This window comes from Polypterus senegalus, chromosome 3, assembly GCF_016835505.1.
Source record: "Polypterus senegalus isolate Bchr_013 chromosome 3, ASM1683550v1, whole genome shotgun sequence".
Lineage (NCBI taxonomy): Eukaryota > Metazoa > Chordata > Cladistia > Polypteriformes > Polypteridae > Polypterus > Polypterus senegalus.
In genome coordinates this window covers 11627578-11768079 of record NC_053156.1, presented here as the reverse complement: position 1 = coordinate 11768079, position 140502 = coordinate 11627578, and the positions used below count along the sequence as shown (strand labels likewise).

At 48.2% G+C, this 140502-nt stretch overlaps 3 protein-coding genes across 6 annotated transcripts; 1 reads left to right on the top strand and 2 right to left on the bottom strand.

The window, feature by feature from the left end:
- Positions 1-20428: 20428 nt before the first annotated feature.
- On the bottom strand, positions 20429-40224 carry LOC120524833 (activin receptor type-1-like). The gene is given in 12 exon segments (XM_039746612.1): positions 20429-20812; positions 21336-21466; positions 21550-21747; positions 22254-22529; positions 22613-22732; positions 22735-22758; positions 22844-22943; positions 23031-23218; positions 23309-23515; positions 25738-25869; positions 28335-28568; positions 39869-40224. Coding segments are annotated over 11 exon segments (1560 nt in total). The 5' UTR covers positions 28381-28568; positions 39869-40224; the 3' UTR covers positions 20429-20674.
- Positions 40225-48509: 8285 nt separating this feature from the next.
- LOC120524834 (ankyrin repeat domain-containing protein 33B-like) lies at positions 48510-56422 on the bottom strand. The gene is made up of 4 exons (XM_039746613.1): positions 56190-56422; positions 54413-54542; positions 50052-50192; positions 48510-49597 (listed from the first exon to the last, which is right to left on the bottom strand). The coding sequence occupies exons 1-4, from the start codon at positions 56211-56213 to the stop codon at positions 48801-48803; spliced, it is 1092 nt and encodes a 363-aa protein (XP_039602547.1). The 5' UTR covers positions 56214-56422; the 3' UTR covers positions 48510-48800.
- A 21953-nt stretch (positions 56423-78375) lies between these two features.
- arhgef25b (Rho guanine nucleotide exchange factor (GEF) 25b) lies at positions 78376-140008 on the top strand. 4 transcript variants are annotated; one of them, XM_039746607.1, is made up of 17 exons: positions 78376-78668; positions 91747-91900; positions 127870-128180; positions 128258-128341; positions 130244-130353; positions 130440-130506; positions 131987-132090; positions 132282-132351; positions 135340-135429; positions 138036-138128; positions 138200-138250; positions 138333-138410; positions 138494-138685; positions 138775-138955; positions 139034-139239; positions 139319-139414; positions 139493-140008. In XM_039746607.1, exons 1-17 carry the CDS (start codon positions 78573-78575, stop codon positions 139595-139597), a joined length of 2088 nt encoding a protein of 695 aa, XP_039602541.1. In that variant the 5' UTR covers positions 78376-78572; the 3' UTR covers positions 139598-140008. The 4 variants fall into 4 exon arrangements, with proteins under 4 accessions (XP_039602541.1, XP_039602540.1, XP_039602545.1 ...); XM_039746606.1 differs by having other exon boundaries at positions 78378-78668; positions 139034-139242; XM_039746611.1 differs by lacking the exons at positions 78376-78668; positions 91747-91900 and adding an exon at positions 103684-104060 and having other exon boundaries at positions 139034-139242.
- Positions 140009-140502: the final 494 nt, after the last annotated feature.

The window sequence follows — 140502 nt, the reverse complement described above, 5'->3', positions numbered from 1 at the left end:
GATGGAACTCTGGAGAGAGCAGAATACAACACAACAGTGAAGCCGCGGCATAACAAACGGCGCGTGGCTCAGACGTGCATGCGGACTCTTACCACAGACGAAAGGGACTAACTGGGTGTGGGCAAATGGGCAGGCAGTGTGAATGCCTAGAGAGTGAGGGTAGACGCCGGCCGGTGAAAAAGGAGCGTTGGTGGGCAGGAAACCGTCTTCCGTGTTCCTGCAGGAGTATCTAAGAAGACGCATGTTTGTCGCGGATGTGAATTGCTGTATGTAGCGTGTAGAACAGTTTGCTATGAAGGACGTGGTCGTGCGCCGTAACCGTTTTTAAAGACTGCTTACTTCATTGTGCTTCAACCTCAGTTGTTTTAAGGACCCCATGGGATACCCCTCGCAAACCGTTTCACACGCTGCATATGGCGACTCACCTCCGCGAGAAACGTGCCTCTATGAACAGTCAACGTGGCTCGGAGGTGCATGACGTTAACCTGACCTGCACTGCATGTGGCCTCTACGACAGACTGTGTCTGAGTTGGTGGGCGTGGCCCTGCGAGTTGTCGTCGTATCCAATGTTCTTGGAGTTGGTGGGCGTGGCTCCTTCCTGCGTGTGCCATTGGTGTCTTACTTGTCGGCGGCTTAGTGAGTCCACGCCCCTTCCGGCGTGCTTTCCATGGTTGTCTTGCCTCAGTGAATTTTATAGATAGATACACTGAATCCGAATGGGCCATGTTCCGTGCCTCTATTGTTGAGGCGGCTGACCGGAGCTGTGGCCGTAAGGTGGTCGGTGCCTGTCGTGGTGGCAATCTCCGAACCCGTTGGTGGACACCGGCGGTGAGGGATGCCGTCAAGCTGAAGGAGGAGTCCTATAGGACCTTTTTGTCCAGTGGGTCTCTGGAGGCAGCTGATAGGTACCGGCAGGCCAAGTGGAATGCGACAAAAACTCGGGCGTAGGAGGAGTTTGGAGAGGTCATGGAGAACGACTTTCGGACGGCTTCGAGGAGATTCTGGTCCACCGTCCGGCGTCTCAGGAGGGGGAAGCAGTGCAGTGTCAACACCGTATATGGTGGGGATGGTGTGCTGCTGACCTCGACTTCGGGGCGTTAATGGGTCGGTGGGGAGTACTCGAAGACCTCCTCAATCCCACTAACATGCCTTCCAATGAGGAAGCAGAGCCTGGGGACTCTGAGGTGGGCTCTCCCATCTCTGGGACTGAAGTCACCGAGGTGGTCAAAAACTCCTTGGTGGCAGGGCCCCGGGGTTGGATGAGATACGCCCGGAGTTCCTTAAGGCTCTGGATGTTGTAGGACTGTCTTGGTTGACACGTCTCTGCAACATCGCATGGACATCGGGGACAGTGCCTCTGGATTGGCAGACCGGGGTGGTGGTCCCCCTCTTTAAGAAGGGTGTGTTCCAACTACAGAGGGATCACACTCCTCAGCCTCCCTGGAAAAGTCTGTTTGGGGGTCCTGGAGAGGAGGGTCCGTCGGATAGTCGAACCTCGGATTCAGGAGGAACAGTGTGGATTCCGTCCTGGTCGCCGAACAGTGGACCAGCTCTTCACCCTTAGCAGAGTCCTGGAGGGTGCATGGGAGTTTGCCCAACCAGTCTACATGTGTTTTGTGGACTTGGAAAGGCGTTCGACCGTGTCCCTCGGGGAATCCTGTGGGGGGTGCTCCGGGAGTATGGGGTACAGGACCCCTGATAAGAGCTGTTCGGTCTCTGTACAACCGGTGTCAGAGCTTGGTCCGCATTGCCGGCAGTAAGTCGAGCCCGTTTCCAGTGAGAGTTGGACTCCGCCAGGGCTGCCCTTTGTCACCGATTCTGTTCATAACTTTTATGGACAGAATTTCTAGGCGCAGCCAGGTTGTTGAAGGGGTCCGGTTTGGTGGACTCAGGATTGGGTCACTGCTTTTTGCAGATGATGTTGTCCTGTTTGCTTCATCAGGCCGTGATCTTCAGCTCTCTCTGGATCGGTTCGCAGCTGAGTGTGAAGCGGCTGGGATGAGAATCAGCACCTCCAAATCCGAGACCATGGTCCTCAGCCGGAAAAGGGTGGAGTGCCCTCTCAGGGTTGGGGGAGAGATCCTGCCCCAAGTGGAGGAGTTCAAGTATCTCGGGGTCTTGTTCACGAGTGAGGGAAGAATGGAGCGCGAGAGCGACAGGTATCTGCAGTGATTCGGGCTCTGCATCGGTCTGTCGTGGTGAAAAAGGAGCTGAGCCGTAAGGCAAAGCTCTCAATTTACCAGTCCATCTACCTTCCTACCCTCACCTATGGTCATGAGCTATGGGTAGTGACCGAAAGAACGAGATCGCGAATACAAGCGGCTGAAATGAGTTTCCTCCGCAGGGTGTCTGGGCTTTCCCTTAAAGATAGGGTGAGAAGCTCAGTCATCCGGGAGGAACTCAGAGTAGAGCCGCTGCTCCTCCGCATCGAGAGGAGTCAGATGAGGTGGCTCGGGCATCTGATCAGGATGCCTCCTGGATGCCTCCCTGGTGAGGTGTTCCGGGCACGTCCAACTGGGAGGAGGCCCCGGGGAAGACCCAGGACACGCTGGAGGGACTATGTCTCCCTTCTGGCCTGGGAACGCCTCGGGATTCTCCCAAAAGGGCTAGAAGAAGTGGCCGGGGAGAGGGAAGTCTGGGCATCTCTGCTCAAGCTGCTGCCCCCACGACCCAACCTCGGATAAGCGGAAGAGGATGGATGGATTGATGGATAATATAATATAATATAATATAATATAATATAATATAATATAATATAATATAATATAATATAGTGGGCTAGCGCCCTGCCAGGGGTTTGTTTCCTGCCTCGTGCCCTGTGTTGGCTGGGATTGGCTCCAGAGGACCCCTGTTACCCTGTAGTTAGGATATAGCGGGTTGGATAATGGATGGATGGATGGATAACATAAAAAAAACCCGGCAATGTGCTGGGTAGCATTGTGTCTAAGCTTTGGAGCTCAGTAGCGCCCCCTTGTGGTCACAGTGGCATGTGAACTGATCGAGACAGCACGAAACGGCCGAATGACCGCGTGATCGCCGATCTGCCTCACCAAAGACCCCCGCCGCGTTACCAGTGGACGGTTAGCGCCATCAGCCACCGTGACCACTCCGGTCACCTGCTTGGCCCAACTTCTTCCCGCACTTGTAGTCTGCGCTCCGTCACAAGCCCATAAGGGTTAGCGCTGCCTCACCAGTATGACTTGGGTGTTTGTCAAGCTGGGGCTTTACGAGGAACCTCACATTACAGTAAAGTCCCATTAAATTAAAGATCCGTTTATTTTTTTCTCAACGCCTCTGTCATACATAGCTCCACGTGTTGTCCTGTAATTGACAGGGACAGTAAAGTGTCAGTAAACGCACGGCCACCGCTTCACCAGCTGTTCATACAGCAGCCCTTCCACGTGCACGCGCGCCGTCACCGCCGACTTTCACGTAAAGCCCGGCAGCGCGCAATGTCGGGCCGATTCGGCAGACGAAGATTCTCAAACGGGCTGCCATGTCATTGTCATGTCATCCGTCACTTCAGTCTTTCACTTTGGTCCCCCGTTGTCGCATCTTTACTTTTCGCGGTACAGCCCCAATCCCCTCACCACCCAATTTTCTCTAACGTCCTCGAGAAGCTCCAATATTCCAACGTGTTTGTTCCAGCTGGCCTCGCGGATTCGCATGTTGCACGGCGTTGGCAGCCCTCTGCTCGTCTGTAACCAGCCGCACGTCGTCATCTGTCACCCACAAGGAAGACGGATTTATTTATTTATTTATTTATTATTTTGTTCTTCGTGCACGTCCAATATTTTGATTCACGTCCGGTTTGCTCCGTAACGAGACGGCACTCCTGGCGGACTAGCCGCCCACACCCACGCGTTTTATGACGTCACCGTGAGGGTGATAAACTTGTAGAAAACGCAGGGCCTGCTCGGGCGTTTCTACTGCCCTGGGCAAAGCAGAGATTGGCATCCAAAACCCTTCCCATACCTTAAGGGTCCCATCGATGCTGATTTGAGCCTTGGATGAGGGGGGGTCAGCTACCGACCACTAGGTTTGTGATCTGGTAGTTCATATGAACTCCTTTAAATATTCACCTTCATGCGGGGGTGGCACGGTGGTAGTGCCAATGCCTCACCTGGGATTGCATTCCTGGGTCCTCCCTGTGTGGAGTTTGCATGTTCTACCTGTCAAAATACATGCAGGCCATGTGAACTGGCAATGCCAGATTGGCACTAGTGTGTGCCCTGCAATGGACTGGCACCCCATCCAGGTTTTCTTCCTGCCTTGTGATTGCTCGGTTAGCCCAAGACCCAGCGCCCTTGATTTGCATTAAGAGGGTTAGAAAAATGACATGACGCTCATGAGGACATTTTCAGCAAACTAGAGGGGTGTATTTGTCTGCCTGAGTTTCACAATTCAGTGAAGACGTTAGTTTATCACGGACATGAGGTCAGCGAATGTAAATTTTATTTAAAAATGTGTCAACTTAAATATAAATCTAACAATCTATAACTATTGTAGGTGCCAAGGTGGGCAGACTGGCATCACGACCAGAAAGGAGGGTGGCTCCTTACCCAACAGGAGGTCATAAGGGAAGAATATGGCTGGGGAGATACAACAGAAGGACAGGGAAGGACCGTCTCTTGGGGGTCATGTAGACATGCCAAGTATGCCAAATGGCAGCATCCCTCGGGTACAGCTCTCACTTGTGCACCCACTGAGCACTTTTGGGAACTTGATGGAACTGTCAGGGTACATGGATGCCACCAGAGGGTGCTGTGGGGAGAGGACTCACACATTTGAAGGAGGTGCATAATCATCTGGCACCGGAAAGTATGCCCGGGTGTGACATAAAAAGGAGAATGCTCATCGTCACCCAGGTGAGTTGGAGTTGGCAGGTGCAGGACAAGACTTGCCTGGCAGACAGGAGAGGAGAGGAGACGAGAAGGGAAATAATACGTGAACTGTGCTTCTGAGCACCTATCGAAGAAAAGACCTGAAAAAGATGTGTTTGTGTAACAAGGTTGGCTTTCTTTTTAACCCTTAGCTATGCATGTGCCCTGTGTCTGGACTCTGGGGATCAGTGGCGCCCCCTATCTGTCACAATATTTAAATAAAATGTCTGTCCGTCTGTCTCCAATACAACCCTACAGCCTTTGACCATTCAGAACCTTTCTAGGACCACATGGACTCTTTGGAACCCAAAATATTAACCCTAAGCTGTCCCAGAGTTTATGTTGTACTACCCTTGTGTGCTATAATTTGTACAGCAGTGACACCTGCTGGTTCGGAGCAAGTATTACAAACCCACACTTTTTGACTGATCTGGACCAAATTTTGCATAGTTGCTCTCTAGGATCATACGGATAAGAGCCACAAGTCTTCAAAAGTGGGGGGCTCATTGTTTCTTTTTTTTAATTTTATTTTATTTTATTTTTAATATGCCTTGTGTGCTACAGGTTGTATACCAGTGCCACCTAATGGCTCAGAGCAAGTATTACAACCCTACACTCACTGACTGACCTGCACCATATTTGACATGGTGGCTCTCTAAGTCCATATGGACAGGATAGACGTGTTTGAAACTCCAGATTTTTACCACAGTGTTTTTCCATTATTTTCCCTTTCCTGATAAGTTTGTTCAGACGTTGTGTGCCAACTTGCTCCCCCCCAGGAAACCACAGAGTAGAACTCCACACCGACTGCTATGGACTGCTGGCCAGTTTGCTCAGGTCCTTCTTGTCCAGTGCCACTCTGATGTCACACCAGTCCTGTGTGCTGTTTAGGTACGTGGAGCTCAAGGAGAGCAGGCAGACTCCACGCAGGCAGTGATGCAGTGTGATTTGAACCCGTGTCTCTGGAGCTGTGAGGACACTTTGTGATTCAGGAACAAACTACCGAGACATGGAGCTGCTGCAGAAGAACCCCGAGGAGAGGCTGGGACAGCTGAGCTGTCGGCGAAAAGAAATGAGCAACTAATGGACTGAATGGTCTCCTCTCGCTTGTCACATTTCTTATGTTTCTTTGTCACAGCAGATGCCTTGTCTGTTTGTCTCATAAATGTCATTGATCTTTTATAGATGAAATCAAAGTAATTCACGTAGACCTCAGGATTAACGTTAGCAGTGCACCATAAGTTAGAATGAAGTTTGTAATGCATTACTACTAATATTTCTGATGAACCATCTGTTGGAATGACAAATGCAATGTATACGTATGTCTCTGCTATATGTCATTTGATATGGCATTTGTAAAAGCAGTGCTATAGTTGATGATGCACCATCTGTTGGAATGACAAATGTAGTGCATTTTATTACTGCATATTTGTGATGTGCCTTCTTAGAGTGTCAAGGCTGGGGGGCTGTCAAAAGGCAGGGCCTGTTAAGGCCCATTGTGACACTTCTTGTGTGATTTTGGGATAGACAAAAATACATTTTATTAAATTGTATTGTAAATACAGCACATTTCATGACTATAAAGATTTGTGATGTGTCATCTGTTGGAATGAAAAATGCAATGCAGAAGTTGTCTGAATTCTGAATCTGTTGGAATGACAAATGTAATGCATTTTACTACTGCACATGTTTGTGATGTGCCACCTGTTGGAATGATAAATGCAATACATAAGTCTCTGTTATATTTCATTTGGCATGGGATTAATGAAAGCAGTGTTCATGTTTGTGATGCACCATCTGTCAGAATGACAAATGCAGTGCATTTTACTACTGCACATGTTTGTGATGTGCCACCTGTTGGAATGATAAATGCAATACATAAGTCTCTGTTATATTTCATTTGGCATGGGATTAATGAAAGCAGTGTTCATGTTTGTGATGCACCATCTGTCAGAATGACAAATGCAGTGTATTTTATTACTGCACATGTTTGTGATGTGCCACCTGTTGGAATGACAAATGCAATGCAGAAGTTGTCTGAATTCTGAATCTGTTGGAATGACAAATGTAATGCATATGTTTGTTTTTTGCCATTTGGTATAGAATTCATAAAAACGGTGTTGGAGTTTGTGATGTGCCATCTGTTGGAATGACAAATGCAAGGCATATGTCTCTGTTGTATGCCATTTGGTTTGACATTCATAAAAAGCAGTGTTAGAGTTTGTGATGCACCATTTCTAAGACGGACAAATGCAGTACATTTCATTACTACAAAGTTATGTGATGCGCCATCTATTGGAATGATAAATGCAATGCATAAGTCTCTGTTATATTTCATTTGGTATGGGATTAATGAAAGCAGTGTTCATGTTTGTGATGCACCATCTGTCAGAATGACAAGTGCAGTGTGTTTTATTACTGCACATGTTTGTGATGTGCCACCTGTTGGAATGACAAATGCAATGCATATGTCTGTTTTTTGCCATATGGTATAGAATTCATAAAAACGGTGTTAGAGTTTGTGATGTGCCATCTGTTGAAATGATAAATGCAATGCGTTTTATTACTGCACATTTTTGTGAGGCACCATCTATTAGAATGACATATACAATGCACGTCTCAGTTTTATGCTATTTGGTATGGGCTTTGTGAAAGCAGTGCTAAAGCTTGTGATGCACCATCTGTTGGAATGAACAAATGCAATGCACAAGTCTCTGTTATATTCCACTTGGTGTGGGATTAATGAAAACAGTGTTAATGTTTGCGATGCACCATCTATCTGTTGGAATCACAAATGCGACGCATTTTATTACTACACATGTTTGTGTCACATGTGCCACTTGTTGGAAAGACAAATGTCTCAGTTTTATGCCACTTGGTATGGGCTTTGTGAAAGGAATGACAAATGCAGTGCATAAGTCTCTGTTATATACCATCTGGTATGGGATTCATAAAAGCAGTGTTAAAGTTTGTGATATGCCGTCTGTTGGAATGACCGAGACATAGCAACCAGATGCACACAGAGAAACTCAGGCACTGATCCTTTAATTAGGGTGGATATGATTAGTAAAGCCTACTTTGACTCAAGGAGAGCATGCAGACTCCACACACAGCGACAGACAGGGATTTGAACCCGAGTCTCAGCAGCAGGACTAACCATAGCTGTGAATGTCAGTTTTAACTATTAGACACGTTCTCACAGTGCAGATCTCATTGCTGCCATTCCGCTGTTTGTCTGATAAATACTAAATTATCGGGTGTCACGCACGCGCGCATAAGGAGCCTGGTAAAGGCCCGAAACCTCCGGCCAAAGGGGAAAAGCGGGGCACTGACCTCTCTCTCTCTTTGTTTCTTACAGAACGAAAGAAGCAACACCGCCATGAATGTGCCCAGGTCCCGTAACCACGCACTACCACTTTCGCGTTCATTCCCTTCTTTCTGTCTACCTCTGATGACGTCATGACCCCCATCCACCACCTCGGTTACTTCCCAGCATGCCCCTGTTTCAATTCCGGCCCCACTCCATAAATGTTCCCCACTTCACCATCTTGTATGTCTGAAGTATTTTAGAAAGAATATCCCTGACCTGTTTATCTTTCAAACTGTACAGTACAGTATGCGGGGCCGGACAAACCCCAAACCTTTATGCTGTGTTCTGATTTATATCACAGTGGCGTAGTCGGCAGGATACAAATTGTCCGATATGACTGAAGGACAGGACTTGAACACCATGCTGAACAGTCTGGCGACTCAGATAGAGACCCTGCAGCACGAGCAGGCTGCGACGAAGCGCGAGCTCGAAGAAACCAAAGCTCTCCTGGCTACAGCTGAAGCGGTAAGACCGGAGCCCGCATGGTATCCCCCACTCCGCACCCACCCCAACGTCTGATACTGAGTCATATCTGGGAATTTTTGAGAGGAATGCTTCTCGGAATCAATGGTCGCGAAGACGGAGTGGGCGTCCATACTGGCACCGTAATTAAAAGGCATTGCGCAGCGGGCCTATCATGACCTCCCCGAGGAGGAAGCCGTGAGTTATGACCTCCCAAAAGCGGAGATATTAAGTCGCGTCGGGCCAGCAGGCGAGTGAGCGGAGGCAATGGCAGTTCGATCCTGATCGCCCCGCCCGAGCCCAGGCTTTTGAATTCTGGGGCAAGATGGGCCGCTAGTTAAGGCCAGAAGGTACACAAGCACGTCTGGTAGTCGAACAGGTGGCATGTGAGGGCTTAGTTAATGCCATGCCTGATTATCTTGCCCAACACGTCTGGCGACACCCCTATAAAGATATGGAAGATATGGAGTGTCAGCTCGCGGTACACCAAAGCCGAGAGAGAAGCAGCCGGCCCCGCCACGCTGTTTATCAAGTGCGGCGAGGTTGGGCACGTCCTACCAGCCTGATGGGTGAAACCTGAGAGGTACAGTGCTCTGTCTAATCCCGAACACGGGAGTGGTATTAGTAAATGGACAATCGGTGGTTGCGTTATCTGATAACCTTTGTGGCTCGCCGTTATGTTCGACCGCGACAACGGACAAAACAACATGTGAAGGTTAAGTGTGTGCGTGGAGAGACCAGATCCTATCGGGCCGTGAAATGTTATATTACCTGGAAGGGGGAAGTAAGTCAAGTGTTTGTGGACGTGTTACCTGAACCCTCCTTTCCAGTAATTTTGGGCCATGACTGGTCGAAAACTAAAAGTGGTAGAGCCGGAGCCACTCCTATAGCCAAGTTGGGTCTTATGGTGGGTGGACAGGGCGCCCTCCCCGCGACTCCCACGCCATGCAGCTCAGCACACCAGGATGATGTACGCGAGCGTGGGGATGATTCTCCGGCGATGGACCCCGTCCCAAGTAGAGGACAACCCCCCGGCACTGCTAGATCCCTTAGACAGCATGGACTACCAATTTAGGTCCACACCGGTGACATTTAAAAGGGAACAGTGGAACGATTATTCCCTAAAGTTTGCTCGGAATGCTATTGTTTCCGTTGACGGCAGTTTGACGGACGATCCCATGCCACCGAAACCCTACTTTGTACTGGAGAAGGATCTGTTGTATCGAGTTGCGAGTCACGAAGGCGAGGTACGGAAGTTGTTGCTAGTGGTCTGCGAACTGGCCGAGAAAACGTCCGAGAGAATAAAACTCCGCTTTTATTGGCCTGGAATAAATGAGGAGGTCCGACGTTTCCGCCAGTCCTGCCCGGATTGTCAGTTACGTCAGATTCCTAGGAGGGTCCGTGCTCCTCTCGTTCCGATTCCCCTCGTTGATATTCCTTTTGAAAGGATCGGAGTTGACCCTTGGAGCCTTTGAACCGTGGACATAAGTATATTTTAGCCATGGTGGATTACGCGACCCGATGCCCAGAGGCGGTTCCGTTACGCTCCGCCAATACAAAAACTATCGCACGGGAATTGGTAAGCCTTTTCTCCAGAGTAGGAATACCTAAAGAAGTCCTCATGGATCAAGGTACGCCTTTTACTTCGGATACGTTCAGGGAGGTTGCCAACTTACTCCGGATTAAGCATCTAAAGACGTCACCACCCGCAAACTGATGGCTTGGTATTGCACTTTAACCAGACGCTTAAGCAGATGCTGCACAAGGTAGTCAGCGCGGAGGGTAGGAACTGGGACCATCTTCTACCTCTCGTGCTTTTTGCTTACCGGGAGCCTCCACGGGGTTTTCCCCATTTGAACTTTTGTATGGTCGCCAACCCCGGGGCCTTCTGGACATTCTAAAGACGTTTGGGAAGAGGAGGCTCTTCCCTCCGTTAATTTATTGGAATATACAGATTACGGCAGATTAAATAGAATCCGACCCATCGTAAAAGATCACATGTCACGTGCTCAGGGAATTCGAACCTGGGGGCCGAGTAATGGCGCTCGCACCCTCCTCCCATTCGGAGTTACTAGCCCATTGGCAGGGCCCTTATGAGGTTAAGGAGAGAAAAGGGCTCGTCGATTACTTGGTGAAACAACCGAGTCGTCGACCGAGCGAGAGGGTTTACCATGTGAACTTATTAAAGCCATGGAGAGAACGGGAGGTACAACCCTCTCCCTTTTTTCAGAAAAACCGACCCTTAACCTCCGTCCCAATTTGACGTCCCACCAACGGCAGGAGCTGGAACAAGTGATCCTGTATGTCCCGGAGGTGCTCAGCGAGACGCCAGGCCGCACCTCGCTGATTGAGCACGACAAAGTAACGAACCCCGGGGTGGTGGTCCGGTAACGCCCCTATCGTCTCCCGGAGGCGACACGCGCAGAGGTGGAGTTAGAAATCCAACGGATGTTGGACATGGACATTATCGAGGAAAGCCACAGTCCTTGGTCCAGTCCTATCGTCCTCATTTCTAAACCTGATGGATCCTGGAGATTCTGCCACGACTTTCGACGTCTTAACCAGGTCTCCAAATTCGATGCCTACCCTATGCCCCGGGTGGACGAACTTATTGAGCGTCTGGGTATGGCTCGCTACTTGACTACTCTTGACATGATAAAGGGATACTGGCAAATTCCCTTAGCGGCATCCGCCAAAGAGAAAACAGCCTTTAGTACCCCTAGTGGACATTGGCAACATACAGTGCATCCGGAAAGTATTCCCAGCGCTTCATCACTTTTTCCACATTTTGTTAGGTTACAGCCTTATTCCAAAGTGGATTAAATTCCTTTTTTTACTCAGAATTCTACACACAACACCCCATAATGACAACGTGAAAAAAGTTTACTTGAGATTGTTGCAAATTTATTAAAAATAAAAAAACTAAGAAATCCTATGTCCATAAGTATTCACAGCCTTTGCTCAATACTTTGTCGATGCCCCTTTGGCAGCAATTCCAGCCTCAAGTCTTTCTGAATATGATGCCACAAGCTTGGCACACCTATCCTTGGCCAGTTTGCCCATTCCTCTTTGCAGCACCTCTCAAGCTCCATCAGGTTGGATGGGAAGCGTCGGTGCACAGCCATTTTAAGATCTCTCCAGAGATGTTCAATCAGATTCAAGTCTGGGCCACTCAAGGACATTCACAGAGTTGTCCTGAAGCCACTCCTTTGATATCTTGGCTGTGTGCTTAGGGTTGTTGTCCTGCTGAAAGATGAACCGTCGCCCCAGTCTGAGGTCAAGAGCGCTCTGGAGCAGGTTTTCATCCAGGATGTCTCTGTACATTGCTGCAGTCATCTTTCTCTTTATCCTGACTAGTCTCCCAGTTCCTGATGCTGCCACGACCATGCTTCACTGTACGGATGGTATTGGCCTGGTGATGAGCGGTGCCTGGTTTCCTCCAAGCGTGGCGCCTGGCATTCACACCAAAGAGTTCAATCTTTGTCTCATCAGACCAGAGAATTTTGTTTCTCATGGTCTGAGAGTCCTTCAGGTGCCTTTTGGCAAACTCCAGGTGGGCTGCCATGTGCCTTTTACTAGGAGTGGCTTCCGTCTGGCCACTCTACCATACAGGCCTGATTGGTGGATTGTTGCAGAGATGGTTGTCCTTCTGGAAGGTTCTCCTCTCTCCACAGAGGACCTCTGGAGCTCTGACAGAGTGACCACTCTGACTAAGGCCCTTCTCCCCTGATCGCTCAGTTTAGATGGCCGGCCAGCTCTAGGAAGAGTCCTGGTGGTTTCGAACTTCTTCCACTTACGGATGATGGAGGCCACTGTGCTCATTGGGACCTTCAAAGCAGCAGAAATTTTTCTGTAACCTTCCCCAGATTTGTGACTTAAGACAATCCTGTCTCGGAGGTCTACAGACAATTCCTTTGACTTCATGCTTGGTTTGTGCTCTGACATGAACTGTCAACTGTGGGACCTTCTCTAGACAGGTGTGTGCCTCTCCAAATCATGTCACATCAACTGAACTGACCACAGGTGGACTCCAATGAAGCTGCAGAAACATCTCAAAGATGATCAGGGGAAACAGGAGGCACCTGAGCTCAGTTTGGAGCTTCATGGCAAAGGCTGTGAATACTTATGGACATGTGATTTCTCAATATTTTTATTTTTAATAAATTTAAAAAATCTCAAGTAAACTTTTTTCACATTGTCATTATGGGGTGTTGTGTGTAGAATTCTGAAGAAAAAAATGAATTTAATCCATTTTGGAATAAGGCTGTAACATCACAAAATGTGGAAAAAGTGATGAAGCGCTGGGAATACTTTCCCGGATGCACTGTAAGGTTCTCCCATTCGGACTGCACGGGCACCAGCGACCTTCCAACGTCTGGTAGACAGAGTGCTTCGGCCCCATCGGTCCTACTGTGCCTCCTACCTGGATGACGTAGTCCTCTACTCCGGCACCTGAGAGGAGCATATCCTGCAGGTTTACGCCGTCCTCTTAACGCTAGTGAAGGCAGGCCTCCGTATCAATCCATGTAAACGCTTCGACGGCTTGAAGGAGGCCAAGTATTTAGGCTATCTGGTCAGGGGAGGACTGGTGAAGCCACCATGTTCTAAAATCAAAGACATCCTGGAATGGCCCCGTCCGAGTACCAAGAGGCAGGTGCAAGCCTTCTTGGGGTTGGCGGGTTACTACCGCCGGTTTGTGCCCAGAGAGAGCAGCACCCTCGACTAGTTTAACAAAGAAAAGGGTATGGGATAGTGCAGCGGAGCGGGCATTCAGTGACCTTAAGACGGCCCTGACCAATATTAAGGACTCCTGGTTTCTCTCTGCTGTCACACACACGCGACCTGGAAGACGTTGTATGGACCAAGCAAAGGTAATTCCACGCCAGGCCAGGGGGTGGCGGGGTGCACTAAACCTTCTCTTGTTACCTCTACGGACCAGCCACGGTAAAAACCTGTCTGATTTAAAACAGATGATGCCACTTCCGGTTCCGGTGCCCAGAGGAATAGCACGTCCGGTTCTGGCTGACTAATGAAGAAACCTCACTTCCGGTCCCCTTACATCGCTTCCGGTCCTGTCCCTTAAAGCTGCCATCTTGTCGACCCTTCTTCAGTTCTGTTTTGGACTCGATATGGAGAACATCTCTGTATTTTCAAAGACTCTTTTGCAGCCAGGAATAATATACGGGTGGCTGCCCCAAGCCTTTTTTTAGGTGTGTCGAGTGAAATCCTTTTACAGTGCCTTTCATCCTCCTGACCGATGCTTCGGACACAGGTCCAGGTGCCATGCGGAGTCAAAGCATCGATGGTGTCGAACACCCCGTGAGTTACCTGAGCCGGAAACTGTTGGACGCGGCAGTGGAGAGGGAAGCCTTGGCTACTAAGTGGGCGGTGACTCACCTGAGGTACCACCTGTTGGGTCGCGAGTTCACTCTGGTGACGGACCATGCCAACCCTCCAGTGGATGGCGGTTCCCCGGGTCACCAGGTGGTTTTTGGATCTTCAGCCATACAAGTTTACCATCACTTATCATCGGGGTAACCTTCAGGCCAATGCTGATGCCCTCTCCCGAGTTCACGACCTCTCGGTTCGGTACGCCCGACCCAATGGGTCTGGGCTGGGGTCAAGTCACACACATAAGGAGCCGCGTAAAGACCCGAAACTTCGGCCAAAGGGGAAAAGCGGGGCACTGACCCCTCTCTCTTTGTTTCTTACAGAACGAAAGAAGCAACATCGCCATGAATGTGCCCAAGTCCCGTAACAACGCACTGCCACTTCTGCATTCATTCCCTTTTTTCTGTCTACCTCTGATGACGTCATGACTCCCAACCACCACCTCAGTTCCTTCCCAGCATTCCCCTGTGTCAATTCCGGCCCCACTCCATAAATGTTCCCCACTTCACCATCTTGTTTGTCTGAAGTATTTTAGAAAGAATATCCCTGACCTGTTTATCTTTCAAACTGTACAGTACAGTATGCGGGGCCGGACAAATCCAAACCTTTATGCTGTGTTCTGATTTATATCACAGTGGCGTAGTCGGCAGGATACAAATTGTCCGATATGACTGAAGGGCAGGACCTGAACACCATGCTGAACAGTGACCAGGCATGTGGCAGTGGAGAGGGAAGCCTTGGCTACTCACCTGAGGTACCACCTGTTGGGTCGCGAGTTCACTCTGGTGACGGACCAGTACAGTGTACTCAGATACAGACCCTGTGTTCTGATGTATTTTACACGGGTTAGTGAGGCTCACAACAACCTAAGGAGAACGTGCAGATTCCACACCGGCTGTGGTGCTGTGTGATTTGAGACTTGAGCCCTAAAGACGGGTATGAAGGCCATTTTTTAATTGTCAGAGGATATGCAGACTGGGATTTGAACCCGTGTCCTTGGAGTCATGAGGCGGTGCAGCACGTGTCTCATGGTCGTCATTCGGCTGTTTGTCTTGTAAATGTTTTTGCTATTTTATGTGTTTTTTGGGGGGGGGTTTAGCAAAGCCCACACTGACCCGGGGAGAACAGGCAGTTTGATTTGAACCCGGGTTCCTGACACAGTCAGACGGAGGCCTCACCTGCTGTTGTACTTGCCCTTTTTAATCTTTAGGCACTTTGTCACAGCACATGTTTCGTTGTTGTCATTCTGCTGCTGGTCTTGTAGATGTCGTTACACTGAGAGTGACGGGCCGGGATTTGAACCCGAGTCCAGTGAGGCCCTAATCCTGTTAGTTGTAATTGTCAGACAGTTTGTCACACTGTGTGTCTCGTGGATGTCACCCTGCTGTTTGTCATTTGTTGCTCTTCAGGGGTTAGTAAAGTCCACCCTAACTCTGGGAGGCCATGTGGTGTCCACACAAGCTGTGGTGCCCTGGGATTTGAACCCCAGTCCAGTGAGTCCTCTGACACTTTGCTGTATCGTCATTGTCACTCTGTCGTTTTGTTTTTGTCTCTGGAGACCCTTTAATTGTGTTGGTTTGCCCCCCAGTGAAATGGCACCTGAAGTTCTGGACTGTGGTGCAGTGACAACGATGCCCTTTAAACGTCACTGACTTGCCTGCACCCACTTTGCCAGTTGATGAAGTCCATTTAGAAATGAATGCCACTGCCACCGTGTTCTCAGGATGTGTCCCGGCTCGACAGTGTGTGTCACACGTTCTGTTGACAGTGACATCTCAGGGGGTGACAGTGAGCCGGCAGCTTCATCAGCGTCTGTCTCTGTGCGCGCGCAAGTCTAACAGGGACGCCGTGCCAGCCACAGTGACACGCCAGCGCACATCCACTGATGTTAACCCCCGAAGTCACCGAGGAGCCTGGCTGGCACACAACAGGAAATGAGGAAAAGTGAAAGAGGAAGGAGTGTAGCCGGCACACCTTCACCACAGGAAATGGGAGGGCTTCGGGGGTCCTCTCTGCTCATCGGGGTCTTTCCGTTAATTCAATAACAACTGGGCCAGCGGCATCCAAAGTTCTACATTGGGATCGAGGCTTCCTAAAGGCCAGTGGTGCCCATGGGAGAATATGGGCACATGCGGGCACACGTGGGCACCCCTCAGATAGGCTGTCAGTCTCAGGTAAGAGAAGGGCATGGAAATGGAGAGAAGGAGAAAGAGGATGAGGAGAGAAAGAAAAGTTGATGAAAATGTGGAGGTATAGGAAAAGGGAAAGAAAGAAAGAAAGAAAGAAAGAAAGAAAGAAAGAAAGAAAGAAAGAAAGAAAGAAAGAAAGAAAGAAAGAAGATCTGGAGAGAAAAGTGAAAATTCAGAAGTAAGATGGTAGAGAAAAGAAGATTAGGGGAGACAATGGAGAGAAAGGAGATAGAGGAGTTGGACAAGAGAGAGTGAAGGATGAAAGAAAGAGAGACGTGCAGGAGAGGAAACTGGAGAAACTGGAAACAAAGAAGAAAACTGTGGGATGAGAGAAAGAAAGAAAGAAAGAAAGAAAGAAAGAAAGAAAGAAAGAAAGAAAGAAAGAGGAGATTAGGGAGAACTGGGAAGAAAGGAGAAAAGTCAGAAGAAAGAATAAAAGAAGGGAAAGAGAAAGAGGAGAGAAGGATGAGAGAGGAAAATCAAAAAGAAGAAGAGTGAAACAGCAGAGAACAATAAATAATGAAAAGTAAGAACAGAAGGAAGAAGAGGTGGAGGTCAAGGAGAAAGAGGAGGTGAGGACGAGGAGGGAGAGAAGAACGGAACTCTGGCTGAAAACGGGGAGAAAGAGGAGAGGATGAAGAAGTGAGGGAGAGGAGCAAGGAGAGCAGGAAGAAAATCTAAAATAAAGGAGGAAGTGGAGTTGATGATGAAGAAGTGAAAGACATGGAGATCAGGGGAGGAAATAGAGGGAAAGAGAAGAGAAGACAAGTAAGGACAGAAAGGAGATGAAAGAGAGGTAGAGGACGTGAGTATGAAGAGGAGGATCAGAGAAGATGGAGAGAAAGAGGAGGACTAGAAAATGAGGAAGGGAAGAGACAGAAACTGAAAAGAAGAGAAAGAGGAGCTGGAGAAGAGCAAGAGGAAGACACGAGGGAGAAGGAAAGGGAGAAAGAGGAGAGGAATAAGAACAGCAAGGAGAAGAGATGATGGAGAGAAAAAAGAGAGAGAGAGAAGTGGGGAGAACATGGAGAGAACATACAAAGGGGGGCTGCTGATGGGAAAGGGGGATAAATGGGGATAAAAAGGCGCTATATATAGTTTTCTGTTGTGGGTGTTGCAAGCATGTGGGTTTCCCTTTACTGGTGGGATTAGCATATGTATGTGAAGGTGTGGTCATCAAACAAGGGGCAGGGCAACACTGTGCAGGCCTAGCCTTCAATGGTAGGAGAGGGGCTGTTGTAATGGGGCGGGACCTTCAATACAAGGGGTGGGGCATTCACTTGGGGTGTGACCTTCAAGACAAGTTTAAATGGGACATCAGCGTCAATGCAAGGGGCGGGGTCATCATATGAGGGCTTGGCCTTCAATTTAAGGGGCGGGAACATTACATGTGGATTTGGCTCTGAATAAAAAGAGTGGGGGTATTCATATGGGGCGTCACTATCAGTACAAAGAGGCGGGGCCAATGTAGAGAGGCGTGGCACAACACAACCAGGACTTTGGGGTCATCTGCTTTTCAGGAGTCTGCAGCCCAAGACCAGGAGCCCTGAATTTCACTGATGGTGAGCTGCATAAAGATGGCAATGGCTTGCGGTGGGCTCCACGGTGCTTTGGAGAGCTTTATCTTCTTTTCTCAGACTTTGATGGAGTGTTTCTTTATATTTGGGAGTACATAGTGTCACCCATGTGTCACACTGGCTGAAGTGAACTTGCAGGATCAGCTCCAAATCAATTCCTGCCAAGGCTGGCAAGCAGACATGCAGCAGATGAGCTGAAATCTGAAGCAGCATGGCAGCAGGCGCATCTGAGTCACAGCTGAAGGGGACATGCCAAGGGGCACCTCAGGATAAGGTGCCATGGTCAGGGGGAGGGGTGATAAAGCAAGACTAGTACCCATTAAGTGACTCCCAGTTGGGGCAGAACTGCCAATTAAACCATTCCACTGGTCAGTGCTGGGAGAAATCTGATTACCCACCAGTGACCTGGAGGGCTTCAGTGACATTATGGTCACTTGTTCCACCCTGAAGCCCCCCACCACCAGATGTTTCTGGACGTTCATTAGTTCTGGCTTGTGCTCAGGGGTCCATGTGCAGTTTTCTTAAAGGGGTGTCTCACAGCTGGTGCCCTTGTGTCTAATGGGACCACTGCCCTCTTATGCTTATGCCACTCCTAGAAACATGACTAAGGGTCTCAGGACTGCACAAGAAACCTCTTGTCCATTCTCATTAAAGGGTGACCCAGATAAGACCATACAGCTCCCATCACGGGCATCAGTTGTATCCACCAACCACCAGGAGGCGCCTTTAGTTGAATGTAAAATCTCTAAACTGACATTAGGCGTCCCCTGGCAACTGAGAGGGACCCCAGGGAAACACAGCTGATGGAGTCCCACCAAGAGGCCTCTCTGTCAGCATTCTGAGGTCAAATGAAGGCCTGAGCCATTCATGCCACTCAGATATATCATCTTCTTTGTGTAGCAGCTTCACCTTCATCCATTGTCTTAATTAATGAAACATACAGCAGCCCCTTATGAGTAGCAAAAAGAAATATGAGGGGGGTCATTACCCGCAAAGACACCCTGTGGAGGGTCATGCTAACGCTCCAACATGACCACCTGGTCCTCAACCTGCCCAACTTTCACTGGTCTCCGGCCTGGGCTCTCAGTGTGAAGAATCACCCGCGGGCACAAAGCTTACCTCTCCGGGGTATCCGCAGCAAATGCCTACCTGGGCACTCATGTTCTGTTTGGCAAGAGGAGGCCTGAAAGGGGAACCCCAGTGACAATGAAGGTGGACCTCGAAAAGGCTGTCATGGAATCAGGTGGACATGTGTCTAAAATAGCTTTAATATTGTGAATTCATATATGTTATGTAGCGCCTTTCACATCTATCTATCTATCTATCTATCTATCTAACTGTCTATCAATCTATCTATCTATCTATTATATAGTGCCTTTCACTTCTATCTATCTATCTATCTATCTATCTATCTATTATATAGTGCCTTTCACATCTATCTATCTATCTATCTATCTATCTATCTATCTATCTATCTATCTAACTGTCTATCAATCTATCTATCTATCTATTATATAGTGCCTTTCACTTCTATCTATCTATCTATCTATCTATCTATCTAACTATCTATTATATAGTGCCTTTCACATCTATCTATCTATCTATCTATCTATCTATCTATCTATCTGTCTATCTATCTATCTATCTAACTATCTATTATATAGTGCCTTTCACATCTATCTATCTATCTATCTATCTATCTATCTATCTATCTATCTATCTATTATATAGTGCCTTTCACATCTATCTATCTATCTATCTATCTATCTATCTATCTATCTATCTATCTATCTATCTATCTATCATATAGCGTCTTTCACATCTCTGTATCAGTCTTACCCTGTTATATCGTACCTTCCACATCTGTGCCTTCCTCCGTTACACAGCACGCTGCCCCTCACGTTTATTTATCTGGCTTTCTATGACATATTTATAGAGCCTTTCCCTTCTATCTATTATATAGCACCTTTCCTAGCCCCCTGTCTCTCTGTCACTAAAGACTCATTGTTTTGTGGGTGAGTGTCCCCTGCTGTCCCAAGCAGGTTGATTCCTGCCTTGTGCCGAGAGCTGCTGGGATTGGCTTTCTCCCCAACGGCCAGTTTTAATTAAATTAAAGGAATTTGAGAAACAGAAGAATTGAATGTGATCTTCCTCTTCTTCTTCTTCTTCTTCTTAACACACAGGATGGATGTCTGGACAGACGGGTGACGGCCCACCCAGACACACAGTTCCTCTAAGCTGCTCTCTCATATACAGTTCTGCTAAGCACAAAGGCGGCCGTCCACTTTTTAACTTCATCTTTGCCCGAGTGACTAATTTTTCTGACGGCCCTCTTTAATTGAAGACCCCCGCTCCACCATGCCCCCCCCCATTTGTGAGTGACTCTGGCACCACCTCAGTGGTAATGTAAACAGAGGCTGGCATAGACTGTGCTCTCTGTCGCCACCTGCTGTTTGTTTGACGTCCCCCTCTGGCTTTGCATCGTCTCCTGCTGTGGCCGTCACCCTGTGTCCACTCGGCGGTCAGCTGGCAAGTCCGCTAAGTAACGCCACCGACTTTTTTTTTTTTCAATGAAGTGCAATTTATTGAAGAATCCCAGAAAGTGAAAAAAACCCAAAAGTGACGCAGCTGATGGCCTCCGGTCTGCAGAGTGGGCAACAAGAGACCCCTGCGGAAGGAGCGCCATAGTCCTCAGCGGGCCACGTCCATATGATGAGAAGGACAGCACTGACCGGCGACGGAGTGAGAAAGGGGCAGCCTGCTCACCGGGGCATCACTCGAACATACAAGTGACGCGGGGGCCTAGGGGTCCACCTTGAGGTGACTGTCCTGGCAGCCGTCCAGCTTGAAGAGGGTCTTTTTAATGCGCAGGGCAGTCAGTCTGGCCGATGGGCTCTGGTGCCAGCACTCTTTCATGATCTTGGCGATGGTCGTTAATATCTGCAGGAGAGAAAGGAGGGCATCCTGAGCTGTGGTGGGTGGGGCCTCGGCTAGCAGGGGACACCGATGACACACGGAACTGGTGACGTGATACACACACACACACATGAGGGACACAAACAGATGGGACGTGTGACACTGTGACACCTGCATACATACAAATACCACACATGCCGCAGTCAGTCATGTGACACCTCACAGAAGACAAGTGCAGGCCTGTAGGGGGCAACACACACACACGGACACACACATACACACACACACACACACACACACAACACACACGCACACACACACATACACACACACACACAACGCACACACACACACACACACATACAGCCCCACAACAGAGACATAGAATCCCACAAACATTTGACACACTCGTGACAAACAAGTACGTCATGCACTCACAACACACACACACACACGTGTGACACACACAGGCCCATGTCACAAACACATGGCACACCAACATGTGACACACAACACAAACATGTGATCCACACCCCGCCCCCCTTACGCTGTCCGAGTAGATCCTGTTTGGGATGGTGGGCCTCTGCTGGTCCACACACACCACCTTCTTCATGTCCTCGAAGCTCGGGTCGGTGGGCACCTTGTCATAGAAGGGTGGCTTGTAGTCCTCCACGATTCCTGCAGTGAAGAAGGGCCCAGTGAGCAGCAAGTCATCCAGGTGGACCCGACCCCCTCCCCCCAATTGGGCCAGACCCCCTTACCGCTGATGAAGGTGCGCCTCACGATCTCCCACATGACCAGTCCCAGCGCCCAGATGTCCGTCTGCTTGTAGGACTCGAAGCAATCCGTGCGGATGGTCTCGTCCAGCACCTCGGGGGCCATGTAGCGCTTGGTGCCGACGCGCGGGTTGTTCCCGATGTCCAGGGAGTCCGTCAGCTCCGAGTGGATGACGGCAAGGCCTGCGGAGGGGCAAGGGGGAAAAAAGTCAGTGGTCTTCCCTGCAGTGGGCTTTTGGAATTCCTCCTCGGTGAGAGGACACTGAAATGTCTCCCTAACCCATGAGACACCCTAAGGACCACCACCACCATCAGGTGCTGAGCACACGAGACGGCACCATCTCTTGGTGGGCACTGACCACAAACAGCTGGACCTACAGTAGACCAACTGCCCTCCATGGACTCTCCTTCTGCCTGGCAGACGTTCATACTGGGAGTCCATCAGGTGACTGGAGACCAGCCAGCTCTGTCCAGTGGTGTCTTTACTGGACTCCAGTGTGGCTACGCTGAGCTGGTCCATCAGACTCACTTATCACAAGTCCTGTCCTGGACTGGATGAACTTTTATGGCCATTGACCCCTAAAACGCAAGGTCCACTCTTAATTCCAGTGGAAAACGTCCCTCAGTGGCTCTACCTGGACTCCCCGAAGCCCACCAGACCACCAAGACCACCCCATAGCTGCCCTCACCCAGGTCGGCGATGCAGCACTGCCTGTTCTTCTTGACCAGGATGTTGCGGCTCTTGAGGTCGCGGTGGGCGATGGCCGCCTTGCCCTGCGTGCTGAAGATCTCGGTGTGCAGGTGGACCAGGCCGCAGGTGATGGACAAGCAGAAGCGCAGGCAGCCCTTGGGGTCCACGGCCGTGTGCTGCAGGTAGTCGTAGAGTGAGCCGTTCTCATGGTAGTGCGTGATGAGCCACAGCTGGGTGCTCGAGTTCTTGGACGTCATGTCCGAAGCCACGAAGCCTGCAGAGAATGGGAGCGAGCAGTTGAGCGGAGGTGTGCCGGGCGGGAGATGGCCCACCCAAAACCCACCTTGGGGGGCTCACCCAGGATGTTGTCATGTCTCAGCTGCACCGTGTTGTAGATCTCTGTTTCCCTGAACCACGACTGCTCATCGCGGGATGAGAAGATCTTGACGGCCACGTTCTCTCCCATCCACGTCCCCGCCACACCTCACCGTATCGGCCTTTCCCTGTGGGTAGAGACAGCGGGCAGGTGAGTCGGCCAGCCGAGTGGGCACTGGGGATGCAATCGGTCGGCGGGTCACCTCGGCTTACCTACACATTCCACCAGGGATATCTGCCTGGCCACCGTCCTTTGAACGAGGTATGGCAGACCGGAGCCGCTGCCCGAGGTGAGGAACTCGCTGAACATGTCCTGGGAGAGACAAAGAAGAACAAGCAAGGGGGGGCATCAGCCGGGATCTTGAGCAGTCCATCCGGGCCCCCCCTCCCACTCACCTACCCCCAGGCTGCTGTCCCCGGCACTGGGCGTGCCCACCACCTCCAGACATTTGTGCTCCTGCTCGCTCGGGCCCTTCTGCTTGCCCCGGAGGCGCAGTCTGTAGAGCAGGACCCCCAGGATCAGCAGGACGAGGACCGCCACTGGGATGAGGGTGCTGAGGAGCAGCATGTCGACCGGTGGCTTGGCGGCTGTCGAAGAGATGGGAGAAACGGTGAAGACGTCGGCGGGCAGTAGGGCACCCCTGACATGAGGGGCTCAGTCACCGAGATGGCACTTACTGGGGATGACGACGTCGTGGGCATTGCAGAAGGACACGTTGCAGCACTGAATGGCAAAGGTCTGGACCTTCGGCCCAAAGCACTGCCGGCTGTACTCCTTGTTCAGGCAGCCCTTCTGGTGGACCCCGTTGTCCACTGAAGCGAAGCACCTGAAGCCGAAGCAGGTTGTGTTACACGTGGGGGTGTAGCAGTGGCACTCGATCTCGTCTGCAAAAGAAGAAGAAGAAGAAGCAAATCTGAGATGGTGGGATGGCATGTCCAGCTATAAAGACCACCAGCGAGAACGGTCATTAAGGGCATGAGAACCTGGGAGGATGCCCAGCCATTAGAGCCAAAAGAAAGTGTGTGGTTTTGACCAGCCATTAGGACCACCAGCAGCTAAGGCCAAAAGAAAGTTGGGGGGAAGAGGGCATCATCTATTAGGACCACCAGCAGCCAGGGCCATATGGAACTCAAGATATGTTAAACCATTAGGACCACTGGAAGCTTCAGCCATGAGAAACTTGAGTTTGGTGGTTGACCAGCCATTAGGAGCACCAGCAGTTAAGGCCAACAGAAGGTGTGTGTGTGGTCGGAGTGGTCATCATCCATTAGGACCACCAGCACACCAGGGCCATAAGGAACTCAAAATGCATTAAATCATTAGGACCACTGGAAACTTCATCCATGAGAAGCTTGAGTTGGGGGTTGAACATTAGGACCACCAGCGGCCTGGACCACAAGAAAGTGCATGGTGGTGTCATCATCAATTAGGACCACCAGCTCACCAGGGCCATAAGGAAGTTGAAACCATTAGAACCACTGGAATCTTCAGCCATGAGAAATTTGAGTTGGGGGTTGACCAGCTATTAAGACCACCAGTGGCCTGGGCCACAAGAAAGTGATGGGGTGGGGGTGGGGGGGTCATCATCCATTAGGACCACCAGCACACAAGGGCCATAAGGAACTTGAAACTATTAGAACCACTAGACACCTCAACCATGGAAATTTGAGTTGGGGGTTTGGGTGGTTTGTCCAGCCAATAGGATCAAAAGCAAGTTGTGGAAGCAAAAACATATTAGGACCACCAATGGCCTGAGCCATAAGAAATGGGGGGCACCAATCCATTAGGATCACCAGCAGTCAGGGCTGCAAGAAGCTTGAGGGGCATCCAGCTATTAGGACCATGTGAGGTGCCTGGATGGAAGGGTGAGGTGTCCACTTATTAGGACCATCAAAAGTCCAGTGGCCTCATCACCCAAACTTGTGTCCAGTCATTACAAGTCAGCAGGGTTCGGATTCATCCATCAACCTTCAGGACTTTAGCAAGTGTGTCCAGTCAGGTGTGTGTGGTCACTGCACCTCACGGTCACCAAGCCAGAGGTCAGTAGGCTGTTTTGTCACATCCAATGTCAGTCTGTGTCCAGCCATTAAGTCAAAGGTCATCAGAGTGGTCATTAAAGCCACTGATCTACAAGCCCAGAGCCAATGTGCCCAGTCATTCCAGTGGGGGTACCAGTAGGTTGCGCATTCAGATACCAACCTAAGAGCCAAGAGCAAGTATGCCCGGTCCTGTCATATGCCAGTCTGCCCCCAGGTCATTAAGCTAAAGCTCAGCAGGGCAGGAATCCGAACCACTAACTTACAAGTCCAGAATGAATGCCCAGTCGCCAGTGCCCAGTGTTTTGGGACCCCCACAGATTGACTGTGTCCTGCTGTGTTAAAAGAGGTGAGCACTGAGCCACCAAACTGCAGGTCGTGTCACACATATGTCAACTGTTGTCCAGTTACTAACCCAAAGCTCATCAGGATGGTCATTCTCTCACTAACTTACAGGCAATGAACAAGCGTGTCTGGTCACCTTTGTGTGGTCAGTGTGTCCAGTCATTATAATACCAACAGTCACCAGGGTGGTCATCATCTCACTAACTTAGCATACCAGGACCTGATGTGTCTGGCCGTTACAACGGGGGTCATCATGGAGTGCCTGTCCAGTGGTGTCACACATATTTCTGTCACTAATCCATGTTCATCTTCTGACTAACCAACTGGTCAAGATCTGAGGTGTCTGGTGGTCTTGTCACTTCAGTCTCTGGCCAGTCTTTAGTGAATATGTCCAGTCGCAGCGACTTCTGCTGCTAACCCACAGGCCATGTCCGGTCATCACTGTGTGGTCATTAAACTCCAGGGCTAGGAGGCCTGTGTCCAGCCATTAAGCCGAAGGTCATCGGGGTGTTTATTCGGTCACTATAATAATATGCCCAGTCATCTGAGTTTGTGCCCCCTCCAGAAGCCCCCCAGGCCTCCCTCCCGCCCCGGACACTGAAGATGGACTAAGAGTCTCTCCAAAGTGAAACCAAATGTGGAGGGAAGGCCATGGAGGTGACCACCGCTGCCACAGACCCCGAGTGCGGCCCACCGTGTAACGTCTGTCCCCTCAGGTGGCTTACCTGCATGCTGGGCATGCGTCGGGTTCAGCAGGATGGGAAGAAGTGCGCAGATCAGCCTGGCCGACATGTCTGTCACCCGAGGAGAGGACCTCGGGGGGGGACCTCGTTGCGTCAGTCGAGATGGGAGCCCCCCTGTTCAAACGTAGGGATTGAAGGGATGGGATTGGGGGGGGGAGAGGAGGATTAGTGAGGGCGAGGTGGTCTCCTTCCCGTGTCTTCTCCGATCTGAGAGGCGAGAAGATTGGACCCGCAGTCAGCACATGCAGAACTCGCCCTGCTGCCTTCCCAGAATGCACGGCTCTGTCATGACAGGAACATCTGGTAAAATTTAAGAAGATTCCAAACTCCCCACTCCCTGGACAGGATGTGGCGGTCTACTGTTGACATCGGGGGGGGGGTTCCACATTAACTTTCTTGAAATTCAAAACCAAAAACAATTTTTTTGTCAGCCCACTGCCAAGAACAACAAAGACATTCTTTGAGAAGAGCGCCACTGCCGCAGTCCACGACAGGAAGCTGAAAACAATGGCGCTCCGGTGAACGCACAATTAATAAGCCCCGGCTGGAAGCTGGAATGACCCGGGGATGAGGGCAGAGAGGCCAGACGGCCAGCAGGGAAGTAAGGGGGGACGTACTCAACTATGGACAGAGCGAAAAAGAGAACAATGAAAGGGGAGTGGTGGTCTCTGAGAATGAGTAGGCAATGAATAATGGAGAGGAGAGAAGAGGAGGAGGAGAAGAAGAACAGTGTGGGGCAGAGGGGATTGAGGTAGTGGAGAGAACAATGGGAGTTGGCACATCTGGGAAAAAGGGAGGACATCAAGGGCAGGAGGACTTACCCAGGTAGTCACAGGGGGGCTTTACTGATCGAGAACAACCATTAGATGAGAGGACAAAGAGAAGGGGGACCCCCACTCAGTCGAGAGCAGATGTTACAGAAGAAGGTAGAGTGGTGTGCAAAAGTCTGGCAACCCCCACCCCGTCTTCAAACATGAGCTGATCAGCACAAGGCATCGAGTTCAAGACGATGGCACACTTCTGTTTGGGTTTTTGCTTTTGAAGGAGTGGAAAGAGTGGCGTGCAAAAGTCTGGGCACCCCCAGATATTTGAGCTCAAGGTGGTCTCAGACCTTCATTAGCTCATCAGGACTATGGCTTTGTTCACAGTCACCGGTGATGCAAATGTCAATGCTGTTTAAATTCTCAGACCCTTCAAACCTTGAAACCACAATCAGCAGCCAGGGGCTCCTTTAAGCAGCTGCCATCAAAGAACTGATGGCCACAAAGCAGGAGAAGGAGACAAGAAGACAGCAAAGTGTTTTCAGGGGGCCGTTTCCTCAGATCGTCATGTTATTGAGAAATGGCAGCTTGACAGTGGAGGGCAAGTTGAGGTCTGGAAGACCAAAAAGACTTTCTAACAGAACGGCTCTCTGGATTGCTAGAAAGGCAACTAATGACTTCAAAAGACCTCCAGGAAGATGTAGCAGACTCTGGAGTGGTGGTCCGCTGTTCTACGAATGTGACCTTCACGGTGGAGTCAGCAGAAGAAAACCTCTTCTGCATCCTCACTACAAAATTCACAAATGAACATCTCAACAGCCTGAGGCATTCAGAAAACAAGTCCTGTGGACCACTGGGGTCCTAAGAGAACTTTGTGGCCAAAGACAGCAAAGGTGTGTTTGGAGATCAAAGAGGGGGCGGACTCCAGGAAAAGAACAATGACTCCAACTATGAAACATGGCGCCAGTTCAATCAGGCTGTGGGTTTGGGTGGCAGCCAGTGGCACAGGGGACACGTCATCGGTGGAGGGAGGGATGGGGTCAAAGAAATATCAGAACGTTCTGGAAACAAACATCACACCATCTGTTATAAAGTTGGATGGGTCCTACAACAAGACCACAAGACCTGAAACACACCTTACAATCTACAATGGGATACCTCAGGTGTTGCAAGCTGATGGCCCCCCAACCTGAACATTACTGAAGATCTGTGGAGTGCGGGCAAGACGGCCCAAGAATTTCATAGAGTTAAAAGACTTTTGGAGGGACGAGTGGTTGACAAGACCCCAAGTGAGAACTGAATGACTTGGGCCACAAAAAAGCGTTTACAAGTTCGACAAAGGGGGTCCTACTAAGTACTGAGCATGTCAGGGGGCTCAAACTTTTGCTTCAATTTTTTTTGGTTTTTGGTATTTTGTACCTCTGAAGGACAGTAAATAGAAATGTAATCTGGTGTCAGATCTTCAAGGAATGTGACGCCTTGTGGTGACCAGACCACCTTCTGCTGTTCACATTTTAAGACAGGGGGTCCACACTTTTGCCTGCCTCTGTCCTTGAGCACAAAGAGGATGGAGAGAGGACATCAAGAATGGGAGGACCTACTCAGAAATGTACAAGAAGATGAGATCATGGAGGGCTTACTCCATGAGGAAGACGAGCTTATTGAGCAGAGAAGGGAGCATAAAGAGGAGAAGAAGGTGACGGAGTCGGGAAAGCGAGTGGACATCGTAGGACAGGAGGAGCTGACTTGAGGAAAATGACTTGATGGACGTCACAGAGCTTACTCAGTAGGGTGGGGTCGAGAGATGATGGTCCTCACCTGTCTGAGAAATGGTGACGATGTGACAGCGGAGGGCATAACTCATCCATTAGATAGCCAAAGGAAGGTGACAAGAAGGCGGCCGTGTTCTCAGTTTGTCATGTTATTGAGAAATGGCGGCTTGATGGTGGAGGACAAGTTGAGGTCCGGAAGACCAAAAAGACTTTCTGACAGAATCGGCCCGCTGGATTGCTAGAAAGGCAACTAACGACTGCAGAAGACCCTCGGGAACATCTGGAGGTGAGGAGGTAAAGGAGAATAAGATAAAGATGGTGGACATCGAGAAACGGAGGATTCTGAGAAGGAGATACGGCAACCAAAAAATTTGGACGTGAACGTCAGTAGGTGCCCTCAGAACCAGGAGAGTACCCAACTATTCTAGAACATCTCAGGAATTCGTTACTTTTACTTATGATCATTAAGTAGGTCGTTACGATGGCAACTGGCGAGAAGAATTCAGAATTCATTGCAGAATTCCAGTATTTGAGGGTCCCTCTTTCTCTTTTGCGTGATGACAGACTTAAGTTTGGAGTTTGGTGTTCTGCCGAGCAGCTATTTTAGCTCCAGACCGTCTTCAAGAAGCTGTGAGACACAGACAGACAGGCAGACAGACAGACAGACAGAATGTCATCATCGAGCGACATCGATGGTTTCAGTATCGGGGGACCCTAACATGTCGACATCCATCAAAAACCGAAGATGGAAATTTTTGACGAATCAAAAGCTTTCGCTCCTCCCCCATAGACGATAGGTAATGGTGGCGGGGGGGGCACACAGCAAAAATATTAGGTGGCAAATGGAGTGCGTCGTTGAGTCGAGAGACCAAAGAAAGCGGAACTTATCTGAGCGGACCTCGAGGACTCGCGGAAAACAACTTGATGGACGACACAGTAGGGCGGAATCGAGAGACGATGTGACTCACCCATTAGTCGGCAAATGGAAGGGGAGGGTGAAGGGGGACAAGAGAGAGACGGCGGACATCGAGAACAGGAGGACTTTGAGCGGAGAGGAGATACGGCGGGATAAGTCACCTGATCAACCAGAAACTCGGAGGTGTACGTCAGTAGGTGCCCTCGAAACCAGGTGAGGACCCAAACTATCCGACAGACAGTTCAATAATTATGTACCTTTAATTATCATCATTATAACGGCCGTTACGATAGCAATGGACGAGAAGGATTCCTAATTCGTGGCAGAATTCCGGTATTTGAGGGTCCCCCTTGAGGACCCCTTTCTATTGCACAATTTGGCTCATCGTCATCTAATCACAGCCTGAAGTTTCGAGTTTGGTGTTTTTCCTTCCAGCTGTTTTAGCTCCAGACGCTGTGACACACACACACACACCCATCGATTTTGGTATCTGGGGGGCCCTAAAACGTTGAGCTGGAGATCTAAATGTTTGACAAATCGAACACTTTTGCCCCTGATAGGTTATGGGGCGCTAAGCACAAATATTAGTTGGCAGATGAAGTGCGTCGTGGAGTCGAGAGACCAGAGAGTGCAGGAGGACAGGAGCAGGGAGAAGACGTCGAACACCCGGGTGTCACATACGTGTGCATGGGAGGCCACTAAAAGGGCTCAAATGAGGACAATTCCACGCCAGACCAGAGGGTGGCGCAGTGAGCTAATCCTTTCTCTCTTTCCACTGCAGACCAGTTACGGGAAATTCCGCCCGCCCCCGATGACTTCACTTCTGGTCCCGCCCCCCCAAATGACATCACTTCCTTTGCCTTCCTTTAAAGCCGCCATCTTTGCCTCATTCAAGTCAGTCCTGTTCGTTTGCACGACCAACTTTCCGATTTGAAGCCGGGTTTTGAGGATACGGGGGCTGCCCTGAACCTTTTTCTGGCTCTCTCATCTCATCATTTGACACCGTCAAGGAAAAAACAAAGTGACAGTGGGACGGCATCGTCACCTGAGCAAGAGTGACCAGAGAGAAGAGGGAAGTTAGTCACATCGAGGGCATGAGAACGAGGAGGGTTTACTCCTCAAGGAAGAGAGCGACCAGGGAGATCTTAGTCACCGGATGAGGGAACGGGAGACGTCAAAGGGGGGCTTCAGACAACTGGGGCAACGAGGACAGGAGAAGACGTGAGAAGAGGAGGAGGAGGACCCACCTGACAATAAGTAGAAGATGAAGGTGAATGGAAGACAGAGAGAGAGCAGCTGAGAGGTTTGGGAAGGAGGGTCCTGGTGGACTGAGGATGAAGAAGGGGTGACTTGTTTCACACTCAGCCATGGGGAAAAAAAAGAAAAGCTGGGTCTACTCAAGTGTGCAGATCTGGACAAGGAGTGACCCACTCGCTTAAACGTGGAAGGAGCCGTGCCAAGGGGTCCCACAGCAGGGGTGACAGGTGCGGCTTTAGTCATCGGGGTGGGGGGGCTTAATGGATAGAGACAAGAGGGGCTGTGGGTGGGTCAGGTCAGACGAGAAAAAAATGGTTAGACTGGCAAGGCCGAGCCACCTCAGTACAGACAAGAACAAGAAAAACGGAAAGAGAGTGGGCATCGAATGCAGGGGGCATTACTGATGTGAGGAGTGAGCGGGTGTGAGAGAGAAGGGGGACTCAACTGACAAAATGGCATCCTCGACCCTGATGAGTTCATCGAGGGTGCGCTTGACGTAGAGAACTCATCATTACATACGGGGGGGGTCTTCCCTGACCGTCATCTCGACCCCCCCATCTTTGATTCCTGACCTGCCTTTGTTAAGTGACATTCTAGAAAATGCCGTCGTGACGCCGCTCAGTGATTACTCGACTTGGCCTTCTCTTCTCGACGAGTTTAAGAACAAACCACCGTAGAGAAACGGCGCTGGTGAAAGTAGTCGGTACTTCACGTGGACGGTGGCCGTCTGTCTGTCCTCGTCCTCTGAGATCCGAGTGTAGCATTGGACACCACAGACCACCATATTCTTATGAGTCACTTTAGACAGTGGGTGGGCTACTCCGGCAGGGTCTTAAATTGGTTACACTTGGAAAGTTCTCTGTGAGTTGTGCTGACTGTACTACGGAGACCCCTGATATTGTATGTGGCGGACCACAAGGGTCTGTTCTGGTCTCTGTACTTCTGTTAGCACAAGGTGGGCTACACAGACGACACGCGACTTTATGTATCACGAGCGCCTGATGACCCTGATGCTCTCCGCTCTCTGATCTAACGTCTTAGCCGCATTTCTGATTGGAGGAGTCGTAACTTTCTCTTAATAAATAAGAATAAAAAAACAGAAATCTTAGTGATTGGCAAACACGGACAGAATGAGGGGATTAGAAATCGACTTGATCACTAAGGGTTAAAGGTCATGGCGGAGGTGAAGAATTTAGGGGGAAATGGCGGACTTGAAATCACAAATCAGCCAGATTACGAGGACTGCGTCAGTTCACTTGTTAGGCCGCCTTTACCTCTACGGGGCGCTGAACAATGAATTCACGCTTTTGTTTTGAGTCGCCTAGATTACTGTGATGGTCTCCTCATGGGACCACCTAAGGAAGACGTTTTGTTAAACTTGAATTGCTTGTATGGATTGTTGTTTGATTCAAATAAAATGAATAAAATGTAAAAGGACAAAAATAGATAGATAGATAGATAGATAGATAGATAGATAGATAGATAGATAGATAGATAGATAGATAGATAGATAGATAGATAGATAGATAGATAGATATGAAAGGCACTATATGATAGATAGATAGATAGATAGATAGATAGATAGATAGATAGATAGATAGATAGATAGATAGATATGAAAGGATAGATAGATAGATATGAAAGGCGCTATATGAAAGATAGATAGATTGATATGAAAGGCGCTATATGATATGATAGATAGATAGATAGATAGATAGATAGATAGATAGATAGATAGATATGAAAGGCACTATATGAAAGATAGATAGATAGATATGAAAGATATGATAGATAGATAGATAGATAGATAGATAGATAGATAGATAGATAGATAGATAGATAGATATGAAAGGCTATATGAAGATAGATAGATAGATATGAAAGGATAGATAGATAGATAGATAGATAGATAGATAGATAGATAGATAGATAGATATGAAAGGCTATATGAAAGATAGATAGATAGATAGATAGATAGATAGATAGATAGATAGATATGAAAGGCACTATATGAAAGATAGATAGATAGATATGAAAGGTGCTATATGATAGATAGATAGATAGATAGATAGATAGATAGATAGATAGATAGATAGATAGATAGATAGATAGATAGATATGAAAGGGCTATATGAAAGATAGATAGATAGACAGATAGATAGATAGATAGATATGAAAGGTGCTATATGAAAGATAGATAGATAGATATGAAAGGCACTATATGATAGATAGATAGATAGATAGATAGATAGATAGATAGATAGATAGATAGATAGATATGAAAGGCGCTATATGATAGATAGATAGATAGATAGATAGATAGATAGATAGATAGATAGATAGATAGATATGAAAGGCGCTATATGAAAGATAGATAGATAGATAGATAGATAGATAGATAGATAGATAGATAGATATGAAAGGTGCTATATGATAGATAGATAGATAGATAGATAGATAGATAGATAGATAGATAGATAGATAGATAGATAGATAGATAGATAGATATGAAAGGTGCTATATGAAAGATAGATAGATAGATAGATAGATAGATAGATAGATAGATAGATAGATAGATATGAAAGGCACTATATGATAGATAGATAGATAGATAGATAGATAGATAGATAGATAGATAGATATTAAAGGCGCTATATGATAGATAGATAGATAGATAGATAGATAGATAGATAGATAGATAGATAGATAGATAGATATGAAAGGCGCTATATGAAAGATAGATAGATAGATAGATAGATAGATAGATAGATAGATAGATAGATAGATAGATAGATAGATAGATATGAAAGGCGCTATATGAAAGATAGATAGATAGATAGATAGATAGATAGATAGATATGAAAGGTGCTATATGAAAGATAGATAGATAGATAGATAGATAGATAGATAGATAGAAAGATAGATAGATAAATAGATAGATATGAAAGGCGCTATATGATAGATAGATAGATAGATAGATAGATAGATAGATAGATAGATAGATAGATAGTGTGAAAGGCACTATATGATAGATAGATAGATAGATAGATAGATAGATAGATAGATAGATAGATAGATAGATAGATATGAAAGGCGCTATACGATAGATAGATAGATAGATAGATAGATAGATAGATAGATAGATAGATAGATAGATAGATAGATAGATAGATAGATAGATAGATAGATGACAGAGAGGCGCTCACAAAAGGTGGGTCACACAGCGAAAGTCAGGACTTCATCGAGTGAGCAGAAACGGAGAGAGACAAGAGAATCCACTCTTCATTGAGAAAGAGCGCGAGCCGTGTGTCTGGCACGAGAGAGAAAGGGCTTAGTCATGAGAACAGTTGGGACGAGAAGAGGCCACTCAGCCCACCAAAGCTCACCAGTCCTTGCCACTTAACTTTTCTAAAATAACATCAATCAAGTTGTGACTGTCCTTAAAATCCTCCTGCCCACCACACTACTTGGTCTCTTACTCCACGTGGCTGTGGCTCTCAGCGTGAAGACAAACTTCCTAACGTCTGTGTGACATTCTCCCTTCACAAGTTTCCAGCTGTGTCCCCATGTTTTTGATGAACTCATTTTAAAGTCACCATCTGATCCACTGGACTGATTTCCTTCATCATTTTAAACACATCAGTCAGGTATCCTCTTCATCGCTGCACCCTCAATCAGCCTCGTCGCTCTTCTCTGGACTTTCTCCAGTGCTGCTGTGTCTTTATGGAGTCATAAACTGACCACAGGATAGCCAGATAAGGCCTCACCAGTGTGTTATAAAGCCTAAGCAGACCTTCCTGTGACTTGTACTCCACACATCAAGGCGCTATATAACCTGACATTCTGTTAGCCTTCTTAATGTCTTCTGAACACTGACTGACAGTCGATAGCTTAGAGTCCACTATGACTCCTAAATCCTTCTCATAAGGTGGACTTTTGATTTCCAGACCCCCATTGTGTATTCAAACCTCACATTTTGACTTCCTATGTGTAACTCTTTACATTTACTGACATTAAATTTCATCGTCCATATATCCGCCTGAGCCTGTCTGCTGTCCAAGTCCCTCTGTGATGGTTCAATGGATTCTCGATTATCTGCCAATCCACTTATTTGCCATCTTCACCAGCTTGTTCTTTATATTCCTATCTAAATCAATGATGTATATTACATAGCGGCAGCCCCAGCACTGCCCCCTTCTGGTCACCACTCTTAATGTCAGCCAATTCTGATAAGGCTCCGAATCCCATCACCCTCTGCTTCCTGTGTCTGAGCCAATTCTGCCCCCATCTACCCACCACACCCTGCACTGCCACTTCTTTTAGTTTGATGCCCAACTCTAAGGTGGCATCTTATCAAATGCTACCTGACCATCCAGATCAATAACATCATCTTCCTCATAGAATTCCAGCCTGTTAGTAAAACACGACCCCCTCGTCTGACCCCATGTCATGTCCTGTACTCGCCTGAGCTGCACAATCTTCTCCTTAATAATTCCTTCCATTAAATTTCCTGTGAGCTCATCAAGTAAAATGACGGGTCGGACCCTGGGGGGCTTACTTACTAGAGCAGAGAGAGAGAGAGAGTTACTCAGCTGAGAGGGGCAGAGCAGCGGAGGGCCACCCCTGTACCCTAAAGTGTCCTTCAGCACCTGCACTCCTTTGATGAGGAAGGTGGAGCTCACTTGATATTACTGATGAAGACTATGCTCACAATGCAAATGGGGACTCAGAGGAGTGGAGCACAGGTGGGCTTACTGATAGGAGTAAAGTGAGAGGGGTAACGAGTTGGTCATGGGCACAGGAAGAGACGACAAGGAGATGACGGTGGGCTCACTCAGTCAGGCCGGCAAAGAGACCACCATAGGAGTAGAGAGCTCAGAGGACTGAGGGGCACTGCCCAGAGACCTCGCTGGCATGGATGGCCCTCTCACTCAAGTGCAAAGACTCACAAGAAAAAGAGTGTGTGGGGTTGGGACCACAAGGGCCCTCAGATGAATGTAGAGAGGGGAGAAGAGAATTTATGGTGGCAGGCAGCAGACCATGGAGAGTTTGGCCCACAATGTGACACAAAACTTGGCAATGGTGACAGCACTAAAAATTAAACTCTGTAAAAGTGGCACAGGTAGGATGGGCAGAGTCATGTCAAGTAACTGGAACTCAAGGGTGCTCCTCACAGAAGATGCCAAAAACGGCACCAAGAAGAATGGATGGAGAGAAAGGAGAGCTGGTGGCATGGAGGAGAGAGCACTTGTGACCTAATGCTGGGCATGGATGCCAACGGGTGAGCAGTGCAGAAGCTGCCAGACAGAGCATGAGCAGCTCAGTTAAACAGAGGGGCCAAGTGCGAGGGTAGAATAGCAGAGACCAGAAGTGGCCACAAGAGGGCTCCCTAGTGGGCAGAGTGGGCATGCAGGGGACATGGAAGGGCAGTGGGAGTGACCACTGAGTGGATACCCATTTCTTATATAGTGCCTTGACTCCTAGGCATCATACAGGGTGTTCACACATGTGTGTCTCTTACAGTGGGACCCACAATGTATGCCACTGAACTGGTACCACTGCCAACCTTAACCCCAAGGCCTCAAAGTATGGGACTGGCAGACTGAAAGACTGGACAGCACATGGACCTTAGAGGACAGGGCAGGGCCAGCTTCTCTTGGTGCCCGCTTCAGAGTTCACAACAGGTCTGGCTGTCTGGGTGCCAGGCGCCACACAACTCAGCTCCCATCTGCACAGTAGCCTACCCTGGGATTTGACGCCAATTCTTTTAATTTGCAGAGGAAACGCGGGAGCAAAACAAGCCTCTCAGACGGGTCCTGTCTGCCCCGCGCTGGCGGAGTCTCACAGTCGGCCCCGACTCCGATTCCGCATTCATTTTGTTGTCCAAACATTTTCTTAACATAAATATTGCAGTGAGAGCTTCCTGCCACTTAGGGAAAACGCCCGTCGCCACGGCAACCGGAGGAGGAATCCACATTGTTTAGACTCGGCTTGACAGAAGGCAAGTCACGCAATGCTGAGTGCCATCCAAAGGGTAGCAGGGGGGCAACTTCAGCAGACCAACCCCCACCCCAGACAATCCAGAGGAACCCACATGACTGCCTGCTGGCTGGCCACTGCGTGGGATAGGAGGACACTGGGACAGCTGGGAACAATCATGACACTGAGTACTGGTGACATTGGGACAGGCAAGAGGAGCTGCACTCTACACTGGTGACAGAGCAATGACAGGACAGAATGACATCACTTAAGTGCCACGGAGCTCTGGACTGGTGACACTCGGAGCAGAGAAAGGTTTATGTCAGATGACCCTGTAGCTAGGCTAGGTACTTGGTGACATTGGTAAGAAACGATGTGGCACAAAGCTTGGCAGTGGTGACAGCACTAAGAATCAAACTTTGTAAAAATGACATGGGTATGGGCTTGTGGGTACCGGGGGTGACAAGTGGGCACCAAAATTGTGAAATTGTGACAGGCATCGACTCTTTAATGGTGATACCTGAACAGCCAAGGCATGTATTAGGTCTGTAATGGTGGCACTGGAAAAGATGGGGTAAACATGAGCTCAGTTATGATGGAACTGGGGCAGCCAGGTGTAATGGTGGCACTAGGACAGCTGGGTGTATCAAGGATCAATAGTAATGACACTGAGTGACACAGCCGAGAGTATCTGAGAACTAGAAATGCGATGCTGGCACAGCCAATTGTACTTTACACCCAAAATGTGACAATGGGACAGCCAGAATAAACCTGAGCCCTGTAATGGTGACACAGAGACAGACAGGTTTATATTAGCTCTATAATGGTGACACTGTCACAAAGAGGGGTAAACTAGAGTGCTATAATGGTCACACTGGGATAGCCAGGGTTATATTAGCTATGTAATGGTGACACTGGGATAGCCAGGGTTATATTAGCTATGTAATGGTGACACTGGGATAGCCAGGGAAAGGCTGTGCTCTGTCATATTGACACGGAGACAGACAGATTTATATTATCTCTATAATGGTGTCACTGGCACAGCCAAAGTAAACCAGAGTGCTATAATGGTCATACTGGGATAGCTAGGTTTATATTAGCTCTATAATGGTGATGCTAGGACACCCAGGGTAAATCTGAGCTCTATAATGGTGACACAGGGACATTCAGGTTTACATCAACTATAATGGTGACCAGGATAACGAGACAGGTTTATATTATCTCTATAATGGTGACACTGGGATAGCCAGGGAAAGGCTGAGCTCTGTCATATTGACACGGAGACAGACAGATTTATATTATTTCTATAATGGTGACATTGGCACAGCCAGGGTAAACCAGAGTTCTGTAATGGTCATACTGGGATAGCCAGGTTTATATTAGCTCTATAATGGTGATGCTAGGACAGCCAGGGTAAATCTGAGCCCTATAATGGTGACACTGGGACATCCAGGTTTACATCCACAATAAAGGTGACCAGAATAACGAGACAGGTTTATATTATCTCTATAATGGTGACACTGGGAGAGCCGGGTTTATATTATCTCTATAATGTTGACAGTGGGACAGCCAGGTGTACCCAAGATCCATAATGATGATTCTGGGACAATTTGACGTACTTGAGTTTCAAAATGGTGACATGGGGACAGCCAAGTGTCCTTAAGCTCTATTATGGTGATGCCTGGATAGCAATGTGTACTACACTGGTGACGGTGGGACAGATGGAGTAAACTTGAGCTCTTTAATGATGATGCTGGGACCACTGGGGTTCACTCTATAATAGGAATGTTCAGGTAGACATGAATAGCTGAGCTCTTCTATAGTGACGCTGTGCCCGCCAAGGGGCACATTAGCTCTTTACAGTTGATGATGGGACAAGCTGGTGTGATCCTAAGCTCTGTAGCAATGACACTGGGGCAGCTAGGCATGCATCAGCTTTCAAATGGTGACGCTAAGACAGCCAGGTGTACGTGAGCTTCAAAATCGTGCAGGGACAGCTGGGTGCACCTCAGCTCTGTAATGTTGATGCTGGCACAGCCGGATGTACCAGAACTCTGTAATGGTGATGCTGGCACAGTCAAGTCCATAATGGTGAAACTGGGACCACCATGTATACCTGAGCTTTAGGATGACAACTGATGGGCAGCCAGGTATGCCTGATCTATAAAGATGGTGATGGCAGGACAGCTGGGGCACTACGACTGGCACTGTTCAGACGTACAGACTGAAATGCCCTTCTGACTTTCCATCAATTCATTTTTAAAGAGTCTCTTCACTATCAGTCACCACGTTCTCAGTGGTCTTATTTTAGTGACAACGCTCCCCCCTCTGCCATGTCGTCGTGCCCATGCTGGTGTCCATCTTGGTGATGGGGTGGGCTGCGCGCTTGTGCTTTGCTTTTGCCGACTAATTTCCTTTGACAGCTGAGATCTGCTTGCTGTCAGCAGGGTAATTCGAGCGCCGTGTGACCCAGTTCCCTTTTCTCAGCACGGGTCACAGATCTGCTGTGCTTATTAGACGTGACGCCCCCTCCAAAGATCCAGGTCTGCCATGGGTCGTCTTGACTGGCTAGTGACCAGCATCTGCAGTGATGATCGGGACAGCTGGTTAGGTCAGCTTGCCAGGCTTCAGGAAGCAGCTGGCAGCCATCGACTAGAACAGAGAGTACTGTCCACCAGAAGTGTGGACCCCTGGGCGGCTCTGGGTGTCGCACACGGCTTGCCTTGTGAGTCACTTGCAGTTGCACTTTCACTTCCCCTGAGGTGACCAGGGAGAGTGGAGCCTGACAGGGTCACACGAAGGGGTCAGAGCTAATCCCCCCTCACACATTGGTGGGCTATACAGTTACTTGTTGCACTTTAGTAACTTTATAAGATCGCCTTTAGAGAAGGAGGCGACAGGAAGTTGGCCTCGCTTTATAGCGCAATGCCCGCTGCAGGGTGACTGACTTGAACCGCTGCCATTAAGTGGCTGGGCGGGGGTCCTCAAATTCCTAGCAAGAAAAAGGAAGCGTGACTTGGGCATTAGAAGCACACTTAAGTAGAGCGCCTTTACAAAACTTATTATGAATTAAGGATGGAGTCACCTTTGTCATCAACACAGCGTCATAAATGTGACGGAGTGTCACTTCGCGTTTGATGCTCCTAAACCGGCTCGTACATTCCTGTCATGAAAACATGACTCGGTGTGATCGGGGTTTGGGGTGTTTGGGGGTTTAGACAAGGACCTGATATAGTTGGTGGGGGGCTTTGCATACACCTAGACGTCCCACGTGCCCGTCTGCCCACCACCCCCAGAGCAGACGAGCAGGTTTGAGATGTTACGTGCTTCTGTCATGCCATTCCCCCAATTACATCTGAAAGCCGCTATTTTGACTTTCTCTACCCCGCCCATCCCCGCCCAGTACTCCAGACGGTCTTCTTACTTACCTGCTGCTCGGGATGCGCGTTGTATCAGCCGCGTCTGAGGTCCATCAGCTGGCCGGACATCGAGGGATTCACAGCGACGCGGAGATCGTGTCGCCTTCTTCTTCTTCTTCTTCTTCTTCTGTTCCTTCTTGTTTTCTTCCTTCTCCGATTTTTGATTACCGGCCAGTGGGCTTCCCACGCAGGGCAGAGGATGACGAGTCGAGCCCGGCCGAGATCGTTGCGAAATATGCAGGCAGCCCCCTTTCGCTATATTTTATTTTTTGGTTTTTTTTTTTTCTATTTCGATGACTCAAACGGCGAGCTGCACAGACGTTGCCGATCCTGGTGCTGAGAGGACGCGCTCCGAGTCCCTTCCTGTTGCCGCTCGCTTTTGTACGTGCGTCCCGTTTACGGAGGTGTGTGTGTGTGTGTGTGTTGTTTGGTGTGTGGGGGTCCGGGGGTGTGGAGGATGCAGCTCTCTGAAAGTCTCCAGTGGCTCATCCTGGTGGGCAGGCGGCCAGACTTTTCCAGCTTTGAGTTCCTTCCTTTCCACCCTTATTAAAAGCGCTTCGGTGCGTCGGTCGGTCACGGCGCGGCATTCCTCCGATTAACCCCGTGGTGGCCGCGTCCACTCCCGACGGGACGACTGACAATATGTCAGAAGTCATTACTACCCGCAGTGAAAGGCGCTATATGAATAGAGACTGCCGGGCCAGACCTTATATGACAAAATTCATTTCGGTCTGCAGTGAAACAGTGAAAGTCGCTATTTTGCTGCTGCACCCTAATGACATTCGGGATGCCTAACGGAGAGTTGGCACGATTTTTCAGTTGCGGATGTTATTCTCCTGGGTCACCCCTTGGTCCAACATGCCCGCCCCCCAACTCTCATTAATGAGGAGGTGCCACTTAGTCCTGGCAGCCCGCCTACCCAGGACGCCGTTTGTTGTACTTGGAGCAGGCTGCCTCGTTTCCCATCCAAAATGTTGAAAGGAGCTTGTCGTGCTTAATAATGCGGCCCCCTGAGAGGGTTTTTATTTTTTGGGGTGGGGGTGCTCTAGGGGTCAGCCATGGTGTGAAGTTCATTGTTCTGAGATACGTAATCTCAAATGCTCGTGCGGTGCTGCCAATGGCGGGAGGGACGTGCTGTCAGCGGGTCTGGGAGTTTACAGCAGGAACTCAGTTATATAGCGCCTTTCAGAGAATCCCTTCACATGTGGCCTGCTAAAGGTCACTAAGCGAGAAGATGGAGGGGATTTGCCCTTCGACTTGTCCACTTTGTCTGCAGCACCTTCAGAATGTCACTTTTGTCACATCTTCTTATGTCACAGCCTTGTGCTTTTAATCCTTTTCATTCAATTTTTTTCCCTCGTCAAGCAACACTCAATACCCCAGAATGATTTTTTTTACAAATGTATTAAAATTAAAAACTAAAATGTCACTTTGTCATCTGTGTGACAGATAGAGGGCACTGTCATCCCGTTGAACCCTCAGATCAGACACCAGACACCAGATAAAAGTCCAGATATTGAATTTATTAGAATAATAATAATAATAATAATAATAATAATAATAATAATAATAATAATAATAATAATAATCTGCGGTGGGTTGGCACCCTGCCCAGGATTGGTTCCTGCTTTGTGCCCTGTGTTGGCTGGGATTGGCTCCAGCAGACCCCCGTGACCCTGTGTTCGGATTCAGCGGGTTGGATAATGGATGGATGGATAATAATAATAATAATAATAATAATAATAATAATAATAATAATAATGTGCACAAAGCACCCTCCACTCCACAATATTCATAAACAATAAACTAATCTCAATAAACAAGAATCCTCCAATCCACCCAGCAGTCAGCTCAGTCTGCTGGGGTTTCCCATCGTCCTTTTAAAGTCCTGGACCCGGAAGTGCTTCTGATCCCTCAGTCCATGTGATTCTGAACACTTCCGGGTCAGGTGAAAACTCCTTTTCTTCACCCCGGAAGTACGTCATTTCCTCTGTCCCTGTGACCAGGACGTACTTCCGGGTTATAAGACAAATAAAAGTCTCTGAGCCTCCCTGCAGCGTCCCCTTGCAGCCCCCATGGTATCCAGCAGGGCTGAGAAGGAAAACTCCAATGTCCATGATGCCCTGCTGGAATTCGGGGCACCTCCATGCTGCCGGAAGGGCTCCATCTAGTGGCATGGGGGTATTGGCCGGGATGAACAGCCGGCCATATCTCACATCAGGTACTTAGACCCTTTGCTAGGACACTTGGAGTTTGGCTCAGATTTGACTGATCATCATGAAGACGTCTAGAGTCCATCTTTGGTCAGTTCAAGTGACCGGACTGAGTAGGAAAGGCACACAACCATCAGTCTCAGGAAGGTCCACCAATGGGGGCCGACACCAAACCATGAGGTCCAAGGCTTGGCCCTGAGAGATTTGGATTGTGTCGAGGGGCACACACATCTGGGGAGGACTAGGAGCAGAGTGGCCTCCACACTTCTAAACTGGAGGACCTCCTGAGATGGCCGCCCAGCCAGACCGAGCAGTCTTGGTAAGAGAGGTGACAGAGGACCCTTAACTCGAGTACCTTGGCAGTGAAAACAGCTTGGGGTCTTCTTGGGTTTGACACACCAAGCTTGACACGCCTGGATCTGGGAGAACGACTGAGGATTAGGGGGGGTTCGATAGGAACGTTTGGAGTCTCGATGGTAGACGTCGATTTGAGTCCATTTTATGAGGAGGCCCTTGTGATGTTAGGCCTTGCTGCTGATGTAGAGTTGTGACAGTGCTGTGTTACGTGAGCCGATGTTGGCGTATCGGATCGTCACTGCGATGTCTTTCACGTCACAATGCTATTTATTAGGACTAGAGAAGCGTTTCCCACAGCTGCCTCCTTTCTGATCTTACAAATAGTCAGTCGTGTCCCTGCATCAACTCAAGAGCAGCCGGCAAAGGAGCAGCCGAGGTCCGCAATTTCAGTGCGAAACTCAAGGCCGTGGCCAACTGCTGAAAATCCAATGCCAGCTGCAATGGCAGGAGTGCAGATGCCCTTTTGATGTTTGTTACCAGTGTTAATGATATATCAGGGTGCCTTGTGTTTTGTGGCTGGGGCCACCTGGCCATCACCACATGGTACTGCCCTATAAAGGCAGAGGGTATCCCATGGTGCCTTGCAATTCACTCGAGCAATCTTTGAGATTGTTTTCTGTGCTTAGTGACTTGGCACCACTGAAATGGACTACAAATCCCAGCAGCCCTGGTAGTACTGCACCATTAGTCAGCCTCGGGTGTTGCCGGGGGAAACAGAGGGTGATGCGACAGAAGAAGCCAATGAGGGCAGAATTCGTCTGTCTGTTGTGTCTCGACTTGCCACCCTCTAATAAAATTATTCCAGTTTTAGGATTTTGTGGTCTGCTCCATCCGTGGGGGGCTTCCAATGCCTGTGATTCTTTCCCGTACACCTCGTCACAGCAGGACAGAACTTTACATTTTATACTTAAAAAGTCATTTGTTGATCACCTTCAGTCGGTAGTTGGCATCATGACGGTGGTTGACTTGGTGGCGCGGTGTTTGTCGTTGATCTTTTTACACCCGTTGACTGCCTGTTCCCACCATTTTTAAACCATCAGTGGCTGAAGGTGAGGCTTTTTGCCGGACCCTCTATAGAAAATCAAATCTCGTGTGAGGCATCGTATACCACTGAGCTCAAGCTGAGCCTCCACATGTACTGCACTAGAAAGGTGAAGGGTATCCCATGGTGCCTTGCAGTTCACTCGAGCAATCTTTGAGATTGTTTTCTGTGCTTAGTGACTTCGCACCTCTGAAATGGACTACAAATCCCAGCAGCCCCCGGTAGTACTGCACCACTGGTCAGCTTCGGGTGTTGCCGACGAGAACTGAATTTGTCTGTCTGTTGTGTCTCGACTTGCCACCCTCTAATAAAATTATTTCAGTTTCAGGATTTTGTGTCCGTGTCGTGTGGGGTCTGCTCTGTCTGTGGGGGGCTTCCAATGCCTGTAATTCTTCCCCTACACCTTATCACGGCAGGACAGAACTTTGCATTTTATACTGAAAGTCGTTCGTTGATCATCTTCAATTGGTAGTCAGCATCAGGGCGGTGGTTGGATTTGGTGTTGTCATGTTTGTCGTTGATCTTTTTACTGCCGTTGACCGCCTGTTGCCGCCATTTTAAAACCATCAGTGGCTGAAGGAGAGGCTTTTGGTGAATCTGGTGAAGGTGTCATATACCACTGAGGTCAAGCTGAGCCTCCACATGTACTGCACTAGAAAGGCGGAGGGTATCCCATGGTGCCTTGCAGTTCACTTGGAAATTCTTTGTGATTTTTTTTTTTTGGGCTTAGTGACTCTGCACCCTAAAAATGGACTACAAATCCCAGCAGCCCCCGGCAGTACTGCACTACTGGTCAGCTTTGGATGTTGTCGGGGGAAATGAAGGAGCGAAGCGGGCTCAGAGGAGCCAACAGCCAGTTGCTAAGATACACCTGGATAATCATTCAGGTGTGTCAGGCTCGTGAGGACGTCTCTCATTGGCCAGTCGGCCGTGTCTTTGATCTCTCAGGAAGTCTTCTGACAACTTCGCTTTCTGCCCACGTTATCGTGTTGTTGATTTCATTTTTCAAAGCATACATTTGTCGTTTTTGCCCATCAGTTTAAACTCAAGAACCCATAATAACAAAGTGGAGACGTGTTTTTGGACAGTTTAATAAAAATCAAAAACCTCTCCTCCCTAGAAGTGTTCAGACCCTCGGTGGTGGTCCTCCACATTGTGCTTGTGGTTTAACTCTCCGTGAGGTGAAGGACTTGACTGGTGTCCACCCGGTGGCCAACTGCATTGACAGGACATCACTGTGTAACCTGTGGGGTTAGAAGGTCCCACGATTGACACTGCATGTCAGGACCAAAAGCCAAGCCACAAAGTCCAAGGAACTCCCTGTAGACCCCCACAATCAAACTTTATTGAGGTCCGGGGCCATCTTAACATCATCATAGAGCACTGGGGCCCCAGTTTTGAAACATAAAGAAGATGGGCCCCTATGCTTATGAATTGTTTCTCAATTAATCAAATGGTAATTTATTTTTCCATAAGAAAATGTTTTTGTTAGAGAGGAAAAACCAATAAAGATGCATGGAAGTATTATGGGATGTTAGCTGAGCGACAGAGATGCACAGTAGAGGAGTTGTAATGCTTTGTAATATGCAACGAACCTTCATCTGTTACGGGGGTCCCCATCATTATCAGCAGTGAGGTCAGGCTGCGTCACCACTGCCATCTTCGTCCATGGGGCTGTTCCCGGACAGATTGTCGCAAATCTGTTTTTTTTTGTAATATAGCCACAACATCTCACGTGTCAAAGTCACTGGTGTCAATAAAGCGTTCCTGTGCCTTATAGTTTTTGAGTTAAGAGGGTCTTGATGGGTGGGCTTAACATTAAAGTCACTTCTGCGGACCCTCCGCCATTAAGAGCCCTGAAGCAGCTTAATAGTCATCAGTTTCGTAGCCGATCCGCCCCGGAGATACGTAAGCCTTTTGTATTGAGCTGAAGTGCGCGTTTAGTGACACGAAGCCCCGTAACGGCATTTCGATTCACCTTCACGGATCATCCGCTTTAGAAGTTACCGAAAGATTTACCGTTTAGCTTTTTCGTAATAACTGAATGTCTCCCTCACGTGCACACCGTAACGTTTCTATCAGTAGGGTTTCATGTCAGCACGTCTGCACGGTAACGAATGGAAAGACCGACCCACACACACAGAATGGGAGTTAAGTCCGATGACGGGCGCGTCTACAGGGTGGTCCAGATCTAATTATGCAGATGCAGATCACGTGGATGACTTTGATTTATGCGGGGACGATTCCAGTTCGGCGCCAAGACGATTCTTCATGTCGTTAGTTCGCATACTTCTCCATGGTCCGGGATTTTTCGCTGATTTTCTATGTAATAAACTTAATAAGTTATAGCGTAATTAAAATTGCATGGTTAGATCTGGATCACCCTAGATTTAATAAAGTCGGGTGTCTAGAAAAATCCCCATCCACTGTTAAAGCTGCAGGAGACGCCTACTGAGAATGACAGCTCCCTATAAGTCAGCCCACTGCCACGAGGTCCCCCGATGGTCGCGTGTCATTCACCTTTTCGTTCTTCCGTTAGAGTCTGCCGGGCACTTATTTCTAATGTCCTGTGGAGTCTCCACCTACTTTCTCGAACCTTTGGAACGCAGAACTCAGCACATCCTGTGACCATCATGCCGTCAATCATACTGACCTGTCCCCGCCCATTTCCAAGGTAACAAGTCGGGCTTCTGAAACGGAACGCTGAGTTTTAAAATGTGTCGCTCTCGGGCGCTCTTTTGACGTCACTAAATTGGCGACGAGTTAAACTGATTTGTGAGTAATACTGACATCTTGTGGACATCTCTGGAAGATACTAGGGGCTTTTTCAATGTTCTGCACTTATTGTTGACTACACATGTAATATGAATTGACATGCCATCCAATAAATCAAGATAAAGACCCTCCCCTGGCTCAGTTTGAGCTTGTTTGCTTACTTGTTACTTTAAAAGTCAACTATATATATATATATATATATATATATATATATATATATATATATATATATATATATATATATATATATATCACAGTTTCCCAACACAGCCACAGTATAAACCAGCATTTGTCTGCAGGCTCCAAAAATTGAGGCAAGTGGCTCCTTTAATGTAACACCCGGGAATTCTTGCAGTGATCTTAAAGCATTTCTGGGTGAAGGTTTAAGCTCCTTGAGGATGAGCTCCCCAGTCCCTTCAGAACCTCCTGGCTGCACCCACACAACCCATCAGGGCTGAGTCCCACGATGCCCTGTGGGAGTCTGGGGCACTACTGCAACTCAGGGTTCGAGGGAGGTAATGCCCTGTGAATGCTCTCCCCAGGTCCTTCCATTGCAGAGGCGTCCCTCACTATTTTTTTTTTTCGCATACCCCTTGTGGTCAGAGCACAGGGTCAGCCATTGTACAGCGAGCGCCCCCGGAGCAATTGAAGGTTAAGGGTCTTGTTCACGGGCCCAGCAGAGTAGGATCTCTTTTGGCAGTGATGGGGATTCGAACCTTCGGATAAATACCAGCACAGGTCTCAGAGCCACCACTCCATCCTATTTATATGGTATATAGGAAAGGCACTATATAATAGATAGATAGATAGATAGATAGATAGATAGATAGATAGATAGATAGATAGATAGATGTGAAAGGCACTATATAATAGATAGATAGATGTGAAAGGCACTATATGATAGATAGATAGATAGATAGATAGATAGATAGATGTGAAAGGCACTATATAATAGATAGATAGATAGATAGATGTGAAAGGCACTATATGATAGATAGATAGATAGATAGATAGATAGATAGATAGATAGATGTGAAAGGCGCTATATAAGATGGATAGATAGATAGATAGATAGATAGATAGATGTGAAAGGTGCTATATAAGATAGATAGATAGAAGTAAAAGGCACTATATGATAGATAGATAGATAGATAGATAGATAGATAGATAGATAGATAGATAGATAGAAGTAAAAGGCACTATATGATAGATAGATAGATAGATAGATAGATAGATAGATAGATAGATAGATAGATAGATAGATAGATAGATGTGAAAGGCACTATATGATAGATAGATAGATAGATGTGAAAGGCGCTATATAAGATAGATAGATAGATAGATACTCCTTGAAGTGTCTTGCTGTCCTTGAAAGGTCTGCTTACCATTTGCCACACATGTGACTTTGCAGGCTTGCCAGTCCTATAGGTGCCCCTGGCACTGGTGGCCGGATGCCAGCTCATACTTTGGGTCACTAATCTCTGGCCGATGTGTCCATTTTAAATGAAATCTACAACAGAATAAAACATGCAGAAAGCTCTGGGGGTCCGAATACTATCTGACCCTTCTCGCATATGCTGTCTTTTATTACACATTCTTAGGGTTGGCTGTCACCCAGCTGTCCCCAACTGTCCCTAAGTGTGCTGGTGCCCGTGTCAGTGACAGAAGTGACCATGCAGGATGGCTGAGTTCTTTATTATCCTCCTCCAGGCCCCCTTTTGTCATTTTCTCCATGTTTGTTATTATTGTTCCGCGCAGGGTCAGGGTGGGCACCGGTGGGCTGTTCTTATCTGGTCACTTCACACATCCTGTTTCTTTTTATTTTTAATTTATTGTCTTGTATAAAAATTTGTTCAAAAAAAAAAAAAAGTAAAAGGGAGGTCCGCACTGTGCTGCCTGTTTGCCATTCCAAGTGAAAAATATCTGAATTGGCGCCATTTGTAGGAAATGTAAGATTTGACTTCATGAGGTAAAGAACATCATAATCATAAAAGAGGAGAGTTGTGTCAGATATTTAAAATATTAAAATATGAGTTTGGATTAAAACATTGACATTTTCTCAATCGTAATACAAGTGTGTCTGTGGCAGGGGGGTCCTGTCCTGTCCTGTCCCTGTCCTTTCTGCGCCCAAAGCTTCACCCAACAGACCCTTCCGGAAGCCCCTGGCAGACATGGCTGCTCTTCTCCAGTGCCCCACCTCCCCCCGGTGTAATGGACTACAAGACTTCAGAAGACTCGTTTTATTGGGTCATCAGCGCACATCAATCATTCTTGATCTTATGGTGCCATACATGGTGACCACCCTATTCCAGAATGGCCCGTGTGCCACTACAGCACATCCAGGTGGCACCGGTTCTGGACATGGTGGCAGTCCTGGCTTCCTCCTTTAACATCTTCTTACCAGCTGCTCTGCGACCCGCGAGGAAGGTGAAGATGCCATCTTTTGTTGGTGACGAATGTCTCACCTTGCTTGTGGATCCCCCCCCACGACCATTTCGAAAGCCCCTCGGGAGGGGTCCCCCAGATCTCCAGTTGAGCCCGAGGGTGCAGTGGCTCACTTCTTTTTCTTCTTTTCTTTCTTGCTTTTCCCCTCCTTGTCCTCCAGCTCTTTTTCCGCTTTCTTCTTCTCCTCCTTGAGTTCTTTGTACCTCCACTTGGGGGGCTCCAGGAAGTTTTTGTTCTTGGATTTCTTCTTTTTTTCTTTCTTCGGCGTGGGCTCTGGTGACCTGGTCACCTTGATCTCAGGTATGCAGCCCACTGGAAAGATGCTGTTGCGCCTCAGGATGCGGGTCGGGTAGAAGCCCCTGGTGCCCTGGGATGAGGTGACCGATATCATGCTGCCCCTGTGCCGGCTGTCCATATTCAGGTCAGAGCAGGATGAGCTGAAGGTTATGGAGGGGCTGCGGTGTGTCACCGTGCCACTCTCCACCTGCCTGCCTGGGTACATCTGGTAGATCTCGGGCACTGCCAGGCGCTTTTTCCCGATGGCCGGTGGACTGCTGGGGCACAGTGGCCGGCACGCGGTGCAGACGAAGGGGCTGGCCAGGCTGGTGGTCATACGGACCATGTGGTCAAGAACTCCATTGTCCTGGGGATCCTGAGGGAAGGAGATGGTGAAGGTGGAGCGCAGTTTTTCGGTAATCCTCTCCCCTCGGCTGCGGACAGACATAGCTTTCTCCACCAGACTCTTCAGGTCGGGCCATTCGGGAACGTAGCGGTCACAAAACTGCTCGGCACACGGCCGCTCCAACAGGCGGCGCAGCTTGCACAGGGTCTCAAAGCGGCCGGTGAGCAGGGCCCATTCTTTGGCCGTTTTGCCTCGGTAGTGGTCCACGGCGTTGATATCGGCACCTGCAAGGAGACAGCGAGATGCGGGGGTTTGGTTATTTCCAGAAAGTGTGAGTAGCCCCTCAGATGGCACACGGTTTTGGGGATTAGTAAGTGGGTCCACCAAGAGGAGGAACTCTGGACAGACTGGGTGGAAGAATAAGTAACTGGAGGGTGGCATGACCTTCATAAGCCTGTCAGCTCAGTAGCTCATTTACAAAAGCCACCAAAGGCGTAATATCAATGCTCACTGCCACCTGCCCCAGTGCCACCCCACTGGAACCCACCATCTACACAGGCTCCTCCTCTTCCACCACCACCACGTGGGCACACATGAACACCCAAAGCCACACATCGGCCTCTACACAGAATCCTGCAGGCAGTCTTAGCGCCCCCTGCTGGAGGAATGTGACAGGCACGCTGAGACAGGAGGGTCAGATAGAAGGGACAGCAAACTCAGTGGGGGCACAGTACTCACCCGCCATGGCCAGGGCCGCCACGCACTCATTACGCCCTTGCATGGCCGCTTTCATGAGGGCAGTGAAGCCGCGGATGTCTCGCTTTTCGATGTCCACTCCCGTGTAGAAGTTGAGAAGGTAGTTGACGATGGTGACGTGACCTGGAGGTGCAGACACAGAAACAGAGGGAGGTGGCATTAACTCAGGCTGGCTAGAGTGATGTCACTCGGTGGACACGTCGCCAACAGTGAGTCCGTCATGATGTCTGCCTTTTTGGGTCACAGGCCATTCTGCTCGCTAGTCTCCTGACTCCCACTCGGTTTGAAACAGAGTTGTGTGAAAAAGTAAAGGCACCCCACGAAATGTGCTTTGTCTTTTCTTTAGACATGTCTAAATGTGGTGACATAACAAACGTCACACCACAGTCACACGTTGTAGTCTGTTGTGAAATTGAAAATTGAAAAAGTCAGTGCACTCCACCATTAACAGCTGATACCCCTCAGATACCCCAAATTAGAATCAGGTGGAGCAAATCTGAACCTATCCTCTTATGTGGGCTCTGAAGTGTGTGTTGTCACCGTGCCGAGGCCTTCAGAACAGACGTTTCTAGAGAGGGATGTGAAGAGATTGCCAAACAATTAGACATCAACCATTCCACTGTCTGGGAGGTCATCTACAAGTGAAGGGGGCTACAAACAACATAATCAGCTTGTCCAGAGTAGACCACCATTGGGCAACATGCCCATGACACCTGAGGGGGCACCGGTTATGAAAGATAAGGGGCTGTGGACACTGAGGGGCGCCATTTCACATTGTGGTAACTAATGGGGGGGAGCTACTCCAGACCCCCCTCACTCCCCATCATCAAAGTATGAATGCGAGCAAAGGGTACAATGGGGGGGACCTGAAAATTCAAGGAATTGTCAATGTTCCTGCAATTCCCCTTCTCCCATCTCTGCTAACATTTTTCCTAGAATTCTTCCATGGTAGTAAATCTTCTTCAACTTCAGTCTCGATTTTAAAATCAAAGTCAAAGGGAGCGAGATATGGCGAATATGGGGGCATGGGGTATCGTGGGGGGGGGTTTCGGGGCAAACAACAGCCACATTGCTTTTGGTCAAAAACTCTTCAACTGACAATGCAGCGTGTGCAGGGGTGCTGCCAAGGTTCAAAATGCAGGTCTGGGTTGGCAGATGTCCCCCAGATGCTTTCCCATAGACCCCAGGTCAGTGTAACGCCATTGTTTAACAGACTATCCATGGGGCCAAAACTCTTTATGAACAAGTCCATCGATGTCGAACAGCGCAGTCATCAAATGTCCCCATTAAACTCCATAGTGTGAATCGTGGGGGGCAGGGGAACAGGGGGGGCAGCCATTAAGAAGGACTAAAGGACATTTGGGGAGGAATACAGCAGATAAGCAGAAAGACGACCCAAAGAGATTCTTCGTGGTAGAACATCAGTGAAGGAAGAGGTGAAGAGCATCAGGAATAGTAAAGGAGGGTTAAACGACACAAACAGTGAAATAACGGACCCTCTAAACTGACATTTGTCACACGTGGAGACCCTCGGAGCAGTAACAGGGGCTACTAAGGAGCTACTGAGGGAGAAACTGTAGAGAGAGAAGAGCTGCGCAGATTAAACAGGCTGACATCAAACACGTCACCAGGACCTGATCAGGTTTACCCTCAAGGTTAGCGAGGACAGATTGTAAGAGACGGCCGGGACCCCCCTGAGATGGCAGGACGGGAGAAGGCAGACGCTAGACGGCAGCTGCCCTGGAGTGTAGCACCCCGCAGGGCATCCTGGGACTTGGAGTTCGGTATCCCAATCCCTGTTGGGTGCCACCAGGGGGTGCTGTGAATGGACCTGGGGAGTCGTACATCCCTCGTAGCCCACGAGGACGGACATCCAGGATGAAGAAAATAAACTCAAGTTTTCCATCGAGCCAGTCGTGTGGCCGGAAGAGCAGAAACACTCACCGGGTCGGGCGCTATAAACACAGGACATGCTGTGAGCCCAGCCAGCGAGCCGGAGGTGTGGAGGAGATAAAGAGAGAGAAGAACTGCGCTTGGGATTTACTTGTCTATCTGTGGCTGTGGTGCTTGGGGGGCACAAGAAGAGGAAGAAGAAGAAGATTAAAACAACTTCTTGGTACTTTCACCTGCTGCCCTGAGGGTCTGTCTGTTGGGTTTAAAGAAGCAACAGTGACCTCTAGTGGCCACAAGATAGAAAACCTTGACGCGTATTATTAGGAAGTCACTGCACACCGGAGAGACTCCAAAGGGACCGGAAAATGACAAATATCATCCCGTTATGTTAAGAGGGTGACGGGCAGATCAGATCAACTAGAGGACAGTAAGATTAACGGGCATCACAGGGAAATGAATGGAAGGAATTAAGGAGAAGACTGGGCAACAGCTGGCAAGGACGGGGCAGTCAGCATGGCGTCAGATGAGGGAGGTCGTGTTTTACTAACAGGCTGGAATTCTATGAAGGGGACGATCAGAGAGGAGCAGATGAGATTATTGATCTGGACTGTCAAAGCATTTGATGATGTGCCACATGAGAGGGTGGGCATCAAACTAACAGAAGTGGGAGCTCAGGGTGTGGAGTGTAGAATTGGCTCAGACACAGGAAGCAGAGGGTGATATTTAGTCAGAATTGGGTGACGTTAAGAGTGGTGACCAGCAGGGGGCAGTGTGGGGGTCCCCGTTATTTTGTAAAATCTATAAATGATTTAGATAGGAATATAAAGAACAAGCTGGTTAAGCAGGCAGATGATGCCAAGATAAGGGGATTGGCAGATAAGAAGGATGTGGACCGCAGACAGGCTTTGGGCAGATTTGTGGATGATGAAATTGAATGTCAGTAAATGTAAAGAATTACACATAGGAAGTCAAAATGTGAGGTGTGAATACACAATGGGGGTCTGAAAATCGAGAGACCACCTGATGAGTAGGATTTAAGAGTCGTAGCAGACTCTAAGCTATCGATTTCCAGACAAGCCATTAAGAAGGCTAACATACTGTCAGGTTATATAGCGCCTTGACGTGTGGAGTACAAGTCACAGAAGCTTTATAACACACTGGTGAGGCCTCATCTGGAGTCCTGGGGTCAGTTTATGACTCCATAAAGAAACAGCAGCACTGGAGAAAGTCCAGAGAAGAGCTACGAGGCTGATTGAGGGTACAGGGGGTGAGTTATGAGGAAAGATTACAGGATTTAGTAGTCATAGTGGACTCTAAGCTATCCACTACCAGTCAGTGTTCAGAAGGCTAACAGAATATCAGGTTATATAGCGCCTTGACATGTGGAGTACAAGTCACAGGAGGTTCTAGTGAGGCCTCATCTGGAGTCCTGGGGTCAGTTGATGACTCCATAAAGACACAGCAGCACTGGAGAAGGTCCTGAGAAGAACGACGAGGCTGATGGAGGGCCCGATGCCTCTGGGCTGACTGTGGGCACGTGACACCTAGTGGCATATTTCAGAATGGCGTCCTATTCCCGCCCTGCTGACCGATTCCAGACATTTTTGGGTCCCCTCTTGTGTAATATGATAAGGAGAGCTTCGTTAAAGGAGTTATTAATTTTAAAATGGATGTAAGCCATAACAAGAACGCTGTGTCACATGAGCAGTCACAAGCGACCACATGACCTGCTCATCAGAAAAGGGGACAAACAGGAATTAGTGGAGGTGACTGGGAGAAGAAACGCTAAGAGTGAAAAAGAAGTCAAACTGGAGAAATCAGTCCATCCCATCTTTCATGAAGTAAATCTGTGAAGCCAGGAGTGAAAATGGAAGGCGAGAAGCCCAACATGAATACAAGCGAGCCGCTGGTCTCTTTATGTCTGCCACACTTGGATAACACGTGGATTCTTGGGCCGACCTATAAACCCATCACGACGGTGTCTGATGTCACAAACTCCGCAAACTGGGAAGCGCAAACTGATCTGGGGGATCACAAGAATGGCGGTGAACACAAAAAAACAAAATAGTGCTCAGAATACACAGAAATATTTTTAAACCTAATGAAAGGGACAAAAAAAAATCTAAAACAGTTCTGCAACCTCAAATACTTACCACTTGATGCCCACCACAATGCCATAAAGATGCCAAGGCAGAAAAGTGGCAAAATGGAGGCAACTATATCAACAAAAGTAAGGGCACAAAATGACACTGCGGTGACATCAACATAATAATGAAAGAATTGAAATGACAAGAGCCCAGCCTTTGTGACAGTGGCATTGTGCCTAATTAACAAAGAGATGACACCAGACAGGGTGGCCATGAACTAAGATGTCCTCGGATGTAGTAAATTTCTGTTCCCCTCCTTTACAGAAATCCTTCTCACATCTCCGCCCGACTCAGGTGACTTACCCGCCTGGGCAGCGATCATCAGGGCTGTGTTGCCATCGTTGTCCTGGTGGTTGACGTTCACAAAGGGACATCGGCTTAGTTCGGTGACAATGTCCTTAAAGCCTTTGTAGCACGCGACCATGAGGCCATTCTGTATGGAAAGAAGATAAGCTGAGGTGACGACAAGCTGGGCCGTGTCTGTCACTTGTGTCACCTGAGCGGCTCTGGTCACTCTTTGTCTGGAATCTTCTAGCTACTCCATATATGACTCTGTTGCTGTTCTGTATATGTAGTATATATCTATAGTATATATTGTACAGTTTATGTATATATAATTTTATATATAGCATATATAGTACGGTATATATATACGTTTTTGGCATAGATACATTTTTATAGGGGCACAGATGAAAAACAAACTGTAATCATAAATGGGTTTGTGAGAGCAGCCAATAGGAAAATGTAAAATCCAGAAGGAGTGACAGCAATGTTTAGCTGCAGTGTGGCAAATGAAAACCTCCACTAGTCGACACGTCACACCAGCAAATCTAAAGCTGCCTGCAGTGGAGGTCCTGGTGGTCCCACTCATTCCTGAGCTGCAGGTCCCTAAAGCCAAGTACCGTGACGTGACATGCTCTAACCCAGCGTCTCTTAACTTTTTTGGTGCTGCCACCCGGATTTTCTTCTTTCTTTCTTTCTTAGCTATGCTACCCTTCTAAGATGGGCTGAAATCTAAGCAATCAATGTAGACTTTGGCATTAACATTTGCAGTGCACCATCTGTTGGAATGTGTTTTGTAATGTGTGCAGTCAACAAATGGCGCATCACAAACATTAACACTGCTTTAACAAATCCCATACTAAATGACGCATACCAGAGACATATGCACTGTATTGGTCCAATAGATGGCACATCACAAACATTTTTAGTAATCAAATGTATTAGTATGAAACTTGTTGACCAGAAGGTTCCCTAGCACTAGTCAAACTGTGTTTCCCACTGGTGATTACTACACACATTCAGGAATTGTTTGGTCCCGGTGCCCTGATCTGTGCCTCAGCACAATTTCATCATGGATGGCTACAGAGAGTTCCTTGGACTTCATAGCTTGTTTTTTGTCCTGACATGCAATTTGAATTGTGGGACCTTCTATGAAAAGGGAGATGTGTTCGGTCAATCCATCTTCTTCACCCACGTCCCTATACTTTGAACATTTTACCCTTTAATCTGCATTTCCTTAAGCTGAAAAGGTTCAGCTCCTTCAGTCTCTCCTCATACGTCATATCTCTTTATCAGCCCTGCTTGCTCTCCTCTGGACATTCTTAAGCATCACGATGTCTTTTTTTATAAATATGGAGACCAAAACTGAACACAGACCTCCAGTGAATCCTCACTATTGTATTATAAGGACAACCTCCCATGACTTGTACTCTGTGCATAGGGGGCGCTATATGGCTAACATCCTACTAGCCTCCTGCTCCTTTCAGTCTTTTCTCCTTAGTTGCTCTCCATGGTGCTGAATCAGCCTTTTTACGTCTCCTCTGGACTTTCTCTATTGCTGCTATGTCCTTTACTGTAACATGGAGAGCAACTCTATCTCTCTATCTATTATATAGTGCCTTACATCTATCTATCTATCTATCTATCTATCTATCTATCTATCTATCTATCTATCTATCTATCTATCTATCTATCTATCATATAGCGCCATTTATGTCTATCTACATAGCCAGCTGTGGGTCATTCTCCCTGCCACACAAACGTGGCACATTTCGGTAAAATGGAACACATCAGCTACCCTTCCATTGACGTCCAGCTCCATGGCATCTTCGGGTGGCACTTCTCTCTGCAGCCTCTCCCGCAGTGCCTTTGCATCATTCTGGGCACAAGCCTGGTAAATCGTATCCACCGCCACTCTGTTCTTGTTGCCTTCCGGCTCATAGTCAGGGTACACCGAGTCATCGGAGAGGATGCTGATGTTGTCCGAGTCCCAGTTGGTGGTCTCCGAGCTCTCGGCACAGTCCTCCTCCTCCTCGCACCCCCACTCCTCATTGGAGTCATTTCTGTCTGTCATGCGGCTCTTCTCAGGTGGGCAGAGGTCATGCAGGTCAGACGAGGGGCCACAGCATCGCCCACTGTTGGAGCAAAACAGCAATGGTGGTTAGTGAGTAAGACTTAGCCTCAGTTCTACAGTTCTGACCAAGAAAATGTCAGCAGATATTTACGATGAGATGTTTTTTGTAAATATCCCGAAGTTCATCGCCATGAAATCAAACCTGTAACACCACTGGAGACCAAAGCACTAAATCTATCACCAGGGTTGGATTTAACGTCCAACAGTCCATGTGCTTAATGAGATGGCCAGAATGTGTGCTGCTCATCCAAACAGCGATGCTCAGGTGCATTAATAGGACATCAAACACAAGCTAACACCTCCAGCAGATGAGACCACCTCTGCTACCCACCTAAGATGAGTTAAAATCAAGAGAATCAATGGAGGTGTTGTGACTGGGAGTCCCAAGCACTAAACAGTTCACAAAAATGTCCACTAGAGGGGGATATCCTGCCAAACCCTGGCCTTTCATTACCAACGAACCGCCAGGAACTTTGGGAGACCCTCAGGATTTATTGGGCAGTTCCTCACAGTGAGGGCTCCTCTTCTTGGGGGACCACCCACAAAACATGGAATGTCCCAGAGGCAGCTGACATACATAAACAAAATGAAAAACAAAGAAACAAAAATGAAGAATGCACATAATTAAAAAAAGTAATATTAACATAAATGAAACAATCACAAATGAACAAGACAGACATAAATCCTTTATTTGAACCCCAGCCTGGGGGGTGAAGTCTGGCATATATATATATATATATATATCTGCTGTGGTATATAGCGGGATGGATAATGGATATATATATATATATTTGAAATATAAGAATAGACCTTAGCATCAACTTCTGCAGTGCACCATCTGTTGGAATGGAGAGATTCACTCTCCAGGATCACCGAGGTATGTAATACCACAACAGGCTGAGAAAGCAGAACTAGCGCTGGTCACATCCTACTCTGTGCCCTCCTCAGTGCTAAGAACACACCCAGGGAATGACAGCTGACTCCGCCCCTTCTGGTCCACCGCCAATAAGTCTCAAGGCAGAAGGTGCCATCCTGTGATCAGAGCATCCTGCTAGATGGGTCTCTGTCCTTGTATGCTGCCATCAAAGAGCATATCGTTTAAGCCCTAAGAGGCGACTTGACTTTGTTTTTGTTTATTCATCTCCTTCGCAGAACGTCTGTGTGTTTGCAGTTTGAGGAAAAGCCAAGATTTGGCTCCCCAAGATTTACTCCCTACAACTTGTCGTTCCTAAATCAGCTACTGTATGTTTTAAAGCAGGTAGCAATAAAATTGCGCTGTAGTTGTCATTCCAACAGATGGCACATTACATGTTTCTGATGTGCCATCTGTTAGAATGACAACTGCAATGCTTTTTATTACTACAAATGATTGTGATGCGCCATCTGTTAGAATAACAAATACAATGCATACAATATGTCTCTGTTAGCTGCTATTTGGCGTGAGATATGTTAAAGCAGTGTTACTGTTTGTGATGTTTTGTATGTGTGTGTCTCTCTTATGTGCCAATTGGTGTGGGAGTCATAAAGATGTGCCATCTGGTGGAATGACAAATGTAATACATTGTATTGATGCTAATGTTTGTTATATGCCATCTGTTGGAGTGCCAGAGACCTAGCATTTGGATGGACACACAGACACAGAAACACTTGTCCACATGGTGGCGCTCTTGGTTGTGTTCTTAGGCCACTGCTGACCCCCCAAACTATGACTATTTCACGATGCTCAGTACTAAGGTCATCATCACAACTCTGGTGAGTCTCACTAACAAGAATGAGGAGGCGGCAGACGTGGAGGAGGTGGTGCGTCTCGCTGACTGGTGCAACAAGCAACGAGTGTGGAGCTTACGTGTTCTCCTTGTGTTCATGTGGATGGTCCAGTGTCCTCCCACAGTCCACAGACAGTCAGGTGGGCCAGATTGGCATCGTTAGGTTAGCCCGTGTGGGTGTGTGGGTGTGTGTGTGTGTGTGTTCACCTCGTGATGGGCTGCTATCCTGTCTAACCGTTCTTACTGCCCCATGTGCCCCATCACTCTTCTCAGGATATCTCAGGTGTGTTTAGAAAATGGATGGATGGAAGAATTGATGGATGGATGGATGGATGGAAGAACTGATGGATGGATGGATGGATGAATTGATGGATGGATGGAAGAACTGATGGATGGATGGATGGATGAATTGATGGATGGATGGATGGATGGATGGAAGGATGGATGAATGAATTGATGGATGGATGAATTGATAGATGGATGGATGGATTGACGGATGGATGGTTGATTGGATGGATGAATGAATGGATGGATGGATTTATGAATGAATTAATGGATGGATAGATGGATGGATGGATGGATGGATGAATTGATAGATGGATGGATGGATGGATTGACGGATGGATGGTTGATTGGATGGATGAATGAATGGATGGATGGATGGATTGATGGATGGATGAATGGATAGGTTGATGGATGGATGGATGGAAGAATTGATGGATGGATGGATGGATTGATTGATGGAAGAATTGATGGATGGATGAAGTGATGGATGGATGAATTGATTGATGGATGGATGGATGGATGGATGAATGAATTGATTGATGGATAGATGAATGAATTGATGGATGGGTGAATTGATGGATAGATGGATGAATTGATGGATGGATGAATAGATGGATGGATGGTTGGATAAACTGATGGATGCGTGGATGGATATATGGATGGATGAATTGATAGATGGATGGATTTATGAATGAATTAATGGATGGATGGATGGATGGATGGATGGGTGGCCGTGAATAAAATAAATGTCCGAACTGAGTGAACACATGGAATGAATGCTAACATGAAGTCTGTGGAGTTGAGAGGCGTTGAGCCTGAAGGCCTTTAGCCCACCTGGATGGACCCCTTTGGCCTCAGCTGTAGCTAAGGGTGCCCAGCTGACCCTGAAATCAGAACGACGCCACTGGTGCTCCATTTGCAATGCTGAGAGGGTCTATGGTGGGAAGCAACTGCACAGGACATTTGGAGTGACACGGTGAGAAGCTTAGCGACAGGAAATAATAAGCAATGGAGGGGCAGCTTTAAGACCCTTCTCCTGTTCTTTATTGTGTTCTATAGTTTTATTTCGTTTTGGGACCTTTTGGTTTTATTTTGGTTGGGTTCACATCTTCATCAGAGGGCAAGGGTCCAGCTGCAGACTCTCTTTCAGTGCCAGGCCTCAGGGTTTTCTTCATTCCTTTCCCTTCAGCTGCTTTCTAAATTGCTCACCATCCCCAGGGAGCCATCAGATTAGGCGTCTCCTTATTTGGTTATTTGACCTTTAGTCGCAGTGCTGTGTTTTTTTTTTTTTTTTATTATTATTATTTGTTAATTTTTTCCCTGATGTCTCCTTTATTCAGTTCTGACCCAGCCCATCACACCACCCCTTTATAATTTCCCCACGTGGGCTTCTTAAATCCCATCGTGCGACAGGCGGCAGGTTCCTCTCCGGCTCCTTAGTCCAGGCGGCTGTTTTAATTAACGCGGCACGACTATTTATTTTATTTTATTTTATTTATATTATTTGTTATTTTTTTTTCCACTCATCGCACGAGGAGTGCCAAATCCGAGAGGAATTTCTCCTCAGAAGTGACTTCAAATGGAAATCTTAAAAGGCTCTCGGCGCCGCTCACTTTGATGTCCTGTTTGTCAGGCGCGAGAGAGCAGATGTGTCTGATACGACAGAACGAAAACGCGATGACCGGTGAGTCCACGCGCCAGTAGTTCCTACCGCCGTGCCACCAACTTTTAAGTGTGCGCCGCCTGGCGGTTAGACGCCCTGTGACACATTGTGCAACTTTTCCAGCCTTCATTGACATGAACTTACCGAGTCGTAGCGCCCTCTTGTGGCCGCCAGTCATGTGATTTGAAAGCAACAGCAAAATGAAGCAGGCGTAGGAGCGACTCGTGTGTCCGGGAGCTGACGAGCACTGAGCACTTGGTCATAAATACAACCAGGGACGTGCGGTCAGGACAGGCGACATCATGAAAAGTAAGAAAACTAATAAAGATAACATAAAATAAACGTCTCCACTGGTCTATGCTGTAAATTTGTTTTCTCTATTATTCCAATGGTTTTGATCATTTTTACAGTCAAAATCGGTGAATTGGTGTATCTCCTGTTCAAATACAGCGGAGAAACGCGAGGGGCGGCAGCGACAAGTCTTCCCTCACTTCGGACTGCGCGCTCCCTCACACACGGGGTTGATGTGTGCAATTGACGCATGCGTGTTGTTGTCTCTCAGTATGTCGCCAATATAAGGTTTGCAGACACATTTATTATACACCCTGACTTTCTACAGTCTGACTAATATCTTTAATGAATGTGTGTGACATATTTAGTGTTGCTGATCGGATATAAAACCGCAGTGAAAAGACACAAGATGAGTAAGGCAGACAGTACCGCGCCGACCTGAAGGGGGCGCATGTGAGCCCAACAGACGCTCGTTGCTGCTGTTCTTCGACGCAGAGGCGCCGATAAGTCAGCGAGATTAGAAAGTCACGTGCACTGTAGAGCGCCGTTTATTTTTATTTATTGTTCCGGCTGACTGCCAAAATGGAAGATTAAGATTTTTAAAGCTAAAGGAAAATAAGGAGGACTTTTACAAGAAAATGACGGAGATTTTCGTGGAGAAGGATAGGCGCGTGGACTTCATGTATAACTGAAGGTAAGACCATAAACAAAAATGAGAGTAGACTCATTTAAAAAAAACTATTTAAAAACTAGATTTTGACCCTAAATAAAATATTCTTTCTTGTTATCCTTTTGTTGAACAGTCTGTATTCAAATTGATGAAAGCGTCAGAATTAAAAGCTTTTAAAAACAACTAAATATTTCAATTAAGGTCAAAATTGTAATCCGTTTTTGTACACCACTCTATTCTTTCATTTGTATTCAATGAGTGTGAATTGTGAAATTGCAACGGCAAGTTTAGATAAGGTGACCAGAATTTTTTGGGCCAATCCGGGGACAAGAGGGGGTGGGAGGGGCTAGAGGAGCGTAGAATATACAGATCACGAGTAGGGACTCTAAACACTACAGAGTACAAAGCGAAAGCTTATCACGTGATTTCTCGCCAAAGTTGCTGGGTGTGGTAAAGCATGACCTCCGTCAAAACACCGCGCACGCGCGCCAAGTTCAAATTATCGTGGTGATGAGATACATTCAAAAAAGTGAACCAGCTGAAACCGGGGACGAAATCTTAAACCGGGGACATGTTTCTGAGTGGGGACAGTTGTCCGAAAAAGTGGACTGTCCCCGGAAAACGGGGGCGGATGGTCACGTCAGTTTAGAGCACGTGTCGGGTGAGGAGCAAATGCGCGCTCTCCGCTCTCTTTCTCTCTCTCTCTCTCTCCACTCTTTCTCTCTCTCTCTCTCCGTTCTTTCTCAGCCAAACATGCGCCTCATCTGTGTGTGTAAAGAATGAGATGAGATATGAAACATAACCAGTAGTCAACGTGCCAACTGAATAGTCAATAAGCGACTCTTTGGGGTTCATAGGTTTGTAAATCGGACTCAGACGGAGTCACCAGCCATCAACCTTACCGCACGTCACTAAGTATAACGCATACAAGGCGGTGATGAGGAGTAAGGAGCGCGGGGGCTTTGGACCTTACAAATAAAAGAGAGGCTCTCGTGGCTCACATCACGTGTTTTATGGACCGCAGTATAGCGGAATAAAGAAAACCAGGGCCAAGATGGAGGCAGCACAGCTTCGCACTTTATCGGCTGTCAGCAAAAGGAGCGAGTGCGCGATCATTTGGAAAGGTGAAACTGTGCCGGAAAGTCACTACAGAGTCACGTCATTTGGTTCGCGCTGAGAATAGAAGTCGTGTAGTCTGACACCCCCGGGTACCAAGGTGAGAAACGTCAGCAGCCCCAGAGACTTGAAGTCATGCTCACTGTGGAGACGAGACCCTAATTTACTGTATGTCGGACATACGGGGGGTGTGTGTGTTGATTTCTCGGACCTCTCAAAGTGATAACAGCAAACCGTAAAGCTGCAGCCCTGAAAGCACGAACGTAAAGCGCAGTATAAAGAGCACACTGGTAAGGAACAATACAACACTGGACAGCCCATTGGATGGACCAATCAGGACCCGGGAATTGTGGCCCCGCCCTCGTGAGCCTGTCAAAGCTCTAAATAGTTGAAGTTGTTTGATTCAGAGTTGGTCGCTCCGTTAGGGGACAGAGGTGGCCACCAAGGCCACCGTCACTTCGTGTTTGCTGAGGCAGTTTATGGAACTTAAGGGTCATGTGCTGCAGGCACTCAGGGGTTTCCATTTATGTATTGTAACTCAAGAGGGTGCACACTCGAGAATCTCTGCACAATGTCACATTATGGGCACCAAGGGGTGCCATTTTGGTAAGCCAAGGGGTGCTTGCTTCAGACACTGAGGGGGGAATCGCCATCCTCACTGTCTAATAATGCTGAAAGTCTGCTGTTGCTCAAGTGGCACTTACTCCTGACCTCAATGCCAAACCTTTGGACACCAAGGGCCACCATGTTGGTAACTCCATTGCTTGGACACCAAGGGGGTGTCCTAAGGCTCCATATGGGCTTTGACCAGCTCTGGTTAGGTAACATTCTTGTGTGCCTAATGGGCCCCTGGTTGACCTGCCTGAAACACTGATTTGAGCCAAGCAGGGAATTTTTGCCGGGGATCCTGGGCCCCTGGAAGTCCAAAGGGAATGGAAGAGTGCCACTCATGCCTGCAGGAGAACTGAGGAGTCTGGGCAAAAGTCTCATGCTGCCCTTGTACCCTTCCGGGATGCACATTTTGGGATCAGGAGTAGGAAATTTTCTGGACTGGAAGCACGGGGCTTGGGGGTGTCTGCAGGGGTCCGAGGCTTTGAGATGTATGGCTGTTAGGGTGAAACCAATCCCCTTCTCGACCTCCTATGCCACAAGGCCTTGGGTATTAGGAGTGGGTGAGTTGCTACCACAATGCCACAAAGGCCTGGGGACATGAAGACACAATTTGTACCTCATTCTCTGTGTATTTTAACAAATGCGTGTTTTTCTGTGTAGCAGGCCTGTATCTGGAAACTCGTATAATCTGGTATACTTTTTTATTGATAAAATGCATTGCATTTGTCATTCCATCAGATCACACATCACTTACTTTAGCACTGCTTTTACGAATCCCATACCGAAAGGCAAATAACCGACACATATGCATTGCATTTGTATTTCCAACAGATGGCACATCAGAAATATTTTTAGTGATAAACTGCATTGCATTTGTCATTCCAACAGATGGCGCATCACAAATATTTTTAGTGCTAAAATGCATTGCATTCGTCATTCCAACAGATGGCGCATCACAAATATTTTTAGTGATAAACTGCATTGCATTCCTCATTCTAACAGATGGTGCATCCCAAACATGTGAAGTAATAAAATGCATTGCATTCGTCATTCCACCAGATCATACGTCACTTACATAGCACTGCTTTTATGAATCCCATACCAAATGGCATATAACTGACACATATGTATTGCATTTGCAATTCTATCAAAAGGCGCATCACAAATATTTTTAGTGCTAAAATGCATTGCATTCGTCATTCCAACAGATGGCGCATCACAAATATTTTTAGTGATAAACTGCATTGCATTCGTCATTCCAACAGATGGCGCATCACACATATTTTTAGTGCTAAAATGCATTGCATTCGTCATTTCAACAGATGGAGCATCACAAATATTTTTAGTAATAAAATGTATTGCATTCGTCATTCTAACACACGGTGCATCACAAACATGTGAAGTAATAAAATGCATTGCATTCGTCATTCCGACAGATCATACATCACTTACATAGCACTGCTTTTATGAATCCCATACCAAATGGCATATAACTGACACATACTGTATGTATTGCATTTGCAATTCTATCAAAAGGCACAGCACAAACATTTTTAGTGATAAAATGCATTGCATTCGTCATTCCGACAGATGGCGCATCACAAACATGAACACTGCTCCTACAAATCCCATATCAAATGGCCATAACAGAGACATATGAATTGCATTAGCTCTTCTAGCTTTGCAACTTCCACAAGGGCAACTTCCACCAATCTGAATTTGTGCTCAGTGATTTGGCTGCAGTGGATGTTTAAAAGCCCGCTTATACTTATCGCCGCCACAAGGGACCGCTAGGGTGTGCGTGTGATGTAACATTAGGAAGTTTTTCTTCACACAGAGAGGTGCAGACACTTGGAATAAGTGAGCAATGTAATGTGGTGGACAGGAGGACTTTAGTGACCTTCAGATCTTGTCTTGATGTTATTTTGGAGGAATTGAGCGGACCAGACTGGTGGTCTTTGGTGCGCTGAGTGGCCCTTTGTCGTCTGGATTATTCTAACATTCTTATATTTGCACCCATAGACTTGTGTCTGTGAGGGGATGTCTGCTGTGACGCCCCCTACTGGTCAGACGATGTATTTATCTGTTTTATAGACACCTTATCCTGTCTCTCTGTCCAACATTTGATTCAGAAGCAAGCAGGAACAGAGTGATGACAGAGTGGGCTTTCAAAGGACTCCCTGACTCTTCAGAGATTTTAACTTAAAACGTTTTAATAACTAAGCCATTGTGTGCAGCAGCTGTTTGTCTTGAACGGACCCTGGGTTCGGTCACACTGGGATTTTACTTACAGCCCACACACAGCTGGGGTCCTTATTGACAAATCGGCGGAACTCCACATGTGCTGGTCCTGCTCTCTTCTATCGAGCGCCGCGTGTTGAAATGAAAAGTCATCAATATTAAAAAAGGCGCTTGTTGGATCTACCATATAAGATGATGACACTTACAGTCATTTAATTGAAAATCGTCGTTCTGGTATTAAACAAATGTGTAGGTCTGACGTTCTCGTCTTCGGTTATTACAAGAAGAGTCTTCTGAAAAAAGATAAACTTAATAAAACGCCTCCATTTAATCAGATAAAGTCACCCATTTAATCCAAATGTGAAGATCTAATGTGCAGCTCTCTTTACCAGTCATAAAGTAGAACTAATTAATAAAATAATTCATATTTTATATATGTATGTATATCTACTGTATACACAGGGCTCAAGAAAATGAAGGGGACCCTTAAATCAAACATCAGATCTCGATGAACGAAATATTTGAGTGTTGAATCTTCGCTGAGTAACGCGCTGGAATTCACGGAGACGCAACGACGGTCGATGGAAACCAAAATCACCGAACCACTGCGGGCAAAACCAAAAACTGAAATGCCAGGCTGACCCAAGTCGTGTGAATTTTATGACGGCACCTCAGTATGGCCCACCATCTATGGACGCCCGACAATATCTCCTGATGAGGTGGTGGGCTGCAGACCACCATGGGTGAGCTCAACAAGTGAAGTCCCAGAGGTGCTTAGCTGGCATCAGGTGGCATCGATGCTTTCGTCATTCAGGTGCTGCCTACACACTCTGGCCACATGAGGCCGGGCATTGTCCTGCCCCAGGAGGAGCCCAGCTGTGCCCACTGCACCAGCCTAAGGCCTGACATTGGCTCTGAGGATTTCATCCTGGTACCTAACAGCAGTCTGGGTGCTGTCACCTAGGAAGTGGAGGTCTGTATGACCCTCCCAAAGATATGCCCACCCAGACCATCACTGACCCACCGCCAATCCGGTTCATGCAGGATGATATTGCAGGCTGCCTAACGTTCACCACGGCGTCTCCAGAGTCTGTCACATCCATCATGTGTATTCATTGTGACCCTGGTGTCATCAGTGAAGAGAACGGGGTGCCAATGGCGGAGCTGCCAATTGTGGTATTCTCTGGCGAAAGCCACTCGAACTACATGGTGATGGGCTGTGAGTACAAGACCCACTAGAGGATGGCGGGCCCTCATGCCACCCTCTTGGAGTCGGTGACAGTTTGGTCAGAAACAAGCACCCGGTAGCCAGCTGGTGGAGACTTTATAGGGCTCTGGTGGTGCCCCTCCTGTCCCTCCTCACACGAAGGAGCAGACCCCAGTCCTGCTGTGAGGCTGTGCAGCTCTCCTCATGTAACAGCCCAACTCCTGGTGTCTCCTCCATGCTCTTGAGAATATGCTGGGTGACACAGATGGCACATATAGGCGTGCCACCCTGGAGGAGCTGTGCCACCTGAATCAACGGCAGGGAGCGCCTCATGATACCAGAAGTGACAAGGACACGAGCAAAATGCAGAACGAGGAGAGAAGAATCAGACAGGAAGGATAAGGAGAGGGCAACTGTCTGTGACCACCACTCCCTTTATGGGGTGTCCTGCTGTGGCCACCCCAGGTCACCTGTTGTCACTGTCATTTGTGTCAAGTGGACACATTGATGTCCCTGAGGCCTCACTGACTTAGACTGTGATGTTTAAGTGGTCCCCTCATTCACCCCTTGCTAGCTTATATAGCGCCTTGCATTGGTGCTCGCTGTCTATAAAATCTCCCCATTGCCTTGCTAGCTGATAAAGCAGATGGATTGATTGATTGATTGATTGATTGATTGATTGTTCTGTCGAGGCAGCCTCCCTCCACATAGTAACACACTCCAATCCACAAAAGGCAGCCACTTAAATAACCAACTTCACCTAAAAATTAAACAAAAACGTCACGTAGCCCCCCGTGCCTGTAGTACATGGTGGATCATCGCTCTGCCAGATTAGAGAAGGCCGGCACCCCTAAAGCCCCCTTTATAACTGTGCGCTGCTGTCTGATTGGACCTGTAGAAATGCGGGGAGGTCTTTCCTGAGCTAAGAGGGTCCCAGATGTAAAAGATCATCTACTCGCAGGGCTGACGTTTGTATCCAAGGTGACTTACATCCTTCTGACGTCCTTTGGTTTTCTTTCTAATTGGCAGGTGAAACGACCAGTTAGCTGGGTTAAGACCCCCTGCATGTCTAGTTCCTTCACCCACCTTTATGAATATCTTGTTGCTTATCGCATGTTTACTTTATGAGAGCCAATCGTTTCCATTTCTTTTGTTTTTCCAGATGGAGCCCAGGCAGGTGAAGTGACTCACTCAGGGGCACACAAATGGTGTCAGCGGTGGGATTTGAAATCACAGCCTCAGGGATCAAAGCTTTAACTGCTGCACCACACGGCCCAGACAGACAGATAGAAGTCAACTGAACTATTGAATATATTCATAGTTATAAAGGCTGACACCGTTATGCAACACAACTAACTAACATTTAAGATATGCTGACGGGGGCACTTGTGTCAGCGGTGGGATTTGAACCCCCAACCTCAGAGATCAAAGCTTTAACTGCTACACCACACAGCGCAGACAGACAGATAAAAGTGAAATGAACTTTATAGTTAATTGTAAGGCCAACGCCATTATGAAGCACATCTAACGACACGTAGGACAGGCTCATTGGTGTCAGCAGTGGGATCTGAACCCCCAACCTCAGGGCTTGAAGTGCAAAGCTTTAGCCACTACACCACCATGTGTGTCCAAGCAGATGAGCTAGATCGATAAGGGGAGTCGGGGGCACCTGGGCATTTCAATGAGGCACTCTCCTCATCTCTCTATATAGCGCCTTTCATTGCTCATCATGCTTTGTATGTTGGAAATGATGGTGGGGGGGGTCAAAGTGTGAGGGTCTTTCTGGCTCCCAGTTGAGCTCACACATGCCCTTCTTGCTCTGTTCCTTTAGTAATGGATGTGCGTTTGGTCTTTTTTGTGGGTACACCCTACCCATCTTGTGAGTTATTATTACGTCTTATTATTTAGCCACTCCTGTCTCCAAAGCGACTGCTGATATGTGAGAGACACAATCGGTTCCATCTCTTTTCTTTCTGCAGATGGAGCCCAGGCAGGTGAAGTGACCTGCTCAGAGTCACACAAATGGTGTCAGTAGTGGGATTTGAACTCACAGCCCCGGAATTTGGGGTCCTAAACCTTGACTGCTACACCAAACGGCCCAGACAGACAGACAGAAATGAACCGAAGTACAGTAATCCCTCGCTATATCATGTTTTGTAGTTTTTAAATCTTCTAGAAAGGGGTGGGGGACAGGGGGGGGTGGTGGTCACAGGGGTCACAGTGTCATTCAGGCTCCCATTAGAGCTCACACATGCCCACCTCTTTGCATGCATTTGGTCTTTTTTGTGGGCACATCTTGTGAGTTGGTGAGGTACATCGATTTATTCATTATTATTATTGTTACGTCTTCTTCTTATTCTTCTTCTTATTCTTATTATTATTATTACGTCTTATTATTATTCTTATTTTTATTATTATTATTATTATTATTATTACATCTTATTATTATTACGTCTTATTATTATTATTATTATTATTTTATTATTACATCTTATTATTATTACTTCTTATTATTATTATTATTTTTATTATTATTACGTCTTATTATTATTATTATTATTATTATTATTATTATTACTTCTTCTTCTTATTATTATTATTATTACGTCTTCTCCTTCTTATTATTATTACGTCTTCTTCTTCTTATTATTATTATTACGTCTTATTATTATTATTATTATTATTACATCTTCTTATTATTATTATTATTATTTAGCCACTCCTGTCTCCATAGTGACTTATGATATCTGACAGACACAATCAGTTCCATCTCTTTTCTTTTTGCAGATGGAGCCCAGACAGGTGAAGTAACCTGCTCAGAGTCACACAAATGGTGTCAGCAGTGGGATTTGAACTCACAGCCTCAGGATTTGAGGTCCAGAGCTTTAACTGCTACACCACACGGCCCAGACAGACAGATAGAAATGAACTGAAGTATATAATATATTCATAATTATAAGGCTGACACCACTAACAGCATTTAGGACATCCTCAGGGGTGCCCTTGTGTCAGCAGTGGGATTTGAACCCACTCCTTCTCCACTCCCAGTGAACTGTATGCTATACACTTAATTATAAGGCTGACACCATTATGAAACACATCTAATGACATGTAGGACAGGCTCATTGGTGTCAGAAGTGAGATTTGAACCCAAAAATCCTCAGCGATCAAAGCCTTAACTGCTACGCCACTCGGCCTGTCAAGGTCACCTGGCTGACACGTTTATCCAAGGTGACTTACAAGTGAGAGTTTCCACTCCTTTTGTCTTCTTTGCCATTGGAGCCCAGGCAGGTGAAGCGAGTTGCTCAGGGTCACACTGTGTCAGATTTGAACCCACCATCATAGGGCTTGAAATCCAAAGCCTTAACTGCTACACCACACCTGCTTATGTGTCTTACCGGCTCTCTCACGTCTATGTCTCTATTATATAGCGCCTTTCGTCTCTATCTCTCGCTGCCCATCTAGGCGGTGTGGCACGCTGGTTACGGCTCTGCACTTTATAGCCCAAGGTTGTGTGGTTTGATCCCACTGCTGCCACCACTGGGTGACTCTGAGCAGGTCATTTCACCTGTCTGGGCTCCAATTGGAAAAACAGAAGGAATGGAACTGATTGACTCTCGTAAATGCAAAACAATACATTCAAAAAGTTGGATGAGGGGACTAGAAATGGGGTTGGGGGGAGATAGGGGGTCTTAACTGACCTAACTGATCCTCTAACGCTAATCCTAGGTGGTCGGAGGTGAACTCACAGAAGCCACTGAAGCTCTCTGGATGCCCACGGTCATACAAAAGGTGGGCAGCCGTACAGGTAAGGCAGACCACCTCCGAATGTGACGTTGGCAGTTACGTCTTGAGACTTCAGACCCTTAGGGTTGGGGATTCAAATCCCACTACTGACACCTGTGTGACCCCAAGCAGGTCACTTCACCTGCCTGCATTCCACTTGGAAACCAATTGAATCTGAAATGCTGTAAGTCGCCATGGATGAAGGTGTCACTCTAATATCTCTTATATAGCGCCTTTCTTCTCTATCTGTCTCTCTAGCTAGATAGTGTGATGGACGTGTTAAGACTTCAAACGCTGAGGTTGTGAGAACAAATTACACTACTGACACCACAGTGTGACGCTGCGTGAGCCACTTCTTCTGCCTCTGCTCCAATAGGAAAAACAGAAGGAATGTCACCAATTGCATGTCACATGTCGTAACTGGTCGTGGTTAAGGGTGGCAGCCCCACCATGGCACATTCTTCAACCCTGTTGGCATTTTTGGCTATTTGAATGAGATAAACAGCCTGCCACATCCTGCTTAGCCGAGAGCCTCCCCAATCCTGTGATGTCTTGACCATGATGTATGCCACCTGCCCTCCATGCCCACCTCTTCAGGCCAGTCTAATTCACTAAGCGCTGCCCTATTGCCCATGACTCTGGCACTCAGCAGTGCAGTTCTGCCCCTCACTTATACTTAGGAGAATAAAAACTGAAAAGTCGCTCACCCAAGACTCTGAGCAGCAGCAGCGACGTCCCTCTGCCTCCTGAAGCCACCGACGTGCTAAAGAAAGAGCACCTTAATATAAAACAGGCCACCCCTCCAATTCATCCAGATTAGCGGAGATTTCAAGGGATTACAGCCAATGGGAGGTGTTCTGTGCGGCTCGTGGGGGTTTGTGGTGGGCTGTTTTCACCCCCTCACCTTCGCCTCATCTCAGTGTTGGGTGTTGATGTGGCCCGACATGGGTGACCCTTAAGTCACCTCACAGCCCCGGCCCACGCGGGCCCCACTCTTAGTGGGCTCAGGTAGACTCCCTCTTCATGGCCACCCACCCTGTGTTGCCTCGCCAAGTCCTGGTCGATCCAATTAACCTCACTGGTTTCTCACCCTGTATGACACAAGAAAAAAAAAAAAAATCTGCACAATCCCAGAATACCCCAGCACTGTGGCACCCAACTGCGCCTTCCTGATTTACACGTTTACCATCTGCAAAATAACCAAGGCAGCGGGCACAGACGCAAGGCACTATATAAGGTAGTAAGGCAGTGGGAACATTTGGTAGATGGCGGGCACAAATGTAAGGCACTATATCGGCTGGCAAGGCATTGGGAACATTTTATAGATGGTGGGCACAAATGCAAGGCACTATATAAACTAGGAAGGCAGTGGGGAGATTTTATAGATAGTGGGCACAAATGCAAGGCACTATATAAACTAGCAAGGCATTGGGAACATTTTATAGATGGTGGGCACAAATGCAAGGCACTATATAAACTAGCAAGGCATAGGAAACATTTTATAGATGGTGGGCACAAATGCAAGGCACTATATAAACTAGGAAGGCAGTGGGGAGATTTTATAGATGGTGGGCACAAATGCAAGGCGCTATATAAGACAGCAAGGTAGTTGAAAGATTTTATAGATGGTGGGCACAAATGCAATGCGATTGATGATGATGGTGGTGAGTCAGGGTGGGCCATGCAGTGGTTCATGGCACACTTGATTAACCAAGAGAAGGGGGGGGTCCATTTCCCTCCCCCTCCCTGACCATCAAGGTGGTGCCCTTTTCTTGGTTGAAACAACACATTTAATAATTAAAGTGGGTCACGACTCCAGAAAGGATGAGAAACACTGAATTAGAAGACCCCCTGATACAGGGGGAGGTGAAAGGCACAGCGTATATCAAAAGAGAAATTAAAAAAGAGCCCACTGGGGCTGTGAGTGGAGTTTGATTCTTTATAGCGCCTTTAATGCCCAGCCTGATCTCAAAGTGCGTTTGCTTTCCCTTCATTATCATCGGGTGCTTTCATGATGAACACCTTTGTTGAGGGGTGACCTTCTTACTCTTCCCTCCCGGGTGGCATATGCCAATTTCCGAGAGTGGCACAGTTCTAGGGGTTTTTCAGGACCTGCTTTTGAGCCCACAAGTGGGTTTGCACAGGGCACTGCTATGGCAAAAGTAACAAAAAACTCCACGTTTAAGATGGTAAGGTACCCACATTGGGTTTATAGTTTGAGCATCTCGCACTCGGGTGTGAATCACCACAATCACCGCGTCCCCCCATAACAGCATTCCATGAAGCTGAAATCATCATGGGGGGATCCCAGTACCAAACCAAAGCCCATAGAAACTCATATATTTTTACCTGCTGGAGACTTCAAAGGGGGACAAGGGTCACACAATGCCCCCCCACTTCAGTTCAAGTGTGCTTGGACGGACCCACCATCAGGTCAGGCCTTCTTCTCTTACACGCACACTAATGAGAGAGGTAGAGGGGTAGATCTGCCATAAGGGTGGGCATCCAGAAGGGGCGAAATTATCAATGGGGGCGGGTGTCTGCCAATCATCAGCTGTCGATGAATCAATCTGGGGTCCTCACATCGAAATCACCAAGGTCAACCCAAATCGATGAAATGATCAGGTGCCCACATACATAAATCATTTCGGGAGACCCCACCCTATGCCCCCCGCCCCTCTTCATTGCTCGAGTCTCCTTGTGCATTAAGTGGCCATTGTTTAAAGTACCATTAAGTCCCTGCTAAGGACCTCTGTTTATTAAATCAACCAGGGGTCCATGGTGGGGGTCCTTATCCAGCCTTGAACGTATGTGTGTGACGGGGGAATGAAGCAGCATTGTGAGACGGGACTGGGTGGGCTTATCCATTATTTTCTTTGGTAGTGTTTTGGTTGGGATGCCAAAGTGGACATTTCAGTAGCCACAAGTCCACACTGCCTGATGTTCTGGTGCCAGTCCTACACCTGAGGCAGTCCCAGAGGTGCAGGATTGAAGAAGAAGAAGAAGAAAAAGAGGAAGAAGAACAAAAAGAAGAAATAGAAGAAGATAAAGAAGAAAAAGAAAATGGGGAAGTAGAAGAAGAGAAAGAAGTAAAAGAAGAGGAAGGAGAAAAAGAAGAAGAGTAAGAAGAAGAAAATCAAGAATAATAATAAGAAGAACAAGAGGAAGAAGAAGAAATAAATGAAGAAGAATAACAAGAAGAAGAATAAGAAGAGAAGGGAGAAGAGGAAGAAAAATAAAGAAGAAGAGAATGAAGAAGAAGAAGAAAAGAGGGTGAAGAAGAAAAGAAGCTTAAGATGTCCATGGTGGAGAGGACTGAGCCTGCCTGCTAGGAGTGGCTGGTAATTCCACTGTTTGGCCAGCAGATGGCACCAGTATACATTCTGAAAGTCCCCAAACCAGAGACCCGCACTGCTGCCACTCTTGGGGTGTTAGTTGGAATCCTTAACAAAGAAGCCCACCAAACAAGCGGAGCAGCAGGACCCTACAGGTTTATGTAAAAAGACTGTGGCTGTTAAAAATAGCCAAAGAAGGCCATAAATAAAGAGCAGGGAAGTTAACAAGATCAGGGATTAACTGTGCTGAGCTGCCAAGGAGTGACGTGAGGTCAAGACACACACAGCCCCGCTGGAGAGTGACAGGGGACATCAGCATGGAGCCTGAGCAGCGGCCACCGCAGATGAGGACGGGCAGGCGGTCCATTCAGCTGGCAGCAGCAGCAGAAGAAGAAGCAGCTCTTGTGATATAGCGTCTTTCCCCCTGGGGTCTGAACCTAGCTTCCAGCTCACTTATTCTGTTCAGCAGCGGGAGTCGACTTGCATGGTGTCATCAAAGAGTGTCACATAACAGCCTTTAAATCCTCCCCGCTCTGTCAATCCTGCTGATCACACCACTCGAATGCTCAATCCGCCAACATAAGGGCTGGCAGTGGATGGGGTGTGGGGCAGGTATGGACACACAGCTGGCAGCCTCAGAGAACTGAAAAGAAGAAACCAGAAAGGTGGGTACGGGAGGTTGGCAACACGAAGCAAAGTGCATTTGGTATCGACATTGTTAGGACCACCATAACAGATTCTGAGCAGGACCCTTTTCTCCTTTCCAAACAGCCTCAGGTCTTGAAGCCCTCCAGAGTTTTGGAAACATCTCCTTGAGGTTCAGACAGTGACTGCAGATTTGTCTGCTGGGCATTCATCTCCAGAGGGGCCCACTGAAGACCTCTGAACTCGTTAGTCATGTTCAAGGTGCCAGTTTGCTCTGTGACATGGCGTGTTGTCAGGCTGGAAGTACACGGGTCACTTGTGACCATGAGGGGCTGCACACTGCCAGCAACAATACTCAGATAAGCGGTGACATTCAAGTGATGACTGATTGGTATTAATGAGCCCTAAATATGCCAAGGGAGCACTCTGCACAACATGACACCACCACCACCATCAGCCTGGACTGTGGGCATTAGGGAGGCTGGATGTGTGGATGCCTACCATCTGTGTGCTCCATCAGAAAGTGAGACCAGGCATCACCTGTCCAGGTTTGGTCAGCCTGTGCCCGCTGCTGCCTCAGCTTTCTGTTCTTGGCTGACAACTGTGGAGCTCAATGGGGGAATGGGGGTCTTCTGCTTTTGTAGCCCATCTGCCACATGACGAGGTTCAATGTGACGTGCATTCTTTGTGCTAACCACACTTATGGTTACAGGAATTTTGAAACCAGTCTGTCTGGCACCAACACTCATGCCACGATTGGTCCAAATCACTGAGCTCCCACTGTCTCGTATTCTGGTGTTTGAGGTGAACATGAACTGAAGCTCCTAACCTGTACTGACAGGACTTTAGGCATTGCACTGCTGCCACGTGATTGGCTGATTAGCTAATGGCAGGAATAAGCAGGCGTGTGGGTCTTCCGAATAATATGCTCAGTGAGTTAAAATAGCCAAGAACACCGATACACGTCCACTATTAAAAAAATAATATCAAGTTGAAACCTGAAGAAGTAGCTGGCATCCACCATTCTTGATTTAACATCTAATACAACTAAAAGTTTGCTTTTGATTTTTAACCTGACATTACATTTTAAACTAACTGTGCTAACCCTAACCCTAACCCTAAGACACGTTGAAATCTAAATAGTCAACATAAACCTCAACATTAACGTTTGCAGTGCACCACCTATTGGAATGCGTTTTATAATGTATGTAGTAATAAAATGCCCAGCATTTGTCATTCCACCAGATGGTGCAACAAAAACATTTACCGACAAAACATTACTACAAATGTTTGTGATGTGTCATTTGTTGGAATGATAAATGCAATACAAATGGCTCAGTTATGTACCATTTGGTATGGGATTTGTAAAATCTGTGTTTGAAGCACCACCTGTTGAAATAACAGATATAATGCACATGTCTTGGCTATATGCCTTTTAGATAAGGGCTTTGTAAAAACACTGTTAATGTTTGTGATGCACCATCTGTTGAAATGACAAATGCAGTGCATGTCTTGTTATATGCTATTTGATATGGGATTTATAAAAACAGTGTTAATGTTTGTGGTGTGTTGTCTGGTAGAACGAAAAATTCAATACTGCTATGTGCCATTTGCTATGAGAGTTACAGTATAAATGTAGTGGTAATGTTTGTAATGCACCATCTATTGGAATGACAAATGCAATACATACGGCTCTACAATATATCATTTTTTATGAAATTCGTTAAAGCAGTGTTAAGAGTTTGTGATGTGCCATTTGTTGGAATGACAAATGCAATACATTTTATTACTTCACATGTTTGCGATACTCCACCTATTGGAATGACAAATGCAATGCAAATGGCTCTGTTATATGCCATTTGGTATGGGATTTGTTAAAGCAGTGCTAGTAAAGTTTGTGATGCACCATCTGTTGGAGTGATAGAGGTAATACATATGTCTCTGCTGTATGCAATTTAGTATGGGATTTGTAAAAGCACTGTTAATGTATGTGATGAATCATCTGTTGAAATGACAAATGCAATACATTTGTCTATGGTGTATGCCATTTTGGTATGAGATTTATTAAAGCAGAATTAATGTTTGTGATTCACCATCTGTTGGAGTGAAGAATGCTATGTATTTTATTACTACAAATGTTTTTGATGTGCCATCTGTTGGAATGACAGAGATACAGCAACTGGACTGCTGCCACATTTTTGTTCTTGTGATTTCAGTCCTCAAAGAATACATTTACATGAAGCCTGGTCTGTTTCACCTTTAGAGAGACTGGGGATAGTATGTAGCTGTTAGAGTGACCACCAGGGGGAGCTCAGCTCCAGCAGGCCGTGTTAAATGCTCACTTGCCAATGTCAGTATGAAGGCACCCTAGTGATGTCACTCATTTCTTACGAGGCTGTGACAGTCACATCAGCTGTACTGACCCGGCCTATCTCTGACTGCACAGTGCTCCAGGTTATTGGGACGCAGAAATAGAAAGCCTCCTCACCAGTCCTTTAACACGTCACCTCCAGAGAACTCAGCATGCAGAATTTTCATTTAGCTGCTGTGCCTATAAGGTGTCATTAAACAAATATCGTAAAGTCTCATTTTGCTTAAGGCAGATGTGGGTACAAAATCAGCAATTCTGGAGTCTCATTTTGTTTAAGTCAGCTATCCATATATTGATAAGGCTATAGCTGTAAGGCACTATAAAGCAGCTATACAGAAGTCTCATTTTGATTAAGTCAGCTATCCACATAGGGATAAAGCCATACCCATAAGGCGCTATAAATTTGCTATTCTCAAGTCTCTTTTTGCATTAGGCAGCTGTCCTCATATGGATAAAGCCATACCTGTAAGGCGCTATAAAGCAGCTAACTGAAGTCTCATTTTGCTTAAGGCAGCTTTCTGCATGCAGATAAAGCCATACCTGTAAGGCGCTATAAAGCCGTAACGAACAGTTGAGCTACCACAATGCTACAATTATCTTGTAGGGATGGTGTGCCAACTGTTGGAATGAGAAATGCAATGTACGTTATTGGAATGGACGCCTGAGTGAAAGCGTGTTCCAGCTGACATCACAGGCACGGCGCACTGCAGTTCCACTCAGTTGACTTCATTTCCATGAGGTGCCACTTCTACGTTTTGACTTTCCTGGCATGTGGCCGTAGCACTTGGGGTTAAGTGAAGCCCAGGAGGTGGCATCTATCTCGTGGCACATGGGGTCTGTCCAGCGGCCATGTTGATCGTTCTTGTGATTTCAGTCCTCAAAGATTACATGTGCATGAAGCCACAAGAGTGGCCAGCCCAGTCTGTGAAGCCCATTGAGGGGCTGGAGGTGGTCTGCAGCTTTAGAGTGGCCACCAGGGGGAGCTGAGCTTCAGCAGCCCATGTTAAATGCTAACCGCCTGCTGTTCAGATGCCTGCTCTGATGGGCCCCAACTTCTGGGCCTCTGAGGGAACGGCTCACTGGTGGGGTCATAAATCAGAGTGGGCTGCAAGTGAAAGCCAAGTGGCTCTGGAGGACCGTGTGTCATGGCCTGGTGGTCTTCTAGCGACCCGCGGAGACTGAAGCCCTAATGTGCTGCTAAGCTGAGGTGCCCACATCCTTTTAAGGAACCATGAAGGTGGGGGGTTGGGGGAGGGTGGTCTGACTTCAGATTCTTTCTCAGCATTTGCACAAGGATGCCAAGCATTGAGAATTCTGCCCGGGCTACAGCATTGTGGGTGGCATGGGGTTGGCAGAGCCCAGCGTGTCTGTTTTGTCTCTTTGCTCAAGCGAGCTGGGAAGCACTGGCTTCTCCAGTCTCACATCCATATTTAGGCGTCAGCAGCCGAGTCCCACCCAAGCTTGTTCAGTCCCAACTTATGTCGTCATGGGACCCCCCTTTGACACTGAGCCGAAGGGTGGCCCCCAGTGGACTCAAGGGTCAGGGACCTGCCTGTAGAAAGGCCAGACATTAAAATCCCTTCTATAGTCAGATGTAAATCTGAAGAAGGCATGGGGAAGTGGGAGGTAAGGGGGGCCGGACAGCATTCAGACACGGTGGGCCTACAGATGGAGAGAAAAACAGTCTGGAAAGGAAAAAAAAAGAAACTCCAAGGCGACAGTGAAGGGGGAGGGGTGAGCGGGAGCAGGGGGAGGGCCCACAGCGGTCAGCCAATCACAGGCGGCGAGCGCACTCTGGACGCAGGGGCGTAGCGGCTTCTCGCAACTCTGCCCGCATACTTTGCCGCTTGAGTCAGCTGGTGACGTTCCACAGGCCAAGGGGAGCCCAGGCGCTCGGACCCTCAAGATTGGACTCCTTCCAGGGAGGGCTGCCCTGCCACTGGCTATTGGACTTTTCGGAAGATGCCACACACTGGCGACTGGGGAAGGAACTGAGTGGGGACGAAAAAGAAAGAAGAAAAAAACAAGCAAGGAGGACGAGGGACCGATAGAAGAGACCATGAAGGCTCTACCCAAAAACTCGGGGCGCACCGACCAGATGCTGGGCGCCATGGCGGACATCCTCAGCTCCTTCGCGCTGCCCGGTCAGCAGTGGGTAAGTGGATGGACACGGCGGTGCAGACTCATCCATTGGAGGCCAGCATTAGAAGGCATCCACCTGGGCAAATGGGGTGGCACTTCACACTGGTAGTGGTGGCTGCTGTGCTCCTTATTTGTCATAAGGTGCCCAAAGTGCATGGCAGCAGGCGCCACATCCTAGGATGGGGTGACTGGTGAAAGAGTAGATGCCAACCAGACCTCCTTTACCTGCTTTAGATTGTGCCACACTCTGATAAAGTAAATGAGGGCACACTGCAGTAAAAAATGGGCAAAAATGACCTCACCCAGTGTAGGGCATTACCATGTTTTAAATCAAGCTCCATATAGCACCTTTCACAGTCAGAGCTTTACAATGCCATCTGGTGACAGATTATTGAAATAAGGGGACTCAAAAAATGCAAGCAGTGAAAGCTGAGGAGAATGTGCCTGGGCAAAGGGCAGCACATGGGAGATGCTGTGGTAAGGTGGCACAGAAAGAATGTGGTCACCAGCCAAGGGGGCACTACTGGGATACAGAGCACATCTTTGTGCAGAAATGACAAATCGATGAAGTGAACGCCATGCCCAGGTTGCCGAGGGTAGCCTATGGTATGGGCAATATGTGTACTTGTTTTATCATGTAATGTTGTGAGGAGATATCAGTGCCCCCTGCTTGGTATATTGAGGGGTTTAACTAATGTGACAAAGCTGGCACTCAGGTAGAGTGGAATAGTTGGCATATTTCTGGGATGGAGTAAGAGCAGAGGACTGACTTTATATAGCGCCTTACTGATTGGCTTATTAGGTGGCCTGCACTAGAACTTACCTGTTGCCACCAGTGGGTATTGGACTAATGACCTTGAATTTGACCATCTGTGTATGGCACCTTACCAACTCTGCCCCTGTGCCTTATAGCACCTTCCCTAGTGCGCCACATCCCACAGTCGACGGATGCTTTTAAATTAAATCTAAAAACTTATCTTTTTAGAAAGGCATTTTGTTAAATTATTTCTATAGATTATCTTGTTTGTTAATTTATTCTTATTTTGTAGCACTTTGAGATTGTTTAATATGATGCGCAATATAAATAAAATGTATCATTACTATTATTATTAGGGACTTTACAGACTGAACTTGATGCCTAAAGAGTTTATAAAGTGCCTTTCCACAGCGAGAGTGACATATCAGACTTGAATTTATGGCACCTCCATGGGTGGAAATGGCACTTGTGACTTTTTACTTACTTTATATAGCGCCTTTCCATCTGTGTGTTCCATGAATAGGACGGTAGGCATTGGTTTGTAAGGCGACCTGCTGACGGTCTTACAAGGTGTCCGTAGTGGGAACTGAACCCGTAACCCTGAATGTGACCCTCTTTATATAGCACCTTAATGACTGTGCCTTACATGTGCAGGACAATTGTCACTGGCTTGAGAGGTGACCTGCTCAGGATCACAGCTTGAGTCACAAAGTCCTGTGTTTTGTCATCCTAATATAGCGCCTTTCCTACTTGAACTTTGACAGGTGGGCTTCCCATCTTTACAGACTGAACCTGATGCCTTAGGAGTTTATAAAGCGCCTTTCCAAAGTGAGTGACATGTCAGACTTGAATGTATTGCACCTCCACTGGTGGAAATGGCACTTGTGACTTTTATTGCTTACTTTTTATAGCGCCTTTCCATTTGTATGTAACATGAGTAGGAAAGTAGGCATTGGTTTATGAGGTGACCTGCTCAGGATCACAGCTGGAGTCACTAGTGGCCCTGTGTTTTGTCATCTTTATATAGCGCCTTTCCTAGTGAACTGCATACCAAGGACTTGCACAAGTGGGCTTTACATCGTCACATACTGAACTGTATGACTTTATAAAGTGCCTTTCCATAGCGAGTGACATTTCAAACCTGATTTACAGCTATAGCGCCTCCCTGGGTGGAAACTGATCTTGTGACTTTTTGCTGAATTCCATATAGCGCCTTTCCTAGTGATCACCATTTGTTTCTTCCCTAGAGAGTCAATGCCATTGTCTTGTGTTTTAAAATGTAGGTACTTGAACACTTGGGTGGATCACACCAGCCAGCACTAGGACAGGGCAACATGAGGAGTGTAACACATATGATCCACTAGGCGGCGCCTGTTTCTTTTATTCTTATTCTTACCCATATAGAACAGTTAGTCGGGAAGCAGTGGGAACAAATTATATTGAAAGGGGGCTTAATGGTTATTGAAGTAAGAGGTGGGCACTGCTTGGCACCTGCCAGTCAGAAGTCCTCCAAAAAAACACATTAAGGCAGTCAATCACTGGACGATGTGCCCCTCCATCACAGAGCCCACTCATGGCCAATGCAGGTCCATAAATCTGAGCACATGGAGAAAAGGTGCACGGGAAGAACATACGGACACCACTCAGACAGCAGCATGGCATGAGATCTGAACCTTGGACCTCTGTGGCCTCGAAACTTCTGTCTTCATTTGACACATTGTGGCCACCTCGGTATCATCTTTCATTAGGCTAGCTGGTGATATACAGTTGGGTGGCATGTTGTGCCAGGGCGTTCTTGGCACGCTCTATGGGAGGGGCAGGTTTTCACTGGCAGCCCAGAGACATGCAGCCATACAATCCATTTCCAGTGCTTACTTACCAGCCTGCCAATTCCTTATGAGCTGAATTAACGAAACAGGCGCCACCTAGTGGGCTACATGTGTTACACTCCTCAGGCCACCTTGTCCCTGTGCTCGCTCTTGTGGCCAAAATTCCAGCCAGTCTAAAGCAAAAGGTGGCAGCACTGACACCCTGGGGAGGAAACAAATGATGCTCACGGAAAGGCGCTATATAAAATAAAGGCAGTTTCATTTCTGCCGACAGAGGAGCGACACCTGTACGTCAAGTTAGAATAGCGCTCTATAAACTTGCATCCCGTCCAGGGTGGGCTCAGCAGTATTGTGGTGCATTTAGTGCAAGGCAGGGGGCGCTGCTGCACGCCACTCTATTCACTCCACGACTAAATGTGCTCGTAAATCAGATACAGTGCCAGCTTTACCCTGATGACCACTCTGAATGCTGTTCATAGCTGTTGGTACTGTGGGCACCTAGGGGGGGTCACACAGCGTGATCGTGTCATAGTGTATTAAAGCAGGCTGAGGACGTACGAAGGCGCTATATAAAATAAAGTTTGAGTGACCGCTTCCAAAAGTCGAATCCTGTCGCCATTTTATACTAAGGCGTGAAAGGCGCTATAATTGGGTACACTGCCGGAGCGACATGGGAGGTTTCTCTTGACTCCTTGCCTTCAAAGGGTTAAATAAAAACTTCATCCGGCGACATGACGGACGCCCCCCGAGCGAGACGTCAGCCCAACTAGCAGGTAGAACAAACATCCCAGAGGGTCGCGCGCGCGTTGGGGTCGAAGGGAGTTTCAGTCGATAGTTAAAAATATCCGCGGAGACGAAGAATGCGGTACGGCGCACAATTCCCGCAGTGAAATTCGATGCCTGGGAATGGCGACGGAGTGGCACGGAGGAGCAGCAGCTGCTTTCGATTTGACGGGCGCAGCAGCTCAGCGGTGTGGACCCCCGATCGGCGCACTTGCTCACCAGATGGACTCCACATGCTGGGCTGACTTGACGCTTAGCTTCTCTGGGAAGGCTGATACTGTCGGGGGTCCCGGAACCCAAGCACTTGGAGGGGCTTCCCTGCGGCGCGCGTTCACCAGCTGGCGCCGTGCACGGAGAGTGAATGGGGGGCTTAAAGGGGGCATGAAAGGGCCAGGGGTGAGGGCGGAGACCCATGGGTCTGATTTACAGATCTCTACACGGGTGAGCTCGTCCTGTTATATAGCGCCTTTCAGGGATTAGCGTCCTCCAGAGGATTAACTCAGCAGTTTGAATGTTAAGGTGGTCTAAAACTCACTTTGTATAGCGCCTCTCAGGGGCTAACAACATTGGAAGGCACTTGACGGGAACATTTTAGTCCTTCGAGCACTTGAGAGGTCATTAAAGACCTTGTCCTGTTATACAGCGCCTTTCAGTGGTTAACAATGCATCTGACAGTACTGTGAGCACTTGTGGGGTCTCACAGGGTCACGCAGCACCTTGTCATGTTATATAGCGCCTTCCAATGGTTGCCCCCCCCTTCAATGCGTCTGACAGTACCGTGAGCACTTGGAGGGGGTCACACAGCACCTTGTCATGTTATATAGCGCCTTCCAATGGTTGTCCCCCCACTTATAATGCGTCTGACAGTACTGTGAGCACTTGGAGGGGGTCACACAGCACCTTGTCATGTTATATATCGCCTTTCAGTGGTTAACCCCCTCTCAATGTGTCTGACAGTACTGTGAGCACTTGGGGGGTTCACACAGAGTGATGCATGCTGGATTGCTGGTCTTGTTTGTTATATAGCGCCTTTCAGTGGTTAAATTCCCCCAACTGTGTCTAACAGGAAAATGTCAGGACTGTGAGCACCTGAGCCTACAAAGAGTGACGAGAACCGCTGGCCTTATAATGTTATATAGCGCCTTTCAGTTATAATGCCCAAGGTGTTTGACAGAAATATTTCAGGACTCCCAGCACTTGGGTGGTTGAGCTGCTGACATTATAATGTTATATAGCGCCTTTCAGTGATTGACACCCTTGCAAGTTACACAACAGGAATGTTTCAATACTGTGACTATTTGAGGGGTCAGACAGGGGGATTGGACTGCTGAGCGTGTCATACTTTATAGCGCCTTTCAATTGTCAACACTCAAGGGGTCTGGTGGGAATATTTGAACGCCTGGGTGTCACACAGAGTGATGCTGGAGCACTTTGAAGCCCTACGTTTTTTGTTTTATATAGCGCCTTTCAGTGATCAACGCCTTCTAAGATATTTCAGTTCTGTGAGGGCCTGCGGGTGACACAAAGTGACTGAAATGCTGACCTTGTCATGTTATATAGCGCCTTTCCTTTGACTCCTCATCATTCCAAGTGGTCCGCAGTTTCTTCAATATTCTCACCACTTGAACCCCAGCAGGTGAAGTGGCGAGTGTGCTAGTCATGTTATATAGCGCCTTTCATTTTACACAAATATTCTTATTTGTATGTTGTGAGCACTGGCGCTGTACTGACTTCCTTGAGGACACAGAGGGTGACTGAAATTGTCACTTTAAATTGCGCCTTCCTATTGTCTCCATCACCATAAAGTGCTCACCATGTGCCATAAACTTCTACACTGTGGGTCCCAGTAGGTGTGATGCTGTACTCAGGGTCACACTGGTCACCATTTTGTAGGTGTATAGTGCCTTTCAATAGGGAGCACGACCCCAAGGGTGTCACACTCTTGATTTCAGGGTCACACTAGGGCTGATGAAATGGACACATGACAATACGTCGGCCACTAGGGGGCCACACTGATGCACAATGTTGACCTAAAAGAGCCGAGGACTCAACACTGGGACTTTTTGGGGGGGTCCAAACAAACCTATAAAATATTTTTTAGGGTCACCATGGGGCAGAGGTTTAGCTGGCAGCACTGGGCACAAGGCAGGGCAGGATGCATGGTCATCTGAGGACCCACGTGTGTGTGTGTGTGTGTGTATATACTGTATACATTAAGACTGCAGAGCGCCCCCTAGTGTTTGTGTCTAGTACTGCGCCTACAGGTTCAGAAGAGGATTAAACTGCCAGCCTTGGGTCTCTCGGGTGGTACCCTGCTGTGAAACTTGCTTGATATAGAGTCTTTCCATCGTGAAGACCACCTGAAGGTGCTTTAAAATGCAGATGTGCCCACATTGCACCCACTGGTTGGAGTTTGAGATGGGCAGTCCAGTTTGGCTGCTGGCTCTGCACCTCAGTGCCACTCAGTCGATACCAGTGCACTAATGCCAGTCTGTGGTGCTACAGGTGGGCAGCATTCTCTGGTTTTAGGAAGGTCCTGTCACCCTGCCACGTGTCTGAGCGGCGAGCCCACTTCGGTTCCCAAACTTCACCTTCCCTGTCTATTTTTTGCAGTATATAGCGCCTTTTACATTTCCTTCCAACTGCCTGGAATCGCTCATTGAGGTCTTCTAAGCAAACAATCCGATGGAGGCAGAGGGTCTTTCTTCATATCCCACCATAAATAATGAGAGTCTGTTTACGAATGAAGCACAAGGAGCCGATCCAACTGGAATCTTTACTGGGATCTCTGGGATTTCAAAGCCCTGCCTTACTGGTTTGACTGAGTGCTGAAAGACCTCCTGAATGATCTGAAATGTCGGAACCACAGATGGACATGACGAGAAGCTTGAGACCCTGCCACCCCATCACTCTGCGGAAACAATTGAGGCCATCGTGGACTCCACTGAAAGGCGCTATATAGAATGGGACAACATGGGTGACAATGGATGTGAGCCCCTCGCACTACTGCAATGTAAACTCATCAAACACCTTGGGGTATACAGTGAGTTGAAAGGCGCTATATAGAATGAGTAGCATTCAAGTTTAAGATCATTCCCTGCCACTGAGCCCCCTGTGTGACCCCGAGTGCGTCTTCTTCTCCTGCCTCTGCTCACATTGAAGAAACGTTTTAACAAATACAAACCTGTAAGTAATCTGGAGGTTAAAGAGTTAAGTGAAAGGCGCTATATAGAATCACTAGTGTTTCAGGTCATTCAGCCTATTTATTTCTGTATAATTTAGAAACAAATACCATGTTGAACCATAAATAATATTGAGATGACATTACTGGCTGAAAGGCGCTATATAGACACACCAGTTATAATGAAGTCCCTGCCAATCTGACCCCGAGTGCCTCCTCTTCACCCGTCTCTGTTCATACTGGAGGAGTGTGGAAACAAATATAATGGCATTGAGACCATGTTACAGATTGTAAGGCACTATATAGACCGCTACTGCTGAAGTTCATTTCCTGCCAATGGCCTGTCGCGCCAGTCTGAATGCCTCATTTTTTTCATGTAGAAATTTAGAAGCAAACGTAATGTTAACCCCATTCATGATTATACTGTTGAATGAAAGGCGCTATATTGAAGCTCCAGTTTTAATGCTTAATCCCTGCTGCTGACCCCCTGTGTGACCCCGAGTGGGTCTTCTTCTCCTGCCTCTGCTCACATTGTGGAAACGCTTAAACAAATAAAAACCTGTAAGCAATATGGAGGTGAAAGAGTTAAGTGAAAGGCGCTATATAGAATCAGTAGTGCTTAGGTTCATTCAGCCTATTTATTTCTGTGAAATTTAGAAACAAATGCCATGCTGAACCATAAATAATATTGAGATGGCATTACAGGCTGAAAGGCGCTAAATAGAAGCACCAGTTATGTTAAGACCCTGCCAGTAATCCCAATCTGAACCCTTGTGCCTCCTCTTCACCTTCCTCTGCTCATACTGTAGAAGTGTGGAAACAAATATAATGGCATTGAGACCATGTTACAGGTTGAAAGGCGCTATATACAGCTGAAGTTCATTTCCTGCCAATGCCCTGTCAGGTGAGTCTGAATAGTAGAACTGTGGAAACAAATATAATATAAACATATAAATTACACTGATATTATGCTGTTAATTGAAAGGCGCTATATATAACCGCTACCATTGAAGTTCATTCCCTGCCAATGACCTGCTGTGCCAGTCTGAATACCCCATTTTTTTCATGTAGAAATTTAGAAGCAAACGTAATGTTAACCCCATTCATGATTATACTGTTGAATAAAAGGCGCTATATTGAAGCTCCAGTTGTAATGTTTAGTCCCTGCTGCTGACCCCCTGTGTGACCCCGAGTGGGTCTTCTTCACCTGCCTCTGCTCACATTGTGGAAACGCTTAAACAAATACAAACCTGTAAGTAATATGGAGGTGAAAGACCTGGGTTCGCTTCCTGGGTCCTCCCTGCGTGGAGTTTGCATGTTCTCCCCGTGTCTGTGTGGGTTTCCTCCGGGCGCTCCGGTTTCCTCCCACAGTCCAAAGACATGCTGGTTAGGTGGATTGGCGATTCTAAATTGGCCCTAGTGTGTGCTTGGTGTGTGGGTGTGTTTGTGTGTGTGTCCTGCGGTGGGTTGGCACCCTACCCAGGATTGGTTCCTGCCTTGTGCCCTGTGTTGGCTGGGATTGGCTCCAGCAGACCCCCGTGACCCTATTCGGATTCAGCGGGTTAGACAATGGATGGATGGATGATTATACTGTTGAATGAAAGGCGCTATATTGAAGCTCCAGTTTTAATGTTTAGTTCCTGCTGCTGACCCCCTGTGTGACCCCGAGTGGGTCTTCTTCACCTGCCGCTGCTCACATTGTAGAAACGCTTAAACAAATGCAAACCCTTGGTAGATTGAAAGGTGCTATACAGAGTCACCTTCTTGACTCTCCTCTCCCACAAGGGTCCACACAGTCACACTGGTCACAGCGACGTGTTGAGTCACCAAGAGGACACCCGTTTCTTGACTGTTAAATAAATTAAAACAACAAACAAACAGTTAAACACTAGGTGGCACTGCAGCACCTTTGAAGCTGACAGGAGCGCCAGTCCGAGTGCCAATAAGAGATGGCTCTTTGGGCGGTTCCAGGTGAATTTTGATATGGGCATCACCAAGTGGCATCCTTGGTGGGGGCATAGGGGGGTATCAGCACCTGATCTTCTGATCCCCTCATCCTTCATATGATGTCTGCAATCCAGCCCTTCAATAGCCCACCACCCTCCCTCCCCACCTTCTATTATAATACCTGATATGCATGGATAACTCTAAGGGGGCACAGCCCCAGACAGAATAATCCAACAGGGACCCCAAACACTATGTAATGCCTTTAACAGTGTGTGGCTAAGCCCCTAATAAGTATTAAAAGTGTCAAAGAAGAAGGGTCACTACCCCCAATGTAACATTAAAACCAAGCCCTCAAGTGGTCGACATTTTCCAAATGGCCATTTTCTTAATTGAAAGGCGCTATATAGACTCACCAGCTGTCTTGTTTACTCCCCAGTTGTCTTTTTCACCTGCTACTGCCAATATGGTAGAACTTTGAAAGCAAGTGAAGTGTAAACTCGCAGATCGCATCGAGAATCTGTCGTTGGCTGAAAGGCGCTATATACAGTCACCACTGATTCCTGTAAGTCTTTCTTTGCCGTGTCTCTATTAGAAATAAAGATAGCATAATGTCATCAATGCCACTGAGGCTATATGGGTGATTGAAAGGCGCTTTATAAAATTGACATACCGTACCAGTGACCCCCGTCAAATGTGACCCCCTTACCTTTTGTCACATTATAGGAACATTGAAGCCAGTGTGACATTAGCCCATATGTAACATTGAGAGTGTGTTGACAGCTGAAAGGCACTATATAGAGTCAGCAGTGTTGGGGGGGGCGTCTCCACTACTGGGACACGGTTGAGCCAAACCACCTGCTCAGGTGAAGCAAAAACCCAATCATATAAACCCATAAGTGTCTTTAAGGTTCACCTGTGGATTGAAAGGCACTATATAGATGACCAGTGGTCAGGTCCGTCCAGCCTTTGCCAGGGACCACCTAGATGACATAAAGTGGTCTCCTTTTCCCTGGTAATTCTCATTTTACAGAAATAACTGGAATGTAAAGCCACAAAGTTTCTGAAAGGCGCTATATAAACACGCCAGTCCCCATCACAGACTCCCTGTGTGACCCTGCCAGTCACATGCATGACCCTTAATCCGGTTCAAGGTAGAAGTATCAAGGCACTGCTTGCATGCTTGTTAAAAGGCGCTATATAAAGTGAACTCTTTGTCACTTTGACCCCTCTGGTCCTCGGTGTTAGTCTTCGAGTTTTGTCCCCTCAGCAGTGTGGGAAAGTGACAGGCCGGTCTTTTCTTTTGTGTTGGCGTCAAGTTGAAGCCACGGTGAGGCGTATCTCGGTGGGCGGGCCGTAAACGAACCATTCCTATGGTGGTCCGGGCTATCTTTAGAGTAAGCCCACTGCCTGTAGGTGACTGAAAACCCACTTCCTTTCTGTCTGTTGTGCTGCCACCGAACTGAGGGCAGGTTGGCCATTGCGGTCGCAGCACCTGGTTCATATAGTGCCTTACACATTGGACCCCTCTACTAACATTACTGACTGTCCTGGGAGGTATCGCCCCCTTCTGGTGGGACTGACAAGGTAATGCTTTACCAGGATACATGGCTCACCTTTTCTAGATGTCACCAAGACAAGAGGCCAGCGTGACTAGTGTACAGGACTGGTCAAAGTGTGCCACTCAGTCCAGTGTAGAGTGTTCACCCACCTTGGGATTTCCCACAGATTCTGGCCAACACTTCATCAGGGGAGCAAAGCCTGTCCCCAATGTCCAGGCCAGCAGGAAAATCTCCAGTCTGACCGAGGTATAGCAAGTCGACATAGGCATCACCGGGCATCAGGAGGCGCTGGGCACCATCTCAGTGGAGAATGGACATTGGTGTCTCATCACCACCATGATGTTGTCATATGTGAACTTCAGTGTGCCATGTAAGTGACATTAGGGGGCAGGTGGCCCGAAGAACACAGCAGCTTGAGTTAAGGACCGAGTCAGTTCCTATCGAGAACAGCAGGTGGCAGCAAAGCCCAGATAAAGGAGCCCTCATAAGGAGCTGCTGAAGATGTGACCTCACGGGACATGAGCTTGGTGGCTTGCTGGTGCCCCCTTGTCACTTTTGCCTTTACACACTCATCACTTCTCGGGTTGCTCAGGGTTACCACTTTATTTTGTTGACTTTACCCAGGACCACCTTGCTCCATGCCATATACTCAACCCACCCTGCTGCTGATTCCTCTGTCTTGTCTCCTTATGTTCTGCCACCTTCCCTTATGGAATCGCACCCTAAAACTGGCTCTTCTTAAATCGGGGTCTCCTTTCCAATGCCAGGACCACCACACGGCCCCAAGTATTCTGTTTCTTGCACTTCAGCCCAGTACTGACTGGGACCTGTTGGATCAAACTGGCAGCACCCAAACGTGACAGGGTAAGGGCCCCTCTAGTCATGTCAGAAAGGCATTGCAGCCACCCCCAAATCCCACCCCAAAGGCTTAGGCCCGGACAGGGACTTGGAGGGTATCGAGTCTCAGTGGACCTGCTGAAGACCCCCCTGCAAAGGTGGTGATGGGCATGGGGCTTGCTGGTGAACCCTCACAGTCTAGTTGTCCTGTAATGGACTGGCGCCCCCTTCAGGCCTTGTTGCTGCCTTTCTTCCAGTACCACCCAAAGACAGCTCAGGCCTGTGAACCTCAGGGGGTCCTCCAGGAGTTAAATGGCCAAAGGCCTCTGCCAAGCGTGCCAAGTTGTCTGCCAAGGCTCAGAGGTTATTTAGTTTTGGGCACCTGAGGGTGGCAGTGCCCCATCCTGTTGACCTCTGACACACACGCTGGGGTGTCTTAGAGTGGAATGTGCATAGGTGGGGGAGCCCTATGTGCCCCGCAGGGTCTTGTTCATCAATTATCATGAATGTGAGAGGGACCACCGAATGAGTGACATGGCAGCAGTCCACTGGGCATGATAAAGTCCTTTTAAAGTTGGGTGACATCCCCATTGTCACTGACCATGGCCATCAGAACCCTGGCATGAGTGGCTGAGGTGACATGCCTAATGCCATACTAGAGAAACTGCTGTGCCACCTGCTGCTAGAGAGAGGGACCCTCAGCCTCTCAAAGGCGTCACATGGACCACTGGAGACCATGAAGGGTCACAGCAGTCCACCATCTGGGTGGACAGGCAAGTCTGGTCAGCTCTGCTTGGGCCCTGAGACCCTCACTAGGCGACAGTCACATGATGGAACATGCAGTGACATTGTGGGGAGTGACATGAAGTGACATGATGTCTGATGAAGTGAGGTGGGGTAAAGTGACTTGAAGTTTTGTGATGTATTCTGAGGTGACCTGAAGTGACGCAAAGAAAATTAACACTAAATGAGGTGACATAACGTGACGTGACATAATGTGATCAATGAAGTGGCTTGATGTGAGGTGACATGAAGACAAGTGCTATGAAGTGAAGTGACATCGTGGGATTTGAAATAAAGTGAAGAGAGGTGACATGATGTGACGTGATGTCAGCTGAGGTGAAGGGGAGGAAAGTGACTTGAAGTTTAGAGATTTGAGGTGACAGGAAGTGATATGAAGTGACATTAAGTAAAGTAACGTAACATGAAGTGACATGATGCGAATTAACATGAAGTGAGGTGACATGAAATGACATGACATAACAATGTGATATGATGTTTGGTCACGTTTTCAGGCCAGATGAAAGGTGACAGGACGTGAGGCGAAGTGACATGAAATCTGCTGATGACATGTGACGTGAGATTGTGGGACGTGAACTAAAGGGACACAATGTCCTATGACGTCAGCTGAAGTGGCAGAAGGTTAAGTGGCATAATATGAAGTGACATGAAGTCATCTGAAATGATGGCCAGTGAGGTGACATGAAGGACAGCGATGCCATATAAAGTTTAGTCATGTGATCTGAGGTGACATAAAGTCATGTGATATGAAGTGAAGTCAAGGGAGGTGACAGGAGTGACATGATGTGATGTGAAATGATGGGACGCCATCTGAGGTGTAGTGACGCGATTTAAAGTCATGTGATAGGACGAGAAGTCAAAGCATGGCAGGTGACAAGTGACATGAAGTCAAGTGAAATGACAGGAGGTGACATGACATGACATGAAATGATGTGAAGTGACAAAATGTAATGTGGTGACAGGATGTGAAGTGGACTCATGAAACTTGGACTTTAGTGACGTGATGAGGTGACAAGAAGTGAAGCGACGTGTTATGAGGTGACCTGACTGACCACGATGATGAAGTGCAGCAAATGTGATTTGATGTAGGATCAAGTGGCACGATGTGAGGTGACACGACTTGATATGCATGCTCCAGTTGAAGCGGGTGGCAAGTTTCACATTGAGGGTCATTTTCAAGAATGTCACTGCGTTCACATCATCGTAAAAGGCGCTATATAATACACTCACTCCAAACTCAGGTGCACAGCAGTGCTTTAACTGATGTGTCCTCCTGTAGGTGGCGCTCTGACGCACCCCCAGGGCTCAGACCCCTTGTGTCGGCGCAGTAGAGTGGCATTGCCCCCAGCTGGCATTGTCCCCTTCACTAACCCTCTCGTCTGCCCTTCCATTGACAGCTGTCTGAGGTGGCCGTGGAGGACTCAGAACTGACCGAGACGTCGTCCAGTATGGAGAGTGGCCAGGATTCGGAGCACTGGGACCTGTCGCAAGTTCTCCTCAATTCCTCCGGGGGCTTCACCAGAGTGGAGGGGCTCATGCTACCCCAGGAAGGTAGGATGCCCAAATCGGGTGACATCTGAATGTAGCAAGTGACTGTGCCCTCTGGACGGCTGCGATGAGTGCCTCTATTTATTTTACACCCTGCTCTCAGTCGTACTTGTTGTACAGCTCATATTCTGGAGCCTTCTTACAGTGAAAGGCGCTATATGACTTTGTGCCCGAACCTTGGGTGTCATCTGTGTGGCTCTGCCATGTTCTACCTGTTTGCGTCTTAAGTTTCCTCAAGCTGTCCAAAGAGCTGCTGTCAGAGTGGCAGGTGACTGAGAATCACCCCATGGGCCACGTTGGGCTCTGCTCTTGCCCCTCCATTTGCCCACTCAGGCTTCACTTTTTTTGAACTCCTGGAAAAAGTCATGGAGGCTAGCATGCCAACTTAGTGAGCTGAAAGCTGCCCAACAGCTGAAGAGTGCCAGCCAGCAGATCTCCAGAGCACCACCAGCACACCAGTAGTTCATTAGTGCCCCCCAGCACCAGGTGGCAGGGAGCTCAATGCCCTGATGATGAGCACAGCTTCTGCATTGTCCTGCCACCAGGGTGTGCCAGTCAGCTCAAAGCCTGGTATCTCTGCTAGGCGTGGGGGCTCCCTCCTATTGCCTTACAGGGTCACTTATTTCTCCTGAAATGCCTAGCATGCTCATCAAGGGTAGAAATGGGCCTGGCCTCTGAGCAGATTGGCATCTGTGGTGCCACTGCCCGCTGATAGACCCTGCAAAGTCTACTGGCGCCCCCTGGTGTCTGTCTGAATTAATGAAAAGACAAACTGAGAGTTGTGGTTGTCGAGCTGAAAGCCCACCAGTATGGAGGGTGTTTTTATAGTGGGCACTTTCTGGGGGCATTGGGTGGGCTGGGCTGCCCCTCTTTCACAGTTGGCCTTGTTTTGGTCGGCAGGCCAGTGATGAGTGCCTTGTTGTTTTCCAGCACTCGTTGTTCTTGGCACAGTTTCTCACCTCCAGCTGGTGGCCGCTCAAGTGAGTCCAGTGACTCACCACGTCACATGCCCAGGACAGAGTGTGTGTGTGTGTGTGTGTGTGTGTGTGTGGATGGCCGCGACTCAGTTTCTGATTAGTCGGCCAGGCTAAACTGCTCGAATAAAGCCTTCTGTGCCCGGGGTGCCCTTCATTCAGCTGTGCCCATGTTTTGCTCATATGACTGTTGTGGTGCCAACTATACCCATGAGGTATCAACAGCAGCAGCCAGCTCTGGTTCACAGTGTGTCCATAGTGTGGCTGTGCCCATTACACTACAGATGGCCATTCTGGTCACTTGGGCACAACAATGATAAAGAAATGTGTGTAGGCATGAGGTAGGCATGGCTGGTCCCTACAGAGCAAACATGGCGTCACAAATATTGTACCTCATTGAAACCAGCTGATATTTGTAGGAACCAGGGGCTTAAGCTATGGCATCATGCCCATCATGCCCACATCTGTCTTTGTAATCCGAGCAAACAGAACGGGCCTGGTTCTCTGCTCTGCCCCGTCAGCTGGTCTTGTTTGTTTAAACAAAGCATGTGGCTTGAAAGGCGCTATAAAATAAAGTTTCTGGAATCACTGGAGCCCAGCTGGGCAAGTCGGAGACATAAAATCAGGGGGGGCGTCACCTCGGCGGTCTCTTAGGTGACTGACCTGGCGTTCGGTGCATGACGGGTGTTTACTATGGAAAGGCGCTATACAGTACGCAACAAAGAGCTCTTGAGCCCGCGCTGTACAGCCATTCTCAGGTTGGGCTGCGGAGTTTCACTCGCATTCCTGTGCTAAACAACAGGGATGGGGGGGGACACAAATAACTGAAATAAATGACAAAGACCGAACTTCATTTCATATAGCGCCTTTCACAGCTCTGACCTGCTGGCTCTCCTTTTAAATGAAAACTGGGGTTCAGCTCTGGGACTATAAGGTGTTCCCTCTGGAAAAGGAGCTATATAACGTGACCGCCAGTCAGTCGGCATCTCACTCTCCAGGCTGGGAGCAATGCAAGAACTGGCACTACGGGTAGAACAGGAACCAACCCTGGACGGGGTGCCAGTCGTTCTACAGAAGAAACACAAATGCATTTACACACTCATTTACACTCTCACTCCCACAAACATGCATTTACACATTCACACACACGCGCACGCGCGCTCCGCTCTGAGTTAATGAGATCAAAGCGTGGCAGTGAACCAGGACGACGCACGTAAACTCAATGCAGACAATTAGGAACTTAAACCCGGGTGCGTGCAGATGCGCGGGAGCCCTTTGGAGTTTATATGGAGTCTCCTTGGAATAACAAAGACAAGTGACCGGGTGATCTGATGACAGAAGTGAGCTTCTACTTCATGAACAGAACGCGTTTCCGTGCCTACCGTGTCTATGTCGTTCGATTCTCGTTTGTTCCACTAGAGGGTGATGTCTGCCTTTACCTAGTATGCAGTATAAGGCCGAACGGGGGCTGGTCTGAGATGCAGATCCTCATTGCTGAGCCAATCATCTGTGCCGAATGTCGCAGAGGCTCCCCCCATTGAACAGAGGAGCACCACAGGCTGTCTTAGGTTGTGTGTAGTTAGCGCGCCCAGCCCTGCCAGTAAATACACAAACAAACAGCCACGACAGATAAACACCCCCCGTTCTGGTTTCATGGCGTTCCTTGGATTCATTTTGTTTACTCGCCGCTGCTCTTCCTCCTGCTCAGCAGTTCCTAGTATTCCTTATGTTTTTTTCTTTCCTTGGTTTGTCTTCACTTCCTTTCCATCATTTCCAGACTAAGTCTAGTTGCTCTACCTGTGCCCACACCTGTGCCCGTCAATTCTGATTCCTACCTGAACCCAAACTGTCGCTAGTGTGACGTGTCCCCTTAAAAAAAACTCAAATGGAATCTCGATACAAGTGAACGGGGTGGGGGGGCTTAGGGTCTTTAGATTTACATTCCTTTAAATTCCTCTAGAAATCAATGAAGTAACTCACAGTGACATGGACAGGCAGCTGTGAAAGGCACTATATAATATACAGTAAATAGACAAGAATGGTGATATGTGATAGACAGATCAATGTAGAAGAGAGAGTGGAACAGAAGGAAAGAGCGGGCTGATAAGAAAGACACATAAAAGTAGATGGATAAAGCGAAAGGCACTATATGAGATAAGGAGGGAATGAAGAAAATAGCAGAATAAAAAAATGAAAAGATAGATTGAAAAGGAGCTACATGAAAGAGAGACAGACAGGCAGATAACAAATACAGCATAAAATAGAGTGATACAATGTCTGTGAAAGGCACTATATAGATAGATAGATAGATAGATAGATAGATGTGAAAGGCACTATATAATAGATAGATAGATAGATAGATAGATATGAAAGGCACTATATGATAGATAGATAGATAGATAGATAGATAGATAGATAGATAGATAGATAGATGTGAAAGGCACTATATGATAGATAGATAGATAGATAGATAGATAGATAGATAGATAGATAGATAGATAAATAGATAGAAAGGCACTATATGATAGATAGATAGATAGATAGATAGATAGATAGAAAGGTGCCACATAATAACAGAATGATGTGAAAGGCGCTATATACCAGATCACTCTATAGATGGAGGTTCTTTATTACTCCAGCAGCATCTTAGATCTCCTTGCCTCCCGCTGGCTCTGTTACCTCGAGGGTCTTGGCATGACATGACATGTACATCAGACCCTCAGCTCTTTCGGATGCAGATCCCTGACTGTTAGAAACTCAAGCCACTTGGCACATTGGCAGGATCATTGGCCCTTTGAGGTGGGCACCTCCATACTCCATACATGTACAGTACATGTGGCCTTAGCCTGCTTGGGGGGCATCAGTCCCAGACTCACAAGGCTGCCCACTCAGCCCCTTCACCCATTTCTGCTCAATTGGTGCTCAAGACTTTATCACACTTTTTGGGGCAGTGTTCAGTATAGAAAGGCACTATATAAAGCACAAAGACCCCATCTCTGACTCATTGCACGTTACGTACCCCAAGTGGTGTTCTCGTTGCACAGACTTGATAACTGTGAAGCTCCTTGGGATGGCACTATATGAATCATCTCCTTCACACAAAGGAAAAATTCATTTTACAAGTTCGAACTTGCTGGGCACAATTATGAGGAGGCATCTTCTGCCTGTGAGGACAATTCCAATTGGCATCACATACAGTACAATCCATGGTGGTGTAGTTACTTTATCTTAACAGCAGGCAGCATAGTCAGCAAGAACATGAACACTTTAGTCTAGCATTGACTGCCATGTGTGCCATGGGTCAGTACGCTTGGCACAAAGACGTCATTGTGTACCATCGTATGCTTGTGCTCATGCATGGTAGTTCTATCACGTCTCTAGCTGCTGTTGCAGAATTTCAGAACTAGGTGGCACCCTTTTAGTGCTCCACATGAACAGAGCTCATTTATAAATCAACTGGCATTTGATTGGGCAGCACCATCTGCCGTGACATCTGGAAGTTGCTCTCCAAAAGGAATGTTCTAGCAATTTTTTCAGAAGGTCATTATCTTGTGAATCTGAATCTGTTCATCCTCCAGTAGACTTCCCAGTGGGCACTGTGTCTTGAGGACCCCCGGCCATGTAGAGTCTCTCGTCTCATAACAAGCCACACCCCCTTTGTAGCAGGCATCACATTTGGTTGCCAGGCAACATTAACCTGACCTTCCATTAATTAACAACATGGTGGTGTGTTGGCTGCTCTGGGCCTCCTGTCTTGTGTTCGTGTTCCCCCGTACCCTTTAGTTTGATGCCAACACCTCTGTGCCCTCAACTAGTCTGTCTTCACCCTAATGCCTAAAACCCAGCTGGCAGAGACCTTTTCTGTGTCATATATGAAGAAGACTGGCACTCAACATATACTTTGACTGTGGCCACCCATTTCTGAGTTAGTAATAGTGGGGCACACCGGCTGGCATGACAATGACCCAAAGGGGCAACTGATGCCAAGCCTGTCTGTAGCATTTAGAAGGTGGCAGTCCTGGCACAAATTTGAACGGTTAGCATTTAAAATTAATTTTTTTTAGCATTTTGGTCACCACCTCATGCCAACATTAAAGAAAATGGTGGAAAATGAGAGCAGTGCTGTGAAAAAGTATTTGCCTCCACCCTGATACCCTCCATTTTTGCACTTTGTCTCTCTAAAGGGCACCTGAGCCAGCAGCCTCTTCACCCTCCTCCTGGCCAATGTCAGTGACCCTGAGCTCAAGGTGCTGACCCAGTTGGCATCTCCCACAAGCGTGTTGTGCCATGTGAAGTTGTGCCTAGTTGTTTGGGGTGCACACTTTCTGAGGACCCCTTGGGCGATGCTGCACTCTGCTTCATGGGGTCTTCATCTCTGTCATGGGCTCTGATCTGGGAGGGCTATGTTTGCTGTCGTCTTCCTTCAAGATGTCACTTTGCTTTGCTTTTCCCCAATTTTGATGTGTTCCACTGCTACAATGAGAATTTCTGTTGTGGTTGACCACAGTGGCACAACTGAACATGGCAGACCCTCCAGGGCTCACCTTCCAGGTTGGCAGTCATCATCAGGACCTCATTTTTGTTGTCTGCCATGATGGAATCCACCCATTGGTCACACAGCTTGGAATCTCCAGAGACCCAATGCCAGGGAATGAGGGCACACTGCCACCTGCCCCTCTAGTGAGTAACCACAAGATGCCTATGGTGCCTTCCTGGAGTGGCCATGACAGAGCTGCTCCCATTAAGCTTTACATGCACAGCATGGCAACTATGGGGTGTGGGCAAGTTGGAGGGTGGCACAATACACATCATCTTTGATCCCAGACCTGGCATCATTGGGGTCCAAAATGGCCCCCTCCTCACAAAGGAGCCCCCAGCAGCCCTTCTGGGTCTCCAAACCAATCAGTTGTGACCTTCTAGCCCACCAGAACCCCCTGAGCATGTTGTGGATCTGGAACAGGGAAGTGTCTTGGATTTAGGGGTCTCAAAGGCGCTATATAAAATAAACCCTTCTTGGACTGAAGATAAGTGAAATGGGGTGGTCTTTTGAATCCATGCCACTTGTGTCTTGCTCTCTGGTTTGTCCCCTTGGGCACACACTTCTGGTTTCAGATCGGGCTTTTTGGCAGCCAGAATTCCAGTGCCCCATTTCGGCAGGTTCCTTTATGCTGCCCTGGTGGTCTGGAATGATCTGTGTAAATTTTATCATTTACAAGGCACAGTCGTGCCAATGTTCTCTGTATCATTGCAAATTCAGTGCATATTCTGTGCCCACCTTGTGCCTGCTGATGCCAGCTTTCATGTTGAACTGGATTAGGTGGATAAAGACAGGTGGGTGAAGTTACTCACCAAATATTGTGGGCACAAGACCTGGCATGGGCACCTTTAGTGGCAGAGCGCCCACCTGAGGTGATTTACATGTTGTTTTTGATGTGGGCACAGGCAGGGGCATCGGTCATTCTCAAAGCAATAGGACTGGCAGAAGGTTCAAGGGACATCTTACCAGTGGTGCCATCTGGACCACCTGCTACTTTAATTACCTGCTGCCAGGAGCTACCAGAGGGCAGTTTGACGGTGTGGCCCTGGCATGTGACCCTTTAACCCTTTAGTGTCCTGCTTGGTGAACCCTGAGGGATCATCACCGCTGCACCCCTCAACTCCACTGGCCCCCCATGTGACACTGAGACATCGATGGCACAAAGCAGCTGACTTACACGAAGATAACGGACACCAACATAAAATCAACACAGGACCGCAAGGCCCTGGCATCAGGAGTGACACCAAAACGGCAAGTCAGAAGGTGGTGACGCAAAAAGAGAGTGCAAAAGAAGTGAGGGGAAGAACAAGAAGAGTGACATACGTGTGACAGGAGGTGGACAGCAGTGACAAAGGTTACACAAGAGTGAAAAAAGAACAGGGGTAGAGTGTGAAGACAGGGCAAAGCAACAGAGAGTGAGGAGTAAGAGGAGTGAAGCATGAGGTGGGAAGAGAGACTGAGGGGACTGGAATAACTGGAGTGACAATAGGAGAGAAGAAAACGCGAGTGAAAACATAGGGGATAATGAGTGAGAGAAGTGAAACACAAATCAGTTAGGAGTGAGGTGGCAGAGAAGCTGAAGTGAGTTAAGAACACGAGGAGTGTGAGAATAAAGGAGTAGAAATGGAGATTGTATTAGGAGTGAGGAGCAGAGGGACTGGAGTGAGAGAAGAACAGAAAAAGAGTGCGTGGGGAGTGTAAAGAAATAGAGGGTGAGAAGTAAGAGGAGTGAACTATGATGTAGAGGGCAGTGAAAGGGCCTGAGGAGAGAGGGGCCGATGAACACTTTAAGAGTGAGGGGACAGAGTGACTAGAGTGAGATATAAACTGAGGAGAGTGAGAAGAAAGTGTAAAGAATAGAGTGACCAGAAAGAGGAGTGCAGAGGGCAGCGAAAATGATAAGAGTGGTAAGTGTGGAGGGAGTGAGATAGCGGGGTAACTGGAGTGAGATTAGACCATTGCGGGGAGTGCTTTGTGTGAGTAAGAGGAGGGTAGAAGGAGCATAAACAGAGATCTGGGGAAAGGGAGAGGAGAGTGACAGAGACGTCAGAGATTAGAGGAACAAACCGAGGGTGACGGGCAAGAGCAGTGAATAATGAGCAGAGACAATGGCGGTGTAACAGCGCAGAGTAACTGGAGTGAGCTGAGAGTGTAAAGAAATAGAGGGTGAGGTGGTCCTGAGGAGAGCGAGTGTGTGAATGGAGGGGGACAGTGGAGGACAGTGACAAAAGGAGTGAGGGGGCAGTCGAGGGGTGAGAAGACAGGTGGGCAGGGAAGGGATAATTCAAATAGAGTGAGCAGGAGTGCACATGAGAAGGGAGGGTACCTAGGGGGCACTGCCAAGCCCATGGCTGACGCCCAGTGACTGCTGGCCTCGGTGATTCGAGGTGTCACTTTAGACTCGTGACGATGACACTTCACTTGTCCTTCCACTGTGGTGGTACCCGCGTCGTCTGCCCGCCTCTCACTCTGGCTCACCATAATGAGCGGTCCGCGCCACCCAGTGTCCCCACGCGTCTCTCATTTGTGACCGCATCACAAGGCTCGGCCTAACCGCAGCGGGCGCCTCGTCCGCGAGTTTTGGCCGCTTGGCACCCGCCTCTCCCCGCCCGCTGCGTTCCTTTGGCTTCACAAAACCAGAAACAGCGAGTGACAAATAAAAATGTTTTATGGCTGGCTTGGAAGAAAAAGAAAAAAGGAACAGGAAAATAAGCTGGGGCTGCTTCTCGGTGGTCCTTTGTGGCATCTCACCCAGATGTTACCCATCTGCATCAACAGACTCCACATCAAGTGTAAATGAGCAAGGCGCTATATAAATGATAATTAGCTTTCAAGTAGGAAGCTAAAGTCTCTGATGAATCTGTGTGATGCTGGATGCCAATCACATATAGTGCCTTTCACAGGACCCATAAGGAAACCATTCAGAGCCACACACGCTGACAAAGAGAGGCCATTGGCATATCAGGGTGATGTGCTGGCAGCCTGGCACATGTTGCACAAAGTCAAGCATCAAACTGTCAGAACGGTGGAGCCTTCAGTGGCACAGCATGCCTTTAGTGAGCCACAGCAGGGAGCCTGACAGGTCACCACAGTGTGGGAACAGCTGACAAGATCATAACAAAGAGGACAGACATCATCTAATGCCAGTAATCTGTCACAGGGAGTGACAGGGACACTTGCCATTGCTGTGACTGATCTGTCTGGATTCAGTTCTTACCTCAGAGTAAACAAGGACTCATTTCCCACCCAGTATGTAAATGACAGGACGATCTTCTGTCACCAAAGTGTTTCAAAAGTGCCCCCTAGAGTGTGGTGTTGGGGGGGTGTGGAGTGTATTTGCTCACAAGTGCTGTGTGGCTTAACATGAAGTAGCCATTGAAGTGACAGGTGATGGTGGAGGAGGGATGAATGACTAAGTTAGCACCGCCCACTGTCTTAGAACCGCCCACTCCCTGGCAGTCATGCTCCGAGTGACATCATCACGCCCCCTCCTCTCATACACTTCGCTTGTCAGGATCAGTGATTGGGTCATGGCGTTTCAGGCGCCCCTAAACTCACACATGAGGGGGTGTGTCCACATGAAGGGATATGTGTGTTCTAATTGGTTGGGAAGTAGATACGCTTCCCCCAATAATAACCTGTGACCTTATGTTGTGTTTCCATGTCATCTGATCATTTTATTCATTTAAATGGGCAAGGAAACAGAATGAAGGAAGAGGGGGTCTTTGCTGCCCCCTGTAGAGTTGCTGAGGAATAGCCCCTCTTTAATTTGTGGCTCTTTTGAATCACTGCCCCCCCTTACACTTGAGTTTGTCTCATGTTGGTTTTCCTGTTACATCACACCAGGCCTTGTGCCACCCTTCTTTAAAGCTGTGAGTAAACACCCCCCACTCCCACCTTGGTTCACCCTCCCACTGCCATCTTACTGTCAAAGCTGCGCCCCTTGAGCTGATGCAAGATGTCCACACATTTCTGCTATCAAGCACATACCCTTTTAGGGAAAGTGGCACTAAATCTTAAGGCCAGGCTGGCAGAGCTACTGCCCATAAGAACCTATGAGCCAGCCTGGACTGGACAAAATCATACTTAGTACCATAAGGTTCCATCCATCCATCCATCCATCCATCCATCCATTATCTAACTCGCTATATCCTAACTTCCTTTTTCCATAAATTATAAATGAAGACATAAAGGGTTAAAGTGGGTGAGGCACCATTGGCCACAAGGCCCAGTTTATGGGAACAGTCTGAGTGTCAAAAGTCCTGGTCGAGGGGCGCTATAAAAGCCACAAGTTCACCTGCCCTGAAGTGTCCAGTGTGTTCACTCGCACCCCCCTACTCCTCAGTGTGGTGGGCCCTAATCTGTGGAGGGTCAGTAATTTGATCTGCCTCTGTGCCCTCAGGGTCAGTGGGGTCTCCACAAAGCCCACTTTTCAGCTACTCAAACCAGCCAAATACCACAGTGAAATCAGAAATTGTGTTTTAATTAAGCAGATTAAGAAGAATAAAGTCTCCAGACCCCGGGTTCAAATGCCAGTTACCACCCGAGTGAAGCCAGAATGTCCTCCCCATGCCAGTGGATGTTCTTCTCTAGGTTCTCCACTTTTGTTCCCACATCCCTAAAGCAGTTTAATGGCTAAACTGGTTCAGCATAAGGGGACAAGTGTGCCCAGTGAGTGGGGGTATGTTCATGAGTGTACCCAATAATAGCCTGGTAGCAGTTCAGTAAATGAGGGTATGTACATAAATGTGACCTGTGACAGTCTGGCACTCTATCAGTGAGTGTGGGTTTGTGCGCGAATGTGCCCTGTAATAGACTGGCACTCCATTGGTGAGTAAGGGTATGTCTGTTAGTGTATTCCCTGTGATAACCTGATGCCAGATCAGTGAATACAGGTATGACCATGTGTGGTGCTTGTCACCATATCAGTAAGTGTGAGTTGGTGCTTGAATGTGCCCTGTTACAGCCAGGCATTATATCAGTGGGCATTTTTATGATCACTACTTTGTCCTTTGATAGCCTGGCAGTCTATAAGTGAGTGTGAGTATGTACACAAAAGTGCCCTGTGATTGCCTGGTATCATATCAGTGGGCATTTTTATGAGCACAACTATGTCCTATGATAGCCTGGCAGTCTATAAGTGAGTGTACGTGCACAAATACACCCTGGGATAGCCTGGTATCTCATCCTGAGTTGGTTCAGACCTTGTGCCCATTACTCTGCCCCTGCCTCACCCCATCTCCCATTAGGATAATCACATAAGAAAAGGGTGAATGACTGAAGGAACATGTGGCAGGTGACAACGTACCATCCTCAAGATCACTGACTCCTTGCCATGCCAGTGAAGTGGCACAGCCTCTTGAGCGGACACACTGGGCAGTGTTGAAAGTAGCTTAATTTAAGAATGTCATTTCATTGGAGGTCTCCCCCAGTAGTTTGGGGGCTGTCATATTCTTTCTTCCTAATTTGTGTCTTAGACTTTGGTGTCTGCAGCCCATACTATTGTGCCACTTACCCCACCTAAAGTCTTCTCTGTTGTGGCATCTGGGTGAGATGGCACTTTGAACTGCAGTCCTCTGCAGATTTCCTCTCAGCTGTGCTGGTGGGCAAGCTGTGTGGTTATATGTCCTAGGAATGGAGCTTCTGACTGTGAACTCCCTCTGCTTGGGCCTCTGGGTCTGCCAAGCATGTGTGCCACGCTATGACCGGGACTTCTGTGCTGTGTAAAGGTGGCCCTCCTCCAGGACCCCTTACCTAATGGATTGCCCAGGCTCTCCCACGTCAGCCAGCGGAGTGGGTTGTATTTGGTCATTCCGTCCTCTTTGGTCCGTGCCGTAAATGGAGATTGTGTTTTTTTTTAATTTTGGGGGGGGTGTGTGTGTGTGCCCATTCGACAAAAATGACGAGGGGGGGTGCCCATTCGACAAAAATGACGAAACGCGAGTGTTTTTCCAGATGGAGACATTTTCGTTCGGTTTCTGCCGCCCCCTCGGCACCTCCTGTGTTGTCGTTCGCTCGCTCGTTCGCTTGCTCGCCCGCACGCCATTCCCGACAGGACCCCGCTGGCCGAGGTGTCCGCTTGCTTGTCACCGAGTCGAGCGTGTGCGCGTGTGGTGAGAAAGTGAGGGAGGAGTAAGGGAGGGAGGGAGGAAAGGAGCGGGAGAAGCCAGGAGGAAGGAGGGGGGCGCACTGCTAGAACAGCCAACCATCCAGCCCGTCTCCAGGCTCCGCCCCCCTCACCCCGTCTCTCCGCGCTCTCTCAAATACCCCCACACTCTCTCTCTCTCTCTCAAGCCCGTTATTTGACCAGGGAAGCGGCGGCTCGGGCACAGCAGCTCCCTCTCCCTCTCCCTCCTTCCCTCTTCTCTCCCAGTCCAGTCGCGCATGGACGGCTGCCCACCCGCCCTGCCGCATCTCTCGTTTCTGGGTCTCACGCGCTCGCCTCGGAGGGATTGTTACTTATCGGCACCTTCCTCCTCCTCCTCTTCCTCCTCCTCCTCGCCCTCCGCCTCCTCCTCTTCAGCGCGTCTGCCATGAGCCGCAGCGGCGTTCTCTGGGGAACAACATGAGAGGAGGGCATCACCACAGGGGCTGCGCGTGCCAACATCTGTTCCGGAAGGTCCTGGCAAAATGTGGCTGCTGCAGCATCAGGGTGAGAGGTTAGTAGCGGACTCTCGGTGGTTGAGTGGATGGGGTGGGTAATGGCTGGGTGCTCTTCTGTTTACTTTGTGGAGACCACCTTACAAGTCGGAAGGGTGGCACACCTGCTGGGAAAGGAATGGTCCAGTGCCACGTTGTCTTGCCAGGTAACCTGGCACCACAGCTGGCGCCGCTTGTGGACATCTCTGGCTATTTTTAGAGAGGCTCTCTGTCGTCCGGGGCGGCCCGCTGCATGTGCTTCAGACACAAACCAGAAGCCGCCCGCTTGCCAGCCGGTATGGGCACTTCCAGAGCTGATAAGCGGCAGCACCCCTCAACATGCGGCCCACCATGTGGGCCTACTGCTTCTTCGGCGACTTCTGATGCAGAAGTCTATTTGTTGTGTTACAAGTGAACGATGCTCTACAGTGTAATGAATAGCGTCTTTTGAAAGGCGCTATATAAACCCTAATATGTGCTCAGTGTTTGTACCCCACTGCTTGGTCATGCTGCTTATCTTAAAAGATGCTAAAGGATTCCTATGTGATTGCTTTTCTATTATAATGGACTTTATAGCGCCTTTTGTCTGTCGTTTACCTTGACAATGTACTGGGTGACTAGTTCTGTTTGAAAGCTGGGCAAAGTCGGGAGAAGGTCCTATAAATTCTGAGCTGGATATAACCCGAAACCTGCCGGTGGTCCCGGAGGTAAAAGTTTTTCCCTCTTTCCCGTTTTTCTGAAATTAACTTTCCTTGCTGCTTTCTTTTCCGATTGGACGTGACAGGGAAGAAGACCCTCATGGAGGTTCTGCCCGCTCTAATCAGCAGGGTGTCAACAGAGCCTGGTAGCACTCCAGATGGCTTGGCCATTTTACTTGTTGGGGTTTGCCACAAGGGGGCGCTATACATGCAGCTAGCTGAATTCTTAACATAACCGGGTATTCGTGAACCTGCGTAATCCAGTCGAGGGTCATGAGTGGGTGCAGAGGTAACATCTAACCTCCGATGTGGTGCCAGTCTGCCAATCACCCTAAAGGGCATAAAGCCGACCTGCCCAACCTGTGTGTATGTGTGTGTGTCCAGAAATCCTGTAATCCATGCAAACCGCACACAAACAGCTCCCTGGCACAGGACTGAACCCTGGGCACTGAATCTGTGTGGCAGCAGAACCAACCACACTATCCCTCCTCAAGGAGAAAGGCCAATGGGTCCAGCCTAATGGAAAATAAGGGCACCACATGTGGTGCCAGGCTGCCCCCTTCTGCCTGCCATTCAGATGCCTGATTCTCCTCTCCGGCTCTCTCACAGCTGCCGGACTCAAACCAGTCTTAGTCCATCTCCATTTTAGTGTCACCAGATGAGGGTCACAAATGGAGCCCCCTAATTTAACAGAGTATAAAACATACGTGCCACACTGCCACTCACGTGCCATGGCAGTGCCCCTCATACTCCCACTGTACACAGCAATCCACCACAAACTGCACCTGGTGGATGTGCCAGTCACTCAAGTGACCTTCTTAGCACCCCCTTGAGGATGACCGTGGTTCCCTCCAGGGCAGGGCAAGGGCTCATGGTACCCCAAACAGTTTCGACTCTCGCGTCATTTGAATCTTCCCATGTGCCGTGGTAATGGTGGTGAGCTGGTCAGGCGGGTACGGAGCAGCAGTTGAACCGTGTTACGCAGGCGGATGTTGCTATCTCTGGGGGCATCGGGCCGTGAGAGCTGCCGAGGCAGGAGACAATGGAGTTACTGAAAGTGGGCCGCACTTGGCGCGCTCCTGTGACTCGGGATCTGCTCTGATTAGAAGGTAAACTACGAGACCGGCGAAAACCTCGGCGTCGGAGTCGCGTTAGCCGCGTGCCTGCAGGCTGCTCGTGGGAATCGTCTGCAAAACTTGGGGAGGGGGGAGTGGGCATGGAGGGGGGATACTGTGAGAAATATTTGTCTACTAATAATGAGAGCAAGAAAAAAAAAAGAGTCAGCAACTCATCAAGTAGCAGTTGGCCGCCTTACTGTGTTTTTATATATAGCGCCTTTCGCTTCAGCTTTGGCAGGCAGTAATTACCATAAGCAGTATATAGCGCCAGTCTCCAAATGTCCTCTGCTTTATCGAGTAAGCCACAAGAAAATCCACACAGACACCTGGAGAACGTGCAGACTCCACATGGGCAACAACCAAGCATGGTGCCACCCTGCTGCCCTTCTGTTGACCAGTCAGACCAGCATCAGAAATACATTCTTATATAGCTCCTTTCATCTAGAGAGGCTGTAATGACTTTAACATGACTTCCTCAAACCCACTTCATCTTGACACCTATACATGTACAATTGCGTGCAGCAAGGTGGGCACCAACACTGGCTTGGGCGCCAGTCCACCACAGAACCCAGAAGCTGAAAGGAAACTGTAGGGCCCACTATGGCACTGGGCAGAATGGGCAAGCTCCACCTTGACTGTGACTGGGCATGAGATTTGAACCTAGGGTGCTGGATTCATATTGACCACTGTGCCACCCTGCTGGCCACCAATTGACCAGTCAGATTGTATTGTGAGAGGCATCACATATTTCTCTGTGGCATTCTTGTATAGCTCCTTTCATCTACAGGACAGGTGAAGACTTTACCCGCTTAATATGACATCCTCAGACTCATCTAATCTTGATGACTGCCAACGTGTAACATTGTGTGCAGGATGGGCACCAACATTGGTTGGGGCATAAGTCTACCACAGAGCCCAGAAGGCGGAAGGAAACTTTAGTAACCACCATGGCACAGGGAGAAGGTGCAAGCTCTGCCCTAACATTGACTAGGCATGAGATTTATGCCCAGTCATGACATCTACTGTGACACCCTGCTGCCCCTCAATGACCGGGCAGGTTCCATTGTGGGAAGTATCATAAACACCTCTGTGGCATTCTTGTATAGCTCCTTTCACCTAGAAAACGGGTACCCTCTCTACCCACTGAACATACCCACTTAATCCAATTTTAGGTCGGGGGAGGTGACGTCTACATACATAATATGGTGTGGAAGGTAGATGCCAACATTGAGTCGGGCACCAGCCCACCACAGAGTCCAAGAAGAAGAAGGAAACTGGGGCACCCACTGGGGACACTGGCAAGTACCACACAGACTGTGTTTGGGCATAGAATTTGAACTCAGGAGATTGTAATTATAAGGCTTTGCCACTGTGCCATTGTGCCATCTGGAATTTAAAATCATCAGTGCTTGTCACACAGCAATTTACCAGTTTTAATGTTATATTTACTTGTTAGTGCTAAAGGTGGCACAGTGGGTATCATTGGTACCCCATAGCTCCAGCTTTCAGTCAGTGTAGACTTTGCATGTTCTCCCTGTTTTTGACTGGCTGGTGCATGTTGAGCTATTTGGCATCACTAAACTAGCCCCATGTGGGTATGTGCATCAGTGTGCCCAGTCCAGGGTTGGTTCCTGCTGGTCATGACCCCCTCCAACCCCAAACAACACCTCCTGTGACCCTGCACTGACATGAATTATTTGTTCCTGAGTTCACCAGCCTGCTGGTTCAACTCCCACTTTCCCCTCACCAGGTGGCCCTCTGATAATCTATAATGGGGTCAGAAAATGTCGGACCACCCCAAGGATTTCTTAGCCCATCATGCTTTCTTTTTTTTATAGTGCCTTTCATTTGCAACCACTTCCTGTTATTACATACATATACACGGACGTTGACATGGTGAGGACAAAACAGACACAGGAAACAAAAAGAGCCGCCTGCACCAGGCACGCTCTGCTAACTGACGGCGCCCCCTGCTGTCCGGTGGTTGGTTTAGCCTTTGAACGTCAAGTGGGGCAGCAGGATCAGGGGCACTGAGCCACCTTGTAGGGCACTGACCTCGATGACCATATTATGGGCACTGTAAAGCAGAGAGTAAGATGGCCAATGGATGTGCACTATGGTGCGGTGTACTTTAATTATATAGTGCCTTTCACTCCATCTACTGCATTAAATGAATAGCAATATGTTTGAGAGATGCCAGCTGCACTCACGCCATAGCAAGACCCCGACATTAAAGCTAAAAAATCTTCTCAATCTCAGTGGCTGTGTAATTCAATAACTTAATTATTTCGGGTTAATCGTTGCCCTGCATAAAGCCATCTTCATAAGATTGCCCAGCTCCCAATCACCATCTGTGTGGCGTTTTCTTGTTTTACCTATGCCAGTCTTCTGGTTTTCTGCCCACATCCCTAAAGTTAGTTAAACTGGCTCAGCATATGTGAGCGTGGGTATGTACATGAGTGTACCATCTATCAGCCTGGCATCCATCCTATCCAGAGTTAGTGCCCAGTACTGGCAGGACAGACTGCCCCTGACTGAATAAAGTTGTGACTGGCATCAGCCATGCCATCCTCAAGGTCACCAAGACGAAAAGCCTGTGAGGTGTTTCACCCACATGTCATTCTACTGCTAGAAAGGACACAATGGGTGATGTTAAAATTAAATTAATGGCAAGGCGTCCCTTTAAAATGTGTTGAAATCTAACTAATCAAAGTAGACCTCAACGTATTCAGCTTTAATGTTTGTAGTGCACAATCTATTGGAATGCATTTTCTAAATGCATATAGTAAAAAAGCATTGCATTTTTCATTTCAACAGATGGTGCATCACAGCCATTTGTAATAACTACAAATATACTATAATTTGTACTACAACCATTTGTGGTAATAAAATCAATTTCATTTTTCATTCCAACTGATGATGTATCACAAATATTTGTAGTAAAAAAATGCATTTTTTATTGCCTACAGTAAAAAAAAATGCCATGCATTTTTTCATTCCAACAGATGGCACATCAGACACATTTGTTGAAATACAATGCATTGCATTTTTCATACCATCAGATGATGCATTAAAAACATATGTGGCAATATAATCAATTTAATTTTTCATTCCAACAGATAGCACATCAGACACATTTGTAGCAATAAAATGCATTTAATTTTTCATTCCAACAAATGGCGTGTCACAAACATTTGTAGTAATAAAATGAATAGCATTTTCATTCCATCAGATTATGTATTACTACCATTTGTGGCATTCAAATCAATTTAATTATTCAATCCAACAAATGGCTCATTGCAAACATTTATAGTAATAAAATGCCTTGCATTTTTCATTCCAACAGATGGTGCATCACAGCCATTTGTAATAATAAAATAAATTGCATTTTCATTCTATCAGATGATGTATTCCAACCATTTGTGGTAATAAAATCAATTTTATTTTTCATTCCAACTGATGGTGCACCACAAGCATTAGCACTGCATATGAATCCCATACCACATGGCATATAACAGAGACATAGCATCCGGGTGGACACGTAGATACACAGACACACACACAGACACTTTTAGTAAGGTTTATTATTATTATTATTATTATTATTATTATTATTATTATTATTATTATTATTACTCACATTCAGCTACAAGCACAAAATGAATTTAAGTAATGGATTGTCTGCAAGGGAATGACAGCAGCAGGACATGAAAAGGGGCAAGACAAGCAGATGCTGACTTATAGGTGGGGTCAGTTTAGTATTCCACAAAAGTCTAAGTAGAACCTCGGAGTTACATTTGAAGAGCAGTGTGGGGGGCTTAGGGTCCTTATCTGCTTCTGTTAATTGGGGGGCACCTCGGGAAGATAGCAGCAGCAATATGAACCCCTGGAGGTGAGAACTCCTTCACAGCTGAGATGATGATGACTCACAAAACCTCATGACAGACCAGGGTTGGACAGGTGGTCCTCGACCTCATTATTTGACACCAGAGGAGGCACAAAGAAGTGGGAAGTGAGGTGTGAGATGGGGGGCTAAGAAGTTGTCAGGGGGCGACTCAAGAGCTAACATAGTCAGCAGGATTTAGCAAGGATACCCCGTGTTAGTTCTACTCAGTTGGATTTCGCTGAGGCCAGCAGAGAGTGGACCTTCTTGTAGTGGTCATCCCGAAGAGCCGAGCACCTCCATGTGGAACAGGGGGTAGCAAATCAAGACCTCCAGATGCAGTTTGTGTGTGAAGCAGTGGAGCAGTGGCAGACAAGAAGCTCAAGGGGAGGCAGAAGGCAAAGACAAGGGTGTGAGGGTCAGTGGGTCAGTGCTATGTGGTGGCCGCAATTCAGAGCTTAAACAAAACGCAGAAGACGTATCTCCTATTTATCACTCAATGCTTATTTCATATAGCGCCTTTCACGGACACAAGCATATAAGGCTACAAAGTAGGTGTGAGGGCCCGCAGAGACTAATGTGGGCACCCGTTCTTCTACCCAAAGTTTTTCTTGTCAGTCCCCCTCATCCTAAAACACGAAGTCCACAGCGGCTTCTCCTTCCTGCGTCTGCCCACCAAGATGACCCTGTGTCCATCAGCTCGGACTTTCATTTTAGTTCCATCAGGACGCACGTCTCTAGCATGACATTGATGGAAAAGCACAAACTGAGGTGACACTGAGGAGGCCGTTCTAACTGCCATGTCATGAAAGTTGACACCCTATTGCCAGGGTGCCATTGATCCTTAGATGTGGCAGATAGAGAAGGTGCCCTTTCTCCTTTCAAGACACAGGGGGCAGCACTGCTGCCTTCTGGATGCCATGCCCAGTCACTCTCTGTGTGGACTTGGCATGTACTCTCCGTGTTTCTGTGTTTTCTTTGTCATTGAGCCCTGTCATGGACTGGCATCTTGTCCAGCGTTAGCCCGCCATGACTGAGCAGGTTTGAGAACATCAAGGTTAAAGGCACTTGAATAAAAGTCTCTACTTGATGCTCAGTATGAAAGGCGCTATATAACAGCTAGTGGTGCTATGGAGAGTGTAAGATGGGATGGCTGGCCGCTGTTTGTGAAAGGCACTTTCTGAGTTTTCTTTAAGGGGCTTCATAAAAAGAAACCCCCTGAGGTCTGACTGAGAGTCCGATTTAGAAAGTGGGCATTGGCATCAGGGTCTGTGCCACCACACTCCACCAATGGCCGACAGCACTGCAGCATGTTGTCCTGTCAGTCTTGGAGTGGACGAGTCCACAAGCTGGCCGACCTTTTCCTGCTTTGCCATTACTCAGTGTCAGTGTCCACAAGCTACATGTTAGTGCCAGCACTGAATGACATTGGCATCTTCTTTCAGGGCATTACTATTCTGCCAGTCGGCTGCAGGCTGCAAGGTGCTATACAGCAGAATGGCTCATTATATGCCACACTGTTAACAGATTGGAAGAACAGGCTGCAGGAAGTGACAGTGCTCTTTCTGTGCCACTGCGTGGGCATTGGCGCTGCCAGCTGTCGCTCAATGAGGCATCCATGTACCACGCAGATGACAAGTGTCTCAAGTAGGTCGAGCTCCTGTGGCTGAGTGGTGGCACTGGGGGCTGATGATAGAAAGCTTCCCAGCAAGTTTCCTCCAGAGGGTGCCCAATTGGTCTTGCATTGTGCCCATTCAGATATTTCACTGGGGCTACAGAGGGTGCCAATCTCATTTGGGTAATGAACTCTGTAAACTGTCGAATTTGGTGCCCTCTAAAATGGAATGAAGTGCCCATGTGTGTCCACTGTCTTGAACAGCTCGCTAGCTTGAGTTACACAGAATTGGAACTGGAATACTGTTCCCGATTGTGCCAATGTAGTTCTGCCACTGGTTGATGTGTCTATTTGTGCCAGTTTAAAATGCCTGCTTGTGCAAAAATGACTGTAATAAGAGATGATGGCCCCACTTTTGCCAATGTGACTGTGTCTCGAGATGTCATTACTGTCTGTGGCAATCTAGTTTGACTTGGCATACTGCACCCACTTGTGGCATGTAGCGCCGTGATGGAGGTTTAGCTAGCTGCACTTCAGATGCCCATGTTTCTTCCTTTGGGTGTCATGGTGGCATTGTATGGAACATGCTGGCGTGCCACTTTTGCCCTGCTTTCTGAGGAGTAATGTGGTGCCCAGGGCTTTTAGTATCTAAAGAATTCTGTTGGTCTTCACAATGTGTTTCATTTTGTCTTTCCCCCCTGTGCCCGTGCCACGCATGAATCCTAGTGCCCAGACATGCTGCTAATTGGGCAAAGTGTCACTCTTTAGTCATCCTTCATCATCTCAAAGTGCACTTTAAAAAAGCATGGCACGCCAGTGCTCAGCGCTAGGCTGCTTGCCCTCTTCCCTGTCTCTGGCTCTCTCTCTCATCTATGGGTTGGATTAACAAACATTTGTCTAACATGTGGAACTTTGTGCTTCTATATAGCGCCTTTTCTTTCTGCAAGTTAGAGACCCTCGATGCCACACTCCAGCTGGCTCCAGCAGTGTCTGCTCTAACTGGGCACATGCCATCTTGTGTTCTGCTGCTCCTCTCATACTGTAAATATGGTGCCTTGCAGTAACTTATGGTTGCCCCACTGGTTATTTCTTGCCTCACCAGTTTCTCTGTCTTCCTGTCTGGTCTCCTCTGCTGTGTACGGTGGTCTCTGCCAATATCCTAAAGTGTCTTTGTTAGCTTTATGTAATGACGTGACTTCGGCCAGCTGACTTTTGAACTTGTTGTCCCGATGCCATCTAACTACCAGCTTACTGGTTTGCCTTCATCCTAATCGGCTGCTCCAGTTACGTCACTGGTGACATGTCTGAGGACTTTTCTATCAGACCCCCAAAAATGTCACCAGATGGCACGAGTTGCCCAGCTATCCCAACACAGTATGAAATCCAGGCACTATATACATGCACTGGCCTTTCAGGTGGCACAAACGCTTTGAATTGATGTCTGTCCCCGTGCCCCCTGTGTCCACCACCTCATGAGTAGCTCTGTCCTGGGGATCCCACTCAGGGATGTGGGTGGGAGTGTCTGTCACCTGACACACTTGCACATTTGTGTGTGTGTGTGTGTGTTCACTTCTCTGTTGGCATGTATGTCCATCTGTGCCATCACTCAGATGTGTGCGGTGACATGTGTGTCCTCTGTGCACAGGTGGCACTCCTGAGACTTAAACTCAGGTCCTCAATCCAAGAAGCCAAAGGAGGACAGCACCAGTCTGTGTGGTGAATGCTCATGCCAGCCGTGCTCTGCCACTTGCTTGTGTCAGGGCTCAAATTCAGAGAGACATGTGTGCCGGTGGTCTTGTTCAGCCATGTCGGCCACGTCACTATGTGCAGACTGTGTGTGTCCTCACATGTCAGTCGGTATGTGTGTTTGTGTTCACATATGTGTCACGTCCTCCCGCTCTGTGTGCCCATGTGTCCTGTGTCGTCCCTCACGTGTGCTCAGACCCACGTTTATGTGCCCCACCAGTATACAGAACTCTCCATACCTGAGCTGCCCCCTATTATGTTTAATGCCTTCCTCCTTTTTAATATAGCGCCTTTCCCAAAGAGCATACCTCACATCACTTATCAGCCACAGTGACTGAAGCCCCCCCAGACCACTTAGGATTGAAGAGCTGCCCCCCTGGATGGGGGTGGACATGTTGGCACCTTAACACTCCAAAGCTGGGCTGCCAGGAGGAGTGCAGGTAGGTGCCAAGGCGGGGTGTGTGCCTGTGGTACTGTCTGCCCACTCCATTGTGCCCTTGGTCTCCTGTGCCTCTGCCTTTTCTCTTCCTGGCACTCACCCTGGGTAGACATTATTAGCTCGGCGAGTGCTTTGGGGGAGGGCAGTCAGCAGGCAGAGTGGGCTTGTCAACATGGATTAGCCGCAGCCTGCCATGTCTGTGAGATCAGAGGGGCCTGCCCGCCACATATTGAAAAGGGGGTGGTGGGGGTGGGGGGTGAGACCTGGCAGGGTGACCAACAGCACCCACTCCAATCCTAGATCAGCCGAGCTAGGGGAATGAGCAGCGGGCCCACTTGGGGGCATGAACTGGCATCTGGCCTGTCAGCTCTGTGGTCACCTGACCTGATGCCAGCCCTTCTGTTCTGTAGTCGAGTAAAGGCACTTTATTTCTGTCTCTCATCTTCCACCCTATAATGACTGATACTGTTGGTCCTGCCAGGCACGTTTGTAACCTTATCATGCCAGGCTCATCTGCCAGTACTCGGGTTTCTGTCAGAGACCTCGTGTGCCACCCTTTTGCAGGCCTCATTATGGTACAGCAGGGCCTCTTAAACTCATTAATCTGAGTACACCAGTGCCATGCTGGCATCACCCACATGGGCAAGTGGCAATGCCAACAGAATTAAAAAGCAGGACCAGTGACTTTCTTAAATGAAAATGAATCAAAGAAATAAATGGAAAGCAAACCTTAATAAAAGAAAAGTAGCGAAAACAGTGAAGAGCCTTCTGCGGTACTGGACTTGAGGCATGTGGACTGGGGGGCCGGCGAGGACAAGTGGTCAGCAGGTCACATGACCCCCCAGTAACAGTTCGTTTAACAATTCAATAGTCACGTAGCTCCTCCCTAAAATTTGACACTGTGTTGTTTATCAGGCTTATGGGAGAATCGGAGTAAAGAAGAACTCGGTGAGCAGCCCATGCTGACACACATAATGATGCCCACTGAAACGCTTCTGACCGCTTCCCCCTTTTCCTGCTCTTCCTCTTCCCATTCTCGGTGGTCCAACAAACATGCAAACCAGTGGTCTGAAAAATTATCAGACCTCTTTACAGGACGGTAGTCTTCCTCGACAGGGCACGTGAACCTTAAACATGAAATCTTCTTGGCCCTTCTGTTACTGATTTGGATCCAAATGGAGAACACGCGATGTGGCAGCGCGCAGCTGTCAACGTTCACTGAGTCCTCATTTAGCACACGCCACTGCCGAAGTCCCCTACTGACACCCCAAAATCATCACTTTTAGACACTTTGATCCAGCGGCACTGGCCCTTCGTCCCACAGCTCACCCGTCATTTCTGCTTCTCTCCGCCTTTCCCATTTGGTTCTTTGCTTGCCAGTTGTTTCCTTCTGATTGGTTTACTGGTTGTGAGCCCACCAGTGATATGTCACGTATGAATATATTTATCGGTTGATTAGATTTTCTGAGCATAGTAGCATCAGCTTTTATAGGGGACGCCTCAAAGCCAGCAGAGTCCAGCTGCAGATCTCCACTGAGGAGCCAATCAGATTGCACTCATTCTTTGCATTACACGTCAGTGACATTACGCAACACGCCCATTCACTGACATCCTTCTAAGCACACCGCACCTTTCTCGTAACACATTGGCACACTACGGCTAAGAGCTGGGGAATGGGAGGAGTTTTCAATCAAGTGGGCGTGTCTAGCATGTCATGTTGTACGACTGTCTCCTCGGTAATGACACTGTCATGTAGCGTTACGAGTGCTGAGATTTTCCGTTGGGTAAACCATGTGACATAAACGTGCAATCTGATTGGCTGTTCAGTAAATAGCACAGCTCTGTCAGTTTGCAGCTGGACCTTTTTTCTTCAGATTACATATTAAGCCAATGAATAGTATGGTCAATAGAGGGCGCCATGCCGATCACCAGACAATATCTAATTGAACGATCGTAGCAAGTTTAACTATAGAGTCACGTGGGGACACATCACAAACAGGTCACAAACAGGTCTCAGGACCAGGGCCACTACCTCACAGGAATAGACTATCTATCTATCTATCTATCTATCTATCTATCTATCTATCTATCTATCTATTGTATAGTGCCTTTCACATCTATCTATCTATCTATCTATCTATCTATCTATCTATCTATTATAGTGCCTTTCACATCTATCTATCTATCTATCTATCTATCTATCTATCTATCTATCTATCTATCTATCTATCTATCTATTATATAGTGCCTTTCATATCTATCTATCTATCTATCTATCTATCTATCTATCTATCTATCATATAGTGCCTTTCATATCTATCTATCTATCTATCTATCTATCTATCTATCTATCTATCTATCTATCTATCTATCTATTATAGTGCCTTTCACATCTATCTATCTATCTATCTATCTATCTATCTATCTATCTATCTATCTATTATAGTGCCTTTCATATCTATCTATCTATCTATCTATCTATCTATCTATCTATCTATCTATCTATCTATCTATCTATTTTAAAATATACTTTATTTACATACATAAAGAATATCTGCAGTATATAAAACCAATTCTGTTAACTGTGTGCCATACCTCCCTGGGTAAGGCTTAGGGTTAGTAGGATAAAAGCCATAAAGGCGCGCTAGTCCATACATCAGCTTTAATTGACTTATTTGTAATATCCATAAAACTATAATTCGTGTAAAACCCATAAAACTATCCCTACAGTGTTTCTTATTAATAAATAAATATATTTTTTAAAATATACTTTAAAACAGCTGAAAAAAACTGTATTAAAACAAGACCCATTATGTAAAGGTTCAAAAAGAATGCCCCCTACTCATGAATTTTGGTACTGCAAGTAAAATGACTTTCATACAGACAATCAGTCGTTCATTTTTCCATCCTGCTATATCCTAACTACTGTGGTGGGTTGGCACCCTGCCTGGGATTGGTTCCTGCCTTGTGCCCTGTGTTGGCTGAGATTGGCTCCAGCAGACCCCTGTGACCCTGTGTTTGGATTCAGCGGGTTGGAAAATGGATGGATATATCCTAACTACAGGGTCACGGAGGTCTGCTGGAGCCAATCTCAGCCAACATAAGGTGCAAGGCAGTAAACACACCCCAGGCAGGGCATCAGCCCACCGCAGGTCACACACACACACACACCAGGGACAATTTTCGATTGGCAATGCGCCTAACCTGCATGTCTTTGGACTGTGGGAGGAAACCCACGCAGACACGGAGAGAACATGAAAACTCCATGCAGGGAGGACCCTGGAATTGAACCCTGATTTCCATACTACGTTGCAGTGGCGCTACCCACTGCACCACCATGTCACCCACTTTCATATATATAATTTTTTGTTTCAGAAATTTACTAAACATACACTATTTTAAGAACTCTTAGAGTTATAGATATTTTATAAATTGGAACTACAAAGTCTAAAACTCCTAAAATGAATATGAGGTTTTAACAGAAGTGAATTTTTAACATCAGGCCCCCTAAAGAGAGTCTAAGGGCCCACGCTTTTTGACTTTAAGATCAGGGTTTGTGTTTCAATGTCGGACCCTTACATGCCACGCTGTGTCTATGTTGTCCTAATGCTCTGCCACCCCATGATATGGTTACATTGTAGTGCAGTGCCACACAAAGTGTTGCCACATCCGGACTCTTGGAATCCCATCATGCCAGCACATCGGCACTGCACTTTCCTAACACCAAGATTACAAACAGGACAATAGCGCTGGGAAGTGTCAGGTGGTACCCCAGAAACTTTCTTTCCTTCTACAAATGGAGGGCCGGATGCCCTGGAGCTCCTGTAGACCACCTGTTGTTCTCGGGGGTTCATGTCCAGTTGGGGGTCATCCATGACTTGTCAATTCCAGTTCTTGCTCGTTGTCTTGGATGAACTTGTTTCTCAGCAGGCTGCAGTCCCAGATTGTCATTTTTTTCCCCACCTAAGCACAAGACGGTTCCTGGTGACCCAGAAGGAGCCATCAGATGGCAAACTTTCTGAGTGGCCTTGAGTGAATCAGTGCCAGTCGAACAGTACGTGACATAATTCCTGGGCACACTGCTTTTTAATGTTCTGTTATAGACAGTGGTATGCCTATTGGATGGGGAGGGGGGCTTTTGGGGGGCTTAAGCCCCTGATCTATTGTACCAAACCCCTGACCTGTTCTTCCTTTTATTATTCCAGACCCCCCAAAGGCCTCATCAAGCTTGAAGCCCCCACACCCCCCCCACCCCTGTTTTCAGTTAGGGGGCTAAGGACTCAAATGCCATTAAAACTAAAGTAAACACCCCTGGCTCTAGGGCACCCAGCAGGCATTCCCAGAGGAGGTGTGCCAGCCTTTCCTTGTCTTAGCTGCACTGCGGGCAATGCCCTATTTTCACAAGCCCCTAGTGTCCTAGTGGAGCTGGCTGACCACCCACGTTAGGTCCTTGGATGGCGCTACCCCAAAACACCGACTCTCTTTTTGCTGGTTGGGGAAGGTGGGGCTTCGATGGGTTCCACATGGTCCTTGGCTCTGATCAGTTTCTATTCTGTCTTTGGCCCCCCCTAGCAGTCCAGCTGATGCCCCCCAATGAATCAGTTGTCATTTGAGTAGAACAGTGAAGTGTCCCAGTTGTAAGGGTAGGCGGCCCCATTTGTCCCAGGAAAGGCATTACAGCCTGTCACTTGCACTTTACACACCCTGGGAAACCAAACTCTGCCAGCCCACATAACTAAGAATGGGGCAGTCCTGGGGGTCTCTGGCCCACTGCTGCTGGAAATCAGAGGGCACTCATTGAACATGAAGTGCAGTGAAAGCTCCGCTTTTAGCCCATCAGGCACTTCAGGAGTGAGTGACATGGCATGGCTCATGTTTGGGGCCACTGATCTCATGGATGCCTAGGAGATTCAGCACACTGGAAGGGGGCAGTGGCATCACTGAAGGAGGAAGGCACCACCTGAAATGTTGTCTTTTGGCCCCCCATACCAGTCCAGTTGGTGCCCTCCGATGAACCAGCTGACATCTGAGTAGAACAGTGGAGGGTCCCAGTTGTAAGGGCAGGGGGTGCCCCACTTGTCCAAGGAATGGGCCACTGAGTTCCTTTGTGAAGTTGTGGACCCCCTAACCATGGCATCACCCTTCCAGTTTCCTTAGCCAGGCCTGACCACCAACCCCTCTGATAAGATAGACAAAACAAATCTAAGGCTCTAAAGCTCCTGCCCTTACCATCTGCCTGATGGGCATTTCAAGTGACCCCTGGTGGACAGGGCGTGCCAGTTGCCTAGTTTAAGAGTTCTTTTCGTATGCCAGTCCATGCTAGGCACTCCACAAGTAGCCTTCATACACCTCTGGTCCACTTTTGGGTCCTTCTGCACTAAACCCCCTCCTTTCAAAGCTTCTGAGTGCCATCCTGCTCTGCCACCTCCCTTGCCCACCCTGTACAATTATTTCTGTAACATTCTGGCCTTTCAGCAATCACGATTTAGCTCTGTGGCATACAGGGTGGCACAGCACTGGACACACAGAAGGTCCTTGTTAGGCACGACATGACTAGCACTCTGCATTAAGCTTAAGACAGCTGGTGATAAAGATTTGGAGGTAGTGGGGGGAGATAGGTGGGGGGTGCTGGGGGTCTTTTTGAAAAAGTAAGGAGTAGCTTTAAAGCTTGGCACCCACACTTTGTTGCACCCAGGGAATCCAAAACGTGCCCACTGAAAGTATAGGGGGTCCCCACACGGACCTCTCAGGCCCACTGCTGGTGGAATTCCGAGGGATTCTCATTGAGAAGGAAGCGCAGTGAAAGCTCCGCCTTTTGCCCTACGGGCACTTGGCAGGGGGGTGGGGGGTGGGGGGTGCTGAGCGACAAATATTTTCGTTAGGAAATGGATGCAATATTAGTAAGCGAGCGGTCTGGGGGTCTGGGGGTTTGGGGGCGGAGACTAACCGTCATCTCTCCACTCTCTCTCTCAGATTACTGGCCCACTCTGACTGTTATTGCTGGCGCCTGCAGAGGGAGCCGTGAGCGCCTTGCCTTCTCCTATTAGGGCACCGCCAAAGCTGTGCCACGTGTGCCTATGCTTTTCAGGAGTGGGCGCCTGGCCGCTCCTTGTTTTCCTGCGCTGTTCTCGGTGGCGGCCTCGGGTTACACGCTATATATAGATCTTGGCTCGTCTCCGGGCCCGCGAGGGGGGCCGGGGTGGGTGCAAGCGAGCGAGCTAGTGAGTGTGCGAGTCAGTAACTTGATACCAGCAGGGAGCTGGGGATGCTTTTAGTCTTCTGAGCAGCAGTCAACCCCCGCCCCACCTCCTCCTCCTCCTCGTCCTCCTCCGGCCCTGCCAGGAAAATTGGAAACAGACGCATCTTCCATGGAAAATGTTTGTCTTTCTGTTGGTGTCTCCTGGCAGGCCTGCGGCCCGTCTCACTGCTCTCCTGACGGTGGCAAAACAGGTCTTCTGATCGGGCAGGCCACCTGTGAAGAAATTGATATGTGACAGGACTGTCCCCTAACAGAAACTGGGTGACGCTTGAGGGAGGGACGAGCACAGGGAGAGAGACACTTGATGTATGTAGGAGGAGGGGAGGTTCAAATGAGAGGAAGAAAAGGATGCTGGGAAGTCCATCAGTGTGCCAGCTGTGAAGACAGTGATCGTGTCCTGGTGCTCGGCATGGGGGGGGTCTCGGTTCCAATTCTGCACACCACCAAGTGTGACTTTTTCATGGTCTTCTGCGTCGCTCTCTGAAACAACCTGGCCAATTGGAATACTTCCTGGAAAAGACGACCCAACCCACCCCTTTCCCTGCATTCTCCGCTTAATTTCATCTCCATCACCATTTAGGTTGGCACTTACTGATGAGAAGGATGGGTGGACCCCCTGCTTGGTGCTGATAAGCGCCTAATTAGCCCCCGTCCTTCTACAAGCGAGCGGAATTCAGTTGGCTTCCTGGGCTTCGCGTCACGTTGACATCGCAAGTGGTCAGCTCAAGGTATGGGTTGGAGATTGGGAGTGCCAGTGAGACGCTGTCGCTTTCTAAAATCTTCACATAGCCATTCATTTTGGGGACGTGGCGCCCCAACATCACAAATTTGATAAAGTCGACCTCAAATTGTAATCATTAAAAAAAAGCACTGGCTGGCATTAGAGATTGGCACTTGTACTTTGCTGCACCCAGGGAAACCAAACTCTGCCAGTTCCACATAAATAAGAGTGGGGCAGTCCAGGGGGTCTCTGGCCTACTGCTGCTGGAAATCAGAGGGCACTCATTGAACATGAGGTTCCACTAAGGTGGTGAGTGACATGGCATGGCTCATGTTTGGGGCCACTAATGGCGAGGGGGGTTGGTTCATGTATGCCTAGGAGGGTCAGCACACTGGAAGGGGGCAGGCGCATCACTGCAGGCTGAAATGTTGTCTTTGGCCCCCCTGCCAGTCTAGTTGGTGCCCTCATGATGAACCAGTTGATATTGAAGTGTCCCAGTTGTAAGGGCAAGGGGTGCCCCACTTGTTCCAGGAATGGGCCACTGGGTTCCTTCATGAAGTTATGGACCCCCTAACCGTGGCATCACCCTTAACTAGGACATACCACCAACCCCTCTAATGAGATGAACAAAACAGACCTAAGGTTCTCCAATTAAAGCTCCTGCCCTTGCCATCTGCCTGATGGGCATTTCAAGTGATCACCGAGGGACATGCCTAGTTTAAGAATTCTTTTTGTATGCCAGTTCATGCAGGGGACCACACAAGTAGCTTTCATACACCACCAGTCCAGTTCTGGGTCCTCCTGCACTAAACCCCCTTCTTTCAAAGCTTCTGAGTGCCATCCTGCTCTGGCACCTCCCTTGCCCATCCTGTACGATTATTTTCAGAACATTCTGGCTTTTCAGCAAATACGGTTTAGCTTTGGGGCACACAGGGTGGCACAGTAGCAGAGATGCAGGCATAACATGACCAGATGATGAAGACTTGGAGGTGGGGGCTTGGGGGTCTTTAATGCTATAAATTCCAAGCGGTTTGGAAAAGTAAGCAGCAGCTTTAGAGCATGGCACTTGTACCAAACTCTGCCAGCCATCATAACTAAGAGTGGGGCAGTCTGGGGGTTTCTGGCCTACCGCTGCTGGAAATCAGAGGGCACTCATTAAACGTGAAGTGCAGTGGAAGTGCCGCCTTTAGCCCAGCGGGCACATCAGGGGTGAATGACATGGCATGGCTCATGTTTAGAGCCACGAATGGGGAAGGGGGGGATGGTTCATGGATGCCTAGGAGAATCAGCAAACTGGTAGGGGGGTGGGGGCATCGCTGAAGGTGGAAGACACCCCCCGAAATGAGAAATGGCAGTTGGCATGCAAAACTGAGGCATCATGGGAAGGTTAAAGGGGCTTCTGTTGTTTATCCCAGTTCTGAGATCAAAGTGTGGATAGGACAGTTGATGGTGAACTTCATGTTGAAGGGGGGCTGGAGGGGGGCTGGGGGGTTCAGAGTTTGTCACTCATCCGTCCTTCAGATTTTCTAACCGTATGTGACGTCTATGGCGTTGTGTTCTTTCAGCCATCACCACATCTCTAAGCGCCAAGCTGCTTGTTCATATTAACATAGGATGGAAAGGACAGATTGGAGAGCACGAGGTGGGGGGGCGACACGACTGACCAGACCAACCTAACCCAAATATCTTTATCTCACTCTGACACAAAAAAGGGACCCCACCGGCCTTTAGGTCACATATTCCCCCAGATTCTCTACTTAATGAGAATTATGGGCACTCATCCTTTCTGCTATTTATCATTGACTTGCAGACAACTGGGCACATGACCCTCTGAAACGTGGGGGGGGGGTCATATTGATCATGTCCATCCATCCATTATCCAACCCGCTATATCCTAACTACATGGTCACGGGTGGTCTGACGGCACCAATCCCAGCAAACACAGGGCGCAAGGCAGGAAACAAACCGCGGGCAGGGCACCAACCCACCGCAGGGCACACACACACACACCAAACACACACTGGGGACAATTTAGGATCGCCAATCCACCTCACCTGCATGTCTTTGGACTGTGGGAGGAAACCCATTTAGACAACATGCAAACTCCACGCAGGGAGGACCCGGGAAGCAAACCCAGGTCTCGTTACTGTGAGGCAGCAACGCTACCCTCTGCGCCACCGTGCTGCCCATATTGATTATGTAGTTTAGATAAAATGTTATCAATTAATCCTGGGGGAAATTCACATGCATAGAGCAACAGAAATATGAAAAACAAGAAGGCATCCAATCAATGAATCAATCAATCAATCACATAAACTTAACAAGTACATTGGGAGGAAGTGCTGAATCGCCTGATGGCAGTGGGCAGTAGAAGACCCCCAGTGTTGCTTCTTAACAAACTGTGGCGGAATGAGCCCATGGCTACAAGTGAGAGAGAGAGAGAGAGCGCCTCCTGCAGCAGATTTTTCATAATGCCTTCCAGTTTCTCTCCCATCCTGTTTTTCCACAGCAGCGTCCAGTGTGTCCAGGGTTGGCCCTGTGAGACCCCAGCATAGAACACGTCACACACTGGCTGCTATAGACTTGTAGAGCTTCTCTACACATTTAAAGCCCTGAGTCTCCATTGCATGTCCAGTCTGGTGGTCCTTGCATTGCAGCTCTGCAGCACTTTCCCCTGTTTGGTGGTCTCAGAAGCTCCTTGGCACAACTGAAGTCCACCACCAGCTCATCTTGCCTTGCTGATGTTGAGTTGCAGGTTGTTGTCCCTGCACAACAAGACCAGCCTCATTCACAAAGACTAATCTCCATTGTTAATGCCACCTTTGATAGATGAGTCTTCTGCAGGTGCCAAGCGCTGGCATTGTGCTGGAAGTCCGCTATGTAGACGGGTAAACAAGAAGGGCAGCAGGACTGCCTCCAACATGACCCACCGCCATTTCTGACACCCAGCCTCACAAGCTGTTGTGTATTGGTCAGGTGGTCCATGGTCCAGGTGATTGTGGGAGCATCCAGATGAGACAGATTGGCATTAAAGGTAGTGGAAGTGCCAGTGGTGTAGGAGTGGACTCTGTGGACCCTGGAGATCCATGTGCCCCCCACACTTCTGTGTGTCTCGTAATCAAGCTGCACAGGATTGAGATGGTCTGTGGCAAGTCATCCAGTCCAGTCTGGTGGTCCTTACAGCTCTGCACCACTTCCCCCTGGTTGGTGGTCAGAAGCTCCTTGGCACATCCAGTCCACCACCTGCTCTTCTTGCCTTGGTGATGTTGACTGCACCACAACGCAAGACTCATAGAAGAAGACTCACCTCCATTATTAATGCCACCTTTGACGGATGAGTCGTCTGTAGGTGCCAAGTGCTGGCATTGTGCTGGAAGTCTGCTGTGTAGAGGGGTGATCAAGAAGGGTGGCAGGACCGTCTCCACCATGACACAGCACCATTTCTGACACCAAGCCTCATAAGCTGCTATCTATTTAGTTAGGTGGTCCGTGGTCCAGGAGATTGTGGGGGCATCCAGATGAGACAGATTGGGTTAGGGTTAGGGTAGTGGAAGTGCCAGTGGTGTAGGAATGGACTCTGTGGACCTTGGAGACCCACATACCCTCCACACTTCTGTGTGTCTCAAAAGCTGCAGTGTGGGTCAGAGATCTTTAACGTCTTCATGATGGGTGAAGTGGGCACAACTGCTCAGAGACCCTCACAGTCCTTGGAATGCCCTTTTGTTGGCACTGGGAACACTCAGGGTGTTTTTCCCTCATCTTCGGGAACCTTCTTCAGGGAAGAGGAAGTTTAACCCCATGAATGTCCATTCCTTAGAGTCCTTATAGTGTTCACCTTGAGGTGGTCCACTCAGGCCAGTAGATGGGGATGGGGTCTCTTTGGTTTTCCTCAACTCCTTCCAATGCCATTTGTTAAGATTTGGTGGCTTTTCTGAGGCACGGCGTATGTTTGGGCTGCTGATGCAGAGAACGAGTGAGAGGCACGGTGGAAAGTCACAGGGACGTCCATGAAGGCACAACCTGGAATGATGAGCAGCAGGCATCACGGCAAACTTGGGGGGTTTTGGGGACCCTGTGTGTCTTGAATTCAGTCCAGTCGGCAGTGGACAAGTGGGCATGGCAAACGAGGACAGGAATCTGACACAAGCCCTCATTGAAGACCCTCACCTGAGGGGGCTCACCCTTCAAGACTCTCCCATGGTGACTGTTTACACCTCTACTGTACAGTGCCACTTCCTCTTGGATGCCTCCATTTTAGAACAGTTGCCACTGCATGCTCAAAGGTGACAAATGGGGCTTGAGGTGACAGACAGAAGGACACAACTGACCCAACCTCCCCACCTGGTGGCCGTTCCCCTCAGACCCCCAGTCCTTTTCCTGTTTTGTCTACGATAGCAGGAAGCTGTGGGGACCGCCACATCCGCAGCTTGATTGCTTGTCCTCACCGAGGGGTCTGTGAAAATCTCCTCTCCAGCAAAGCAAACCTCCACGTGATGAAACCTGCACTCATAATGGCTGCTGCCGGGGCTTAGTGCCAGGGTCTGCGGGCACACACTGCTGGCATTGATCGTGGACCAAAGAAACAGGGAATCAGTAGGCACTAGTTAGCAAATAGAATGGGGTGACATACACAGTGGGCAAGGGTGGGGATTATCAAAGGCTGTGGAATGGCCTGGCAGGGATTGGCATTGGTGTTAATGTCAGGGGTGACTGATCAAGAGAGAGTATCTATACCAACCTTAGAGAGAACTGGTATTATTATTGATGCCAGTTAGAATGGAAAAGAGTGGGCATCAATAACAACTTTACAGATTACTAGCATTAGTGGGTAGTGCCAAAGATGATGGTGTGATCTGGCAGAGACTGGCATCAGTATTAATGCCAGGGGTGACTGATCAAGAGCGATTAGCTATACCAGCTATAGGTATTATTACAGATGCCAGTTAGAATGGAAAAGAGTGGGCATCAATAACAACATTATAGAAAACAGACAGGAGTGGGCAGTGCCAAAGATGAACCAGAGAAGGTATTTGGTGTTTTTTAGAACAGGCAAGAGTGGGCATTATCAAAGGGTGTGGAATGACCTGGCAGGGACTGGCATTGGTGTAAAGGACAACAGACGTTAGGGAGAATTTGTATTCATATAGATGCCAGGGGGAGAATGGAAAAGTATAGGAATCAATAGGCATATTATAGAAAACAGGCAGGAGTGGGCAATGCTAAAGACGAAAAAATTATCTTGGTTGAACGTGGCATTGGTGTTACTGCCATAGGTGATTGATCAGGAGAGAGTATCTATACCAACATTAGAGGGAATTCATATTATTATAGATGCCAGTTAGAATGGAAATCAGTGGGCATCAAAAACAACATTACAGAAAACAGACAGGAGTGGGCAGTGCCAAAGATGAACCAGAGGGGGTAGTGTGTGTTTTTTAGAACAGGCAAGAGTGGGCATTAGCAAAGGTTATGGAATGACCTGGCAGGAATTGGCATCTGTGTTAATGTCAGGGGTGACTGATCAAAAGAGAGTATCTATACCAACCTTAGAGAGAATTTGTATTATTGTGGATGCCAGTTAGAATTGAGAAGGGAGGGCATCAATAACAACATTACAGAAAACAGGCATTAATGGACAGTGCCAAAGATGATGGTGTGATCTGGCAGAGACTGGCATCACTATTAATGTCAGGGATGAATGATCTAGAGGGAGTATCTCTACTGACTTTAGAGAGAATTGCTATTATTATAAATGCCAGTTAGAATGGAAAAGAGAGGGCATCAACGACAACATTACAAAAAACAGCCAGGAGTGGGCAGTACCAAAGACAAACCAGAGAGGGTATTAAATGTGTGTTTTTAAAAACAGGCAGGAGTTGGCATTGCAGAAGATTATCTGGCTTCAGCACTAATATCAAGGTGACTGGTCAAGAGGGAGGACCAGGGCAGATTTTAGAGAGGGAATTGGTATTAAAATCTATGCCAAGACAAGAATGGAAAATAACAATAGGGCATCAATTGGCACATTACCAGGAACAGACAGGACTGAGCATTACCAAAGTGAACTGCCAGGGACTGGCATCAGTGTTAATGTCAGGGATACCTAGTCAGGAAGAAACATGACTGCAGACTATAGAGAGAATTGGCATTGGGATCGATGCCAGGAAGAAGGGACTAGGGAGGACATTGATGCCAAAGGTTAGGGAATGACCTGGTAGGGAATTTGCATCAACATTAAAACCATAATGACCAATCAAGAGAAAACAGTAGTGCAGTCTTTAGAGGACACTGATATTAAAGTAGATGCCAGGGGAGAATGGGAAAGAAAGGGTGTCAGTTGGCACTGTACAGAGAACATGCAGGAGTGGGTATTACTAAAGACTATGAACTAATCTGGTAGGGACTGGCATCAGCAATATTATCAAACTGGCTGGTCAGCAGGAAGCTTCAGTTCAGCCTTTAGACAGGATTGGTATTAAAGTAGATGCCATGGTTAAACTGGCAAGCGAGCCTCTGTAACATCATTAGAGAGAACAGACAGGAGTGGGCAATGTTAAAAGATTATGGAGTGATCAGCAGGGACTGGCATCAGCTTCAATATTTGGGTGAATGGTCAGTAGGAAGCATGATTGCAGATTTTAGAGAGAACTGGCATCAGTGTAGATGCCAGTAGACAATAGAAAAGATAGGGCATCAGTAGGCACATTACAGAGGACAGACGGGAGTGGGCTTTATCAAAGACTATGACAGGGCTGGCATCAGTAGGCACATTACAGAGAACAGACGGGAGTGGGCTTTATCAAAGACTATGGCAGGGCTGGCATCAGTGTTAATGTCAGGGATAACTGATCAGAAGGGGGTACCAGTGCAGACGTTTATGCAGAATTGGTATTAGGCTGCACCATGTCAAAGAGAGGGATACAAATGCAGATGCCAGGGTCACACGTTTCCAGCTCAGTCATTGGCTATACCAAACAGGCCATGTGTGTGGACATTTTAGGGTCTGAACAAGCCTGAGTGCCAGGGATGAAATTTTAAAATGTGGGCAGGAGTCATTAACAATGCCCGTGTCTGTGCTAAGAGCAGGGATGGTGGGTATCAGGTACAAATGAAAGGAGCTGGCATCAGCAGGCACATTGAGGAGAGGAGGTGGAAGTCACAAACATGTCATGTTGAACTTGGTTGGCACCCAGATAAAAGTGGGCAGGCAAGTTAACTCTTTGCTAGCCATCCCTAATTGGCTCATCAAGTCCAGATCTTGTCCTCAGCTTCTTTCACTGCCAGCACTCTCCTGGCACTCTACCCATGGCTAACTAATGCTCCTTGTCCTTTTTTGCCTGCAGAGTCATACTCAGTGGCTGGGAGTGATGGCAGCATCTCCACGTCAGTTGCCTCCATCCAGCCGCAGCCCTCCAGCAGCTCAGCGCCCAGCTCTCCCGGGTCCCGCCGCTCCGTCAGCACGCTTAAGAAGTGGCTCACAAATCCAGTGCGCAAGCTGAGTGTTGGCAGTGCCGCCAAGGTGGAACGGCAGGTGCGGCGCTTGGAAAGCAAGCCCAAGAGGAAGAGTGTGGACGAGGGCCGGAAGAGTGTGGAGCTGATTGCCCCCGGGCATCAGGAGGAAGCAGTTGCCATAATTCCTGATGCCAAAGAGCTAGTAAGTGCTACCCATAGTGGACTATATGCCACCCAGATGTGACCATTGAGCTAATGACCACCACTTTTTCCTTTTAGACCTCCGGGGGCCTTGCAGACATCGACAACCGCTGGGACGAGTCCGAGCACCAGGAGGTGGAGAGCCTGGACCTCCAGATGCAGGTAAAAGCCACTCAGTGCCACCAGCCAATCCAGTGGGTTCAGTGTGCCAGTGGCACAGCCAAAGAATGAGGGCATCACATAATTGGGAAGGTGTTAACACAAACAAACCCTGCCCATGTGCAGGTTGGCATCTGGATAGGTGATTAAAAGGTCTCACCATCTCATTTGCCCACCTTGAGAACTTGCCCTTTCTGCTTGTGTTCTGAGCAAGAGGCAAGACAGAGTATGGAGGCTGCCATGTGGCACCCAGCTAGAACGGCAGGAGTGCCAATGAGCAAACAAGGTTTACGCAGGGGGGTGTTATTAAAATTTCCACATAGGCGGCCACTTCCATGTTCTTCACGTGTTCTTCAGGTGATCAGTGCCACCCATCTCTGCACCACCCCCCTTGCCCAGCTGTCTTTGAGAAGAAGCACATGACACCCGTCTCAACAATTCATTCCCACGTTGGGCTCCTTAATCACATTTTCACCTACACAGCTGGTTGCTTTGCTAATCTGCAGTCTCCATGGCAACCATGCCAGCAGAAATGCTCTTTTTCATCCCCCCCTCCACCCCCCCGGCATCTCAATCTGTCACAGAGCGCAAAGGCTTCTGACGTCACACCCTTGGGTGTCCCTTTACAGAGATCCTGTGACTCAGCAAACAGCCCGCTGGCCGCCAGCAGGATGGAAATCCTGAGAGTAGGCAAATGCGTGCCACGGGGCATCACCTGACTGGGCACCCCAGGGCTTCTGGATCTCCTTCTGCGAGCTCCTGAATTAAAATCCTTGGAATCATCAAAGCACTGCTGGGGTCCCTGATTTGATTTAGCCAGCACTTCAGGGTGCCACCTTTTTAGCCACCCTGAAGCTTCTGGAATTCCCCCATCCATTGAATAAGCAATCTCACTGAAAGTTCTGGGACACAGCGGGCACCTGCCTGGCATATGAAATTTTATAACTCATACAGTACCCTTTGGGTGTTAATTGACTAGAAATTGTCGACTGAGTGGGCGTCCTGCTGCTGGGTACCCTAACTGGCCTTGGTGTGCACTCGCGTTACCTGACTGGGAGTCCTTAATGTCTTCTGTTTCAGTAATGAGCTGCCAAGTGTCACTGGCTGCCAATCTGTGGATAGGCACACACTAGGCATTCCACATACCTAGTTGTCACCTGACTGGCATCTGCTATCTGGAAACTGTCACTCATAAGCAGCCATTGGGTGTCTCTTGACTTAGTGGGTGTCCCTGAATTGAGATATTTTTGCTGGGTGACCCAGCTTGACTCAGTGACACAACCAGCCCCCAGTGTCTGGGCATCCTGAAGCTCTGGGGGGTTCCCACTGGGTGTTTCTGAATTCAAATCCCTTGATGTATCAACAACTTGAATGGGTGGCCTAACTGAGCTGAGCCATCACCCACTGGGTGTCACCTGACTACAAATGCTGTCACTCTGTGAGAAGTTACTACGTGCCACCACCAAGTGGGTATCACTGAATTGAGAATGGATATACCCAACAGCTGTCACTCACACTCTCTGCTGCTCTTGAACCTGGGGCCATGGGATTGCAGAACAATCGTCTTAGTCATTTAAGGTAGAGCAGAACTTCTCTAACAAAAGTGCCCAGATGGGCTAGTAACTGCCAGGTGCCACTTTGCAGACGTGGGCACTCTCTCTCTCTCTCTCTCTCTCTCTTTTTCTCTCTGCCTTGTTACTTGTTACACTCACCCTATGCTACATGCCAGGGATCCCAGTATTTAGATCTTACGACTTGGGTTGGCACTTAGTGGGTGTCGGCTGACTGGATGGTCTGGGAGTCTTGAATGAGCCCACGGCTCTGGTGCCATTTGAAGTGGGTGAGTGGGTGCATCCAGTTTTGCTGTGCAGTAATTGTGTCCCTCACATGTCCCTCTGCCTGCAGGTCCCTCCTCTCAGCCCCACACAGAAGCCCCCTGATGGTGACACCTGCAGCCATTCATCAGATGTGGCGGACACTGAGGAGGAACGTAGGAGTGCCTTAGAGAAGAGCATGTAAGTTGCCCCTAGCTGTTCACTGTCATAACCCCACCCTCCCTAAAGGGGGCCGCCGTTTTCATGGTCTTTTGCTTTCCCCCCAGGTATGTCCTCAAGGAGCTCTTAGAGACGGAGAGGATGTACGTCAACGACCTGAGTCTCATTGTGGAGGTAAGCCCCCTGTGTCTCTTACACAACGCCAGGGGGGGCTACATGTGCCATCTCATGGGGCCAACTTGGCGAGGCTATGGGGACTCAGATGGATAAACTGGAGGTGGGCCACATGGGCTCACCAACTTCATGTTAGGAGGGCATTGAGATACCAGTGAGGGTGGCACATTAGGGTCACATAGGGGGACTGTTTGAGGGTCACGCAGCTGAATCATCGTAGCCAAAAGAAGAAGAGCCTGCCAGGGGGGTCTCTGTGTGGGCATTCTGAGAAGGTCACAGGACATGCATGTCTTGTGGGTCACGTGATGTCTACGTGGCGCTATATAAAAGCCAACAGCTTACGGGGTCTGGCATGTGGAGATCTGAGTTGAAGACACACAGGGTCCCATGGGGCCACACAGGGGTCAGTGGCTACACAAAGGTCACCGGCTCAGTCACAGACGTGGTGAACCCTAACAGGGGTCTAAAATATTGACGTCTGAGACGGGCTGCACAGGGTCACATGGGAAAAGCTGCTTTGCACAGAGGGTCTTACTGTATGTGACTTTGTGTCTCCACTTTCACGATGCTAATGAAGGGGGCTACGTGATGGTTAGGCTGAAGGGGGGCATTGAGACACCAGTGAGGGATGTACTTGTCTTGGGGGACACGTGAGGGCCATCGGCTGTGTTCCATTGGGAAAGCCTGGTAAGGGGGCTATAGAAAGGCGAAACCTCAAAGGGTCTGGCAGTCCAGCCTGTTTGAGGGTCTGAAGCGAGTCGCGTAGGTCAAATGCAAAAAACATGGGGGGGGGTCACACAATGGTCATTGGACTGGAAAGGCGCTATATGAAGGTCGGCCCCTGAATCTGACTGAGAGGCCAAAACCGAAAGCATCTAATAGGAGGGTCTCTGTGGGGGTCTGACATGCAGTCTCAGTGGTTTAGCTTATGTCCCTCCCTTGGGGGGGGGGTCACTCAAGCGACACTGGTAGGCTGCTCTGTCCCATTTTTATATATTGCGTCCTGCTTATGGCAAGGTGGCCCATAATTTAATGAAATTTAATTTAATGACCCCCCCGCCCCTCCTCGGACCCTCTCGCTATTCTATTTAATTTCCATTTTTTTTAAAAAGGATCACGAAACTCCCACTCAAGTGTTCTTCAGTTTAATGTGGGGTCTCTGTGTCTTCCCCCCTTTGTTGGAATTATGAGTTGTGTCCCATTCTGGAATGAGGAGGATCTCCTCGGATCGAATCAGTGGCCTGGCAAGGCGCTATATAAAGGTGAGCAGCTGAGCCTCACCGGGCAGCTGGACTTGAAAGGGTCTAACATGAAGGGCTTTGAGGTGGAGGAGGACTGCCACAGGGGCTGCACGGGGTGCCATAGGGTCACATGGGGGGAACAGGGGGTACCCACCTTGAACGTCACACAGATGGTTTGCCCGTTTGGGCCACCTCACCTTTGCTCCTCACTCTCCCTCCCTTTATCTGCCTTCTTCCAGGGCTACATGGCCACCATGAACTCAAAGGGAGTCCCAGAAGACATGAAGGGAAAGGACAAGATCGTCTTTGGGAACATTCACCAAATCTACGACTGGCACAAAGAGTGAGTCCCACCGTCCTCTGAATGGGAAAGGAGTGACGAAGAATAAAAAGGCTGGGTGCCATGCACCGGCGGAGCTGGGTGCCACTTCTGACCATGAGCTCTTGGTGCTGATACCCCACCCTACCCAAACCCCCTGCCCATTCCGCCATGTGCCACGTGCCCACCACTCATTCCACTTTTGCCCGTTTCAGTTATTTTTTAGGGGAGCTGGAGAAGTGCGTCCACGAGCCGGAGAGACTTGCTGACCTCTTCATAAAACACGTAAGTTTGTGCCGCCTCTCCGTGTGTGTTTACACCTAGCACTATGGGCACTGTGGGCACTGTACCCCCCTCCACCTTATACACCAATACATTCACGGACTGCAGAGAGCTGTATAAGGTGGCATCCTCAACTTCACTCACCTGTGATCATTGTGTGCGAACTTCTGCACTCTTGCTGATGGTCAGTTGGCACACATGTAGACCAATCTCAGGCTGGGGGGGTGGTGGTTTATTGTATCTTTCGTCACCTTACTAAGTGACATTCAGTCTCCCCTTGTCTAGGGGGACTACCTAGTCCAGTTTGTCTGTTCCAGCACCATATTCCGCTGCTCAGTCTGCCCAGAGAGTCTTGGTACTCCTCCCCTCTCTTTTGGGAAGTAAATGACATTATATAGCACCTTTCCACACCCGCTCATGCTGAACACTAATTGTTATGCTTGAGCACTGTGCATCAGTGGCGGGGGGCACTAAACTGGTAAGCCACTAGGTGGCACCACTGCATCCCAGCCTGCAGGCTGTCTACAAACCGGCAGTCACTGGAAACAGAGTGGCCATCACTTGAGGGAGTGCCGTCTGATTGGTTCACACTGGCTCCGCCTCACTGTATGCAAATTCAGAAGTCAGGCACGCTGAGCGGCTCCTTTTCTTTGATTCTTTTCTCAGACTTTTTTCTCCTATTTTTAATTATATACTTTTATTTCTATCTTCACTTTACCATCACCCCATTCATTCCAACATTTTCCTTTGTCTGTAAAAATTTACTAAAAAAAGCCTGAAAGGGTGACAAAAATGGCATTTGGTTTTGTGAGTTGACACCACAATAATACGTGGAACAAAAGAATTCCAGTGCCTTCTTCTGATTGGCTGCCTCGCTGCACCATGCTAATTAAATTCTACACCTTACGTGGGGTCCCCTTGTGGGTGGGGCTTAGTGGCACAGGTGTCACTTTGCTTCAAATGGCTCATTTAAAGTTGAACACCCATCTACTTTAGGCTAAGTCCTGATTCTAAGGGATGGCCCAGCAGCATGAAGTTGGCCATCTTGGAAATTGCCGGAAGGCTGTTGGCATCAGATCGCCAAAGCTCAGCTCTAGTGCAGCTTCCCACAAAAGCGGAGGGGTGCAAACATTCCTGCCTTTTATGAGGTTCTGATGGAGACTTTTCTTGAGAGACACTAGGGGGTGGCACAGACACCACTTCAGGTTCCCTTAAACGTGTCAGTCACTGCTGCAGTTTTCAATGATGGCGTGATGACAACACTTCTGGGCATCTGGAGGGCATCAAGAAGAAGGCAAGTGAGGAGCTTTCACTAGGACTGTACTTTCAAGGAGCTATTAAAGGGAACAAGCAGGACTGCCAAATAGTTAGGGTCACACTCGGGCTTACTGACACAGAATACAGTCCCTTTGTGAGGAAGCCCCTCTCCCCACCCCAACCCCGACCTGTCACCATGTGTCCTAGACTTGCGTTTACCAACCTTCCTGTGTCAAAACGCCATGCATTTCACTATTGTGCTGTTACAAGTGTGTGAACGCTGGGTTTGAGTGCCATGAAAGGCGCTATATAAGAAAGAAGTGAGGTGAGCTCAGGTTAGTCCAACTGCATTAAGTACTGCAAGGTTGGGGGCAGCTGAACGGACTCAGTAAGGGGTCACTTTGTGTGCCCTGAACTCAGATCCTGGTGCGGTCCTGACCAGAGCCAGCCTGTTAATCCGGGTACAGTGGCTTTGTTTTACAAAAGCAGTTGTGAAAGGCGCTATATAAAGAAAAACTGACTTGAGGCTTCTCTTGCTGGGCAAGTTTTACTGATTTACTCAATTGGTCTTCAATTTACACAGATAGATGTGAAAGGCGTTATATAATAGATAGATAGATAGATAGATAGATAGATAGATAGATAGATAGATAGATAGATAGATAGATAGATAGATAGATAAGAAAGGCACTATATGATAGATAGATAGATAGATAGATAGATAGATAGATAGATAGAAGTGAAAGGCACTATATGATAGATAGATAGATAGATAGATAGATAGATAGATAGATAGATAGATAGATAGAAGTGAAAGGTGCTATATGATAGATAGATAGATAGATAGATAGATAGATAGATGTGAAAGGCGCTATATAATAGATAGATAGATAGATAGATAGATAGATAGATAGATAGATAGATAGAAGTGAAAGGCACTATATGATAGATAGATAGATAGATAGATAGATAGAAGTGAAAGGTGCTATATGATAGATAGATAGATAGATAGATAGATAGATAGATAGATATGAAAGGCACTATATGATAGATAGATAGATAGATAGATAGATAGATAGATAGATAGATAGATAGAAGTGAAAGGTGCTATATGATAGATAGATAGATAGATAGATAGATAGATAGATAGATAGATAGATAGATAGATAGATATGAAAGGCGCTATATGATAGATAGATAGATAGATAGATAGATAGATAGATAGATAGATAGATAGATAGATAGATAGATAGATAGACACTGAAGTGACTAGGCTCTGTGGTGGCTGCAGGTATTTCCAGTGCCAGTTACTGGCTTTACTGAACCCATTCATGGCACTATATGAAAACCTCATGGACATCCCGTTTGTATGCCCGGCGAGTCGATATGTGAAGGATGACGGACTTCTCACGGTTTCTGACTACTGTAATGGTGCCCAGTAGTTGTGTGGAGGGCACAGAGGTAGCACTACTACATGTTTTCATTGCAGATTTTTTCCTGCCCTCCGTCGAGCCTGCCAACACAGACACAATGGCTCCAGTAGTGCCCCCTAGCTGGTGAGCCTGAGCACATCTAGTTGTCTGAAAGATCAACATGGACCCGAGGGATTTCTGTCCAGAGCTTCTGCCTTCGGGCCTGGCTGGTGATGCTCCCTGTCATCTTTCCTACTGGGGTGCCAGGCGTGGCTGGGCACGAGCTTGGCACCCCTGACTCGACTGTCCTTGTATGTTGCAGGAGCGCCGGCTGCACATGTATGTGGTCTACTGTCAGAACAAGCCCAAGTCCGAGCACATCGTTTCTGAGTACATCGAGACCTACTTTGAAGTAAGTGCGCCATGGGCCACCGCCCGCCCGCCCTCCCGCCAGCTGCTGCTGCATTGTGTTCATTTTTCGAATTCCTAGAAACAATCAAAAAGGCAAAGAAAACAGACAAATGGACGGCACGGCGGACATTGGGAACTTCCTGTTTATTAGTGGCAGGAAGCAGGGTCTGAGGACACAGCAATTGGCTAAAGTCAGACCCTCAGACCACTGTCAGCCCTGACGGCTACACTCAGGCCTGTCCTTCCACTTAATGCCCCAGCACTCAAGGTGGGCATGATGGGCATCTCCTCTATTGCAATTGGCACATTAGAGGGGCTCAGGGAAGATGCAAATGGTTGCAATGCCTCAGCTAGAAAGACCACCTGAGCAAGCATGGCCTGGTAGTTATCTGTCTGATATAAATGTGACACCAAAGATGTAGTTCATGCCATCCTTGAAGTGACATGCTAAGTGGGCATTTTGTTTGGACTGGATAGGATTCTTGCTCTGTGTGTGGTAGCAAAGTGCAGTCATGAATCTAATAGTTAACTGGGACATTGGTGAAAAGTGAGGTGGCACTACAGGGTGAGTCTGGAGACAAAAGGAATGAGGTGGCTCATCTGGGGTAGTGAAGTGGAAGAATGAGGTAAAGGTCCTATGAGAAAGTGTGTGTGGGCACTCCAGTGCCAGTGTGGCATTGGGGACTGAAGTGACACCCCACATTTAATATGACATCTAGGGGAATGAGACAGCAGGGTAACTGTGCCATCTGGAAGTGTGGAGCGGCACTTTAGGTTAACTGTAATACAGAAGGAATTGTGTTGGCACTCTAGGGCAACCGGGGCATCAGGGGGGGTGGGCGGTGAGGTGACATTTCAAGTTAAGTGAGACGAATTTTCAGGGTTATTGTGGTGTATGTAGAGTGAGGGGGTACACCAGGGTAATTATGCCACCTGGAGAGGTGATGTTATACTGGTAAGTGTGGCGTCAGGAGATCTGAGGTGGCACTCCAAGGGTAACTGTGGTAATCAGGGGTAAAGTGGTGTGATGTCCTGAGTTTAGTGTTAGGGACAATGAGGTGGCACTCCAGGATTAGTGTAGTATCAGGGGGTAAAATAAGTATTGCATCAAGAGATTTGAGATGGCATTCTGGGATACCTGTGGTTTTGGAAGAGTGATGTAGCCTTTATATTATATTAATTATAATGCATGGAGAGGTGGCACTTCAGAGTTAGTCTGGCATTTATGAGTGTTCTAGGCACTCCAAAGTACACGAGGTGGCACATTATGGTATCTGGGCTCAAAGCAGATTGAGCTGGCACCCCAAGGTAATCATGGCATTTAGAGAGGTGAGGTGTTGCCCAAAAGTAAGTGTGGCATTAGGAGAACTGATGTGGCACTCCAAGGTAAGTGAGATGGAACTCCAGGGTTAGTGTGGTGTTGAAAGAGTGGTGGCACTCCAGGGTTGGTTGGGCATCCATGGCATCTGGAGGAGTGTAGTGGAACAGTGAGGTGAGTGCTCTAGAAGAACATATGAGATGGCACTTTGAAGTGGGCTTGACATCAGGGAGAGTGAGGTGACAGTAGAGGGCATGTATGCCATCATGGGATAGTGAGATGGTTTTCCAGTGTAATCATGGCATCTGGAAGACAGAGGTGTACTTCACAGTAAGTGTGGCATCAGGAAATCTGAAGTGCCACTCCAGGGTAACTTTGGCTTTAGGGGAGTGAGGTGGTTCTTCAGGGTAACGATGAAATCTTCAGGAGTGAGGATGCCTGGCAAGGTAAGTGTGGCATCAAGGCAAGTGAGGTGGCACTCCAGGGAACCTGTGGTGTTGGAGTAGTGATGTAGCCTTTCGGGTGAAGACATAAGGTGGTCATCCAAAGTAAGTGTGACACCAAAAGAATTGAGACAGCACTCCGGGATCCATCTGGCATCCTTGGCATCTAGAGAAGTGAAGTGTAACAATGAGGTGAGTATCCTATGAGAAAGTGTGAGCTGGCACTCTCAAATATGTTTGGCATCACCAAGAGTGAAGTTGCACTTTAAGGCAAGTGTGCCATTTATTGGAGAGAGATGGTATTCCAGGGTAAATGGGCTGTTAGCTTAGTGGCCAGGCACTCCAGGTTAATCATGGAATCTACAGGGGTCAGGTGGTACTCCAGGGTAAATGTGGTATCAGGATCACTGAAGTGGCACTCCAGGACAACTGTGGCATTAAGGCAGTGTAACAGTGGAGTGAGCTAAGTGTGGCATCAGGGCAACGAGGCATCAGGGGGGAGTGAGTGTGAAATGGCACTCAATGGTTAAGTATGCCATTGAAGGAATTAGTAGGTTCCACTTGGTATGAGTGAAATCAAAGAGTATCTGGGGGCACTGTTGGTCAAAGGTGGCATTAAGTGCATGGAGTACTTTGCGTACCAATGCCATTGCAGTGAGTGAGCTGGGTTAGTGTGAGGGGTTGGCTTTCTGTGACATTACAGTTAATGCCATTGATTATGTGTCATCAAGTGAAAGGAATTCATACTGCTGGGCCCATGAGCTGGGCAGCTGATCATGGGTGGCACAGGGCAATGTGGCGTTCCTGCTGGTTACGTGTGACTGACCCCTGACTGCTTTCGTGCAGGAGCTGAAGCAGCAGCTGGGCCATCGCTTGCAGCTCAACGACCTCCTCATCAAACCCGTGCAGAGGATCATGAAGTACCAGCTGTTGCTCAAGGTGAGTGTGGCACAGGATGGCATGCCAAGCATGCCAAGGATCCTCTCACTCACTCTTCTCTCGTTGCACAGGATTTCCTGAAGTACTACACAAAGGCTGCTGAGGACACAACTCAGTTAGAGGTAAGGGAGGGTATGAATTGGGGACCACAAGGGTGGCACACCCAGCACCGTGCCACTCGGACTTTCTCTCTTCTTTTCCTAGAAAGCAGTGGAAGTGATGTGCTTTGTGCCAAAACGCTGCAATGACATGATCAACCTGGGCCGCCTGCAGGGATTTGAGGTGACTGAGGGGTGCGTGCGGGGCTTGGTGTTTGTGATGCCACCCGGGAGGACCCCTTGGTGACGGCTGCCTCCTCTGTTCAGGGAAAAATCACCGCTCAGGGAAAGCTGCTGCAGCAGGACACGTTCAGCGTAATGGAGCAGGACTGCGGCTTCCTGTCGCGCGCCAGAGAGAGGCGGGTCTTCCTCTTTGAGCAGATTGTCATCTTTAGCGAACCAATCGACAAGAAGAAGGGCTTCTCGCTGCCAGGCTACAACTTCAAGAGCAGCATTAAGGTAGGGCAATGGTACCGATTGCACTGGCCCCCTCTGGGAAGTGCCACATCCTGGCATAGTGAGTAACCCTGCTGGTGCGCCCCCTACAGGTGAGCTGTCTGGGCCTGGAGGATTCCCCCGATGGGGACCCTTGCCGTTTCGTTCTGACGTCCCGGGGTGCCGACGGGTCCCTCCAGCGCTTTGTGCTGCAGGCCCGCACCCCCGAGATCCGACAGGCCTGGGTGTCCGAAGTCGGCCACATCCTGGAGACGCAGAAGGACTTCCTGAATGGTACGCCCATGCCCATTAACCACTACACTTACCCAGCAGGAGCTCACCATACTTACTGTGCCCGTTTTCCCCCCTCAGCCCTACAGTCCCCAATCGAGTACATCCGGCGTGAGAGCAAGTCCAACAGCCTGGGCAGGGGCATGCGGCCCCCCGTCATCGCCCCCAGTCCCGTGCGGCCGCGCTCTTCTGCCTCCATGGACAGGAGTCACCCGCCCAACTTGCGTTCCTACAATGCCTCGCTACCAAGCCTGTACCTGCCATGCCAAAGCGCCCATGACCCGCAGGTGGTGAGTTGGGTGGGTGGGGCATGAGGGGCTGCCTGCTGCATGAAGTCCTGTTCACCTGTGCTTTGCTTCTTTGCAGGTCACTCTGGTGGACCCCCAGCTGAGCCCACACACGCTGTCTCCACAGCACATCCATCTGGACCTGGGTAGCAAGGTCCTGAGCAATGGCCTGCAGGTAGTGGACGGGCTGGTGGGGGACTTATATAGCGCCTTGCATGTCCCTGAGTTTCTGCTCCTTATCTTATCCATGCAGAGATCACCAGAGGTGTCGGGCGAGAAGCACACGGCCACAGAGGGCAAGCTGGACTCAAGCCTGAACTCCTGCAGCCTGGCGCAGCCGGAGGACGCCCAGCTGTGAGCCCACCGGGGCCACCAGGCTGCCTTTCTTTATCCTCATGCACTCTGTAATCCTGCGCCGCACGGACTGGGGGGGTCCAAACCCGAAGCTGCTGCGCGCACAATGTGGATTCGACAATCAGGAGCGGGATGGCTTGGACATTGATGTGCCAGTGGTGGGGGTGGGGGCTCAGTGGTCTGACCTCCTCCTCCTACTCCTCCTCCTCCTCCTCCTCCTCTTCCTCGTCCTCCTCCTCCTCCTCCCCCTCCACGCCCCTTTACCATATGCATGTTGAGATGCTCCATCGGCAGGGGACAAGTGCAGTGCCTTCCGCCAGGCTGGGGGGGCCACCTGCCATCCTTACGAACGCTTATGCAATGCGATCTGCCATTTCTTTCTGTATTTGAATTTTTATAAATTTTCAGTGCCCATCTCTTGTGCCCATCATCTCTTCCTCACTCTAGAGGCCTGTGGGCATGGGGAGGGGGATAAATTGACCAGGGTACTTTGTTGGCAAGTAATAACAACACATAAACCCGAATGCCAAGAGAATTCATCCACCTGTTCTTTGTGCCCACCTGACCCCACCAGGACATTACAGGGATCTCACCAGCCTGCACGTGTTAATAATGGAAACCCGGCTGAAGAAGGGGGTCTGCCATTGCGTAAAGTGCCTTTGAGTGCCAATGCCATTCAAGAGCAGTGTGGACAAGAAGGCAACTCCTGTGAAACATGAACAGGGTGGCACACCTCCAAGCAGGAATGCCCAGTCCTCCCTCATCACCCAGTCCTGCTTGGTCTCTCCTACCTTAAGGGGGCGCCCTTGAGCTCCACTGGCCGCCTGTGAGGAAATTCGAAAAGAAACACACAAGGAGACGATGGGAGCCAACCTGGGCATGATGGACTGTCAGGTAACTGCCCAGTTT

Bases quoted from the DNA above. Each gene is read 5' to 3' on its own strand.
- arhgef25b (XM_039746606.1), top strand. From the start codon at position 78,573: ATGAAGGCTCTACCCAAAAACTCGGGGCGCACCGACCAGATGCTGGGC. The intron at 138,956-139,033 runs GTACGCCCATGC...TTCCCCCCTCAG, and splicing joins GCAGAAGGACTTCCTGAATG to CCCTACAGTCCCCAATCGAG. The intron at 139,415-139,492 runs GTAGTGGACGGG...TTATCCATGCAG, and splicing joins TCCTGAGCAATGGCCTGCAG to AGATCACCAGAGGTGTCGGG.
- LOC120524834 (XM_039746613.1), bottom strand. From the start codon at position 56,213: ATGGAGCTGGACGTCAATGGAAGG. The intron at 50,193-54,412 runs GTAAGTCACCTG...CTGCACCTCCAG, and splicing joins GATGATCGCTGCCCAGGCGG to GTCACGTCACCATCGTCAAC. The intron at 49,598-50,051 runs GTGAGTACTGTG...GTCTCCTTGCAG, and splicing joins GGCGGCCCTGGCCATGGCGG to GTGCCGATATCAACGCCGTG.